Source organism: Odocoileus virginianus, chromosome 5 (genome assembly GCF_023699985.2).
Source record: "Odocoileus virginianus isolate 20LAN1187 ecotype Illinois chromosome 5, Ovbor_1.2, whole genome shotgun sequence".
Lineage (NCBI taxonomy): Eukaryota > Metazoa > Chordata > Mammalia > Artiodactyla > Cervidae > Odocoileus > Odocoileus virginianus.
Genome location: NC_069678.1, coordinates 44,186,325 through 44,330,503, shown reverse-complemented (window position 1 = coordinate 44,330,503; position 144,179 = coordinate 44,186,325). Strand labels below are relative to the sequence as shown.

Here is a 144,179-nt window from a genome sequence, read left to right as displayed (position 1 = left end):
TACTTGTAGTAACTATTTTTTAAATAATTCTATGTGATAGGTACTGCTAATAAGGTAATTTTATTTGTGATGAAAATGATGTGCATAGAAGTTAAATAGTTTTGTCAAAGTTATTCAGTTTTAAGTGACACAGACAAGATAATACTACTGAATTTTTCTTCTCTGAGTGGACATGCCTGCGATGGAAATTTCCAGATTCATTTACAGATAAAGTAGCCAGACAAAATTGGCCGTACTTAATATAAAAGAACTTTTTTTTTACAAAAGTGTACCATTTATATATTTTTAAAATGTTCCTTTAGGCATGGTTGCATTTCGTTTCCATGGAATCCATGAACTTGTGGCGAACACGGTGTACTTTTGAAATCAGATGCTTAATTCTTTCAAATATCTGACATAGGACCTCAAACAAGAGACAGAATGACTAAATTGAGAGTGAGTGGCATAGGCAAAGTGGATCCTCTATAGTGAAAGTTTATGGCCTTGAAATACTTTTTTTTTTCTTTTTGATTGTTCAATAAGTTTATTATTGTCTTATCTGAAAAATCTTGATAGAAAATTGTGGTTTGGTTTAGCTCTCGGCAGCTCGTTCCTGAGCTCTAAGGAAGCTTGCCTTCTTCTGAGCTACCCGATCTTTCTTCTGGGCAAGTGACATTTTGGGACGGTTCCACCTCTTCTTTTTAACTTCTTTCTTAGGCTTCTTCTCATACACTGGATTCTCTCATATTGCAGCATGCGCTTTCTTATACATCTCCTCCATCATGTCTGGAGTTATGTTGTTCTTTATGTACTGAGAGAATTGTTTCTTGTAAGCATCTTCGTCTTCTTCAATCAGGTAACGCATGTAATCTGCAACGTTCTGACCCATGATGTGCTTTCGGTGTACCTCAGCACTGAATTCTTTGTTTTCTGAATCATAACCAGGGAACCGTTTGGTACTGTGAGGGATAGACAAGCCTCCATCGACAGCTCCCTTTAGGGCCCCAAAAACTTTATTCCTGGTAGTAGTTCTGGCAAGTCCTGCATCCAAGTAACAGCTGAAGGCACCAGGTTAACCATCAATACTTTCCACATTGTATTCATCTCCAGTCACTTCGACTTGGCCTTCATAGATTTTGTCCATATCAAACCTACTAAGAAGCCTGCAGGCCAGCAGCAGGCCAGAACAATATGCTGCAGCATAATTTGTCAGGCCAACCTTCACACCATATTTTGGGAGTTCGTGAGCATAAGCTGCACAAACTATTATATCTCCTTCTATATGGGCATAAGCAATCTGACAAATGATATCTCTGTTCATTACACGAACAATCATTCTGTATTTAGGTGTGTTGTACTTATTTTTATCTTGGATAACCAATCATTTCCGAGCATAGTAGTCAGTTTTGCCCTCTCACCTTCTTCTGAATTTCACTTGGTATCTCTTGAAGTAGGCCTTGTTCTTGACAACTTTCACAAACCCCATCCTGCGGAACAGAACCCCGATTCTGCAGCTTGCCACAGAACTGCAGAACCAGCACAGCTCCGTGGGGGAAAAAGCTTGAAATACTTTAAAACATACTTCTTGATTTAGTTGATATTATAATTTCTACTAAGTTCAACACACTGAAATGCTTTTAAACATGTCCAACAACCTGACATTTTGCCTCTACACCCAGTTTATCTTCTGGCAATACCAACACATAACGTTCAAAATTGGGAAAAGAGAATGTCAAGGCTGTATATTATCACCCTACTTATTTAACTTCTATGAACGTGTACATCATATGAAATGCCGGACTAAATGACTCACAAGCTGGAATCAATATTGCTGGGAGAGATATCAACTAGTTCAGATATGCAGATGATGCCACTCTACTGGCAGAAAGTGAAGAAGAACTAAAGAGCCTCTTGATGAGGGTGAAAGAGGAGAGTGAAAAAGATGGTTTAAAACTCAACATTCAGAAAACTAATATTATGGCAACCAGTCTCATCATCTTTATCAAATAGATGTGGAAAAAGTGGAAACAGTGGCAGATTTTATTTTCTTGGGCTCCAAAATCACTGTAGACAGTGACTGCAACCACAAAATTAAGACACTCCTTGAAAGAAAAGCTATAGGAAACCTAGATAGCATATTAAAAAGCAGAGACATCACTTTGCCAGCAAAGGTCTATAAGGTCAAAGCTATGGTTTTTCCAGTAGTCATTTACAGAAGTGAGAGCTGGACCATAAAGAAGGCTGAGCACCAAAAAATTGATGTTTTCAAACTGTGGGACTGGAAAAGATTCTTGAGAGTCCCTCGGACAGCAAGATCAAGTACTTTGGCCACTGATGTTAAGAACCAACTCACTGGAAAAGGCCCTGATACTTGGAAAGATTGGGGGCAGAGAGAGCATGGGGCAACGGTGGATGAGATGGTTGGATGGCATTACCAACTCAATGAGCCTGAGTTTGAGCAAACTCCAGGAGATAGTAAAGGACAAAGAAGCCTGGCATGCTACAGTCCATTGGGTTGCAAAGAGTTGGACATGACTTAGCAACTGAACAACAACAACAACACTTAAAGTTACACAACTAAATTCAACACTGATGGGCAACATGTTTCAAAATTATTTCCTTCCCTTACTCTCTTGTCTACAGAAGTGCTTACTTTCTATTTGTGAACAATGGGCATCTCCCCATGGTACCTCATTCTGTTATCAAAAATAAGGGTGAGACTTTGCAAATCCTATTCAAATGTAATGTTACATAACACTTTCATAATACTTTATTTTGAGGGGCAAGCTCTGTGGATGAGAAAGTATCCAGTGCTTTGGTGTAATCCTGATAGAACTGTGCTTAATAAATATTAAAGTCACATACATTTTGATACTTTTGGTATAACTGAACCTATTTTAAAATGGACAGGCTCCTTTGTCCATGGGATTCTTCAGGCAAGAATATGGAGTGGGTTGCTATTCCCTTCTCCAGAGAACCTTACTCAGGGATCCAGCTCGGGTCTCCTGCATTGCAGGCAGATTCTTTACCATCTATATGAAAACAATGAAAACATCTGATTCTATTAATATTACTTATGATTAAAATAAGAGAAAATTTTCAGAATACCAGTAAGCACACTTAAACTTTTTAAAGCTTGACTTTTAATGAGTACTTAAAATTCTGAGACTACTAGAATAATTACTTTGGCAGTAAAATATATTCTAAATCTAACATGACACAGTTCAATGGGCTCTTTTAAAGCAGCTATTACTATCAGTTCAGTTCAGTCACTCAGTCTTGTCTGACTCTTTGTGACCCCATGGTCTGCAGCACGTCAGGCCTCCCTGTCCATCACCAACTCCCAGAGCTTGATCAAACTCATGTCCATCGAGTCAGTGATGTCATCCAGACATCTCATCCTCTGTTGTCCCCTTCTCCTCCTGCCTTTAATCTTTCCCAGCATCAGGGTCTTTTCCAACAAATCTTACCTTTACCCATAAGGTAAAATTTAGTATTCTTATATTTATAGTGTACATTTGAACTTTAGAATTTATACTTTAATTGAATGGATTTTTTTGTTCCTTAAAAAAATCCATGTAAAACGGTAAGACATGAATCCTTACTTTCTCCTTTTGCGGAGGAACCATGTAATGTTGGAAATGTGATGCACTGAGCTCATGCTCATGGCCAGGAAGTGGTACAGAAAGGAACAAGAAACTAGTTTCAGATTCTAAAATTCCTCTTTGTTGCATTAAGACACACTCATTCCCCTAAAGGTAAGTTAAATAATTATTTATCAAGTGAAGATGCTAAGAACATTTTTCTTGACTTGTTTTGTTATTAAAAATGAATATCTTTTTTACTTTCCTCTCTGAGTCCTTTAGATCCATTCTTTATTGTTATGTTTTAGTCTGAACTCTCCCCCATGATATACCAAAGAAAAGCAAATTGCCTGAAGGTGAAAATGTTGATCCTGAAGAATGTTTGGAGGGTTTAATTCAGTCAGTTCAGTTTCTTTCAACTGAGTATGAATTTGTAGAAACATAGCATCTAAGTTCACCAGAACCTTAACAAATTGTGACAGATTGTCAGTGAAACTGGCAAGTTTTTTAAACTCCAATGGCTTGAAGTTAACTATAAAATGGGGATTATAATGATACTCACCTCAGCTAACTATGAGAATTAATCTATAAGACTCTTATTAATGGCAGTATCCACTATCATTGTTAGCCATTATTAATTATTATCAATATGTATGTTAAATGATAAGGTGTTATGCTTGTTGCTTTATTTAGTTCAAGGGTATTTTTAAATCACCTTTTAGTAAATTTTCATGTTTTTCTTTCAAGCATGTTCACAATAGCATCTTAAAGGCTTAAAGGCATTCCAAGCAGCAAAGATATTTTTAATTAAGATTAAATAACCATTAGGATTGGAGTTTAGAAAAGAGAATCGGTGCTACAAATTCTGAATGTGTTTTGGACTTACATATTTTCAGACATTTTGACCCAGGAGCATCCTGAGAGTTTTAGAGTAAGCACACAGTGCTCTCTTACTTCAATAATTGGCACTTAAAGATAATAATTACATCAATCATGCTGTCAAGAAACACATAGTATTTAGACTTAATGGGAAGAAAACAACCTATTAAGAATGAAAATTCTGTTAATAATGTTATCTTCCATATTAAGCCTCTGAGCATGTATCAATATAAATGGGTAATCATATTTGAGAAACTAAAACTTCTGAATCCATGACTGTTCACTCCATGCTCATAAGAGAGATGCTAGTCTTCAGGGAACTGAGAATTTATTCCTGGTTATCTATTTTTCAAATAATACCTCTCTTTTAATGAATATGCGGTTGAGACAGAAAACAGATGAACTAATGACTAATATTAAACAGAGGAAGGAAGGAAATAAGGGAGGGAGAGGGGAAGAGTGAATTTAGAATTCTTAGTTACAAGTAACAGCTAAAGAAAAGCTAGTTTAAGACAACTGAAGAATTTATTTTATGAATGCTCAAGTGTCTCACACAAGTGAAGAATATAAATGCATTTGGGTCTTGAGGACAGTTGGGACAATTAGGTTTTAGAAATATGATCAAGAATCATTTTCCATATGTTGTTGGGAAATAAGGCTGTCAACAGTTCCTGCATTTTATACCAGAGAATCAATCATCCCAAGAAGATTGATTTGATCTCCTTCTTTACCAAAGGCCACAGTTTCCAGGGAAGGGACTTGCTGTCCTTGTTCAGTCAGATTGGAACCTCAGTCCCACTCACCTTGACTAGGGTGGGAAAGGAAAGGAGTGAGGAGTTGTAATCTGTCAAATTTGGATGAATTAACTACTCCTGAACCAATCAACTCTGGTCAGGGGTTTGGGTTACCATTAACTTGTTTGCTTTTATTCCAACTATGTGAAGGTGAATGAGAATAGTTGCTCAAAGAAGGGTACCAGCCAGATAACCTTATAGCATTCCACTGAAATTCATATGTTGATTTAATATTCATATAAGTAACATTTACAGAGAGATATCCATGTGCCAGACAGTGTTTTAGATGCTGGAGATATAGCAATGAACAAAATAAACACAGAACCTACAAAAATCTAACATTATTTTTATTAAAAAAATATGTTTTGAGAATTTTATGGTAACTACTTCCACTGTTTTCCTACCAGCAGAGAATTTATAATATCCATTTCATTTTTTCCCCTTAAACTTGGATTTAAAATGACTTATTCCATTCAGTCTGAGCACAGTAAGAGATTTGGTTTTGGATGACATACTACTACTCTCTTGTTCAAAGGCTGAAGTATGCCAAGTATTCACATATTTCAACTTTAGTCCTTTTTACCCATTTTTCTTCAGTTTGATCTTTTTCCTCTGGATATCTCTAGTTGTTGTTCAAAGAAACAATCTAGTTCTAATTTGGTAAAAAAAATATCCTTGAAGCCTAATTTGGTAAGAAACTTTCAGCCTCTATAAAACTGGCCTTGCATTGTGGGAGGTCTTGCATGTCAGGAACTCTGAAAACTTCACGACTGTTAAGAATTTTAGTTACTGTTCTCAGAAGTACAGAGTGGACCAGGGAACGCTCAATGGCCGATAGAGCGGAATATCTTTCATAGAGGATGAACGTGTAGTTTTAATTCCTGGAGAAACATTCTAAAACTACAATCTCTAGGTAAGAAGAGAACAGCAGTCTTGCCAGGCTATAACAAGCATAACTAAATGTCAGGCACTATGCAGTATCCAAGGACAGAAAGACATTAGTAACAGAGTGGGGACACTTTGAAAATAGCACTCAGTCAGTAAAAATAAATGAATGAGGTCCCAGTTCAGCCAGGAGGAACCAGAGAACATAATCATCTATAAAAATATTTCATTTGTTTTCTCACTTATGGAAAATGGGCATCCAATGCCTACATTGTCACTTAAAAAAAATACTGAAGACCTATTAAAAGGAAAAGTAAAAAATATGATTTGCTAGCCCCTTGTTATTATTGATTTGTTAACATTAAGAGCAAAACTTTCTTTGACAGAATTTTTTTTAATGTACTAAAGAAGCCACTGCTAATCTTCCTAAATTAGTGATTTTCAAAGTACCTGAGGTTAATGTAAAATTGGAAGTGAATAATTTTTAAATCAACTGTCTGATAGAGTGAAAAATATGAAAAGAAATTAAAGAGACAAATATTGCCATTTGTCAGTTGGAAATAGACTCGCTTTCATATTGAATGCTAATAAATACATTTAAATTAATTAAGTCATATTGTGATGGCTTAAGATGGAACATGTAATACATAGGACACTCATAAGGTTTAAGAAGGAGTCAATACAAATAACTACACTGGAGTATATTATTTAAAACATAGTAAACAATAAATTAGTAAAAAAAAAAGTTATTATTTTTTTTTAAATGAATGACAGTATCTCCATCTATATATATTCATTGTACTTCCTTGGTGGTGCTAGTGGTGAAGAAGCTGCCTGCAAATGCAGGAAACATAATAGATGTGGGTTAAACCCCTGGCATGGGAAGATCCCTTGGAGGAGGACATGGCAACCCACTCTAGAATTCTTCCCTGGAGGATCCCATGGACAGAGGAGCCTGGCGGACTATACTCCATAGGGTCACAAAGAGTCAGACACAGCTGAAATGACTTAGTACATGAGCATACACTGTACTTCAGTTCAGTTCAGTTGCTCAGTCATGTCCGACTCTTTACAACTCCATGGACTGCAGCACACCAGGCTTCCCTATTCATCACCAACTCCCAGAGCTTACTCACACAACTCATGTCCATCAAGTCAGTGATGCCATCCAACCATCTTATCCTCTGTCATTCCCTTCTCCTCCCACCTTCAATCTTTCCCAGCATCAGGGTCTTTTCCAATGAGTCAGCTCTTCACATCAGGTAGCCAAAGTATTGGAGTTTCAGCTTCAACATCAGTCCTTCCAATGAATATTCAGGACTGATTTCCTTTAGGACTGACTAGTTGGATCTCCTTGCAGTCCAAGAGACTCTCAAGAGTCTTCTCCAAACACCACAGTTCAAAAGCATCAATTCTTTGGCACTCAGCTTTCTTTACAGTCCAACTCTCACATTCAGACACGACTACTGGAAAAACCACAGATTTGACTAGATGGACCTTTGTCAGCAAGGTAATGTCTTTACTTTTTAATGTATTCTCTAGGTTGATCATAGCTTTCCTTCCAAGGAGCAAGCATCTTTTAATTTCATGGCTGCAGTCACCACCTGCAGTGATTTTGGAGCCCCCCAAAAATAAAATCTCTCCCCGTTTCCTTTGTTTCCCCATCTATTTGCCATGAAATAATGGGACCAGATGCCATGATTTTAGTTTTCTGAATGTTGAGTTTTAAGCAACTTTTTCATTCTCCTCTTTCACTTTCATCAAGAGTCTCTTTAGTGAAGAGGCTCTAGGTGAAGCAGACCTGGGTATGGCATAAGCCATCTTGGAGGAGGTCATGATTAACCCCACCATAGAGCCACCAGAACTTACACAGGGCTGGGGAAACAGACTCTTGGAGAACATAAAATCTCGTGTGCACCAGGACTCAGGAGAAAGGAGCAGTGACCCCAGAGGAGACTGACCCAGATTTGCCTGTGAGTATCCAGGAGGCTCCGGCAGAGGCGTGGGTCGGCAGTGGCCTGTTGAAGTGTTGGAGGCACTGAGTGCAGCAGTGTGTGCATGGGACCTTCTGAAGGAGGTCACCATTATCTTCATTACCTCACCATAGTTTGGTCAGGTCAAACAACAGGGAGGGAACACGGCACTGCCCATCAGCAGAAAACTCAATTAAAGATTTACTGAGCATGGCCCTGTCCATCAGAACAAGACCCAGTTGATGCTTTTGAACTGTGGTGTTGGAGAAGACCCTTGAGAGTCCCTTCGACTGCCAGGAGATCCGACTAGCCCATCCTAAAGGAGATCAGTTCTGGGTGTTCATTGGAAGGACAGATGATGAAGCTCAAACTCCAATACTTTGGCCACCTCATGCAAAGAGTTGACTCATTGGAAAAAACCCTGATGCTGGGAGGGATTGGGGGCAGGAGGAGAAGGGGACAGCAGAGAATGAGATGGTGGGATGGCATCACTGACTCGATGGACATGAGTTTGAGTAAACTCTGGGAGTTGGTGATGGACAGTGAGGCCTGACATGCTGTGATTCATGGGGTTGCAAAGAGTTGGACACGACTGAGCGACTGAACTGAACTGAACTCCCTCTCAGTCTCTCCCATTAGGGAACTTCCATAAGCCTTTGATCCTTATCTATCAGAGTGCATAGAGAATGAAAACCACAGATTCAGAAAACTAACCAAACTGATCACATGGACTACAGATTTGTCTAACTCAGTGAAACTATGAGCCATGCCATCTAGGGCCACCCAAGACAGACGGATCATGATGGAGAGTTCTCACAGAATATAGTCCACTGGAGAAGGAAATGGCAAACCACTTCAGTATTCTTGCCTTAAGAAACCCATGAACAGTATGAAAAGGCAAAAAGATAGGACACAGAAAGATGAGCTCCCCAGGTCGGCAGGTGCCCAGTGTGTTACTAGAGATCAGTGGAGAAACAACTCCAGAAAGAATAAAGAGATGAAAATAAAGGAAAAACAACACCCATTTGTGGATGTGACTGGTGATGGAAGTAAAGTCCAATGCTGTAAAGAGCAATATTGCATAGGAACCTGGAATGTTAGGTCCATGAATCAAAGCAAGTTGGAAGTGGTCAAGCAAGAGTGGAGGAGATGGCAAGAGTGAACAAAGACATCTTAGAAATCAGTGAACTAAAATGGACTGGAATGGGTGAATTTATCTCAGATGACCATTATATCTAGTACTGTGGGCATGAATCCCTTAGAAAAAATGGAGTAGCCATCATAGTCCACAAGAGTCTGAAATTAAGTACTTGGATGCAATCTCAAAAATGACAGAATGATCTCTGTTTCCAAGGCAAACTGCTCAGTATCACAGTAATCCAAGTCTGCCCCAACCACTAATGCTAAAGAAGCTGAAGTTGAACAGTTCTATGAAGACCTACAAGCCCTTCTAGAACTAACACCCCTAAAATATGTCCTTTTCATTATAATGGACTGGAATGCAAAAGTAGGAAATCAAGAGATACCTGGAGTAACAGGCAAATTTGACCTTGGAATATAAAATGAAGCAGGACAAATGCTAACAGAGTTTTGCCAAGAGAACGCACTGGTCATAGTAAACGCCCTCTTCCAACAACACAAGAGAAGACCCTGTAGTTGAAGCTGCATATTATTATTCCTTTGGAAAGTGAAATAGAAACTTGTAAATTGCAAGCTACTTTGCATATACAAGATATTCAATACATTTATTTAAATAAATTGCACTGAATAGTATGAAGATAATTTGTACATACTAGGGATTTCTTGACCCAAATATGCCTGAAAGTGAGAATATTTTTGTATTTTGGTCAGTCCTTCTGTATTCCAAATGCATCCAGAAGATGGATTTTTCTACTCAAAATCATTAGCATCAGACCCATAAAGTATGTTCTTTTCTATATGGCATTTCTGTGCTTTTCTATAAGCAAAACACTATAAAAATAACCACAGTTCTCATTGCATTAGAGATCGGTTTGTCACAATCCCTCTAGTTCATATCCAGTTGATATTAAAAATAGGGTTTTTCACAAGGTAAGCAACAGGGAAATTACATTTGCTAGATTCATGTTCCCTGCACAATTTCTGAGTGATGTAGCATCAACATCAGGAAAGAAGTTTGATTTTATGACAGTGTGTTTACAAATATATTAAGGGTGGAATTCTCAGCACCCTGAATGGGATTTGAGTTGCATTTCTTGCTTATCATAACAGTGGTGCTTGTTTATTGTTGTGTCTCTTGGCAATATAAAAAATGAGCCCAGTGTTTATTTTTATTCCTCTTTGGTTTAAACTACCCATACCTCCCACACACAAAAAACTATCTAGATGATATTTTAAGTGCCAGAAGGACACATTAATTAAATGTTAGAGAATGGATGCTCCAGAAAGCAAGTCATTCATACAAAAAGCCTCAATAGTCAGTTTTGACTACTAAGAAGCCCCAAATGAAATACAATATAAATTACAATGGCTCATCAAAACCAACACATTACCTTGCAAACCATTTAACAATTCTCCCTCTCAAAGTCTGAAATTAAAATCCATATGTTTTTCTCTAAAGTCTAGTCCCGGTTGACCTATATTTTTGATGGGTAAACATTAGGGGGATATTACTTTATGTAAAATACTGTTGTGTTTTATACCATTCTGTTTTATTGAAAGTTTTTGCACTTGGCAATGTAAAATATATAGTAATTAGTTCAAGGACTGGACTATAGTTTTCCAAAAAGGTAAAAATTAAGGTCAAGGACATGTTCATCATTTAGAGGAAAATTTCCTGAATTATTTTTTGACTAAGAAAAAATAGAGACAGTTTTAAGGACATTTGCTGAAGAGTATGGTGATTTTGAAGTCTGCCTCTTGCTCTAGTGTGGACAGTCTTCCTGTGCTAATGCATATTTTAGAGAGAATAATAGTTATTTTCTTGTTTTTATTTCATATTAGTTACCTGCTACTGTCTGTGTCTTTCTCCTTTACATAGTCCCTTTCCTTTACATTGTAGTGGGTCTATATCAGTAATCAGAAGAAGAGAGCGTAAAATGTCTTTTTCACTTTAAAACTAACAAATACATTTTCTTTCACCTCACTTAAGTTTGCTAGATTTACTGAAAGAAATTTGAAAAACTACCAGAGAAATGTGTCAGCAAAAGACAGGACCTGTTCAGTATAGAATCACAACTTTGACTTGAAGCTCTGGCAGTTTATTTTGAAAGATTATCATGTGTTTGGGAATAACTTGTGGAGCTGAGTGGGGGAAAAAACCTAAATGATTTTGAAAGAACTGCAAGACATTTGAAATTAATGTAGGTGAGAATTAATTCATCAACAGAGAGAAAAGAAAATAACTAATAAAGAAGAAAAGGAGAGTGACAATGATGCCTTCTGTCTTGAGAGAGAGTGCTTTGGGGAGTACTCTTTATTCTACTTTTTAAAAACTACATATTTATTTATTTTTAATTGATTTATGATTGGTTTACAATATTGGCTTGATTTCTGTAATGCATCAACATGAATTAACCATAGGTGTACATATGTCCTCCCCATCTTGAATCTTTCTCCTGTCTCCTGCTGATTCCCACCCCTCTAGGTTATTACAGAGCCCCCATTTGAATTCCCTGAGTCATATAGCAAATTCCCATTGGCTATCTATTTACATATGTTAGTGTATATACATCCATGCTACTCTCTCCATTCATCTCACCCTCTCCCTCTTCTCCCCAACCCTTGTCCATAAGTTTGTTCTCTATGTCTGTGTCTCCATTGTTACTCTGTGATTGGATTCGTCAAACCATCCTTCTAGATTCCCTATACAAATGTTAATATATGATATCTGTTTTTCTCTTTCTGACTTACTTCACTCTGTATAATAGGTTCTAGGTTAATCCACCTCATTAGAACTGACCCAAATGTATGCCTTTTTATGGCTGAGTAGTATTCCATTGTAAAATTAAAAGCTTCTACACAGTAAAGGAGACTATAAATAAGGTGAAAAGACAGCCCTCAGAATGGGAGAAAAGTAATAGCAAATATACTAGATTTTTATAGCCCAGAATTAGAGCTTTTCTTACTCTGTGGTGCTGCTGCTGGTGGTTTAGTTGCTAAGTAGTGCCCAACTCTTGCCATCCCATGAACTGTATGCAGCCTGCCAGGCTCCTCTGTCCATGGGATTCTCCAGACAGGAATACTGGAGTGGGTTGCCATTTCCTTCTCCATTCTTACTCTGTAGCAGGGAGCAAAATAATTAGCATCACTTTTCTATTGTTGATTTTTTTACTTTTCTCTAGAACTGAGAGACTTGGGTTTAGATCTTAGGACAAAGATCTTTGTACTCGCTGCATAAATTTGAACTAGTGAGTAAATTTCCTTAATGCTCACATTTCTCACATGTAAATAGAAGCTAAGAGTACTCACCTTGCAGAGATATTAAAAGGAAGAGAAGTAAGAGGCAGTTAATCCTGGGCATACCTAGAAGTCTAAATGGGAACTGTGTGGCAGGGACAGCTGCTCCGGAGGATGGAGACCAGATATAAGACTGAGACCAGTCTGAGTGAGAAATCCTCCAATGCTCAGTCAAATCAAAAAGACTTGATCATTGTTGAAATCCTGGTCTTGGCTAAGGAGATAGACTGGTAGAGGGTATTGACCTGGGGTCAAGGATGTTTCTGATGGTGTCACAAACTTGTGTCTGGAGAGTCAATGATGAGACATCATAGAGACCTAAGAAACATGACTGATATCCTAGGGCATGGGTGGCCAAGGAGAAAAATCTAGCCTTTAAGCAGGTTGAGTACATATCACCATGGAGTTCAAAGGCTGATGGCGTAAGCAAATGGATGATGGTCAACAAAGGCAATGTACTGCAGAATTAGTATTACTACTAGGAAAAAAAGGGTTATATAAAGAAATAAAGCATATCTAATGTGCCCTGATAGGATTTCTATTATCCATCCTTCTCTTGAGCTCCAATCTCATAGGGTTTCTTTAATTTTAGGCATCACATGGCTTCTACTTAAGGCTTTATGTTTATGAAGCACTTATAAATAACCTACATATCTTCAGACCTCAGGTTGCTGCTACTCTTTTAGAGAATTCTTATCTGCCCAAACCCCAAGCTCTGCCAAAATAAGGTCTTCTAATCTTGTACTTCTCCTTCTTATCAGTAATAGTAACTTAGTTAAATGATCTCTAATTAGTAATTTTAAATTTCTTCACTTACTTTTTTTTTTCTTTTTTTGAAGAGAGAGACTATCTTATTCAACCAGTGGCTTATATTATGAGTGATTGCATGGCAGCTTGCCTAAGATGAAAAAATTAATAAGTATTTGTTAAATGATTAAATGAATAATAATCAGTCAACCTTAAAAGTCTTGTGTGTAAAGACTAAGAACCTTAATAGTTGAATTTGAAAATAAATAAATAAATAAATAAACTTTAGCAGTAACAGGACAATCAGAAAACTCTATAGCCTGGGACAGGGAAGAAATAGGGAAAAAAAGCCTAAATGGACGATTAAATAGATCCTCCACAGCAGTCTGTTAGTGAAATACTCTGAAGTTTAAAAACTCTACACTAGAGTCACACTTGTAATACATTAGATGACGAGAATCTATATATAGCCTGTCCTTAGGTTGCCCTGCTTCTTTTCAGCTAATATACTTTGATGATTTCTAAAACTGATTCAAGTAAACCTCAGTTTTAATAAAAACAGGCATCTGAACTATGTACAGCTACCTCATTAGTCATATCTTTTAAAATAATGATGCTTAATATTAATGTCAGATATTGAGTAATTTCATTTATTTTCTCACTTAATCCTATTAACCCTCTGAGGCAGGCATTATTTGAATTTTGCACGTGAGAACATTCAAGGAGGTTATGTAATTTGTCTGAAGTTATACAGCTGTGAAGAAGCACAGCTGAAATTTGAACCCAACTGTAGGTTATTGCAGAGCTCATTTTCTTAACCTAATGCTATACTAGACATAGTATAACCAATGTGGGACTCCCTTTGTTGCTTTATCAGTTTAGTCAAGATCTTATAAAAAGTACCCTAATGGGAACTTAAAAAAAAAAAAAGTGTCATCTTTAAATTTGTTAATGTGGTGTATTACATTGATTGATTTGTGAATGTTAAAGAATCCTTGCATTCCTGGGATAAAGCCCACTTGGTCATGATGTATTATCTTTTAAATATGTTGTTGGATTCTGTTTGCTAGAATTTTGTTAAGGATTTTTGCATCTATGTTCATCAGTGATATTGGCCTGTAGTTTTCTTTTTTTGTGGCATCTTTGTCTGGTTTTGGAATTAGGGTGATGGTGGCCTCATAGGATGAGTTTGGGAGTTTACCTTCTGCAATTTTCTGGAAGAGTTTGAGTAAGACAGGTGTTAGCTCTTCTCTAAATTTTTGGTAGAATTCAGCTGTGAAGCCATCTGGTCATGGGCTTTTCTTTGCTGGAAGATTTCTGATAGTTTCAATTTCCATGCTTGTGATGGGTCTGTTAAGACCTATTTCTTCCTGGTTCAGTTTTGGAAAGTTATACTTTCCTAAGAATTTGTCCATTTCTTCCAAGTTGTCCATTTTATTGGCATAGAGCTGCTGGTAGTAGTCTCTTATGATCCTTGTATTTCAGTGTTGTCTGTTGTGATTGCTCCATTTTCATTTCTAATTTTGTTGATTTGGTTCTTCTCCCTTTGTTTCTTAATGAGTCTTGCTAACAGTTTCTCAATTTTGTTTATCTTTTCAAAAAAACCAGCTTTTAGCTTTGTTGATTTTTTGGCTATGGTCTCTTTTGTTTCTTTTGCATTTATTTCTGCTCTAATTTTTTAAGATTTCTTTCCTTCTACTAACCCTTGGGTTCTTCATTTCTTACTTCTCTAGTTGCTTTAGATGTAGAGTTAGATTATTTATTTGACTTTTTTCTTCTCTCTTGAGGTAAGCCTGTAATGCTATGAAGCTTCCCTTTAGCACTGCTTTTAGAGTGTCCCATAGGTTTTGGGTTGCTGTGTTTTCATTTTCATGCATTTCTATGCATATTTTGATTTCTTTTTTGATTTCTTCTATGATTTATTGGTTATTCAGAAGCATGTTATTTAGCTTCCATATGTTGGAATTTTTAATAGTTTTTTTCCCCTGTAATTGAGATCTAATCTTACTGCATTGTGGTTATCTCAATAGATGCAGAAAAAGTCTTTGACAAAATTTAACATCCATTTATGATAATAACTCTCCAGAAAGCAGGAATAGAAGGAACATACCTCAACATAATAAAAGCTATATATGACAAACCCACAGCAAACATTATCCTCAAGGGTGAAAAATTGAAAGCATTTCCCCTAAAATCAGGAACAAGACAAGGGTGCCCACTCTCACCAATACTATTCAACATATTTTGGAAGTTTTGGCCACATCAATCAGAGCAGAAAAATAAATAGAAGGAATCCAGATAGGAAAAGAAGAAGTGAAATTCTCACTGTTTGCAGATGATATGATCCTCTATACAGAAAACCCTGAAGACTCTACCAGAAAATTACTAGAGCTAATCAACGAATATAGTAAAGTTGCAGGATATAAAATTAACACACAGAAATCCCTTGCATTCCTATGCACTAACAATGAGAAAACAGAAAGAGAAATTAAGGAAACAATACCATTCACCATTGCAACAAAAAGAATAAAATACTTAGGATTATATCTACCTAAAGAGACAAAAGACCTATACATAGAAAACTATAAAATACTGATGAAAGAAATCAAAGAGGACACAAACAGATGGAGAAATATACCGTGTTCATGGATTGGAAGAATCAATATTGTGAAAATGACTATACTACCTAAAGCAACCTATAGATTCAATGCAATTCCTATTAAGCTACCAATGGTATTTTTCACAGAACTAGAACAAATAATTTCACAATTTGTATGGAAATACAAAAAGCCTCAACTAGTCAAAGCAATCTTGAGAAAGAAGAATGGAACTGGAGGAATCAACCTGCCTGACTTCAGGCTCTACTGCAAAGCCATAGTCATCAAGAGAGTATGGTACTGGCACAAAGACAGAAATATAGATCAATGGAACAAAATACAAAGCCCAGAGATAAATCCACATACCTACAGACACTTTATCTTTGACAACGGAGGCAAGGATATACAATGAAGAAAAGAAAACCTCTTTAACAAGTGGTGCTGGGAAAACTGGTCAACCACTTGTAAAAGAGTGAGACTAGAACACTTTCTAACACCATACACAAAAATAAACTCAAAATGGATTAAAGATCTAAATGTAAGACCAGAAACTATAAAACTCCTAGAGGAGAACATAGGCAAAACACTGTCTGACATAAATCACAGCAAGATCCTCCATGACCCACCTCATGGAATATTGGAAATAAAAGCAAAAATAAACATATGGGACTTAATGAAACTTAAAAGCTTTTGCACAACAAAGGAAACTATAAGCAAGGTAAAAAGACAGCCTTCAGAATGGGAGAAAATAATAGCAAATGAAGAAACAGACAAAGGATTAATCTCAAAAATATACAAGCAACTCCTGCAGCTCAATTCCAGAAAAATAAATGACTCAATCAAAAAATGGGCCAAATATCTAAACAGACATTTCTCCAAAGAAGACATACAGATGGCTAACAAACACATGAAAAGATGCTGTACATCACTTATTATCAGAGAAATGCAAATCAAAACCACAATGAGTTACCATTACAAGCCAGTCAGAATGGCTGCTATCCAAAAGTCTACAAGCAATAAAAGCTGGAGAGGGTGTGGAGAAAAGGGAGCCCTCTTACATTGTTGGTGGGAATGCAAACTAGTACAGCCACTAAGGAGAACAGTGTGGAGATTCCTGAAAAAACTGGAAATAGAACTGCCATATGACCCAGCAATCCCACTTCTGGGCATACACACCGAGGAAACCAAATCTGAAAGAGACACGTGTACCCCAATGTTCATCGTAGCTCTGTTTATAATAGCCAGGACATGGAAGCAACCTAGATGCCCATCAGCAGATGAATGGATAAGAGAGCTGTGGTACGTATATACCATGGAATATTACTCAGCCATTACAAAGAATTCATTTGAATCAGTTCTAATGAGATGGATGAAACTGGAGCCCATTATACAGAGTAAAGTAAGCCAGAAAGAAAAACACTAGTACAGTATACTAACACATATATATGGAATTTAGAAAGATGGTAATGATAACCCTATATGCAAGACAGAAAAAGAGATGCAGATGTATAGAACAGGCTTTTGGACTCTATGGGAGAAGGCAAGGGTGGGATAATCTGAGAGAACAGCATCAAAACATGTATATTATCAAAAGTGAAGCAAATCACCAGTCCAGGTTGGATACATGAGACAAGTACTCGGGGCTGGTGCACTGGGATGGCCCAGAGGGATGGGATGGGGAGGGAGGTGGTAGGTGGGTTCAGGATGGGGAACACATGTAAATCTATGGCTGATTCATGTTAATGTATGGCAAAAACCACTACAATAATGTAACGTAATTAGCCTCCAACTAATAAAAATAATTGGGAAAAAAATGTGTCAGAAAGCCAGAATCTTACATATTCACTTCAAGAATCTATTCAACAGATCAAGATTTTATCTACTGCACTTTCTTTTGTTTCTATTCCCTATTCCTTTTTTAAAGTAAATTAAATGAGAGAAAGTTTGAATACCAACAGTTTGAACTAGCAAAAAGATCCCACAGGAAATAGACTTTGTATCAGTAGATTTGGAACCAAACTGAAGAATATTGAAAGATGTTAAGAGTTTACACTACAGCTCAGTACATCAGAGAGAATAAATCTATGGAGAACAAACAAACAAAACAAAAACACAAAAATCTAAGGCAAGTATGAAACCTGTTAGTTATATTTCAATTTATTTGTTTTTTCTGTCTTCTTGTCTGTCTGTATAGTCTGCTTTGTTTTTCAGATCAGTTCAGTTCATTCACTCAGTCATGTCCGACTCTTTGTGATCCCATGAAGGGCAGCATACCAGGCCTCCCTGTCCATCCTCAACTCCTGGAGTTTATCCAAACTCATGTCCATTGAGTCGGTGATGCCATCCAACCATCTCATCCTCTATTGTCCCCTTCTCCTCTTGCCTTCAATCTTCCTCAGCATCAGGGTCCTTTCAAATGAGTCAGTTCTTCGCATCAGGTGGCCAAAGTATTGGAGTTTCAGCTTCAGCATCAGTCCTTCCAATGGATATTCAGGACTGATTTCCTTTAGGATGGACTGGTTGGATCTGTTAATTATTTTTTATCTGCTTCTATTCTATCTGGAAGAAGCACAAATTGGAATCAAGATTGACTGGAGAAATATCAGTAACCTCAGATATGCAGATGACACCATCCTTATGGCAGAAAGTGAGGAAGAACTAAAGAGCCTCTTGAGGAAAGTGAAAGAGGAGAGTGAAAGAGTTGGCTTAAAGCTCAACATTCAGAAAAGTAAGATCACGGCATCCGGTCCCATCATTTCAAGGCAAATAGATGGGGAAACAGTGGAAACAGTGGCTGACTTTCTTTTCTGGGCTCCAATATCACTGCAGATGGTGATTGTATCCATGAAATTAAAAAAAAACACTTAGTCCTGGGAAGGAAAGTTATGATCAATCTAGACAGAATATTAAAAAGCAGAGACATTACTTTGCCAACAAAGGTCAGTCTAGTCAAGGTTATGGTTTTTCCAGTGGTCATGTATGGATTTGAGAGTTGGACCACAAAGAAAGCTAAGCACTGAAGAGTCAATGCTTTTGAACTGTGGTGTTGGAGAAGACTCTTGAGAGTCCTTGGACTGCATGGAGATCCAGCCAGTCCATCCTAAAGGGGATCAGTCCTGGGTGTTCATTGGAAGGACTGATGTTGAAGCTGAAACTCCAATACTTTGGTCACCTGACGCAAAGAGCTGTTCATTGGAAAAGACCTTGATGTTGGAAAAGATTGAGGGCAGGAGTAGAAGGGGATGACAGAGATGACATGGTTGGATGGCATTACTGACTCAATGGACATGAGTTTGGATAAACTCCAGGAGTTGGTGATGGACAGGGATGCCTGGCATGCTGCCATTCATGCAGTCACAAAGAGTCGGACATGACTGAGCAACTGATCTGAAGAGAACTGATTCTATCTCTTTCATTTACTACAAATCACTTTGAAATTGATACCTTCCTTCTCTACTTCTAAAATAATGGTTTTCCAGGTCAAGCTTCCAAGTTTACAGACTTGGCCTCTCTCCAAGGCCCTGCTTATACAATGCTATAAATTTACACACTCTGTTCCTTCCTGCCAAATCCTGAATCTAGATTATGCTAATCATAATTCTTGCTTAAAATTACATAACTTACAAGGAGACAGCATTTATTTCTTGCTCATTATCAACAAATAGAACTCATAATTCCACAGTAAAGTATTAGACAAGGGTTAAGAGTAGATTTCTGGAATATTTAACTGTTTTGTACCCATCAATTTGAAAAGTTCTTTTAGTGCAAAGTTGACATAAAGTAAAATGCACAAATCCTAAGAGCTCTTGACGTTTTGGCAATGTGTATACCCATGTTATTAACCCAAGCTCCTACTGAGATAGAGCCATCATCCCCATAAAGTGCTCCTTCTCTGTGAGTCTTCCCCAAATCTCAAAGGCAAAAACTTTGTTGATTTTTTTCCACTACAGTTTTCTTTTTGTAGAAATTAAATAGATATACCCAACAGTTAATGCTTTCCTGGGTCTAGCTTGGTTAACACAGCGTAATATCAGTAAAATGCACTCATATTCTTGCTTACAGCAATAGTTCATTAGTTTTTATTGCTGAACAACATTCCATTATATATTTGTCACACTTTGTTTTCCATTCTTCTGGTGTTGGGATTTGGATTGTTTCCAGTTTGAGGCTATTAAGAATAAACTTTATATAAACATTAAGGCTTTTATAGAAGATACATTTTTTATTTCTCTTGGGTAGATGCTTAGGCATGGAAATATTGGGTCATGAGGTAAGTATCTGTACAATTTTATAAGAAACTACTAAACATTTTAGACTCCTAGTAGCATTATATGTATAAGTGCTTTGGTTGTTACATATCCTTGATAGCACTTGGTGTTGTAAATATTTTAATTTTACTCATTCTACTAAGTATTCATTAGGTTTCCTTGTGGTTTTTAATTGTATTTCCGATGTGATGCGTGATGTTGAGGCTTTGTGTGTGTGTGTGTGTGTGTGTGTGTGTGTGCTTATTAGCCAGTTGCATTCCTTTCTATCAAAATATCTATTTTAGTCCTTTGTCTCCTTTTTTTCTCTAATTGTATTTTTTTAATTATGGAAAGAGTTTCTGATATATTCTAGATACAAGTCCTTGTAAGATACATGGATTTTGAAAATATTTTCTCCCAGTCGATGACTTGTTTATTCACTTTCTGAGTACATTTTGATGAGGAGAAAATTTTAATTGTAATAAGATGCTATTTTCCTGTCAATTATTGTCAATGAACCATAGTACCCCTAAATTTTTTCAAGTATTTGGTTCTATTTTTTCCTTCCATCTTCTTATTGCAGAGGAAAAAACTAAGATAAATACTGTGTATGAGTTAGAAGCTAGTTAGAGAGGAGAAATCACCTTTAGTATTTCAGAAAGAGAGAATTTAATTCAGAATGGGTTCTGAGACTGTTGGGAGGGCTAGGGAAACAAAACTTTATCTGAAGAATAGTGATGTGTAAACAAGAGGTGGAGAATTGAAAGGGAAGCAGAGGTTTCCCTGCACCTGATATGTCTGTGGAACTCTTATCCTTGGAACCAAAGAACTAGGAACACTCTTCAGGGCCTCTGTTACTGCATCTGCAGGCATTCCTCTTGTTCCTGCCCTGCTGCTGTTGCTAATGTGACAGAAAAGAGAAAGATGAATAAAACCATCCCTTCTTCCTCCTTTCTTCTGATATTCCATCAGTGCCTCTCATTTGGATTTCTAATTATGAAAATATAAAAGAGAGCACAGAAAGACAGAAGTTTAGCTAAAAGTACAGGAAATTTGACCTGGACATAAAGAATCAAGTTCCTTTTCATTAAATAGGTTTTTAGAGTACAGGACTTTAAGTTCATAGTCAACATGTTGATGCAGATGACCAAAGGACAGTGTATATTTGTTTGAGGCTTTCCCACGACCTGTGTAAGATCTTATGCAGTCTGTTTAGGTCATGAACAAAACTAAAACCTCAGTAAAACACTATTTTACCCTTATTCCTCCCACAAAATATAAATCAGGACACAAAGTAAGAGCCATCTGCTGAGGAAATCCTGAGCAAGCAGGTTCCAAGGTCCACCCTCATCTATATTCACAGCTCCAGAGCTTCTCTAGGGTTTGAGGTCATTGGGCTGCTGACTGGAGCAATCTCACAGCCTGATACGGCCAGAACATTTGTGGAAGACAAAAATTATATGATAAAAATTATTTTCCATATAATTGCACTAAATAACGAACAACATCAGTGAATCTATTAAAAACTTCTAGGGAGGAGAAGCATTTCAAAAATAGTGGCATAAGGAGCACTACAAAATTTCCCCCCAGAAAAACAACTGTAACACCTAAAAATTAAAAACAAACACAGCAAATGAAGTCTCTGGAAATTGTCTTATACAACTGGAGGTTTATTTATTCCAAAAAATCTATTAAATCTTTGTAGGAATAGTGACAGTTTATGGAAGTCAAGCCATGGCCAGCTTCCTTTGTTTATCTAGCTCAGGGTGATGGAAGTCTTATTCAGGGAAAGTACAGACCAGAAAATGGGATACTCTAAGAGATCTAACTTTATTTGGAACAAAACATGGAAAGTTGAGCCTAACACTGTCCAAACAATAATGCTTTTAGTTAAGAGAAACCCCCCTGAGATCTAAGTAAGCCTCACAAGGGATTCAGACATTAATTTGATCAGACTGTGGAATGATTTATGCTCTAAGGCATCGTTGTAGATAATAAGAGACCAACCAGCCAGCAGTTAGCGAGGAGTGCCATTGGGGTATGATATCAATATAGAGAGACCAGCCAGAAACTCACAAGGAGATAAGAGAGATCAGAGAAAGACTGTCAAAGGGCTCAGATAAAACCCTTATTCTCCTTGGGGTGAAGGGAGGGAGTTAAGGTAACTGTGCATGCCCCAAGCTGCACCCTCTGAGAAGTAACATTACAGGCTATACACCACATGAGAAATAGATTCCAACTAACAGAATCCTAAAATACAAGAAGGAATAACTGACAGAATTAAAGGAAGAAACAGACATGTCAAATGCAATAGTGAAAGACTCTAATACCACTATTATTGGGGATATTGAATAGAATCCCTATTCAATAGGAGTTTGAATAGAACAAGTAGACTTAATAGACACGTCTAGAACATTACACCCAACAACAGCAGAATATACATTTTTCTCAAGCACATATGGAACATTCTGTAAGATCAGCCATATACTAGCCCATAAAACAATCTTATGAAAATTTAAAAATATTGAAGTCCTATAAAATATGTTCTCTGATAATGTAAAAATTAAGTTTGGAAAAATTATCAAAAAGAATTTAGGAAATTTACAAATATGTGAAGTCAAAAATCATAGTTATAAATAACCAATGGGTCAAAGAATACATTATAAGGGATGTTAGAAAATATTTTGAGATGAAAATGAAGAAACAACTAAAACCATGCTTAAAGTTACAGTTTATAACTATAAACACATTTATTAAAAATTAGAAAAGATCTCAAATCAACAACCTAATCTTCCACCTAATAATTAATAAGAGAAAGAGCAAACTAAACCTAGAGTAAGCACAATAAAGGAATTAATAAAGGTCATGTTAGGGATTAATGAAATGTTTAGAATACAGAATTGCAAAAGAAAAAACTTAGTGAAACTAACTTGTTTTCTTTTGAAAAACCAACAAAATTGACAAAATTATGAATAATGATCAAGAAAAAAAAAGAGAAGTTTTTAAATACTGCAGTAGAGAATGAAATATGGGCCCTCATATCAGCAATATAGAAACTAAGGATTACAGGGAAATGCTATCAAAGTTTATGCCAAAATTATATACCTTAGATGACATGGAAAAATTCCTAGAGAGACACATATAATCAAAACTGACCTAAATAGAAAATATGGACAGACCTATGATATAATAAAGAAACTTAATAAGTTTAAAACATTGCATGTTTAAAAAAAAATAAACCCATGCCTAGATCCATCACTGGTGAATTCTGATGAATATTTTAAAAATTAATATCAACTCTTCACAAACATTTCCAAAAATATACTGAGAAATGCACTTCCAATTCATTCTATGAAGCCACTATTTCTCTAATATAAAAAACAAATAAATTATAGGAAAGAGAACTAGAGACCAACATTACAAATTAATACAAATTTAAAAATCTTCAATAAAATACTACCAAACTGGATGCAGCAAGTGTAAAAGATTATAAATGCAATGATTGTATTTGGTTCCATTACAAGCCAGTCAGGATGGCTGCTATCTAAAAGTCTACAAGCAATAAATGCTGGAGAGGGTGTGGAGCAAAGGGAACCCTCTTACACTGTTGGTGGGGATGCAAACTAGTACAGCCGCTATGGAGAACAGTGTGGAAATTTCTTTAAAAACTGGAAATAGAACTGCCATATGACCCAGCAATCCCACTTCTGGGCATACACACTGAGGAAGCCAAATCTGAAAGAGACAAGTGCATCCCAATGTTCATCGCAGCACTGTTTATAATAGCCAGGACATGGAAGCAACCTAGATGCCCATCAGCAGACGAACGGATAAGGAAGCTGTGGTATATATACACCACGGAATATTAGTCAGCCATTAAAGAGAATCCATTTGAATCAGTTCTAATGAGGTGGATGAAACTGGAGCCCATTATACAAAGTGAAGTAAGCCAGAAAGATAAAGACCAATACAGTATACTAACACATATATATGGAATTTAGAAAGATGGTAATGATAACCCTATACACAAAACAGAAAAAGAGACACAGATGTACAGGACAGACTTTTGGACTCTATGGGAGAAGGCGAGGGTGGGATGTTTTGAGAGAACAGCATCGAAACATATATATTATCTAGGGTGAAACAGATCACCATCCCAGGTTGGATGCATGAGACAAGTGCTCCAGGCTGGTGCACTGGGAAGACCCAGAGGGATCGGGTAGAGAGGGAGTTGGGAGGGGGGATCGGGATGGGGAATACATGCAAATCCTTGGCTGATTCATGTCAATGTATGACAAAAAACACTACAATATTGTAAAGGAATTAGCCTCCAATTAATAAAAATAAATGAAAAAAAAAAACAGATAACGAACAAGAAAAAAAAAAATAAAACTAAAACCAAATAAATAAATAAATAAATAGAATAAAATACTACCAAACTGGATCCAGGATGTGTGAAAGATTATAAATAATAAACAAATGTGATTTATCCCAAGGATGTAAGGTTGTTTTAACAACTAAAATTCATTTATTTTGTTATGCCATGTTAACAGAATAAAGAAAACAAACAAACCAAAAAAAAAAAAAAAAAAACAAAAAACCCACACATGATAATCCTAATATACACAAAATAACTATTTGGGAAAAGTCCAGCTTTTCTTGATAAAACATTCCCAAAACTAGGAATAGAAAGGAAATTGCTCAAATTGATAAAGGATATCTACAAAAAAATCCACAGATGACTCATAGATACATACTAAGAGATCACTGTTTTCACTCTAAGATCAAGAATAAAATAAGAGTAGATGCTCCTACCACTTCTATTTCATGTTGTACTGAAAGTACTATCCAGGCCAGTTAGACAAGAGAAAAAAAAAAAATACATCCAGATTGGAAAGAGAGAAGTATACTATTTCCATTCACAGATGATGTTTTATATACTAAATCCCAAAGAAATCACTAAAAAGCTATTAGAACCCATATCCAAATTAAGCAGGATAAGATCAATACACAAAATCAGTTACCTGCTATACAATAGAAATGAACAATTTGAAAATAGAATTAAAGAAACAATTTCATTTATGATAGTATGAGGAATAATTTTGAAATGTAGTAATTAACAAAGAAAGTGCAGAACTTGTATTCAGAAAACTACTAAACTTTGTTGAAAGAAATTGAACTCCTAAATAAACAGAAGATATTTCATGCTTATGAATCAAAAAACTCAGTAGTTGTGGCACAGGGGCCCAGTTGTTCCTGGGCATGTGGGATCTTCCATGACCAGAAATTGAACTGTGTCCTCTGCATGGTAAGATGGATTCTCAATCACTGGACCAGTGCCGCAACTACGGAGCCTGCACTCTGGATCCCTCCAGATGCAACAACTGAGCCCATAGGCAGCAACTATTGATGTCCACATGCCCTAGAGACTGTGCTCCTCATCAAGAAAGGCCCCTACAATGAGAAATCCTGTACACTGTAACTAGAGAGTAGCTTTCACTCTTCACAGCTAGAGAAAGCCCTGGAGCAGAAATGAAGACCCAGCACAGCCAGTCATAAATAAATACGTAAGAATAGGCATTAAAAACAGACTTAAATTGTTAAAATAGCAAGATTCCCCAAACTGGTCTATTGATTCAATGAATTCTCTGTGAAAATCTCTGTTACCTTTTGCAGAAATTCATAAGCAATTTCTCAGAATATTAAACATAAACTTGCCATATGATCCTCAACTATTTCATTTGTGTGTTGAAAGAAGGATGAAAGCATATATCCACAAATAATCTTGTACATGAATATTCTTAATATTTATAGCTGCCAAAAAAGTGGAAACATACCAAACAGATTAAAAAAATTGTAATATATTCATATACTGTAATATTATTCAGTAATAAGAAGGAAAGAAGTCATAAGATATGCTACAATATGAATGAAACTTGAAAATGCTATGTTCATAAATAAATCAGTCACAAAAGACATTGTATTATTATCTTCATTTGAAATGTCCAGCATAGATGCATGCATAGACAGAAACTATATTAGGAGATGGAGATTTTGGGGGAGTAATGAAAAAAGTTCTACAATAATATTGTAGTAACAGTTGCAAAAGTCTATGAATATCTTAAAAAATATTGATTTGTTTAATGATGAATTTTAAGTATATTAATTATATTTCAATAATGCTTTAATAGCAAAAAAAAGACATCTAGAAGAATTGCATCTGATTCTCAAATATTGCAACTTTTTCTTTGTTTTTCTCATTTACATAAAAGGCTTTAAGACCATCATGATGACAAGCACTGTACATACTTTTTTTCACTTGGGAGTTTAGTCGCTAAGTCATGTCGGACTCTTGCAACCCCATGGACTGTAGCCTGTCAGGCTCCTCAGTCCAAGGGACTCTCCAGGCAAGGATACTGGAGTCATGTCCTTCTCCAGGGGACCTTCCCAACCCAGGAATCAAACACGCATGTCTTGCCTTGCAGGCGGACTCTTTACTGACTGAGCTATGAGGGAAGCCCTTTTTTCTTCCCCTTTCCTCATAGTTCAGTTGGTAAAGAATCCGCCTGCAATGCAGGGCACCCCGATTCAATTCCTGGGTGGGGAAGATCCATTGGAGAAGGCATAGGCTACCCACTCCAGCATTCCCAGGCTTCCCTTGTGGCTCAGCTGATAAAGAATCCGCCTGCAATATGGGAGACCTGGGTTCTACGCGTGGGTTGGGAAAATCCCCTGGAGAAGAGGAGAAGAGAAAGGCTACCTACTCCAGTATTCTGGCCTGGAGAATTCCAAAGATTGTGTAGTCCATGGGATCACAAAGAATCAGACACAACTGAGCAACTTTCACTTCATTTCACTTCCCTTTTTTCACTTAAATTCACCTGATAACTACAGCAACTGTATATAGTGTATTATCATCCCTGCATTATAGATAATATAGCAAAAACTGGGAAAAATTAAAGTCACTTGTCATAGTCACATATTGTCTTACTGCTAAATTCCTGTTCGTAACTGTGATGTACTAGTCTCCACCCTCTCAAGTAGGATATCTAAATACTAAATACTGATGGTAAAGGCCAAACACCATTTGGTATTATACACAATTTCTCTCCTCCTTGGGGAAATTTCAAAATCCCAGAGCATCTAGTAACAGTACAATCACAAAGTGGGTTTTTGCTGGAAAACAGTAATTTTCCAGGATTAAACCTCACATAGATTGCTTGTTAGCTCTAACTCTTTGACATGAAAGAAGGTGTGAAAAGCACATAAGGTAATGCACAGTGCTCTATATTCTATCTCTCTTTTCAAATATGATAACTTATCAAATGGTAATAGTTTCTAAAATGTCTATGGATTCTTCTTTTTTGCTTGTACAATGTGTGCATGATATATGCTGTAAATATACAGAGCATAATATTGAATTCAAGTGAAAATGGACTGTCACAATACCAGCTAGTGACAATCCACAAGGACTGAGGAAAAGTGAACCAGCAAATCACATTATATACTAGGACTGAAGAAAAGTGAATCAGCAAATCACATTACATACTCTTGCAAGTTGGTAAACAACCAGGTTTAAGTTATTGTGTAAGTGAGATTACTCATTTACTCATTCATATGCTTCCAAAGTTTTACATATAGGGATTGATGGGGATGCTCAAATACTACCTAGATCAGTTAAGTCTTAGTAGATTTTTTTAAGTGACTGTTCAAAGCTTATGCCTTGTCCAAAGTAACAGGACTAAGCGGAGGTAGAATCTGAACTAGAATCCAAGTCTCCAGGTTTCCAGTTTTCTTACAAGACTGCTGTCTCCCACTTAATCCCAATATACTAAAGGACCAATTTAATGAGGGACACACAGACTTTATTTATATCTGACAAAGTAGAAAATTATTTTATCAAAAGTGGAGTAAAGGGAATGTTGGTTAGTCAACATTTGATGAAGATTAATAATTTTGCCCCAGTTGTTCTTATCATTTGCCTGCCTCTTGTGCTCTCTAGAGCACAATCTGTCCTTGACTCCCTGTCTATAGTCCCAAAGAATAGAAGTTTACTTTAATGATAATATGTAACTAAAGATGACAGTTAAAGATTAGGGGAAATGATGCTGTAAGAGATCACTGGAGTAATCAAGCAAATAAGATGGTAAAAAGATAAACCCTAAAAAATAATATTCTTATATGTATAAAGTAAAAGCTTTACATAAGAATAAACTTTGAACTTTAAACACAACCCTCTGCATTTCCTATTAATAATAGTGAAAATTTAAAAATCTCATTATTAAATATGACAGAGAAATTACTGTAATATGACAACATTACTCTTTAAGTTTGTAAAACAGACGATTATCACAAGAACCTTATGTTAGACTTTTTTAGCTCTAATTCTGGTTGGCTTTGGCATCAGTCCCAATTTACAGAACCAACTTGGATGGTTGGTTCATATACTAGTTTCCAGAATTTCTAAACTTTATAACATTCTTATGGTTGCTGCTTTTTATTCATTGGTATACTGTTTTGCATTTTGAATGCTTTGCTTCTCTAGATTATTTATCTTCTTAATCAGAATATGACTAATTGATAATCAAAAATTAGTAAAATACGCCCCTGATACTACTGATAAACACTTATATTAGAGGCAACATGTTCTAATTTTATAATCTAATGATAAATGCATTGCCTTGGGTTCAATCCAATGAGAAAAGCTAAATAAAGACATAACTTCAGTAAAGAAAGGACATTTTGACAAGCTTTTACCACTCTGTATTTGAGATTCTCATTTCCTTTCCTAAAAGGAAAAATCATAAAACATCATTCATTCATTTATTCATTATTTGTATTGCTCTTTATTTAAGCCATTAATGTTTATGTTGTCTCATGTTTTTGACCTGCTTCCCATCTTCACCTTCATAATATCGAAATCAAGTAAAATATGAGCAGAAGGTATGATGATGAGTGTTTTCCTTAGTTTTCTAAGACAGATTTAAGTGCATATATAAATATACATTATACACATGTGTATAATGTATATCATTATACAGATATATGTATATATAAGCATACACATTTATATATATATAATGTAATACTTTTCAAAAAAGTTATAAATGTTCATTGTAGAAAATTATGGAAAATATAAAATATTATTTTTAATTATCTATACTTTCATCACTTAGAATTAACCAATGTTAATACTTTTGTTTTCCTCTAGCTTAAATAAATGACTATCTGAAAAAAAGATTGCATGCTTGCTCTCTGTGTTTATCAAAACCAACTAGAATTGTACCACTTGCCACAGAGTCAGAATAATATAAAGTCATTTTCTAGCAGTTCAGTCAATTAACTTGATGAGAAGTCTAAAGGTAGCATGAAGAGTGATCTTTATGAGTTTGAGGTGGCATGTTCAGTTTAGACAGATTAATTAAAACAACCAAGTACATGTTGTTATCATATTCAATTCACATCTTCCAATATTAAGGTTGTATTAGGTTTATAAAATGAGGAATTAATCCAGAGAGGTGCTAATTAAATGTAAATAAAGGCCATTATGAATTTCCCAATGAACTCAATGGGCATTATTGGATTATAAAAAAAGTATTGTCAATCAGATGCCCAGGTGCAAGGCTTTCTTATTTTTCAGTTTTAGGTTTTTCAAAGAACCATTATAACTAGGTAAACTTAATTAAATATTCATTAAAAGATTTGCTGACCATATTTTTGGATGGTGTGCAATATGGTGCATGTAACTATTTATTCACTCAAATCAAAGATTTGTTTTATCAACAAAATGGCTCTAGATTATCATTCACATCAAGTTGTTTGGTTCACCAGGAAAAAATTCTGAAGTATAATCTTATTGTGGATCTTTTCCAGGAAAGTCATCCAAGTGTACTTCACAGTTTGCAAATGTATAGTATGAAATATGCTCATACTTCCCTTTCTCATTCAATTTGGTTTGAGCATATCTATGTGTCTATCGGTATTAAAAATAAAATCCCTATGTATGCTGATTTAATAAATATGTGATGCTAAATTCCATGAAAATGAAAAAAACATAAATAGAAGGATTCATTTTGAAAATGAATGCTTTTGAAACAAATTTTTGAAATATTATGATTAATAATCATTAGCTGAGCCTGAATAGTGTTATAATTTATTTGTCATTTTTCAGAAAAGTGGAAAATTGCAATTACAGTTGTTACATTCTGACTTTAACTGCAGTGTAGTCTTTCCACTAAGCATATGGTTAATTAAAATACTGAATGAAAAAAAAATACTGAATGAATTTGAGAGGCTTAGGTTGCCAGTTAACATATTTAGGAGAAAAGCTATTAAATGCTTTGCAACTTCTCACCAAAACTAAACATGACCATACTTAGTTGTTGGTGTCAGTCATGTTAGAGTGCTTTGTTTTAGTCAGTTAGTTGAATTGCTTCCACATTTCCTTATATTAAAAATTTCACTCCTAAAAAATATTTTTTTAAATATATATGCATCCAAATACTACTACTAACTAGTAATATTGTATATTTTCAACAAATGTTTATTATTTTAAATGGAATTTGAAGATGCAGATTAAGCTGTCTGCTCTCAAGAAGCTTAATTTTAGATAATAAGACCAAAAATAAAGTAAAATAAGATTAAACAAAGAAAATCAGGAACCTTATTAGGAAACTGAAGGCATTACACAACTCTACATACTAGGATGAAATCTTTCTTCCCTTTTGAAAGTAAAATTAATTTTCTGCATGTGCTTTCTCCCTCAGTTTTTGAAACTGGAATAATAACATTTTGTCTTGTTATTGAGACAATACATCAAAAGACAAACAAATATAAAAGTATTTGCAGAATATTTTCAAGTTGAAATTTATATTAAATAATAGGTTAAATTCATCTATTGTTTGAATGGTTATTCATGACGATATTTTTGCCTTTCATATTATTTGACTAGTGTGTATTTACCATGATAACTATGCCAACAAAGAAATTCTGGAATGCTCTTTCTGTTACATATTTACTGTTACATACTGAAGGAATTTTCTTAGTGAAATAAAGTAGCAGGTCTAATTTCTTCCAAGACTGTAAGACATTTTTTCAATTATATTTCAAGCCAAATGAAACTATCAATAGCATGTATCTAAAGGTAGGCCTGGAGATTTTGGCCCTCTTTTTAGACAAGAAAGAGAAGGTCAGGTATGCTTTTCCTTCCAGACCTTCTTTCTTAAGTTTATTAATGAGCACTTTACAGATGAGGAAATTCATCACTCAGTAGTAGTTCTCTAACATCAGAGAATTTTCAAATGTGGTGCTAATGTTTTATCAAAGATTGTAGACATGTATAGAAAGCAAATTATTATTGCATATATTAAATCTCAGCACAAACCTTGTTTCTTCTACTTACTAGGTGGGTGGCATAAGCCAATTTGTTTAACCTCCTCTGAAATATAAGGATAATAATAATTACTATTTAAGATTATTGTAAGGATAACATGTAAGTGCCAAAGATGGTAACTGGCATGCAAAGGATGATCAATGAATGGTATCTATAATCTTATTTGATCTTATATAAAAGTCATTTAATGTCTTCAGAGAAGAATAGTGGGTCATAGTTACAAGCATATATTATTTTTTAAAAAACTTCCCCAAATATACAGTTATATCAAGACAATGTGACATTAGTTAATGTTTCTGTACCCAACATAGAACAAATAAATATATAAAACAAATATTACAGATCTAAAGGAAGAAATAGAAACATAATAAGGGTAGGAGACTTCAATACTCTACTTTCAAAAATGGATAGATAATCCAGACAGAAATTCTGTAAGGACACATTGGACTAAACTGTATCTTAGATCAAATGTGGGGCTCCCTGGTAGCTCAGAGGTTAAAGCGTATGCTTACAATGCGGAAGGCCTGGATTCAATCCCTGGGTCAGGAAGATCCCCTGGAGAAGGAAATGGCAACCCACTCCAGTATTCTTGCCTGGAGAATCCAATGGAGCCTGGTAGGCTACAGTCAACGGGGTCGCAAAGAGTCCTGCACGACTGAGCAACTTCACCTTCACTTTCGATCAAATGAACCTAACAAGCAGTTAGAACATTTCATCCAACAGCCTCATAGTACACATTCTTCTCAAACATGTATAGACCATTCTCCAAGAGAGAAGATGTGCTAGTTCACAAAACCTTTCAATGAATACAAGAAAATTGAATTCATATCAAGCATGTTTTATGACCATAATAGTATGAAAGTAGAAATACAAGCAGAAAATTGAAAAATTCATAAATATGTGGAAATTAAATAACACATTCCTAAACAATGAAAGGATCAAAGAAGAAACCAAAGCAGAAATCAAAATATACATTGAGACAATTTAAAATGGCAACATACTAAAGTTTATGGGATACAGGAAGGCCATTCTAAAAGAGAAGCTTATAGCAATAAATATTACATTTAAAAAATCCCAAATACACAATTTGATTTCATACTGAAAGGAACTGTAAAAAGAATTAATGAAACCCAAAGTTAGCAGAAGGAAAGACATAATAAAGATCACAGTGAAAAATAAATGAAACAGAAACTAAAAAGCTAACAGAAAAGAGTCATAAAACTAACAGCTGATTTTGTGAGAAGACTTAAAAATAGACAAATCTTTAACTAGAATTACAAAAAAAAAAAGGACAAATAAAATTAGAAATGAAACAGGAGCTATGACAACTGATACCACAAAAATTCAAAGGATCATAAATATGAACAATGATAGGGCAACAGATTGGATCACCTAGAAGAAATGGATAAATTCCTAGGGAGAGTCAACCTACTAAGACTAAATTACAAAGAAATAGAAAAATCTGAACAGACTGATTCTGGTAAGGAGATTGAATGTGTAATCAAAGATTTCTCAGCAAAGAAAAGTCCCAATACAGACAGTTTCACTGGCGAATTCTCTCAAATATTTAAACAGCAATCTTTCTCAAACTCTTCCAAAAAAATCAAAAAGGAGGGAAGACTTTCAAATGTGTGATGTTTCAGTTTCCAAGCTATTCTGACTCTTTGTGACCCCATGGACTGCAGCATGCCAAGCTCCCCTGTCCTTCACTATCTGCCAGAGTTTGCTCAAATTCATGTCAACTGAGTCAGTGATGCTATCTAACCATCTAATCCCCTGCCACCCCCATCTGCTTTTTCTTTCAATCTTTCCCAGCATCGGGGTCTTTTCCAATAAGATGGCTCTTCACAGCAGGTGGCCAAAGTATTGGAGTTTCAGCTTCCCCATCAGTCCTTCAAATGAATACTTAGGATTGATTTCCTTTTGGATTGATTGATTTGATCCCCTTGCAGTCCAAGGAACTTTCAAGAGTCTACTCTAGCTCCAAAATTGGTGTCCCAGCAGATGCTAGTGGTAAAGAATCCACCTACCAGTGCAGAAGATGCAAGAAGCATGGATTCAGTCCCTGGGATGGGAAGATACCCTGGAGTAGGAATTGGCAACTAAATCCAACATTCTTGCCTGGAAAATTCCATGTGCAGGAGCCTGAAGGGCTATAGTCCATTGGACTGTGAAGAGTTGGACAATACTGAGTGCTTGATCACAATTTCTAAATGTGTGTTACGAGACCATTATTGTCCTAAACCAAAAGCAGATAAGAACTTTACAAGAAAAGAAATGATCCCAATATCCCTGATAAATAGAAATGCAAAAATCCTCAACAAAATATTAGCAAACTCAATTTTCAGACATGCATTCAAAGGATCACATACCATGATCAAGTGTGATTTATCCTGGGATGCAAAAATGATTCAACAAAGGTAAGTCAATAAATGTGACATGCCACATTAATATAATGAAAGATAAGAGAGTAACATGGAAACTTACATTATCATATGTAAAATAGATAGCCAACAGGAATTTGTTGTATGGCTCAGGAAACTCAAACAGGGGCTTTGTATCAACCTAGAGGGGTGGGATGGAGAGGGAGATGGGAGGGAGTTTCAAAAGGTATATATGCAAACCTGTGGCTGATTCATGTTGAGGTTTGACAGAAAACAGCAAAATTCTGTAAAGCAATTGTCTTTCAATAAAAAGTAAATTAATTGAAAAAATCACATGAATATAAAAATAAATGGAGGCAAACAATTTTCAACATCCTTATATAATAAAAACTTTCAGCAAATTGGTTATGAATGGAATGTACCTAGACATAATAGAGGCCAGATGTGACAAATATGCTCAATGGTAAAAGCTGAAAACATTTCTGCTAAGATCAAAAATAAGACAAGAATGTCCATGTTTACCACTTTTATTCAACATAATACTGAATTTCCTAGTCAGAGCAATTATGCAATTAAAAATAGAAAAAATGCTTCCACATTGGAATAGAAGTAAAACTGCCTCTGTCTGCATATGATATATGTGGAAAAACCTATATATGCACATGTGGGTACATTCAAAGTAACTTCAGGCACGTCCAACTCTTTGCAACCCTATGGACCATGGCCCACCAGGCTCCTCTGTCCATGGGACTCTCCAGGAAAGAATACTGAAGTGGGTTGCATTGCCCTCCTCCAGGGGATCCCGAGGTCTAGGGATCAAAGCCACATCTCTTAAATCTCCTGCATTGGCAGGCAGTGCTACCTAGGAAGTCCCTAGGGAAAAACCTATAGTTTACACCAAAAAAAAAAAAAAATGCTAATACTTAGAAACAAATTCAGTAAAATTGCAGGATACAAAATCAACATACAGAATGAGTTGTATTTCTATATATGTTAATGCACTATCAGAAAGATAACAAGAAAACTTCAATTTAAGAATGAAGAGGCTGGGCCAAGCAGAAGCAGCACTCGGTTTTGAATGTATCTGGTGAGGAAAGTAAAATCTAATGATGTAAAGAACAATAATGCACAAGAATCTGGAATGTTAGGTCCATAAGTCAAAGTAAATTGGACATGGTGAAGCAGGAGATGGCAAGAGTGAGCATAAATATTTTAGATATCAGTGAACTAAAATGGATGGGAATGGGTGAATTTAATTCAGATGACCATTATGTCTACTACTGAGGGAAAGAATCTGTTAGAAGAAATGGAGTAATCCTTATAGTTAACAAGAATCCAAAATGCAGTCGTGGGTGCCATCTCAAAAACAACAGAATAATCTTGGTTCATTTCCAAGACAAATGATTCAGCATCACAATAATCCAAGTCTATGCCCCAATCATTAATGCCAAAGAAGCTGAAGTTGAATGGTTCTATAAAGACCTTCCAGAACTAGCACCAAAACAAGATGTGCTTTTCATCGTAAGATACTGAAATGCAAAAGCAGAAAGTCAAAAGATACCTGGAGTAACAGGCAAGTTTGGTCTTGAAGTACAAAATGAAGCTTTGCAAAGTCTAACAGAGTTTTGTCAAGAGAACACACTGGTCATAGCAAAACCCCCTTGCAACAGCACAAGAGGTGACTCTACATAAGGACATCACCAGATGGTCGATACCAAAATCATGTTTATTATATTCTTCTCAGTTGAAGATGGAGAAGCTCTATATAGTCAGCAAAACAAGACCTGGAGCTGACTGTGGCTCACATCATGAGTTCCTTATTGCAAAATTCAGGCCAAATTGAAGAATATAGGGAAAACCACTACGCCATTCAGGTGTGAACTAAATCAAACCCCTTATGATTATACAGTGGAAGTGAGAAATAGATTCAGGAGATTAGATCAGGTAGACAGTGCCTGAAGAACTGTGGACAGAGGTTCATAACATTGTACACGAGGCGGTGACAAAAACCATCCCAAAGGAAAAGAAATGAAAGAAGGCAAAATGCTTGTCTGAGAATGCCTTACAAATAACCAAGAAAAGAAGAGAAGTGAAAAGCAAAGGAGAAAGGAAAGGATATACCCAACTTAATACAAAGTTCCAAAGAAGAGCAAGGAGCCATAAGAAATCTTTCTTAAGTGAACAGTGCAAAGAAATAGAGGAAAAAAATAGAGTGGAAAAGACTACAAATCTGTTTGAGAAAATTGGAAACACCAAGCAAAAGTTTCATGCAAAGTGGGAACAATAAATGACAGAAACAGTAAGCCCCTAACAGAAGAAGAAGATATTAAGAAAAGGTGGCAAGAATACACATAAGAACTATACAAAGAAGGTCCCAATGACCAGGATAGTCATGATAGTGTGGTCACTCACCTAGAGCCCAACATCCTGGAATGTGAAGTCAGGTGGGCCTTAGGAAGCATCACCACAAACAAAATTAGTGGAGGTGATGAAATTCCAGCTGAGCTATTTCAAATCCTAAAAGCTGATGTCATTAAAGTGCTACACTTAGTATGTCAGCAAATTTAGAAAACTCAACAGTGGCCACAAGCCTGGAATATGTCAGTTTTCATTCCAATCCCAAAGAAGGTTTGATCATTGATCAGGGAACTACAATCCTGCAAGCCACACCATGCAGGAAAAAACAAAAAGAAAAATGGGTTAGAGATCTGAATATGAGACCTGAAACCATAAAGCACTAGAAGATATAGTTGATAAACTTCTTGACATTGGTCTTGGCAAAGATTTTTTGAATTTGACAACAAAAAACACAAGCAACAAAAGTGAAACTAAACAAGTGGGATTACATCAAACCAAAAATTTTGCACAGGAAACCATCAATAAAATGAAAAGGCAATCTGCTGAATGGAATAAAATATTTGCAAATCATATATCTGATAAGGAGTTAATACCCAAAATGCATTTTAAAAAACCAACAGCTCAATAAGAAAATAAATCTGATTAAAGAATGGGTAAAGACTGGTTCAAAATAGGAAAAGGAGTATGTCAAGGCTGTATATTGTCACTGCTTATTTAACTTATATGCGGAGTACATCATGAGAAACGCTGGGCTGGTGGAAGCATAAGCTGGAATCAAGATTTTGGGGAGGATTATCAATAACCTCAGATATGCAGATGACACCACTCTTATGGCAGAAAGTGAAGGAGAACTAAAGGGCCTCTTGATGAAAGTGAAAGAGGAGAGTGAAAAAGTTGGCTTAAAGCTCAACATTCAGAAAACTAAGATCATGGCATCTGGTCCCATCACTTCATGGCAAATAGATGGAGAAACAGTGGAAACAGTGGCTGACTTTATTTTTCTGGGCCCCAGAATCACTAGAGATGGTGATTGCAGCCATGAAATTAAAAGACGCTTACTCCTGGGAAGGAAAGTTATGACCAACCTAGACAGCATATTAAAAAGCAGAGATATTACTTTGTTAACAAAGTCTGTCTAGTCAAGGCTACGGTTTTTCCAGTGGTCATGTATGGATGTGAGAGTTGGACTATAAAGAAAGATGAGCACCAAAGAATTGATGCTTGTGAACTGTGGTGTTGGAGAAGACTCTTGAGAGTCCCTTGGACTTCAAGGAGATCCAACCAGTTCATCCTAAAGGAGATCAGTCCTGGGTGTTCACTGGAAGGACTGATTCTAAAGCTGAAACTCCAGTACTTTGGCCACCTGATGTGAAGAGCAGACTTATTGGAAAAGACCCTGATGCTGGGAAAGATTGAGGGCAGGAGGTGAAGGGGACAACAGAGGATGAGATGGTTGGATGGCATCACCAACTCAATGGACATGGGTTTGGGTAGACTCCAGGAGTTGGTGATGGACAGGAGATCTGGAGTGCTGCAGTTCATGGGGTCGCAAAGAGTTGGACACAACTGAGCGACTGAACTGAACTGATAGGCACAGTATAATGAATATACAATAATGTTGTACTATAATGATGTAATATGGTACATATTGTATAAATGGCAATAATCACATATAAATGTATCAAAGTAATGTGCTATACACTTTAACTTTACAAAATATAACATGTCACATTTATCAAATTAAATACATTCATACATACACACATAATTAGTAAAAAGTAAAAATTGAGCAGAGAAAGTAAAAGACAGTTTCTAAAGTAGAGATACAAATGACCAAAAAGTATAGGAAAACATTTTCATCACTAATCTTTGAAAGTGTAAGTGAAGTGGGTCAGTTGTGTCTGATTTTTTGTGACCCCATGAACTGTAGCCTGCCAGACTTCTCTGTCCATGGGATTCTCCAGGCAAGAATATTGGAGTGGGTTGCCATTTCCTTCTCCAGGGGATCTTCTCAACTCAGGAATTGAACCCAGGTTTCCCATATTGCAGGCAGACTCCCTCCTGTCTGAACCACCAGGAGGTCCCTAATCATTAGGAACATGCAAATCAAAACTATCATGAGACATCACTTCATCTGTTAGCCTGGCTGTTAACAGCAACAAAACAAAAAAAGTTCTTTTAAGTATGTGGAGAAGAAGAAACCCTTGTACATTGTTGATGGGATTGTGAATTAGTTCAGTTACTATGAAAAATAATATGAGTTCCACAAAATATTAAAAAGAAAACTATCATATGATATAGTGCTCTCACTTCTAGGTATATATATATATATATCTATGTATATATATATATATATATATATATATATCTATATATATATATATATATATATATCTCCTGCCTTCAATCTTCCCCAGCATCAGGGTCTTTTCCAATGAGTCAGTTTTTCACATCAGGGGGCCAAAATATTAGAACTTCAGCTTCAGCACCTGTCTTTCCTATGAATATTCAGGACTGATTTCCTTTAGGATGGACTGATTTGATCTCCTTGCAGTCCAAGGGACTCTCTCGAACTCCACAATTCAAAAGCATCAGTTCTTCAGTGCTCAGCCTTCTTAGCTCACTTATGTTTGGAAAAGAAGTAAGTCATACAAAATTAAGTCATAGAAAAACTGAAATCATAGGAACAGAGATTAATGATTATTACAGGGGACTGAGGTGTGGGAGAAAGGGGGAGATACTGGTCAAAAAGCACAAACTTCTAGTCATAAGATGCATAAATCTTAGGGGTGTGATGTACAGCAAAATGACTATAGGTAACACTACTGTGTTATATACTTGAAAGTTCCTAAGCGTGAAGATTTTAAATATTCTTACTAGTGAAAGAAATGATAATTATATGATGTGATCCAGGTATTAGCTACTCCCAGAAAGGCAGTCATTTTGCAATATGTAAGTTTATCAAATCAACACTTTGTACACCTTAAACTTACACAATGTTATTTGTCAATTACATGACAATAAAGCTGGAAAAAAATAAAGAGAAAGTAAAAGTAAATCAAGCAATAATTAACCCACTTTCTGCACAGGGACAAAGGCATAGGCAATTCAACTTAGAGAAGCCAAATTAGGGTCAGGATACTCATGACCAAGAGAGCATTTTATGTAAGGTGCTAGGAGATTTTTGAGAGTGAACTTTGGAATATTTACTCACCAAAAAATCCAAGAAGGACAAAGGAAGAAAGAATAAGCTTTTCCATCAGTAAATGCAGTTTGTATAATTTTATTCTTCATGAAGCTAGCATACTGTTAGATTGTAGATGTTACTTATTGCTGTATTATTGTTTGGTTAATTGGAAAAAGTGGCCCTGCCTACAGTATTTGAGGATGCACTTAAGCAAGTGTCATAAAGAAGAGTAGACAGTGAAAGACATTCTGGTGAATGATGTGATTCTAGTTCTTGGGATAAAAAGCCAAATGAAATTTATAACATGGCTTCCCTGGTGGGTCAGTGGTAAAGAATCTGCCTGCCAATGCAGGGGACACAGGTTCGATCCCTGGTTTAGGAAGATCCCACATGCCCGTGCTCCAGAGCCCGGGAGCCACAACTAATGAGCCCAAGTGCTGCAGCTACTGAAGCCTGTGTGCCCTAGAGCTTGTGCTCTGCGACAAGAGAAGCCACCGCAATGAGACGCTGGCACACTGCAGCTAGAGAGTAGCCCTGCTCACCAAAACTAGAGAAAAGCTCGTGCGGTAGCGAAGACCCAGCACAGCCAAAAATAAATAAATAAAATTATCAGAAAGTTTATTTAAATTAATTTAAGTCAGAAATTAAAGTTAAATTTAAATAACTTAAATAAATTATTTAAACACCATTTAAAGCCTAACTCTAACCCGAACAAGCTTTTCCATGTAACTTTGAATATTTTCCCCTCCATGAATCATCCCTGAGCATTTGAGTAACATAATATCTCCCCAACCCCAAATATATATATATATGTGTGAGTGTGTGTATATATATATATATATATATCTCAATAATCCAGTCACCATCTTATTCACATAAGACATAATGTTCTCAACTAGCCCCTTTGATTGACTGTAATCGATTCTGTCAGAGTGAATTAATACAAATGTGAAAGTGAATACTTGGAAAGTGAGAAGTAACAGAGACAGTATCACTCAACTGTCTCTATTCTTAATGTTTGATTTTTTAAAATCACATTATTTGGAAGGTGTTTTTAAAAAGCCTGGTTTGCAGCACACACACACACAATATGACCATGATAAACCCTGTATTTCAAAAAACATATTCTAAATATAGAAAAGATAAGAAATATTTTTACTGACTATGATTGTGGGGTTTTATTTTGGGAGTGAGTATATAAGAAGGGGAAGATGGTTCACCTTTATTTCCATAAATCATAAACCATGGTTTTATATTAATAGTTTGATGTCAATATGAACTCTTCTGATGCTAAATTAAAAAGTATTTTTTAGTAATTTGTACCACTTTTATATTAATAGCTATATTATCAAAACTTAAAATATGGAAATTTATCACTCACAAATTCTCATAAATAAGAGCAAAGCATTTTCCTTCTGTGGATTAAGTGAGATATTACGTCAGTAATTTTGTCTTTCCTATTTTTTTCTTTCCTGAGGTTTTTAATAGTTCCCTTCCTCTTTTTTGTGTACTTCCAACAATTCCTACATGAAAACAAAACACCAAAGAAATATATATCTACCTTGATTGATATCAATTTAAATAAAAACATGGTAAAAGGGCTTCTTTGAATTTTGGAACAACAGTTAGACTTTGTAATAATATATAAAATATATGTTTCTATCAGTGATGTAGTTAACACTTTGAAAAATTATCACATTCAAGGAGTTACAGTGAAATGGAAAATCGAAACTTTTTTTTTAGTTCAAGGATAAACTACTAAGAGTGGGTTTTGGGGGTTCAGTTAACTGGATCAGCTTTCTATTGCTTTATTCTCCAGGTTACTAAAACCACAGAAGCTATCTCATTAATTTATCTGTAAAAATACAATAATTGTATTATTGTTTTAACATCATAGGATTATTTGAGGGTTAAATGGAAAGCATTTCATACTTAATACACATGAGATATTATTTATCTAGAAGATTATGTAACTATTTACAAATGGGATTTATAAAGCTAATAAGTGTCTTGGAAATATAATTATATTGAATTACCTCTTTATGTAGAAAATAAACATAGTCTCAGGAGGAATAAAAAGAGTCTGGTAGTTCAGACAGTAAAAAACTTGCCTGCAATACAGGAAACCTGGGTTCAATTCCTGAGTGTAGAAGATCCCCTGGAGGAGGGCATGGCAATCCAATCCAGTATTCTTGCTTGGAGAATCCCATGGACAGAGGAGCCTAGCAGCTACAGACCATGGGGACGCAAAGAGTTGGACACGACTGAAATGACCTAGCACACACAGTGGGGGAAAAGTACTTCAAGAACTTTCAGGGAAAGAAATTCTAAAACATCTCTCAATGTTCCCCCTCCCCTTCCCCAGTGGTAAAATCTGATTGTACTTTCTAAATAAGGAAACTTCTATTATGGTGTTGCCATTGTTCAGTGGCTTAGTCCTGTCCAACTCTTTGTGACCCCATGGACTGCAGCACACCAGGCTCCTCTGTCCTACACTATCTCCTGGAGTTTGCTCAAATTCGTGTCCACTGAATTGGTAATGCTATCTAGCCATCTCTTACACTGTATCTTCATCTCCTTTCCTTCAATCTTTCCCAGATTCAGGGTCTTTTCCAATGAGTTGGCTCTTTGCATCGGATGGACAAAGTATTGGAGCTTCACCTCCAGCAACAGTCCTTCCAATGAGTATTCAGGGTTGACTTCCTTTAGGATGGGCTGGCTGGATCTCCTTGAAGTCCAAGGGATGGTCAAGAGTCTTCTCCAACACCACAGTTCAAAAGCATCAATTTTTCAGTGCTCTCTTTATAGTCAAACTCTCACATCCATATATGACTACTGGGAAAAACCATAGCTTTGACTATACAGACATTTGTTGGCAATGTGATGTCTCTGCTTTTCAATATACTGTCTAGATTTGTCAGAACTTTCCTTACAAGGAGCATGTGTCTTTTAATTTTATGGCCGAAGTCACCATCCACAGTGATTTTGGAATGAAAGAAAATAAAATATGTCACTGTTCCCCATTTTCCCCCTTCTTTTTGTTATGAAGTGATAGGACTGGTGCCATGATCTTAGTTGTTGTTTTTTTTTTTTAATGTTTCAAGCCAGCTTTTTCACTCTCCTCCTTCACCTTCATTGTCTCTTTATTTCCTCTTCACTTTCTACCATCAGAATGGTATCATCGGCATATCTGAGATTGTTGATATTTCTCCCAACAATATTGATTCCAGCTTGTGATTCATCCACCTGAGAATTTTGCATGATGTACTCTGCATATAAGTTAAATAAGCAAGGTGACAATATACAGCCTTGTCATACTCCTTTCCCAATTTGGAACTAGTCCATTGTCCCATATCTAGTGATAACTATTGTCTCTTGACCTGCATACAGGTCTCTCAGGTGACAGGTAAGGTGGCCTGGTACTATCATCTCCTTAAGAATTTTCCACAGTTTGATGTGATACACACAAAGTCTTCAGTGTAGTCAATGAAGCAGAAGTAGTTTTTCTGGAAACTTCGTTGCTTTCTCCATTATCCAACAAATGCTGGCAATTTTGCCTCTGGGTCCTCTGCCTTTTCTAAACCCAGCTGGTACATCTGGATGCTCTCAGTTCATAGACTGCTGAAGCCTATCTTGAAGGATTTTGAACATTATCTTTCTAGCATGTGAAATAAGCTCAATTGTACAGTAGTTTCAACATTCTTTGGCATTACTGTTCTTTGGGATTGGAATGAAAACTGACCTCTTCCAGTCATGTGGATACTCCCAAGTTTTCCAAATTTGCTGACATATTGAGTATAGCACTTTAACAGCACCATCTTTTAGGATTTTGAATAACTAGACTTGAATTCCATAATCTGCACTAACTTTGTTCTTAGTAATGCTTCCTAAGGTCCACTTGACTTCACATTCTCAGATATCTGGCTCTAGGTGAGTGACTGCACTATTGTGGTCATTTGGGTCATTAAGATCTTTCATGTATGGTTCTTCTCTGTATTCTTGTCAACTTGTCTTAATGTCTTCTGCTTCTATTAGGTCTTGCCATTTATGTCCTTTATCATGCCATCCTTACATGAGATGTTCCCTTTATAACTCCAAGTTTCTTGAAGAAATTTCTAGTCTTTTCTGTTGTTTTCCACTATTTTTCTGCATTGTTCATTGAAGAAGGCCTTCTCATCTCCCTTTTCTATTCTCTGGAACTCTGCTTTCAGATAGGTATATGTTTTCCTTTCAACAACAACAACAGTTTTGGTACTATCTTGTTTAACTGAGATGGAAACTACCTGATAATGATCTTTTATCAAATCCCAGCACATATTGGCATTTAGTGGTTTGACCCTGGGAAAATTGTGAGATTTTGTTTTATTAAATCTCAGACCTTACTCTTTTTCAGTATCTGCAGTTAGATTTTTCAAAACTACTATCATCTTCTTAAAAAAGGCACTTCATGTTAAGGAGATAATATTTTTTAAAAAAGTATTTTCTTTCATTCCTTCATAATACAATGTTGTTGTTCAGTTGCCCATGCATTCTGACTCTTTGCAACCCCTGGACGGCAGCACTCCAGGCCTCCCTGCCCCTCACCAGAAGTTTGCCCAAGTTCATGTCCATTGCCTTGGTGATGACATCCAGCCATCTCATCCTCTGATGCCCTCTTCTCCTTCTGCCCTCAGTCTTTCTTAGCATCAGGGACTTTCCCAATGAGTCAGCTGTTGGCATCAGGTGATAAAAACACTGGAGCTTTACTTCAGCTCAGTCATCCCACTGAGCATTCAGGGTTGATTTCCTTTATTATTGACTGGTTTGATCTCCTTGTTGTCCAAGGGACTCTGAGGAGTCTTCTCCAGCACCACAGTGCAAGGTCATCAATTCTTTGGCATTCTGCTTTCTTTACAGTCTAGCTCTCACAACCATATGTGACCACTGGGAAGATTATAGCCTTGAGTATATGGACCTTTGTTGGCAGAGTAATGCCTCTGCTTTTCAACACAACACCTAGGTTTGTCATAGCTCTATTTTAAAAGAAGATCACCTGCTTCAGTCTAGCTATGCAACTTATTAAATATATAATTTTGACAAGTTATTCAGCCTCTTGGCTTCCATTTTTTTGATCTAAAAACTGAAGGCAATTCTTAACTTGTGAGGTGTCTTGATGATTAAATAACCATTATACAATAGAGGAAAAGAAAGGAAAGGAAAGGAGAGGAAAAGAGAGGAAAGAAAGGGGAATAGAAGGGAGACAAAGAAAGGGATATAGGAATAAACTGAAGGAAGGAAAGAAAGTAGAAAAGAAAGAAGAAAGGAAGGAAGACGAAACTAGCTGCAAGGCAATTCTTAACAAAGATGAATAATGACAATTTTAGATTTTTTAGGCTTTACCGAGAGGTTGAGTACCGAGTGCACTGTTGCATATTCTAATTATACTTTAGAGGGCCTTTATCTTTATATTGCTGTTTTCCCACTTTCTCTGCCTACTGCTTAGTTAAGGTGACTTTAATTGGTTTCTACAACAATGGAAGAGACAGGAAAGTAAATTAAGAAAATTTCAACTGGACAGTGAGGAGGCTTTTAAAGGTGATGGTCCCAGGTGGAATGGAGTGAGTGATACTATTGGAACATCACTCTCAGTAGACTGATGTTTACAGCGTGCAAATATCTCAGAATTATCTCACTGTGTGACATTATTTTTTCCCTTTTATTTCACATATTTTACAGTCTTCTTTAAGGATTAGAATATATTTTTTTGGAAGGTTTAGCTTTATTTTTTCATTTAATATGTTCTCTCGGTGTTCAAAGAAATGATGCTGAGTACTGGGGAATACACACATTCTTCTGAGAAGTATCACTAGGGGCAGATATAGAAATTGCCTTTACCTGAGGACTTTAAGGGCTTCCCCTGTGGCTCAGCAGTAAAGAATCCATTTGCAGTGTGGGAGATGCAGGAGACATGGGTTTGACCCCTGCGGGGAAAGATCCTCTGAAGGAGATCATGGCAACCCACTCCAGTATTCTTGCCAGGGGAATCTCATGGACAGAGGAGCCTGGCAGGCTACAGTCCGTAGGGTTGCAAAGAGTTGAACATCGTGGAAGCAACTGAGCATGCACACACGAGGACTTTCTAATGAATGTTGACGCTTCAAGTGTCCCCAGGAGAGAACTGACACCCTTGGATGAGATATGACGAAGAAAAATATCTCTGAGTGGTGATAGGAAGCTGCAGTGTGTGACTGACTGGAAATAATGTTTATAATATGGAACGGTATTTGTATTGTTAAACATTCGAGAAAACTTACTGTTTTCAAAATATGTCTCAATGAACATGGCGAAAGCACTAACCAATCAGGACAGACACCTTAAGCATTAGGTCAGACACTCAACCAATCAGAACAAATGCTGGCATAAGGGACCTATTGGGCAGATACCACCCTTCACTGAGGAGGAAAGTTTTCAGGCTCATTTAATCTACTCTGTGATACTGGAGGCATCCAGAGACCAGTCAAATTAAGCCAGCCTGACTCATCCTCGCCTGCACTGTTATTTACCCTGAAATCCCACAGAAAACCAGGACTAAGTTATCTTTCACATGACTTAAGCCATTAAGAATGTAATGAGTTATTAACCTGTTCTTCAGAATGTTATGTACAGGGTAATGTTGTCTACACTATTAGAAAGTTCAAAAATGTTAGAAAGCCATCCGTTAATTTGTTGTTGCTATTTAGTCCCTAAGTCCACTCTTTCATGACCGGTGACCCAATGGACTGTAGCCTGCCAGACTCCTCTGTCCATGGGATTTCCCAAGCAAGAATCCTGCAGTGGGTTGCCATTTCCTTCTCCAGGGAATTTTCCCTGCCCAGGGGTTCAACCCATGGCAGGCAGGTTCTTTAGTAGCCCAATGTTAAACTTTGCTTTGCTTTGTAGGCTTGAGCAACTCACTGCTGCTGCTGCTGCTAAGTCACTTCAGTCACGTCCAACTCTGTGCGACCCCATAGACAGCAGCCCACCAGTCTCCCGTTCCTGGGATTCTCCAGGCAAGAACACTGGAGTGGGTTGCCATTTCCTTCTCCAATGCATGAAAGTGAAAAGTGAAAGTGAAGTCGCTCAGTCGTGTCCGACTCTTAGCGACCCCATGGACTGCAGCCTACCAGGCTCCTCCGTCCATGGGATTTTCCAGGCAAGAGGACTGGAGTGGGGTGCCATTGCCTTCTCCGAGCAAGTCACTATGCTTGCTAAATTACTGTTTCCTCAATTGTGTAAAAAAAATTTAAAAAACACGATATTCATTTCTAACATTTAAAGTTCAAAAGATAACATGAGATAATTTCTAACTGCCTTATCATTTCCCGACTTTCACATATAAATAATAAAATGACTAAATTTAAAAAAAACCCTAATTTATTTATATTTTTCTAAATTTTTGGTAATACTTTTCCTCAATATAACATTTTTTATATGAAATACCTTTGAAATTTCTTTCCTTTATATATTATTTTCTCGTATTAGGGGGATACCCTGGTAGCTCAGTTGGTAAAGAATTGACCTGCAATGCAGAAGACCCCAGTTTGATGTTGGTCAGGAAGATCAACTGGAGATGGGGTAGGCTACCTAGTCCAGTGTTCGTGGGTGTCCCTTGTGGCTCAGCTGGTAAAGAATTTGCTTGAAATGTGAGAGACCTGGGTTTGATCCCTAGGTTGGGAAGATCGCCTGGAGAAGGGAAAGGCTACCTACTCCAGTATTCTGGCCTGGAGAATTCCATGGACTTTATAGTCCATGGGGTCACAAAGAGTCAGACATAATCAAGCAACTTTCACTTTACTTCACTTCACTTCTCCTATTATAGCAATTATATCTCAAAACAGAAAATAATACAATTTTAATGCTGTTTTGGGGTTTCTGGAAGATAATTGTAAAGGCTATATAATATATTGCAGCTTGTGGTGGATTAAAATATGAAAATAACTGCTCATACAAGTTATAATGTAGCTTTTCATGAATAGAAAAATTAGATTTTTATTAGATTTTAGATAAAATGAGATAAAAATCTCATTTAGATTTTTATTTAGAATCTGAGAAATGCATCTTGTGATTGAAAATCTACTACATTCAGTTCAGTTGCTCAGTCAGGTCTGACTCTTTGTGACCCCATGGACAGCAGCATGGCAGGCCTCCATGTCCATCACCAAACCCCAGAGTTTGCTCAAACTCATGTACATTGAATCAGTGATGCCATCCAACCATCTCATCCTCTGTCATCCCCTTCTCCTCCCACCTTCAATCTTTCCCAGCATCAGGGTCTTTTCCCATGAGTCAGTTTTTCACATCAGGTGGCCAAAGTATTGGAGTTTCAGCTTCAGCATCAGTTTTTCCAATGAATATTCAGGACTCATCTCCTTTAGGATGGACTGATTGGATCTCCTTGCAGTCCAAGGGACTATCAAGAGTTTTCCTCACCATCACAGTTCAAAAGCATCAATTCTTCAGTGCTCAGCTTTCTTTATAGTCCAGCTCTCACATCCATACATGACTACTGGAAAAACCGTAGCTTTGACTAGATGGAACTTTGTTGGCAAAGTAATGTCTCTGTTTTTTAATATGCTGTCTAGGTTGGTCATAACTTTTCTTCCAAAGAGTAAATGGCTCTTTCTATCATGACTGTAGTCACCACTTGCAGTGACTTTGGAACCCTCCAGAATTAAGTCTGTCACTGTTTCCACTCTTTCCCCATCTATTTGCCATGAAATGATGGGACCATATGCCATGATGTTAGTTTTCTGAATGTTGAGCTTTAAGCCAACTTTTTCACTCTCCTTTTTCACTTCATCAACAGTCTCTTTAGTTTTTCTTCACTTTCTGCCATAAGGGCGGTGTCATCTGCGTATCTGAGGTTATTGATATTTCTCCCAGCAATCTTGATTCCAGCTTGTGCTTCATCCAGCCTGGCAATTTCGTATGATGTACTCTGCATATAAGTTAAGTAAGAAAGGTGACAAATTCAGCCTTTATGTACTCCTTTCCTGATTTGGAAACAGTCTGTTGTTCCATGTCCAGTTCTAACTGTTGCTTCCTGACTTGCAAACAAATTTCAAAAGAGGCAGATTAGGTGGCCTGGTATTCCCATCTCTTTCAGTATTTTCCACAGTTTATTGTGATCCACACAGTCAAAGACTTCGGCATAGTCAATAAAGCAGTAATATATGATTTTCTGGAACTCTCTTTTTCTTTTTTTGATGATCCAACAGATGTTGACAATTTGATCTCTGGTTCCTCTGCCTTTTCTAAATCGAGCTAAAACACCTGGAAATTCACGGTTCACGTACTATTGAAGCCTGGCTTGGAGAATTTTGAGCATTACTTTACAAGGATTTGAGATGAGTACAGTTGTGCAGTAGTTTGAACTTCTTTGGCATTGCCTTTCTTGAGGATTGGAATGAAAACTGACCTCTTTCAGTCCTGTGGCCACTACTGAGTTTTCCAAATATGCTGGCATATTGAGTGAAGCACTTTCACAGCATCATCTTTTAGGATTTGAAATAACTTAACTGGATTTCCATCACCTCCACTAACTTTGTTTGTAGTGATGCTTCCTAAGGCCCACTTGACTTCACATTCCAGGATGTCTGGACTCTAGGTGAGTGATCACACCATCATGATTATCTGAGTCATGAAGACCTTTTTTGTATAGTTCTTCTGTGTATTCTTGCCACCTCTTCTTAATATCTTCTGCTTCTTTTAGGTCCATACCATTTCTGTCATTTATTGAGCCCATCTGTACATGAAGTGTTCCCTTGGTATCTCTAATTTTCTTGAAGAGAACTCTGTCTTTCCCATTCTATTGTTTTCCTCTATTTCTTTGCATTGATCATATGAGGAAGGCTTTCTTATCTCTCCTTGCTATTCTTTGGAACTCTGCATTCAAATGGGAATATATTTCCTTTTCTCCTTTGTTTTTCGCTTCTCTTGTTTTCACAGCTGTTTGTAAGGCCTCCTCAGACAGCCATTTTGCTTTTTTGCATTCTTTTTCTTGGGAATGTTCTTGATCACTGCCTCCTGTACAATGTCATGAACCTCCATCCACAGTTCTTCAGGCACTGTATCAGATCTAATCCCTTGAATCTATTTCTCACTTCCACCGTATAATGATAAGATTTTTTATTTAGGTCATACCTGAATGGTCTAGTGTTTTTCCCTACTTTCTTCAATTGAAGGCTGAATTTGGCAATAAGGAGTTCATGATCTGAGCCATAATCAGCTCCCAGTCTTGTTTTTGCTGACTGTATAGAACTTCATCATCTTTGGCTGCAAAAAATACAATCAATCTTTTTTCAGTGTTGACCATCTGGTGATGTCCATATGTAGACATGGACATGTGTTGTTGGAAGAGGTTGTTTGCTCTGACCAGTGTATTCTCTTAGCAAAGCTCTATTAGCCTTTGCCCTGCTTCATTCTGTACTCCATAGCCAAATTTGCCTGTTACTCCAGGTGTTTCTTGACTTCCTACTTTTGCGTTCCAGTCTCCTATGATGAAAAGGACATATTTTTGGGGTGTTAGTTCTAGAAGGTCTTTTAGGTCTTCATAGAACCATTCAACTTCAGCTTCTTCAGTGTTACTGGTCAGGACATAGACTTGGGTTGCTGTGATATTGAATGGTTTGCCATGGAAATGAAGAGAGATCATTCTGTCATTTTTAAAATTTTTTTTATTTATTCTTTTTTTATTTTATTTTATTTTTTTCCATTTATTTTTATTAGTTGGAGGCTAATTACTTTACAATATTGTAGTGGTTTTTGTTATACATTGACATGAATCAGCCATGGATTTACATGTGTTCCCCATCCCAATCCCCCCTCCCACGTCCCTCTGCACCCGATTCCTCTGGGTCTTCCCAGTGCACCTGAGCACTTGTCTCATGCATCCAGCCTGGGCATCCTAGTACTGCATTTCAGACTCTTTTGTGGACTATGATGGCTACTCCATTTCTTCTAAGGGATTCCTGCCCACAGTAGTAGAAAGTGGTCTTCAGAGTTAAATTCACCCATTCCAGTCCATTTTAGTTCGCTGATTCCTAGAATGTTGACATTCACTCTTGCCATCTCCTGTTTCACCACTTCCAATTTGCCTTGATTCATAGGCTTAACATTCCAGGTTCCTATGTGATATTGCTCTTTACAGCATCAGACTTTGCTTCTATCACCAGTCACATTCACAACTGGGTGTTATTTTCGCTTTGGCTCTGTCTCTTCATTCTTTCTGGAGTTATCTCTCCACTGATCTCCAGAGGCATATTGGGCACCTACACACATGGGGAGTTCATCTTTCAGTGTCCTATCTTTTTGCCTTTTCATACTGTTCATGGGGTTCTCAAGGCTAGAATACTGAAGTGGTTTACTAAATGAGTAAGCAGTTAATGAGATGAGGTCATGTGGCTGCTCAGTACTGACTTTGGAAATAATGAGTCAAGTAACAGAAGTTATTAGTAGCATTTCTTGTAATTTTGGTAGTTTCTGAAACCAATGAAACGCTTTCTTTATTCTTATACCTCATAGCTCTCAGCTTGTAGAGAAGACACATGGCTCGTCCTCCCTGGAATCTCACCTTGAATTTTGATTTCCTGCTGGATTGCAATGGCTATTTTCTCACAGTCTACTTGACACATTCTTTTATTGCTGTAACTAATCCACACTCAGCTCTTGGTTGCAGACTTTGGTTTCTCCTGTTCTATGTAACACACACAACAAAATCAGCATGATAACTAAAATTATGTGCTTATTTTGGTTTACTTGAATATCTTTGTGTTGACATCAGAAGTTTACTATATAGTTAGTTTGTTACCCTTGTTATATGTAAATTTCTTTTTCATGTTATTCTGCACTCATGAAAACAAGCTTATTTCATTTTAAAATTACGTTAGCTTATGACTCTCTTAATTTCTCACTCTTGATTCAAATATGTAAATAGCAATAATTCCCATTTCATATGCTTCAGTGGTTTCTTAGTAGTCAGTCCAAGGAGCTGGTAGGTTTAATCAGCTATGTTGGATATCATCATAGAATATTAAAATATTCATAAGCCCAGTTAATTATAGCAGAGATTCCTCTTCAAGGCTTGCATACCTTGAAAAGGAATCGGATTGGACTGCAATCTGCAGCAAATGGTGGTTGACCCTGAGGGCCTCAAATCCAAAGATTTCACTTCCATTTTCCAAAGGATTCCATATCATTCAACAGTTTATCTTTGCCTAAAAGATAAAGTCATTTCTTCCTAGCATATAACACTAGATACTTCATAAAACGGCACCAGAGCAACTTTCCTTCTTCTGATTCTGCCTTCTATATGTCAGTTCTGTGAAAATACTTGGGAATACAGCATAAAATGAAAGAGACAAAATACATGTCTTCATGGAGCTTAATAATGCACAAGTAAGTAGATGTATATAATGACCCATGATGATAAGTGCTGTGGAGAAAACTAGAGAAGAACAAAAAGGAGAAATATGTCTCTCTGTAAGAAATGTTGCAGGCAAGGGAAGCTGAAGGTGCAGGTCCTAAGGAGAAACACTCCTTAAAGTGTTTAAAAAAATAGCAAGGCAACCAGAAGTGTGGCTTGAAGCAGAGTGGTTTGAAGATATGTGGTCAGGATATTAGTAAAGTGAGGGATTGGAGATTTGTAAGACTGGAATGAGGGTGAGGTTAGGAGAAGGGCATTTTCAGGACTTTGATTTTATTCTGTGATATTGCTTTTTAAAATTTGATTTCTATTGTTTGATTTTGATCTGGAATATTATTCTAGCATATTTATTCTTTAATTTTATTATATGAATCATTGGAAGAGTTTGAGCACTTTAGTAACATAATCTGATTTAGATTTTGCAAGAATCTCTTTGTCTACTATGTTCAGAACAGACTTTAGGAGACAAGAGCAAAAGCTTGGAAAATGATTAGTATATTGCAAGGATCTAGGGGAAGGTGGGGAGTGTTAGTAGACCATTACCATAGGTTTGTGGGCTTCCCTGATGTCTCAGGTGGTAAAGAATCTGCTTGCATGCAGGAGACCCTGGTTCAATCCCTGAATCAGGAAGATCTCCTGGAGAAGGGAATGGCTTACCTACTCCAGTATTCCTGCTTGGAAAATTCCATGGATAAAGGATCCTGGCAGGCTACAGTCCTTGGGGTTGCAAAGAGTTGGACACAACTGAGCAACTAACACTTTCACTTTCATCATAAGCTGATAGAAGACTAGGTATTTTTGTGTGTGTGTCTTTCGCTTGAAATGTATTTAAACTATGGATATTTCCTTCCCCTAAACTCTGACAAAGGTGTATTCACCCAAGTTCTGCTACTCTTGTTTAGTACTTTATATGTGTTCCATTGTGCAATATTTACAACATTGCCTTATGAGTATTTGTTAATCTATCTTCCTAGTTAGATTGTTAGCTCCAAAAAGCCACTATGTTTTTAAAGAAATTGCATCTTTTATAACTAGTACAATATATAGATATACATTGAGAATTCCATCAGTTCAGTTCAGTCGCTCAGTCGTGTGCAACTCTGCGACTCCATGAATTGCAGCACGCCAGGCCTCCCTGTCCATCACCAACTCCTGGAGTCCACCCAAACCCATGTTCATTGAGTCGGTGATGCTATCCAACCATCTCGTCCTCTATCATCCCCTTCTCCTCCTGCCCTCAATCTTTCCCAGGATCAGGGTATTTTCCAATGAGTCAGCTCTTCACTTCAGGTGGCCAAAGTATTGGAATTTCAGCTTCAACATCAGTCCTTCCAATGAACACCCAGGACTGATCTCCTTTAGGATGGACTGGTTGGATCTCCTTGTAGTCCAAGGGACTCTCAAGAGCCTTCTTGAACACCACAAGCATCAATTCTTTGGCACTCAGCTTTCTTTATAGTCCAACTTTCACATCCATACATGACCACTGGAAAAACCATAGCCTTGACTAGACAGACCTTTGTTGACAAAGTGATGTCTCTGCTTTTTAATATGCTGTCTAGGTTGGTCACAACTTTCTTTCCCAGAAGTAAGTGTTTTAATTTCATGCCTGCAATCCCCATCTGCAGTGATTTTGGAGCCCAGAAAAATAAAGTCAGCCACTGTTTCTCCATCTATTTGCATGAAGTGGTAGGACCGGATGCCATGATCTTAGTTTTCTGAATGTTGAGCTTTAAGCCAACTTTTCCACTCTCTTATGGAAAACAGTGTGGAGATTTCTTAAAAAGCTGGAAATAGAACTGCCATATGACCCAGCAATCTTCTTTCACTTTCATCAAGAGGCCCTTTAGTCCTTCTTCACCTTCTGCCATAAAGGTGGTGCCATCTGCATATCTAAGGTTATTTACACTTCTTCCAGTAATCTTGATCCCAGCTTGTGCTTCCTCCAGCCCAAGGTTTCTCTTGATGTTCTCTGCATATATAGTTGTAAAATGAGTAAATACCTCCAAGTATAAAGTAGAAAGTATTTGAAATAAATATCTAATCCATAAACAAAAATGACAGTCTTTTTAGGCAAGGCATATCTAACTTTATTCTTAGAAATTTATTAGAACACACAAAAGTCAGAATGAGATAGCTGTCACTTGACCAGAATACAGACCACATTCCATGGTGCCTTTCATAGCTCACAATAAAAATATAATTCTGAAGGTAAGAGATGTGTCGTTTTGTGAAAATTCACAGGGAAACTCTGCTTGAGTTCCCCTTTGTTTCTACAGAACAAAGAGAATGTCTTCATTGTCCTCTGCTGAGGCCAGAAAAGGGAGATAAGTGGAATGGTGAGTGGTGAGAACCTTCTCATAAGGTATTGTTCTAGGTTTCTAGATGAAGGCTTTATGATATAGGTACTGTCAGCATATGATTATTTCAGTTTTTGTGCTTTGTTTATTCTAATAATAGGGTTCTTGCTGCTGTTTAGTTGCTAAATCATGTCTGACTCTTTTGCGACCCCATAGACTATAGTCCAACCAGGCTTCTCTATCTATGGGACTTCTCAGGGTTACTATTTGTAAATTAGAGGAATGCTGCAAGTGTTCCCATGGCATCTCTGAGTATAACTAAGTGTTAAAATACTCAGATAAGGTATAATATGTGAATTATTGTACTAAAAAAGTATTATTTGAAGGATTGGTATCAACCACTAATTTTATAACCTTCAACACACTAGGTATTTCAAAGACATCAATGATAAGGAAACTTCTCACAGTATGTGGATGATAAAAAGCTGGAGGGGTTAGCTAGTAAGAATCTGAAATAAAATGTAGTCAAGATAGAACAAAGGGGTGGATTTAATGGGTTGGAAGTTATTAGGAATAAATGCACATCCTATTTTTTTAGGTTCTAAAAGCCAGATACAAAAAGGCAAGATGGGAAAAAAACAGAAGAGCAAATTGTATGAAAGATATTTAGGAGCATCTTGACTATAAGCTTGTCAAGTAGTAAAGTGTGTGATTCAACTGCCAAGAATACTAATTTGATCTTAGGCTACATAATGGAAATACAATGTCCAAGAAAATAAGTTATATTTCCCCTTTACCATGTACTGAAAAAGATTACATTTGGAATATTAAGTTCTATTAGGCATTACATTTTAGGAGAAAAAATAGTCAAACTGGAACACACTCATGGGAGGGCAGTTAGAATGAAGACGAAAGTCAAAACAAGGTTATCTGAGAACTGGTTAAAGGAATTAGAAGTTTTTAGCCTAGAGAAAAAAGAAAATCTGGTATGCATATGAGGTAGAACACTGGACATGATATGGAGGAGGAATTAGGGGATCCTGAGAGAGGCATTAGGGCAGAAGCTGAGACAATGGGTCAAAAAAATAGTAATTTCAGAAAAATAAAAGAAGTAATTTGAAAATATTTAAAAGTATTTCTACTTTGCTGGGTTACTTTATAAAGGAGTGATTGTATCTTCATAGGTGATCAAAGGTAGTTTTAGGGTTTTTTTTAGCCAAAGTAGAGAAGTGAGAACATTTCTCAATATTTTTTAGGGTTTTTTATGACTCTAATATTTCATGATATTTTTGCTGCTATTTTATTATAATGAAATCCACTTCTCACTGGTAATTAGTGAACATTTTTAAGTCATGAAAATGATATTAACATTAATAATAATACTGGTAATAAAGCTCCTTATCATCACTAGTTTATAGCCTTTGTACTTTATTTACATTGGTTAAGTCTCACAGCAATCTTATGAAATAAGCCAGGTGAGAACCCCCCAAATCTAACCCTTACTATGTAATCAGTGTCTATACTTCCAAGCCATGTAGATTTATTTCACTTTCCATGGACTTGTGGGATCAAACAAATGAAAAATGACTCTTAAGCAATGTCAATAATTGCTAACACTCACTTGGTACTTAGATGCTCTTCTAAATGCTTTACACCCAGGGCTACACAGCAACTTCATTTTATGGCTGAAGAACCAAGACACAGAGAGTAATTTGACTGTGATTATATAATTAAATGGAGAAGGAAATGGCAACCCTCTCCAGTATTCTTGTCTGGAAAATTCCATGGTAAGCCTGGTAGGCCTGTATTCCCTACAGCCCATGGGATCAAAGAGTTGGACATGACTGAGCAACTTTATATAATTAAAAAGTGGAAGAATTAAAATTTAGCTCTTAGTTGCCTGACTCTACTGTTCACATATTTACCTTCTATTCTGCAGAACTTCTATAATCAAAAAAAGACTTTTTATAAGTATTATTAAAATAATAATATACAAAGCAACATAGATGAGTCAAAGTGTCTAGAGATTCTCAATATGTTATTGATTTAGCTTATATCTCCCTCTTCTAACTATTGGCCAACTATTGACAGCCTAGAATCTGTCCTCTGGACTATTAGATAGCCTGTACCATTATGTACTGAGTGCAGGGCACTCAGGACACTGTACTGTGAGATTGAGTTGACTGTTTTATTGTGCTGGTGATTCTAATTGTCTTTGCACTTGAGTTAGGTTTATAGTTTCTACAGAAATATTGGGTTGATGCTCCAAATGGTACGTGGCCATTTTTGAACTGCTTAGTTCCTGTATGTAATCAATTCTAAGCAAGCAAAGATAAAGCATTGCAATAAGCAAATGCAAAAGTTCATACATTAGGGAAAGTTTGAGATGAACCATGTTCATTCCACAGTTTTAAAATGTTGAGGTTAATTTAATGAACATCATTCATATAAACTTCTTCAGGGACAACTGCCTGGACTGGCTCCAAGCATCTTACAAGCAGTGTCCAGACATCTTTGGCAGTGAATCACGATGCTGACCTGCAATCCTTTTCTGTTAGCTACCATGTCTTTCACAAGCAAATATTGCCAATCTAATTGCACCTTGCCAAAATGTAAGAATTGCATAAATAGCCACAAACTCCACACTGAACTTTATATATGATTTAGTAATACAAGAACCTTTGAAAGCTTCTGTTGGTTAACCAGCTTTCTCTCTTTCTCCCTCATAATGACTGAAACCCGAAGAGGCTCTTCAGAATTGCAAGCCTAAGACATTTGAAAAAGTTCTCCAGTGTGCTCAGATGCACCTGCTTCCAGTGACTGCTGAGTTCAACCTCATCTCATGAGTACCCTAGAGATGTTTCTCTTGCCCATGAACTTGATTTGGAAATGATTAACAGAGAGAGGCTTGAGACCACAGTGGCTCCAGTGGAGTTAAAATGTTCAGTTCTTAGAATAAAGATTTCATTAAGACCATAAAGTTCAGATATAGACCTGCCACTTTAAAAGATGCTCACTTGACTGCTTCTACTCTGATGTGTCTTTGAAAGGCTTCTGGTCCAGAGCAAGAAAGGAGCAGAGCACCACAGCATGTTTTAAAGTGACAAGTCTGAATACGTAGTGTGAATGGAATCACTGTATCCTAAACCCCAAAGTGAATGTGGGAGCAGAGATGAGGTGTTCTGTCAGTCTAAGCTTTCAAGCAAAAATTATCAAAGGGAATTGCCCGGAACAGCCAAACAGAGTTGCTGAAGGGACTATAGGAAGACTAGGGGGGTATGAAGTAAGCCATTTATAATCCATGAACCGCTGGCCAGTAATGTCTATCTATAAAATAATGAAGGTGCAAATTTAAGTTGCTCATGATTGCTTTAGCATGGCAGTACTGTCCTATTTGTTTTACTTGATTCCTATATATGTTAGCCTTAGTTGCCTTACTGAATATTGCACAAATTTGACACATAGAAAAAATATAAGATCTATGCATAGGTTATATGTACACTTAATGCAGGTGGAAACATGTCTTATAACAGAAAGAATAACCTAAGACATAATTGATGTCATTTAAGTTTTCCTTTTAAGTGTAAGTGTTTGGGTGAAGTAAGCATCAATGGGGGCTTATTCTACGTAGTTACACTCCAAGCTGTACTTTCTCAGGATTTCCATGCATGAGTTGGTCAACATTTGGCTGCTATCTATGCAATATTTGTATATGTTTAATAAAAAGAAAATGAAAGTGTTGAAAAGTAGAAGTTTGGAAATTATTGCCATATAGGCAAAAAAGTTTCTTTTTTACATGAAAGAAGGAAATGGACATTTTAAGAATTATGAGGAAGTTGTAAAGGGCAGGAGAATGAATGTGGAAATGGAAACAATATTCTTTTCCTTTTGTGAAGAATTTTCTACTTCTTCAATCACTGAGACTAGAAATATTACTGGTTGAGAAACCCATGTTATAGTGGTGCATTTCAGGGTCTGCCTTTGTTCTATTTTCAGCTTCTTCTCATCTTGGAAATCTTGCCTAAATCCACTGTTTTAACTTCAGTTATTTGAAAATACTCAAAACCTATATACAAAATTTGTATCTCTAGTCTTGTCATCTCTGCTGAACTCCAGACTTAATATACACTGCTTACCACACAACTTTCATTAGAAGTCACAACGTAAATTTACACTTCAGTATGTTAAATCTAAATTCACCCTTTTTCCCTCAAAAAGTCTCCTTCCCTATTCAGTATTGGTAATGTGAATTTTGAACAATACTATTAGAAGCCAAAATAATTAAACACTTTTACCCCCTCTCTTTTCTCCTTAGCTTCTTCGAACCTGCAGGAAATAAGCAAGGCTCATTCCATGGATGGCTTCTCTTTTCTGCATTCTCTCACTTGGTGATTTGATTAATCCTCATGGCCTTAAGTATAATCTCTATACTAATATTTCAGATCTATGTACTGTATCTAACTGGCATTCTACTTGAGTGTATTATATGCACTTTAGTCTTTATACTTCACAAATTTACCAAATGATATTTCCCCTATTCCAGCTTGTCCTGCAGCCTTTCCCATCTTAGTAAATGTTGACATTGTTTTTCTAGTTGTTCAGTTCCAAAATCTCACTTCAAGTCTCCTTGACTTCTCTCTTTGTCTCACATGTCACACCTGGACCATCTGGAAATTCTATTGTTTCCATATTCAAAGTATATTTAAAAATTCAACTACTTCCCAATACTTCATTCATATTATTCTGGTACAAGTTTTTGTGAACCAATCGAGATTGGTTCACTTGCCTCATAAGTTCTTTCTGCTTTAATACTTGGCCCCTTGCAGTCTACTTTCATCTCAGCAGCCCAAGGAATCAATTAAAAGCAAAGTTAGATCATCTTATTCCTTTCCTAACACTATTCAATATTTTTGTTGTCTCAAAGTGAAAGCACAAACCCTACAAGAGCCTGCAAAACATTGTGCATCTGGTACCCTTGGTTTTGTCTCCTAGCATTGTCCCTCTATCTCATTCAACTTTGGCCATGCTGGCCGCTTTGTTCATCCTCCAATAACATAACCAGGCCTCTGACTCAGTACCTTGCCCTACTCTTCCTCCTTAGCAGATATCCTCCAGATACCTAGACAGTTGACTCCTTACATCCTTCAGATTTTACTCAAACATGAATTTTTCAGTGACATTAGCTATGGGGTCCCAACTTAAAGTTTCAATCACCTCATCCTCAACATTTCCTATTCCCTATGACTCACCAAAAGGTAAGCTCCTTGAGGTAAGAACTTTAGTCTGTTTCAATCATTGAGGTTTTCCAAGTGCCAAGAGAGTGCCTGTAACAAGTTGCTGTTCAGTCATGAAGTTGTGTCCGTATTTGCGATCTCATGACCTGCAGCACTCCAGGTTCGTTTGTCCTCCACTATCCCCCGGAGATTGCTCAAATTCATATCCATTGAGTGGGCTCTCCTTGGCTCAGCTGGTAAAGAATCTGCTTGCAATGGGGGAGACCTGGACTCAATCCCTGGGTTGGGAATATCCCCTGGAGAAGGGAAAGGCCACCCACTCCAGTATTCTGGTCTGGAGAATTCCATGGACTCTATAGTCCGTGGGGTCACAAAGAATTGGACATGTCTGAGTGATTTTCACTTTTCACTTTTGACTCAGTGATGCTATCTAACCATTTCATCCTCTTTCACCCCTTGCTTCTTTGGCCTTCAATCTATCCCAGCATCAAGGTCTTTTCTAATGACTTGGCTCTTTGCACCAGGTGGCCAAAGTATTGGAGCTTCAGCTTCAGCATCAGTCCTTCCAATGAATATTCACGATCGATTTCCTTTAGGATCGATTACCTTGACATCCTTGCACTTCAATGAACTCTCAATAGTCTTCTCCAGCACCACAATTTGAAAGCATCAATTTTTTGGCACTCAGTCTTCTTTATGGTCCAACTCTGACATCCTTACATGACTACTGGAAAAACCATAGCTTTGACTATACTGACTTTTGTCAGCAGAATGACGTCTTTGGTTTTTTAATACACTACCTATGTTTGTCATAGCTTCCTTTCCAAGGAGCAAGCATCTTGTAATTTCATGACTGCAGTAATTGTGGTGATTTTGGACCCCTAAAATATAAAATGTCACTGCTTCTACTTTTCCTCCTTTTATTTGTCATGAAGTAATGGGACAGAAAGGGGTGATCTTAGCTTTTTTCTTTTTTTTAAGTTGAGTTTCAAGCCAACTTTTTCACTCTCCTCTTTCACCCTCATCAAGAGTCTCTTCTTCACTTTCTGCCATGGGATAAAGGAGATATTAAATAAATATGTGTGAAATGAAAAGAGATTTAGAAGAAAGGGAAGTTTACTGACTACTTTTCAAGCTAGATAAGAAAGAATTCCCTCAAATAATAGCTAGGAGTTGACTGATCTCCTTGTACTTATTACCATTTTTTTATGAATATTTTTTTTCTTTAGTATAAACCAAGATCTATAGTGGAACTGTAAAATGAAGTCCTTTACTTCACAAATGTATTTTTACAAAAAGTAGGGAGAGATGGCCAAAAATGACTCTTTAGACTATATAGTGTGCATTGCCATGAAGTTTTCATACTTGGTAAGACATTTTAAAATTCTGCATTCTAAGGATATTATGTTTCTTGCTATTTTTAGGTATCTTCAGCAGAATCAATGGTTCTTAGATTATTTTCACCACATGTTACATCTTTTCTGAAAACTGTGCTTTGCCTCTTTGTGGTTCTGGAGCACAAAACACAATTTTCTAGTTTCTAAAAAAATCTAAAAGGTTCTTTTTTTGTCCCTAGCCATTTTTAAATTAGTATTCATACTATTTCAATATTTCTTTTGAATTCTGGGACATTTTATTAAAATAAGCATGTGAGTGATCTGGAATTAGATATAAAATTGTGCTTTCCTTGTAGCAAAATACTATTTTTAAAATAAACATTTTAAAAATCATGAACATTGAAAATCAGTCTCTAGAAGGTGTAAACACATTTCTGCTTTGATCTATGCATCTGCCTCAGTAAAATTCTGCAATATTAAGATGCTGAAAATCTTCTCTGCAAATATTTTATAAATTACTATTTAAGAATTCAGTTATGTTATGATAAAGTGGTTTCCACTAGAGCAAAATAGCATACACAGACCACATGTTATAGATAAATAGATAAGAGAAGCATATTGTCCATTTTGAAATTTAGGATGAAGCTTCCTAACATTTCAGCAATAATAAGCATTGATAGATGGTCTTCAGTCTCTCTAGTAAAATAGCTTTTCTTTTTATGAAAAGGAGGGTAGGGAAAATCTGACATTTGAATAAAGTTTTACATTTTGAATAGGGTAATAAAAATAAAATTAAAGGTTACATTTCTAGAGTCATGATTGATACCAATTGCTCAGTTTAACTGCATTTTATAGGTTAGGTAAGCAGTTTAAATTAAAAAGTGACCTACACAAATAAGCAGTCTTGAAAAGAAATGAAAGTTAATAGCTTTTCTTTGCAACCCTAAGAAACCTGGTGGGATTTTGAATTTCTAGAGATTTGAGAAATTAGAAGGATATATTTTGTACAGACTTCATATGAAACATGTTTGAGGATTCGTTTTTCTTGGAGTAATGTTTCTGTTATGACTACTAAAGCATTCCCTTGGATTTTGCAACAAGTTTGAAATACAGTTTTCTACAATCAATTATATTGTAAGACACCAAGGATGGTCTCTAAGGATGAGTTTATAAAGTGTACCCTTCTGTCTATAGATCCTCCACAATTTACAGTTCCTCCAGGGAATTACCTGGTTATCTCAATTAGAAGAACTAGTGATGGTGCTGTAACTTAGAGATAACTAAATGCAGTGCTATATTTTGTAACATAAATTTTCATTTGTCTGCTATATAGTTGCATATAATCCAAAATCTAGTGTATTATTTCTGTTATGTTTTACTTAGACTAGTATTAAACTGAACTTGCAGTTTAGTTTAATTCTATATGAATTAAGAGGCATCCAGAGGAAAGCAAGTAATAGCACTTATCTCTATATAAATTATATATTTAAAGTTTGTAAAAGAGGTATTTGTTTAATTTTTCAAAGAATCTCTTAAAGCACCATTTTGCTTCTAAATGTTTTACTTGATCCTCAACACTTATACCAATCTTATTTCCCAATTATCAATAGCCCTTTCTCAAATCACTGTTTTATTTCTGTCTTGGCTTTATTTGTAAGATCAGTGAATATATTTGGATGCTTTGGTAGAACTGGCTTTCCTCAAAAGAAAATGCACTTTCCCAAAATTCTCTACAAATGAATAAATCAAATGAGAATGCTACAGAGATATTCTAAAACAATGGTTTTTGTTTGAAAAAGCAAGAAACTTTCCAAATAATTGCCTGAAAATTTTCTCTAGTTCCTATTCACTATGTGTATGAAAATGAAGTCTCTTTAGACTTTCTCCTTTAATCATGCATTTTAGGAAACACATACATAATACACATATTAAGCAAAAAGATAAGACAAACTGTATTAAACTGTTCTTTAAGCCATTAAAGTATTTCATTTGATTTGCATGGTCTTTCAGGTTGCATATTTGTCACTACTTGTCCTTGTCACTAATTAAAATACATTTTACCACAAATTTTCATGTGTGTTTAAAACAAAAGGGTGTATATGATATTAATACAGAATTGACTAATTTGTGGGTAGCAATTACTCTCCTTTAAAATAAATGTCCCAGACATGCATTTCATATAACCAAGTGTGTAAACACTTTGCAAAACAAATTTAATTTTAAATATACTGTAGCAAATTTAAAATTTAAAGTCATCTTATGACAAACAAACTTCTATGACACTGTATCCTCTTGTGTCTTAAATAAGCCATATTGTGAATGATCTCTTTTATACTTTGGCATTTTGTGTCTAGCACATTCTTAAAGTGAAGCTGTTCTATGGAGAGAAGATGGTGAAAGTAATTTCACTTAATAAAAATGTTACTTAATTTTGAAAATATTCAGATTCATCTAAGAATTTTTCCCAAAAGATATTTAATTTACTGATTTTCCCCAAAAGACTGAGATGTGGGGGGAAAAAGAATTAACATAAAATTTTTGAAAACATATTTTCCTTTGTTTTCAATTGACCAAGGAAGTTTTAGTTGTGTTTAAAGCATGAAATCCTTACATTTTTAAGGGATGAGGAAGTAAATATATGTCAGGGTTTTCAGGTTGTAGCTAATCATTTTATGTTAAATATTAAGCTACTTTTGTGAAACTCCTCAAATTAGGAGCAATTTCTTCCTCTCAGTCTTTTTTGCCCTGTTTACATACTTTTTTTGTCATATAATAATCTCCTGTAATTGACTCCATAAAGAGCATATGTTGTATATGGGAAATTAAAAATGTGTCTAGGTTAGTTTAATTCTCTAATAATCAGTTTAAATAGTTTAAGAGCATATTCTTGCCTAGTGTGGACAGTTAATCTGTGGATTTCTCACTAGTCCCTCTAATATAGTTATTTTTCTTTACACATGCTTTCTAAGTTTCTTACGCTTGAGTTTATTGATAAATAAGAATGGCTCTACTGTGTCAAGTAAACAACTTGTAGAAGTCCTTAAGTATTTATATAGAATTATATTTTATATACTTGCAAATTTCCAATTATATGATTATGCTAATTTTTAGAAATTTTCAAATATTTACAGATATTCAACAGAAATGTTTATGAAAGAACATAAGCAGTATTTGAGACAAACAGGGAAGACTGGCATGCTGCAGTACATGGGGTCACAAACAGTTGGATACTGAGCAACTAAACAACAACAACAACAACAACAATAATATTCAAATAAGGTATAGATTTATGATAATCATTGTCAATTTTTAAAAATCTTTATAAAAGTGTCATAGATATAAAGCAATTTTAATATAATGTAAATATTACATAAGGGAAATAGACTAAGGCAAAATTCTTCTATAAATTAGTTCCTTTAGCATATTATACACACTCTTCTAAATTTTAATTTTCACATATTATTTTATATTGAAGACCACTTATAAAATACATAATTTATTTTCCATGAATGTATAGTACTTTGCTATATTAATTTTTTATTACTGGTGGATACTTAGGATGTATATAACCTTTGCTGATACAAAAGAAAAGTGATACACTAAATATCCATGTCCATATGCATCTTGCATGAGTACTTTACTTTATTAAGAAATTGAGACTCAATTAACTTTTCCATATATGTTGTATGAGAAATATAGTATATGCACTCAAGGCAATCTTTTTCAAAAAGGGAAAACTCTTTTTCTTACCTGAAAACAAAACCAAACAAAGCAAAACCAGAGGGGAAAACAAAGGTCATATAGCTACTAAAAAGCTATATGATATTACCAGTTTATATTTTTGCAATATCTGGATTGTTTGACTTACTCTCATGTACTCTAACATGTTTTCTATATATGTATGATTGCTAGAGACCTAACAGTGTAGGTACTTAATAAAACCTAAATAGTGAAGGAAGATATTTGGGAATATTCAAGATTAGAAATGCTTTTCAGGGCATTACTATTTATATTAGAAATCTTCAGGTTGGATAAATAATTGTCAGAAATTCCATTATTTAGAAACATGCTAGTCTTATTTAATGCTCATGTATTTCTTCCTGGGAAGATGTTTCTCAATTATATATCTAGTATTGAATTTTTAAGATAGTCTTCTTAATTTATTTCTGAATAGTATATCTGTTTTTGTTTTAACCTAACATTCACAAATAATTTTACTGTATTATTACTATATTTATTATAATAATTTGCTGTATGTATTATAAGAATAAATAAATTTACTTCTCTGAAATACAGAAAAATAATTCAATTAATTTACTCTTTATTAAGTAGAAGCTTTCACTTCACTAGAAGAACATCAGTTATATTGGGAAACATATATGACTTTTTATTTTGACAACTGCCAGAGCTACCACATTCAAAGGTTTGATGTTCTACTACTGAATTTGAAAGGGAATACCACAAAAAATTTACAAACACACTACAGAAAGATGTCAAAATTTCCCAAAAGAGGTAGATGTGACTGAATAGTTTAAATGCACTGTCATGAAATTCTAGACACACTGAACTTAATGCAAACGAGTAAACTCGTGAATAGGAATGAAGTAACACTTCTTTAAAGATGCAAATTAAAAAGGAAACATCAAAATAATGAAATCTGCCATTTTTTCCTCCACTGAGAAAATTCTTTACCAGATCTCAAAAACAGGCCAGGCTCTTTGGAAAACAATGATAGAAAGAGGTATTTGATGTAGAAATGGGTATTGAGAATTCTCCCAAGACACTCCAGTTAGTATTTTAATAACCTTATAGGAAACTACTGTAATTAGTTGTATTTGTTATACATAGTTAAATATTCATTAAATTGGAGCATATTGTAGAAGAAAAATTAATTTGCTTTCAAAAACATTGTAGAAATCAATGTCACTGTTTGATTATCTCCATAGATTGGAATAATTTCTCTGAATACATGTGTGGGTGAAATTTTCCATCAAGTATGCTGCTCTGATGTTTTAGGATTATACATTTCAAATACTCAGAGAAATTGTCAAAGTTAAGTTTAGCAATTAAAAATTATTTTAAATCGAAAACCATATGTATGTATTATTGAGAATTGGAAATCATAGGAAGTTCCAAAGAAGGAAATAAAAACCCTGATAATGCCATCACTCATGAGTAACCATCCTTAATTGGTTATATTATCTTCCTGTATTTTTAACTGTGTATGAAGTATAGTGTCAAATTGTATTAGAATACTATGTAGGATTGTTATGATATAAAATGAGTGTAATATACCATATTACAATCACAGTAAAATGCTTTATGTGAACATTTTTCCATGAATCAGTGTCTATTTCCCTAGGGTAGCTATTTGAAAGCAATTTTAGGGGAGAATGTTTGAAAGTACACGCATGGTGAGCAGGGCAAAAGTCAATAGTGAAGCTTTCTGCTATCTTCACAGTTCTTATCACCTATATTTTTTGTCATCCCGAAACAATGACTTATGTCTTCTGGTTTTTTCTTTACTTAGCAGCAATGTGCACCATGCTCATGTTTTGCAGACCACCTGCATTAGACTCTGTCAGAATACTTCTTCAAATACAGATGTGAAGGACCAGCAAACATTCACTTATAGTGAAATAGGTCTATTAATATGCATTTTTAACAAGCTCCTGGATGTTCTTCTATGATTTAAAACTTGAGCAGCATTGTTGATGTAATTGTAACTATTCTTGATTAACAGGAAATCTGGAACTTGAGTCTTCTTTTTCTCTCATTTTGACTTTGAAAACATGAAATAACTCATTTATTTTTGCTTTGTGTCTTAGATGCACCACTAGCTATGTGATCTTGGACAAGTTTGTCTGAATTCTGGCCAAACCAAAATGTTCATGCTGTCAACATATACTTGAATGACCCTTTTTAAGAATCAAAGATAATGTATTTGAAATTTCATGGTACAAAACATGACATATAGTAGGCACTCAACACCCCAGGCTTTCCTGGTGACTCAGAAGTAAAGAATCTGCCTACAGTGTAGGAGACATAGGCTTGATCCCTAGATCAGGAAGATCCCCTAGAGAAGGAAATGGAAGCCCACTCCAGTACTCTTGCCTGGGGAGTTCCATGGACAGACGAGCCTGGTGGGCTACCGTCCATGGCATCACAAAGAGTCAGGCATGACTGAATGACTAACACCTTCATTTTGTCAATATGTATCGCCTAAATTAATAGATTCTTAAATCAAGTATTTTTATATAAGAAAAATAACTCTTTTGACATTAAAAAGAGATTCTCTTCAAAAAGTTGAAATGCATTGAGAAATGCTAGGTGTGCATTAGAAATATAAAGAAATGAGAAACCATGTGTATAACAGGATGACTTCTAGGAGTAAAAGGAATTTCAGTTGGGCCTTTAGAAATTACTACCTTTTGTCTGGAAACAGAAAAAATAAAGGGGCATCATAGATAAAAGTAACATTTATAAATTTTGAGCCCCTGATGCTTTTTGATAATCAAGGTATTTTATATGGTAAGCTATATATTCATTATAACATCATTATGAGTTTGGTAGGCATATATCCATTCTAAAGAGAAAGAGAATGACACTCAGAGAGATGAATTAACAAACTGAAAGTAATAAACAATGGAACAATGTGTGACTGAGGCCAGTAATAACACATATGTCTCTCATCTACTCTAGACATTCTCAGGTATTTGGAGCTATATAATTTATTACTAGTTTGGTCAGTGGCGGACATTTGTTTTCTCAAGATCTAGTTTCCTTTATTAGACTCATTCTTTTAATTTCATAAAAAAAAAGTTCATGACCCTGTATACAGAGATAAAGCATGTATAGCCTGTGATTGTGGGTGGTATATAATATCACTTCATTCAAAACACAAGCACCCAATTATAGTGGCCTGTTTACCATGTGAGAAAGATACTGGCAAGCACCAGAATATAGGACAATAAGTTCAAGTATGTATCTATATCATGAAATCAGAAAGGGAAAGAGACTTCTGATGGGGAAGAAGCAGGAAAGACATTACAGAGAGAGCAGCAGTAGGTTTAAAACTACTGATAATCCAGAATTAATATTTACCAGCAATACTTTAGGCAGAGTGAATGGAACAGAGTTTCTTTCTTGCAAAGTGTACAGAATTTTTTTTTTTTCTGTAGGAAGGGGGACAAGCTTTTAAGAATAGATTATGATAATAAGGAGGTGCTGATGTAATAAACCAAAGTTATTTTTTTAAAGTTTGAATCTAATGGATTTCTCACATTAAAATGATAAAGTACTCCAAGATAACAATTCCATAAATATTTATTTAAAAGGTCTATCTTTTACTGCATTGTTTCATTTAAGTAAGAGTTTCTTAGGCTGCTCAGATTGAACCAAGAGTATCTCCACACAAGACATCCTTTAATCTGTCTCTAAGTCAGTCAACAGCATTTTCTGAGACCCACAAGTTGATAGCAAGATAAAAAGTACTGTAAAAGGATCAAGAAGCCCAGTGCTTCTTTTGAGGAGCTTATGGTCCCATGAAGACACATGGTAAACCTGTAAAATTATAGACTCAAGTGGCAGAAAGACCTGTCAGGGAAGCCCGCAGCTGTAAAGAGACATTAATAAGTGTTCAGTATTCAGGGAAATAGACAGGAAGAAGTTTGGAGTGATTCAAACTAAAAGAAGACAAGTGAGGTTAGTTTGGAGAAGCTCTATGAAGGAATGGAATTTTTGACTGTTATGGAAAACATTATCTGGTTACTTAAAACTCATTTCTTAGTGGTATTCTCCAGATGAACTCTATTAAATTGGTATGATTATGCTTGTCTTTATTTCCCTTCTTTCTTCCTTTCCTTTTGTGAACAGCCTGGTCAAGACTATACTGACTGAATACCCCATCTCAATAAGAGAACTGGATGACAGAGATAGCCTCTGTTCTAAGACTAGAATTGCTAAAGTATTAATATTCTCTCTGTGTCTTACACTTGAGCCTTCCCTGATCACAACACCATGGCATGTGGCCAAGTCTCTCATCTTCCCAGCTTCAGCTCCTAGCAATAAAAGTCATTCCTTTGTCTCTTCTTCCTTTAGAGACTTACAGAAAGAATTTCTTTTAAGTAATAAGGATCAATAATGTGGCGGATTTGTATTGTGGTAGTTTAGCTAAGCTAGAACTATATTTCTCAGAATTCCCTTCCCAGAGTACCTGTGGCTATGTGTGAGATTTAGAAAGCAGAATGAGAAGCAGCAGCCATATTCATTTTACATTTGGGAAATTGGTTACTGGGTAAGAAACTGTGTTGTGATTCAGAACACATTCTCACAAGGATCCTGGGTTACCTTATTGAAGTGTGGTAGCCTTGCCTGTGAATCCTCCATCTCCTTCCTAATCCTTTACTAAGTATGGGCTTAGCTCTGTGAGAAAGTAGGCCAACTTCTTCTGTAGGACAGCAGCATCACTGAAGGTGGAGGCCTGGACGAGATACAAAGAACAAACCTGCCATTCTAAATGAATAGGTGATAGCTCACTCTCGTGGGTTGCAGTTGGTCCTTGCCCTCACTTCACATGTATCTTCCCTTCCTGACTACCTATTTTGTATCAGATGGGAAAGCTACAGTTTCACATAAACTGTTCAATGAGCTACCACAATTGCAGAAGGATAAATCTTTTTAATAGATCAATATCCATGTGTATATATAAAGATATATATGCACATAATGCATTTTTGGCCCAGCCACTTCATTCTTTCTGGAGCTATTAGTAATCGCTCTGCTCTTCTTCAGTACCTTATTGGACACTTCCAACCTGGGGGGCTCATCTTCTAGTGTCACATTTTTTGCTTTTTAATACTGTTCATGGAGTTCTAGCAGCAAGAATACTGGAGTGGGTGGCCGGTTCCTACTCCAGTGGACCATGTTTTGTCAGAACACTTCACTTTAACCCATCCCTCTTGGGTGCTACATAGCATGGCTCGTAGCTTCTTTGAGTTACACAAGCCCCTTCTCCGTGAGAAGGCTGTGATCCATGAAGGGAATATCCAGGAGATAGTGGAGGACAAAGGAGCTTAGTGTGCTACAATCGATAGGGGTCACGAAGAGTCGCACATGACTTAGTGACTAAACAACAACAATATGCGAATATATGTGCATACATTCGGAGAAGGCAATGGCACCCCACTCCAGTACTCTTGCCTGGAAAATCCCATGGACGGAGGAGCCTGGTAGGCTGCAGTCGAGTCCATGGGGTCGCTAAGAGTCGGACATGACTAAACGACTTCACTTCCACTTTTCACTTTCATGCGCTGAAGAAGGAAATGGCAACCCACTCCAGTGTTCTTGCCTGGAGAATCCCAGGGATGGGGGAGCCTGGTGGGCTGCTGTCTATGGGGTTGTACAGAGTCGGACACGACTAAAGTGACTTAGCAGCAGCAGCAGAAGTGCATACATATATGTGTCCACACATATATGTACACAGGTGTATATATCTTTGTTAGTAGGTATGCGCATATATGTATATGTAAAATTTTATTTACTTTGGTTCCTTCAGCTTGTTTTTTACTTTCCAGCATACTATCTTTTTTACTAAGAAGCTTACTGAACTCCCCATGACTGGATAACTCCTTACCCTTCTTTCAGCCTGAGCTCATTGTTCCCTTTCCTCAAGGAGCCTTTCTCAACCTCTTCATTTTTTTTTTTTCTTTTAATGGCATTGCATTCTGCTGTGTTTTCCTATTTCATAGAAATTTTCACAGTTTACCTTATGACTTAATATAAATTGAATTTGTTTTCAGTTTTCTGAAAAAAAAAAAAAAAACTATGAAAACTACCATCTTTCAGTTTTCTCCAATAGATGTTAAGTCATAAAAGGAGAGGAACAATATCTGTTTTGTTTGTCATTTCTCAGAGCCTACTTTGATGCCTGGAGTATATTAAGTGTACAGTATGTATTAATTAAATGAATGAATATCTATTTCATAACCTCTCCTTTCTTCATCACTTTCTCCACCCATTACTCTTGATCCAATACATGCATCCATTAATGGGCACAAAGATGTGTGTATATATGTTCCTTCCATGCCAATAACTGTCCCCATTAAACATAGCACCTGGAACCTATCAGTTTCCATAGCAGCTTCCCCTCTACCCTCATAAAAAACCTCCTTCCTTTGACATCATGCTACTCAGCTATTACCCCTATATCTCTCCTCAACCTACTTATCTCCTGACCATATGTCTGGTTCATGCAATATCACTTTGCAGAACTAGACCTTCATCATGTTTCCATATGTTCATTTACACATGCATAGATGCAATAGATATTTGTTGAGTTCTTACGATGTGCCAGATCCTGTGATTGAGTAATGAAGGTCTGGATTTCCCTTTTCTCCAAGATCTGGGATGAAATCTTGATTCCTTTTAATCCAAGCAAGAACAAGTGCTAGGAGATTTCCCCTCTATACACTCTGAACTCTCTGGCTACCCAAAGAACCTACTGATTCTTACAGGTATCAGAAGTTTTCAAAGATGATGAGGGGGAATGGAAGTATTTGGATGAGCTGAGAAAGTCTTGAAACACAGATGCCTGTGAAATCCTATGTAGTTAACTATTGATGTGTGCTTTCACCCAAGAAACATGGGCCTTACCCTATCTCTTCAACACAGGCAGAGCTATTCTCACAGTATGCTCTCTTGTGATTCTGTAGCCCATCTCTTCATCTGCTTTCTTCCTAATCTGCTAATTATCTCTAATATGACAGGCTTTCACTCATTATGCCTTTGTTTTAGTGATTACTTTTTCCTAGAAACTCTGCCTTTTATAAACCATAACTCTTCATTTCCATAACTGTATTTACTTATTTTAATGAAAAGTGCTCCAAGAAGCTAATTTACAGCTAAAAGGCTGAATATTGATTCTTTTATTTATTTATTTATTTTTTCTCTTTGCAAAACATGTATCACAGCACTGGTGGGTGGCTCTAGTGCCTTAGGGAGAAAGTCATGGCAAAGAAACTCTAAGAAAAAAAAAACATTAATATACTTCAGTATATAATGTCACCACTTTCACTTTATGCTTGGTAACATTGTGCCATAGTCCAGCTAAGGCTGAAGAACATGAAGTTGTTCTGACAAAAATCTTCACAGTTGTGGGAACTCTTCTTGCATAATTTAGCTTTTAAGGTGGACAGCAGAGTTCAGGATTAATTGGGACTCAGTTTTCTCCAGGTAATTAGGCCTAAAGATAAGCACTGTGAGTGAGAGAGTAATTTAGATGATCCATGCAGTCCAAGAAATTCAAGAAGGCAAAATGGTTGTCTGAGGAGGCCTTACAAACAAGTAAGAAGAGAAGCAAAAGGCAAAGGAGAAAAAGAAATATATATCCATCTGGAAAGCAGAGTTCAAAAGAATAGCAAGGAGAAATAAGAAAGCCTTCCTAAGTGAACAATGTAACAAAAATAGAGGAAAACAATAGAATGGGAAAGACTTGAGATCTCTTCAGGAAAATTGGAGATACTAAGGGACCATTTCATGCAAAGATGGGTACAATAAAACACAGAAATAGTATGGACCTAACAGAAGCAGAAGATGTTAAGAAGAGGTGGCTATAATATACAGAAGAGGTATACCAAAAAAGATCTTAAAAACCCAGATTACCACAGTGCTGTAATCACTCACCTAGAGCCAGATATCCTGGATTGCCAAGTTAAGTGGGTTTTAGGAAGCATCACTATGAACAAAGCTAGTGGAGTTGATGGAATTTCAACTGAGCTATTTCAAATTCTAAAAGATGATGCTGTTAAAGTGATGCACTCAATACACCAACAAATTTGGAAAACAGAGTGGCTATAGGACTGGAAAAAGGCTGTTCTTATTCCAATCCCAAAGAAAGGCAATGCCAAATAATGTTCAAACTACCACACAATTGCATTCATCTCACACACTAGCAAAGTAATGCAAAAATTCTCCAAGCTAGGCTTCAACAGTACATGAACTGAGAAGTTCCAGATATTCAAGGTGGATTTAGAAAAGGCAGAGAGGAATCAGAGATCAAACTGCCAACATTTGTTGAATCATCAAAAAAGCAAGAGAATTCCAGAAAAAAAACATCTACTTCTGTCTCACTGACTACAGTAAATCCTTTGACTGAATGGATCACAGCAAACTGTGGAAAATTCTTAAAGAGGTGGAAGTACCAGACAGTACTTCTCAGGAGGCAGTACCTCCTGAGAAACCTGCATGCAGGTCAATAAGAAACAGTTAGAACTGTACATGGAACAACAGACTGGTTCCAAATAGGAAAAGGAGTACACCAAGGCTGTATATTGTCACCCTGCTTATTTAACTTATATGCAGAATATATCACGTGAAATACTGGGCTGGATGAAGCACAAGCTGGAATCAAGATTGTCAGGAGAAATATCAATAACCTCAGATATGCAGATGACACCACCCTTGTGGCAGAAAGTGAAGAGGAACTAAAGAGCCTCGTGATGAAAGTGAAAGAGGAGAATGAAAAAACTGGCTTAAAACTCAATCATATAAAAAGAAAGATCAAGGCATCTGGTCACATCATTTCATGGCAAATAGATGGGGAAACAATGGAAACAGTGAGACTTCATTTTCTGGGGCTCCAAAATCACTGCAGCCTTGAAATTAAAAGACACTTACTCCTTGGAAGAAAAGATATGGCCAACCTGGACAGCATATTAAAAAACACAGACATTAATTTTCTGACAAAAGTCTGTCTAGTCAAAGCTGTGGTTTTTCCAGTAGCCATGTATGGATGTGAAAGCTGGACCATAAAGAAAGCTGAGCACCAAAGAACTAATGCTTTTGAACTGTGGTGTTGGAGAAGACTCTTGAGAGTCACTTGAACTGCAAGGGGTTCCAACCAGTCCATCCTAAAGGAAATCAGTCCTGAATATTCATTGGAAGGACTGAGGCTGAACATGAAGCTCCAATATTTTGGCCATCTGTTGCAAAGAACTGACTCACTGGAAAAGACCCCAATGCTGGGAAAGATTGAAGGCAGGAGGAGAAGAGGACAATAGAGAATGAGATGGTTGGATGGCATCACTGACTCAATGGACCTGAGTTTGAGCAAGCTCTGAAAGTTGGTGATGGACAGAGAAGCCTGGCCTGTTGTAGTCCATGGAGACTCAAAGAGTTGGACATGAATGAGTGACTGAACTGAACTGAACTGATGCAGTCCAAGTGAATAGAGAAGTAGAAGAGGCCAAGACCAAAGAGAAAGACTGACAGTGAATGAAGCATTCGGTAGACTGACTGTTTCCATGCATCTAAAACTATGTTAGTAGACATGACAGAAACGTGTATGCAGGTCAGGAAGCAACAGTTAGAACTGGACATGGAACAACAGACTGGTTCCAAATAGGAAAAGGGGTACGTTAAGGCTGTATATTGTCACCCTGCTTATTTAACTTATATGCAGAGAACATCATGAGAAACGCTGGGCTGGAAGAAGCACAAGCTGAAATCAAGATTGTCTGGAGAAATATCAATAACCTCAGATATGCAGATGACACCACTCTTATGGCAGAAAGTGAAGGTGAACTAAAAAGCGTCTTGATGAAAGTGAAAGAGGAGAGTGAAAAAGTTGGCTTAAAGCTCAACATTCAGAAAACTAAGATCATGGCATCTGGTCCCATCACTTCATGGCAAATAGATGGGGAAACAGTGGAAACAGTGGCTGACTTTATCTTTCTGGGCTCCAAAACCACTACAGATAGTGACTGCAGCCATGAAATTAAAAGACACTTACTCCTTGGAAGGAAAGTTATGACCAACCTAGACAGCATATTAAAAAGCAGAGACATTACTTTGCCAACAAAGGTCCATCTGGTCAAGGCTATGGTTTTTCCAGTAGTCCATGTATGGATGTGAGGAAAGCTGAGCACCGAAAAATTGATGCTTCTGAACTATGGTGTTGGAGAAGATTCTTGAGAGTCCCTTAGACAGCAAAGAGATCCAACCAGTCCATCCTAAAGGAGATCAGTCCTGGGTATTCAAGGAAGGTCTGATGCTGAAATTGAAACTCCAATACTTTGGCCACCTCATGAGAAGAGTTGACTCATTGGAAAAGACCCTGATGCTGGGAGGGATTGGGGGCAGGAGGAGAAGGGGACAACAGAGGATGAGCTGGATGGATGGCATCACCGACTCGACAGGCATGAGTTTGAGTAAACTCCGGGAGTTGGTGATTGATTGGGAGGCCTGGCGTGCTGCGATTCATGGGGTCACAAACAGTCAGACACGACTGAGCAACTGAACTGAACTGAACTGAGACATGAAAGAAATGTGAATGAGTAGTAAAGATTTAGAAAATAATGGTTAAAAGATCTGACAAGGACAATTCAGGATCTAAGGAGATGGTCATGGGTTTGAATGGATAAAGTAGAATAGAGGAAATGATCATTATAGCTTGAGAAAAAGAAAGCATGAAATTAATATGGATAATTATTATTGCTTACCTAATTTTCTCCCTGTTAAGATTTAAATGCTGTAAAGAGATGTGTCATACCAGTCTACATAATATTCCTAGTTCCCAGAACAATGCTTGATGCATGATTGACAATCAATAACATATATAGTTGAGACTTCCCTGATGGTTCAGTGATTAGGATCTTGCACTTCCATTGCTGGGGTGCCAGTTTGATCTCTGTTTGGGAAACTAAGATCCCACAAGCCACACTGTGTGGCCAAAAACTCCCACACATTTGTTGGAAATATAATAAATAAATATTTTTAACATAGACATTGAAGACTATTAGCATAGACATTGAAGACTATTTTAGCTATATCTGAGTCAAACAATGTAAAAACACTTTCTCTGGTTCATTGGGCTTTGCAGGACCTTCGTCTTCTTCTGGAAAAAAATAAGTTCAAACCTCATCTTGCTAGATTATATTAATTGTTCGGGTCTCAGTTTAATCATCAGTTCTTAGAGGGAGTCTTTCCTGTTCCACCGTGTTTTAGTCAGATGTCTTTGTATTTTCCTAGAATCCTGGACTTACTCTAATCTTGGACTCACTTTAATGCAATTTTGTATTTAAATCTGCTTCTTTTAGTAGACTGAAATCCCAAATAGATTAAAGACCATGTCTTACTCATCATAACTTTCTTCACTCACTATGAAAGAAACAAATTAAAACAAGTTACGATTTGCTTTTCTCCTAGTGGCAAAACAAACTTAGTTTTTCATATTGCCCAGTCTCGACAAAGAGGCATGGAAATAAATTCTCAAACACCGTAAATGTGAGGCTGTATGCTGCTTAGATGCTCAGTTGTGCTTGACTTTTTGAGACCCCAGGGACTGCAACCCACCAGGCTCCTCTGTCCATGGGATTCTTCAGGCAAGAATACTGGAATGGGTTGCTATTTCCTTCTCCTGGGGATTTTTCTGATCCAGAGATCAAACTCACATCTGCTGTGTCTCTTGCATGGTAAGCAGATTCTTTACCTGCTGAGCCATCAGGGAAGCAGCTGTAAGGTAAAATTCGTGTAATATCTGCAGAGGATAAATTGACATCTTCAATCAAAATTTAAAATGGAAATATTGTTTAATTCTAAATTCTACTGGAAAAAATGTGTCCTTCAAATATATTTGTGTAAGTATAACAAGATTGGTAGAAAGGACTTTGCAAGCATCTTTTGAGTATCGAAGACAATGTGAACAGTTTAAATGACCAGCCACATAACTGGGCATGTGATTATGATGTATCCATATATGATTTTCCATATAAACATTAAATCAAATGCAGGAGACAGTGATATGTTTCTATATAAAATCTTGAAGGTGCTGAAATTGTGTATATTTATGATCTTGTTTGTGTCATTTGGGAGGCTTCCCTAGTGGCTTAAATGGTAAAGAATCTGTCTGCAATTTGGGAGACTCGGAGACCTGGCTTAGATCTCTGGGTTGGGAAGATATTCTGGAGAAGGAAATGGCAACCCACTTCAGTATTCTTGCCTGGAGAATCCAATAGATAGAGGACCCTGGCTGGCTACAGTCCATGGGGTTGCAGAGAGTCATATACAACTGAGCAACTAACAATTTGTTTCATTTTTAATAGCATATATGTATTAATTATGCAAGCAAAATATATTTTAATGAAATGAGAATAAAGAAATTATTACTTCCTTTAGAGGCAAGAGACTAAAGATGTGTAAGGAAACATTTTCTATATATATTAGTCACTCAGTTGTTTCTGACTCTATGCAACTCCATGGACTGTAGCCAGCCACAGTTCTCTATCTATTGGATTCTCCAGGCAAGAATACTGGGTTGGATTGCCATTTCCTTCTCCAGGGAATCTTTCCAACCTAGGGACTGAACATGGGTCTCCTGCATTGCAGGCGGATTCTTTCTGTCTGAGCTGCCAGGGAAGCCCTATGTATATAACAAAGTATTACAAGGTTTAAAATAAAAATTACAAATATATGTATGTTTACATATATATATGAATATATATATTTGTATATATATGAACAATTGGTGAGTTATGCCATCAGTAATTTTTATCATTTTTTATTTTATAGTACTCATTACTGTTTGATTCTTTTAAACCTTGTAATATTTTGCTTACTTTAATTCCCTCAGATTTCACAAGAGGTTTATCCACAACTGTATTCATTTCTTCAGTTCTTCCTTGGTTTTTAGAATTCTTATTCAAATATTTGCAGCAAATATTTCTTGCCTTCATCACTCTTTAAGGCCAAGCCCTAACCTCCTCAAATGCTGATTTTTGTCTCCTAGTTCATCAAGGAAACAGAGGTAATTATTGTCCAAAACGGATTTACTTCAAACATTACTCCCACCTCCTACTAGAAGAGTGCCCATCTTTTTCTCTAGTCTCAGGGGACAAAAGATCCCCCCCTGCTCAATGTCTGCTTTGTATCTGACCTACCTCTTAAATTACTTCCTTTCTCTCTCTCCCCATTAGATCTTTGCCCTTACACAATAGGCATGCTCTAGTGTCTTCCTTCCTAAAGAAACATATATTTATATATATATATATATATATATATAAGATTAATAAATAATATCTTCTGATCTTGAGTCGGTACCTATTTACTGAGCCAAAAGTACATGGCACATGCCAACTCCATTTTCATGATCAATAATTATCTCTCAGTTCACTGACTTGTGGTTTTAGTTATCAATAATCAACTGAAACTTTTCTCTAAAAATTACTAAAGCACATATTTCAAACTTGAGTGGAATAAAACCATGTCTATTCTTTCTTTTCCTACCATGCTGAACAGTGTTTACCATTCATCCCTACTAGGAAACCAATACTCACTTAACTTCTGTTATTCTTGTACTTCTGACCATCTTTCCCAGTCTGTTTATAGATCCTTTATCTTTGACCAATCCTTCAAATAAATGCAATATAGTAGTCATTAGTATATTTCTTTAGGTTCACACAATGCTTTTAAAAATTTTAAATAATTACCAGCATTTAATACTTGTTGGACTTCATATCAAATTTTCAAATTTATAGTTTTTCTTGAGAAATGACACTGTGTGATATTACCACTGTGTCCACATTCCCCCAAGCCAAAAACTGGCAGAACATTGTAAATACTGCCTTGCCACACAATTCATGCACATCTACTTCTCATTCATTTTGATGTGTCACCCCAACCTACTTAAAACAGCTGTTAAGGAAACCCTAAACCTATCACTAATGTAACACTACAATAAAAATGTTTCAGCATTCTCTTCATATGATATATTAACATTTTTACATATAAATTATTTCCCAATCCTATATTTTCAATTTCTAGAAGTTCTTTTTTATTCATTGACACATTCACTGTCATGTATTTCTTTTATTCTTTGATGTATTCTAATTTTTCAGTCATATATTTCATTTATTTTTATTTTTAATGAATTTTATGACTTTAAAATTTTGCTTCTTATTTTGTATTGTTCCATTATCTGAAGTTATTGGGAGGCCTAAACTTTCTGCTTATCTTATCTGCTGACTTTTTGTCATGATTGAATATTTTTCATATGTAGTGTGACTTTCAGTTTTGTATGCATCTCCAATGAAACTTTTTCAGCAAAACTGTGTAAAACTTTTGTGGAGGAATGTCTCTCTAAAGGATAGCTTTTTGTTCTACCAAAGTTCAAAGTATATAACTGTCCTGAGACAACTTTTATGCTGAGGACAAAAAGTGGTCCTGAGACAAGTTTTGATTTCTTGTCTTGGGTCATTACAGGATCACATTGTAGGCAAATATCAGTACACAGTCAGAAAACAGACCTCTGTATTAGTAGGCCTATGGTTTAAAATTCTCAGGGAGAGTATTCTTTTTTCTTCCTCTAAACAATTTCACTGCTGAAACACTTAAGGTTTCTTACTATTTTCCTTGGACATATACATTCTAATCTAATATTCAAAGGGTCTGTTTGAACAGGTCTCAATTCCTGTTCCTACTCAAGTGTTAACTCACAACCTCTGAGCTTACAAAGTGCTGGCACAGAAACTACTTACCTGTTCTCCACCGTGCTCACCTCTTTTTACTTAGAGTGTTTTCCTTATTTTCTGGGGTATATACCATACCTAGCTATATATTTAAAAAGTTGTTTGTTATATGACATTTACCTCTTTGAGGCATACTGTAGAAAAATATTTTCAGTTTGTGCTCAGTCATGTCTAATTCTTTGTGACCCTATAGAATGTAGCCCACCAGGCTCCTCTGTCCATGAGTTTTCCAGTCAAGAATACTGGAGTGGGTTGCCATTTTTCCTCCAGGGGATCTTCCCCACCCAGGGATTGAACCTGTGTCTTCTGTGTCTCCCACATAGGCAGGCAGATTCTTTACCACTGAGCCACCGCTTACTCCTTGGAAGGAAAGTTATGTCCAACTTAGACAGCATATTAAAAAACAGAGACATTACTTTGCCAACAAAAGTTCATCTGGTCAAGGCTATGGTTTTTCTAGTGTTCATGTATGGATGTGAGAGTTGGACTATAAAGAAAGCTGAGTGCTGAAGAATTGATGCTTTTGAACTGTGATGTTGGAGAAGACTCTTGAGAGTCCCTTGGACTGCAAGAAGATCCAACCAGTCCATCCTAAAGGAGATCAGTCCTGGGTGTTCATTGGAAGGACTGATGCTGAAGCTGAAACTCCAATACTTTGGCCACCTGATGCAGAGAGCTGACTCATTTGAAAAGACCCTGGTTATGGGAAAGATTGAGGGCAGGAGAAGGGGACAACAGAGGATGAGATAGTTGGATGGCATCGCCGACTCAACGGACATGGTTTTGGGTGGACTCCGGGAATAGGTGATGGACAGGGAGGCCTGGTGTGCTGCGGTTCATGGGGTCACAGAGAGTTGTACACAACTGAGTGACTGAACTGAACTGAATGTCTATCTTATCTGATGAGAACAAGTTGTTCTTGCATTAAATAACCACTCCCCACAACCACCACCAATAACACCTTTCTTTTGGAAGGTTTTCTGAAAACAGTTTGAAAATTCAATTTCCAAATTTTTATATGAGAATTTTAATGAGACACAAACACTACTTTCACTTACAAAATCATATAATGATGAAAACACTTCCAAACTTTCTCAGTACTCTCTCAGTAACAAAAGGTTCTTTTGAGTTCTTCTGACTCATTATGATGTCATCTTTACCTTGAAGGGAATGAGGTTATTTTTTTTCCCAAAAATATTTGCTAGAATAAGTGTTCTTGTTAACCACTTACCATTAGAATAAAAGCCATCCATTTGGAACACTTATCTTTTTGAAAAATAAAAGCATTCATTAATTCTATTTAAAATTTTTATATTGTGCAAAATGTTAAGCTTTCAAAATAAAAGAAAGAATAGTATTAATAACACTTGCAGTTAACCACCTGACTCCAACAATTTTCATTTTGTCTATATTGTACTCTTATTTAGATTCAGGTATTTTAAAGAAAATCACATATATCATGTCATTTTTCTTTAAATACTTAAGGATGTATGTCTAACAAATAAGTAATTTTAAGACCACCACAATATTCATCATATGTAACAAAATTTATTTTTTTAAAATATGCTTCATTAGGTATAATATAATTAAAATCATTAATGTTAAATATACAATTTGACAAGTTTTCTTGAAAAAGATTATTTTGAATTAATTTTAGACTTAGAAAAGTATTTCAAAATCATACAGAAATTTCTCTTATAGTCTCCTTTCAGTTTCTTCTAATGTTAATATCTCATAACCATGGTACATCCATTCTTTCCTTAACGTCCTTATTCTATTCCAGGATTTAATCCAATATCGTACATTTGTTTAGTGGTTGTGTCTCTTGTCTCCTTTACTCTATGACATTCCCTCAGTTTTCCCTTGTCTTTCATGACCTTGACACTTTTGAAAATAATTGTTTTGTAAACTCTTCTTCAATTTGGATTTTTCTGTTTTCTTTTGATCAGATAGAGGTTACAGATTCGGGTGAGAAATACCACAGAGTTGCTATGTCAATCTTAGTGCATTGTCTTAGAGGGTTCCTGAGGTTGATATGTCTTATTACTGATGGTATTTATCTTGATCACCTGTTAAAGGTCTTATCCACTATATTTTTTACTGTAAAGTAAATATGATAAGTTTTGTTAATGCACCATCGGCATCTTTGGAGATGATTTTTTTCCTTTGTTCTATTAAATGATTAGCCATAACAATGAATTTCCTGATATTGAATTACTTTTGCACCTTAGAGTAAACCTGACTGGGTTATGAGCCAGTAGCTCTTTTTCAGTTCTTTGCCATGAAGTAACTAGGATTTTTTTTTTTTTTTTTTTTTTTAGTACAGTGGAGTTTCAAGATCCATCTACTTTAGAATATATAATAAGCAAAAGAATAAGCCCAGTTCCACTGTAAACTGTTCCTCATAGTGGAACTCGCTGCCTTTCCAGCAGTAACTGGTATGGCATACGTGACCTTGGTCCAAGGACCAGGTGAGGGTGAGAGGGGCAATCCTCATGTTACATATTAGTGAGGCTTAACCTAATCATACTGCTCCTTGCTCAGAACTCTTCTGTGGCTCACAACCCTTACTGAACTTGGCTGCTCAGCATGCCATACGAGCCTATCTAAAATTGTTCTTTTATTACTAACACCTTCTCAGCTTCATCTCTCTTTGTTACCAGGTTTTCTTCTGGTCCTCCAAGAGTACATGCCAATCAAGAGAAATTTATTTTTCTTAGGTTCTTTCTTCTCTCTCGAATACCCTTGGGCTTCTCAGGTGGCTCAGTGGTAAAGAATCCACCTGCCAATGCAGGAGACACAGAAGATACAGGTTCAATCCCTGGTCAGGAAGATCCCCTGGAGCAGGAAATGGCAACCCCCTCCAATATTCTTGCCTGGAAAATCACATGGGCAGAGGAGCCTGATGCGCTACAGTCCATAGGGTCTCAAAGAGTTGGACTGAGCATGAAAATATCCTTCCATCACTTCTTCACCTCAGGGACATGTCCTCAGTCCAACCATCATTGCCTCTGGTAAATCCATAGATTATCAAATTACAAAAACATTTTCCCTATCTTGTTCCCTCATCACACTGTATGATTTTAGAAGGCCAAGCTTGTGTTTTATTCATGGTTTCAAAACTAGATCATCCCATAATCTTAGTGCAGAAATAATAGGTGTTTAATAAATGTTTGCTGAATGGAATTAAATCAACTTGACACTTAGCAAAATTCTGTGCATTTGATTTTATTTTAGATTTAACAGCTTTCATGAAACCACCAATTGACTAGGAAGAAAGTGCTCCTCATATAAGGAATACTTTTGACATTCTTTCTGACTAAAAGTTGTTTTTAATTGATGAGTTCAAAGTTTCCTTTGGTTAGTTATTTGCTCCAAAAAAGGCAAGTCCCTTGACAGCCAAATTCCTTTTAATTTCATTTTCTAAGTCTGGGGGGAAAATAAAAGAAAGCTCTTTACTTATGAACCTTACAAAACATTCTTATAACATCTGATGCACAAATATTGATCTAGGAAGGCGTTACCTCCTGTGGTTACCCTGTGGGTTTCCACTTCGAATTGCCAAGGAACTTACACTAAAATAGGAAAGCAATGTCATGTTATGTCTTTTTTTTTTAAATCCTTAGCCATGAAAGCCATATATTTTTAAGCTAACAATAACATCTGCTGACATCTAATGTCAGAAAAATAAAACATTATAGGTTAAGAAAATGCTTGCCTTTTTTGAAAACAGCTTTTTTTCTAAAGTTGGCACAAAAATAGTTAGCCAATTAATTCATGAATAATTGATGATAGAAATTTAAATGGGAAAATGCTTATATTTTTCAGTAATTGCTTTAATGGTTGGATGACCCATCATTTCTTCCCTATAAGATAGTGCTTTGTTCTTACAGTTTGTGCATTTAGCTGGAAAAAAAAAGTATAATATTTATGTTTAGAAACAAGAAGAGAAATAGCAAGATTTCATTTTTTTTTTTATCTATTGCCAATATCCATTTGACAACTACTTGGCCTTTGGCTGGTCACAATTGAATCCTCCTATCAATATTATAAAAGTATTTTAAATTTATTTCTAGATAAAATTTCTGTTTGTATTTCTGTTTTAATGAAATTGAGATAAAATTTAAGAAACATTGCAATTATATCTGCTGTAAATTTGGATATAGAAACTTTATGCTAAAATGAGTCTATTCAATGAACGTTAGACAACGAAATGCAGAAATGGACATGATTTCAAAATTCCAAATTCATAAATGAATGGAATGAAAGGAAGGGGCCCAACAGTTGATAGCAGCCAATAATGTAATACAGTTCTCCAAAAAAAAAGTTTTATCCAAATAATTGCTATGGATTAATTTATTCAGTAAACTCTCCTTTCCCTCAAATGATAGGGCCTGAATCAGTCGTTGAAAACTATAGGGAAGAGAAATGATTCAGTATATGCTTTGAAAAGGATAGACTTTCTTTGAGAAAGGATAAGGTTCATTCATTAGAAGGAAAATATAGCTTGGTGTATGTATGGTACTCAGAATCTACCAAATAGGAAAGGAATTTTACTAGAATTTGTTGCTGTTGCTGTTTAGTCACTCAGTGCTATCTGACTCTTTGCAACACCATGACCCACCAGGCTCCTCTGTCCATGGGATTTTCCAGGCAGCAATACTGGAGTGGGTTGCCATTTACTAGAATAGTGGTTCACAATTTTTTTAAAATCTCAGGACCATACTTCATATATCTGGACATGAATAAGTCTTAAACATTGTTAAAGACTCAATGGGCATGAATTTGAGCAAAGTCCAGGAGATAGTGGAGGACAGATGAGCCTGGTGTGCTACAGACCATGGGGTTGGACATGACTTATTGACTAAACAGCAACAAATTACTGAAGACTCAAAAAACTTTTGTGTATGTGGGGTACTTACTACATAACAAAAGAAAATTAAACAATTGTTAATAAATTATTTATTCACTTATTTGGACATAAATAGTAATTTTGAAATAATTCTTCAGTTTTAAAAAATTAGTGAGAAAATTACAAGGCAGGCTTCTTATTAGGTAGCTCAAGGGTAAAGAACCTGCCTGCAATTCAGGAGATACGAGTTTGATCCCTGGGTCTGGAAGCTCCCCTGGAGAAGAAAATGTCAACCCACTCAAGTATTGTTACCTAGAAAATCCAATGGACAGAGAAGCCTGGCAAGAGTTGGACATGGCTTTGTAACTGAACAATCTTCTTAATAGCCTAATAGAAGACAGCTGGATTCTCATAATTGTTGATGTGTTCAGTCTATTGCACTATTATATGTACATAATCTCTGGAAAACTCCACTGCACATATGTAACGGAATGAGAGTAAAAAAGGCAAGTAAGTTCCCATCGTTATTATTAAAATAGTTTTGATTTTATAGACTCCCTGCAATGATCAGTGCAAACCCAAGGGTTGCAAGAAACACTGTACTTGAAAATCTCAAAGTTTCAGGCATCCAATTTTATTCTGGGCAACTTATCCTCCTACCTCATGTTCCTGAACCAAAATCATATATGATTATCTTATTATTTTTTAAAAGGAGAATTAAATGTAAAGATGAGTAATTTGTTTTCTTTTTTCACCCTTTCTGTTTTTATAATCTGTGAGTTTAGCAGTGAAAAGAACAAAAAATGTGTATAGATATAGGCATGCATATAATCATTTGAAGTCAATGAGTTGATTATGTCTCAAAGGAAAAAAAAGAGTTATATTTCTGTTTTCAAAATTGGTGAGGGATATAACCTTAGAAAAGTCAGTTAATCACAATTACACAGCTCACATAGCTGTTGAGAGAATAAAAAAAATAATAATGATGATGACATATAATTTCATTGATTCACACTGTTTCTGTGCTTCTTCTAAAGGGCAATAATCATTTTGTAATTTATCTAGCTAGATATTTTCTTTGCATTTTGTATCTTACTATTATACTTAAGTGGTGTTTTCAAACTGACCAGCAACCAATGAATATTTAGGCAGACAATGTGTCTGGGACAGGGTCTACATATGAATATATATATATATATATATATATATACACATATATATATGTATATATGTGTGTGTGTGTAATGTATTTTTATTACATATATATATAATGTAATTTTATTACATATATTTTTTCAGAACTTTCCATCTTGCAAGAGCTATCAATAAAATGAAATTCAAAATATATTTTCTGTATTAACTGTGAGGCCCTTGAAGACTGGGACTTTGTCTAATTTGCATGGTAGATTAGTATAATAAAGCATTGTAAGGATATCCATTTCCTCAGTTCAAACTTTCATCCATTTTCCTGTTGAAAACTAAATAATGGGGAACTCATTCCTCAAAAAGCAGCTCATATCACTTGAGAAAATACTTTTTCTTCAGCTGAAAACATGTCCCCTTCTGTTTCCTAATTCCTAAATTTTAAGTCTCTGTATTTTCACTTCTCTGCAATTCCTGAACATAATCTCTAAGCACAAACTGACTGTCCTGAATCCATAAAAATAATTTCTGCCTTGTTATTTCTGATCTGTCTATATTGCTTTTTACCCAGGCAAGAGACACAGAGAGACACAAGAGACACAGTGAGCTACTTATGTAGTCTAGATGAGAAAGCTTCCTGTACCATGACACAGCTGACATAATTTTCTTTACTTCTCCAATAATTGCAACCATCGTCCAGTTGGGTAAACTGGATGCATGTAAATCTGATGAAGATTATGAAAAAACTGAAATCAACCTGGCCGCTCTTTTTTAGTTCTAGCTAAGTCTCAGTTCAGTTCAGTTCAGTTCAGTCGCTCAGTCCTATCCGACTAAGTCTAAGATGGTATTTTTGCTCTGAGATTCTATTTAGTGGAGGAGACAGTCATGAACAAAATATAACATTGTATCTGTCAAGGCAGACTTTGAGATGTATTGCAGATAAAAACAAATGGGTGCCAAATCCAAGAGCTTAATTTTTAATGGAAGGATGAAAAAGAAAAAAAATTATAGATTGTAAGAACTGTTGAAATTAAATATGAACGTCAAGGGAGTAGTAACATTGATTAAAGTAGGTATTTTTTTTTTCAGACCATCTAGGAAATAAAGTCAATAAATTTCTATCGATTTGCAATCCACTGAAACTTCTTGCATGATTTGATGTGTTGACTTTTCCTTTCTTCCTATATCTTGAAATACTTTTGCTATTTTGATCCCTATCACTTCATTCTTAAAAATCCTGTACCTTTCTTTTATAATATCACTGATTTCCAACTCCTTCAATCCTTTAAGCAAGACAATTGTCTTCCCTAAGTGTTCTCAATAACCAGATGACAAATCCTACACTTTCTACTGTATTTTAGTAATATCAGTATTATCTTTCTGGAGTATCTTTCTTTTCCTGAGTTTTCAGACAATGAATTGCTATATACAAATTGAATGACATCAGTTGCGATATGATCAACAAATAAATTGTTACAAATGAGCTCAAATATCACTATTTATAAATGTTTTTAATCTTTTAACAAATTGTGACAGCTACCTGTTTATGCCTACAATATTCTCACTTACTCATACTCTAACATGCTTTAATACATGAGACACAGTTGGCATGCTGGAGATAGTACGGAATGCTTCAGTCTGCCTCATCTCTACTGCACAGTTTGCTTTATTTTCCTGAATATTTGGGGGGAATACTCAAAAATACCCTTTGGGATGTGTTCACATGTGTTTGGCATTTTTCATAGAACACAGCATGGTGACATCAATATTTACTCTCCTTTCAAAATGAGTATATGTTGGAGCATCCAATATTTTTGGTGACTCACACATAACAGTCTTAGTCAATCATATGTAATGATGATAATATAAATGATTTAACACCAAGTTAATTTTATTTTAGGGAGCAGATGAGACTAAAACAGAGCCTAAGCTTATCATTTATATATTTAGCCATCTCTTCTTTTGGGTGCTACTAAAGATATTTCCTAATCCTTCTTGGTTCAATTAAGTGACTTATCTGTCACTTAATTAGTAAGAGTAAAAAAGTCATCAGCAATCTGTTTGGGGTCTTTTGTTCCTTAATAGGACTCATATATACCTAACTGACAGACAAAACCATGTCTGTAATGGACACTTTGAAAAATCACACAACAAATGAAAAAAATCTGGAAAATAATATAATGTTTAATGGTGGAAATAACAAATTGCAATTCAATGCATTGTCAGTAAGATATTAAGTCACTTGCCACTGTCCAAGATCAGAATGACATACGTGATTCTATCCAGCAACACCAGATGGACAAACTGGTGATATAACTTCAGGAAAATTATTCCTATGTATTTTTCTGCATCCTTCTCTTGCCGTACAGGCAAAATAACTGACCCTCTTAAACATTCTGAAATTTAATGTTTCTTAATAAAAACATCCAATTATGTGATACTTAGAAGTTTTAAAAAGAGTAATAATTTAGTGTAGGTTATGCTTTTAAAAGTTAAGTTCCTGAAATAATTAAATCATTAGTTTAGCAGCAAAAATAATTTGTTTTTTGAACAAGCAAAATTAATTTATTTTACATAAAAAATTGAAAATTTGTTTAACATTATTAGATTTGAAATACTTTTTTTCTCTTATAACCAAATAGGTAATAGAGATACCACTGTTTTTGTTTTTTTTAACCACTAACAATTTCACATAGCAAAATCACTCTCTCTCTAGATATCCTATAGCTGTTTTAATGTATCTGTTTTATAATGAACTAATCAATAATTAGGTGTAATAAAGAGTATGATTTTCAGCATGAGAAATCTGTTTTGCTCCTCTTCATAGATTTTCTGGTTTTCTACATTTTATTCATTTTTAACCATTTTTATTGAAATATAGTTAATTTACAATATTCTGTTAGTTTTATACAGCAAAGTGATTCAGTTAGCATATGTATCTTCTCAAATTAGAGTTTTTTCCAGATATATCCTAGTAGGATTGCATGATCATATGGTAACTAAAGGTTTTTTAAGAAACATCCACACTGTTCTCCATAGTGGATGCACCAATTTATATTCCCACCAACAGTGTGGGAGGGTTCCCTTTTCTCCACATCCTCTCCAACATTTATTATTTGTAGATATTTTAATAGTAGCCATTCTGGTATGGGGTATAACTTAGTACAGTTTTGATTTGTGTTTCTCTAATAATTTGCAATATTGAGCATCTTTTCATATGCCTGTAGGCCATCTGTGTGTCTTCTTTGGAGAAAGGTCTACTTAGTTCTTCTACCCATTTTTCATTGAGTTGTCGGTTTTTTGATGTTAAGCTATATAAGCTGATGTATGTTTTGGAAATTAATACCTTGACAGTTTCATCATTTGCAAATATTTTCTCCTGTTAGTTTTTGCACTTTGCTTATGACTTACTTTGCTTTTTAAATATTTTAAGTTTAATTAAGTATCATTGATTTATTTTTGTTTTATTTCCACTACTCTAGGGGACAGATCCAAAAATATATTGCTGCAAAACATTTCAAAGAGTGTTTTCTGTTTTCTTCTAGTAGTTTTACAATATCCCCTCTTATATTTAAGTCTTTAATCTGTTTTGAGCTTATTTTTGTATATGGTGTTAGAGAATGTTCTAATCTTATTCTTTTACATGTAGTTGTCTGGTTTTCCTAGTGCCACTTATTGAAGAGACTGTCTTTTCTCCATTGTATATTCTTGTCATGAACTAGTTTATCATCTGTGTGGATTTATGTCTGGGCTTTCTATCTGGTTCCATTGATACTATATTTATGTTTTTGCACCAGTGCCATATTATTTTAATTACTGTAGCTATGTAGTATAGCCTGAAGTCAGGTAGCCTGATTCCTCCAGTTACTTTCTTCTTTCTCAAGATTTCTTTGACTATTGGAGGTTTTTTTGGTTCCATACAAATTAAAAAGAAAAATTGTTCTAATTCTATGAAAATTGCCATTGTTAATTTAATTGAGATTGCATTAAATATATAGATGTCTTTGCTTTGGGTAGTGTGGTCAACTTAACAATATTAATCCTGCCATCCAAGAACACAATATATCTTTCCAACTGTTTATGTTGTTTTCAGTTTATTCCATCAGTGCTTTAAAGTTTTTAGAGTACAGGTTTTTTGCCTCCTTAGGTAGGTTTATTCCTAGGTATTTTATTATTTCTGTTGTGATAGTAACTAGGATTGCTTTCTTAATTTCTCTTTCTGATACTCTGTTGTTAGGATGTAGAAATGTAACAGATTTTTTGTATATTAATATTGTATCCAGTAATTTTACTGAATTCATTAATGAGTTTTGTCGTTTTCTGGTGTGTGTCTTAAGGGTGTTCCATGTGTAGCATCATGTCATCTACAAACAGTGACAGTTTAATTTCTTTTCCAATTTGGATTCATTTTATTTCTTTTTATTCTCTGCTGTGACTAGCACAGAAAGTGGCAAGAGTGGACCTCCTTGTCTTGTTCCTAACTTAGAGGAAAGTTTTTCAACTTTTTATCATTGGGTATGATATTAGCTATGAGTTTTTTCATATATGACTTTTATTATGTTGAGATATGTTTCTTCTATGCCTTCTGTCTGGAGTTTTGCTTTGTTTTTGTCATGAATCAGGGTTGAATTTTATCAAAAGTTTTTTCTGTGTCTATTGAATTGATCATATAGTTTTTATTCTTCAACTTGTGGTATATTACATTAATCGATTAGTGGATATTGAAAAATTTTTGCATTCCTGGAATAAACCCCACATGATCATGGTGCATTTTCCTTTTAATGTATTGTTGGAATCAGTTTGCTAGTATTTTGTTGAGGATATTTACATCGATGAGCATTAGTGATATTGCTCTGTAATGTGTGTGTGTGTGTGATGTTTTTGCCTGGTTTCAGTATCAGGGTGATGGTGACCTCATAGAGTGTTTTCAGAAACATTTTTTTTTTCTCTGCAATTTATTTATGTTCTGTGGAGCAACCCATTGTGACCCTATCTTGTCAATAGAAGTGATGTTTTCATTTCATTTTTTAAGGAATAAGAATAGACTTCAGCAAAGGGAATAAAGTGATGAAAGCAATGAAATCAGAGGAATCTGTGTAAAAGATCCCTTATGTAATAAAGTGACAGAAGCATATTGGGAGGATGCTTGCTCTGGAATCTCTTTCTGGAGAGTGAGAGGTATGAATCCTTTTCAATGAAACAGGAAGCTATTTAATATTATTCAGGCTCTAGGGAATTGGAGTAGTGCCATTTGGTAGCTTTTTTGTTGAACAGCTACACTCTTCAGCAGCAGGCTCAAGTTCTCACAGCTGAACAGAGCAAGCATCATGCTAAACACTTATATCTCATTTTAAAAACACTGAACTTCAAGCAGTTTCATCCAGAACATTCATAATTGGCCAAGATGGCAGAGTAGAAGGGCCTAAACTCACCTCCTCTCATGAACACACCAAGGTTACAGCTATTAATAACTGCAGAAAAACTATCTATGATAATTGGAACCTACCAGAAAAAAAAAAAATCTTCTACAACTATAGATATAAAGAAGGAACCACAATGAGATGGGTACAAGGGATAGACTCACAATACCATCATATCCCATACACCATGGGTGGGCGACCTGGAGTCTGGATAACAATTGTATTACAGAGGTTCTTTCACAGGAATGAGAGTTCTGAGTCCTGTGTCATGGCACCCCACCTAGGCATCCAACACTGGGAAGAGGCACCCTCAGAGCTTTTGTCTTTGAAAACCTGAAGGGTTTGACTGCAATTGCTCCATAGGATTAGGGGAAATTAAAACTTCAGTCTTAAAGAATGCACATAAAATCTCACATGCACTGGGACTAAGGGCAAAAGCAGTAATTTGATAGGATCTTGAGCCAGACCTATCTGGTGGTTTTGGAGGGTCTCCTGTGGAGGCAGGGATGACTGTATCTCACTGTTGGGACATAGACACTGGTGACTGACATACTGGGTGGTATTCATCAGTGTGAACTCTCCTGGAAACTGACATCTTGGTACCAAGACCTGACCCCACTCAAGAGCATTTAGGTTCCAGGGTTAGGATGCCTCCAGTCAAGCAGCAAACTGGATGGGACACAGTCTCACTCATCAGCAGACCTGTTTCCTAAAGATTTCCTGAGTCCATAGCCAAATCAAGATTTGCTCCTAGACACAGTCCTGCCCATCCGAAGGCCAAGACCCAGCACTATCCATCAGTGGGTGTTCCCTGGGAATAACTGGCTCATGGCACTTGGGTGATGGAAGGGGAAGGCATATCAGTTGTTTTCTACTGTTTCTTCAAGGTCAAGAAACATAACTAACCTGCCATATACATAAAAATACAAACAGCAATTTAGATAAAGTGAGGTGATAGAGGGATATGTTTCAGATGATGAAATAAGATAAAACCCAAGAAGAAGAACTATATGATGTAGAGATAGGCAGTCTACCCAAGAATGATTTTAAAATAATGATCTTAGTAATGATTAAAAAAAAAAAAAAAAAACTAGGGAAAAGGATGCACAGAGTGAGAAATTAGGAATTTTTAACAAAGAATTAGAAAATATAAAGAAAAAGAGAACAGAATTTAAAATACAATAACTGAAATTTAAAATGAACTGAAAATGAATTAGTCATTCAGTTTTTTCTGACTCTTTGCGACTCCGTGGACTTTAGTCCACCTGGCTCCTTGTCCATGGAATTCTCCAGGCAAGAATACTAGAGTGGGTAGCCATTCCTTCTCCAGGAGATATTCCTGACCCAGGAATTGATTGACCCAGATCTTTGCATTGCCAACAGACTCTTTATCATCTGAGCCACAAGGGAAGCCCGTGTGTGTGTGTGTGTGTGTGTGTGTGTGTGTGTGTGTGTGTTTGTGTGTATGAGTCTGGGCTTCCCTTATAGCTCAGTTGATAAAGAATCTGCCTGCAATGCAGGAAATCTGGATTTGATTCCTGGATTGGGAAGATCCCTGGAAAAGGGAAAGGCTACCCACTCCAGTATTCTGGCCTGAAGAAATCCGTGGACTGTATAGTGGGGTTGCAAAGAGTTGGACACGACTGAGCGACTTTCATGTCACTTCACTTCATATATATATGAGAAAGTCAAAGTAGCAATACCAATCAGCAAAACTAAAAGCTGATCCTTTGAAAAGATAAACAAAATTGATAAAATTTTAGCTAGACTCATCAAGAAAGAAAAATGGGGGAGAGAGGCCCCAAATCAATAAAATCAGAAATGAAAAAGTAGTAACAACTGACACCACAGTAATAAGATGGTCATGAGACTACTATGAGCAATTATATGCCAAAGAAATGGACAACCTAGAAGAAATGGGCAAATTTTTAGAAAGATACAATCTCCCAAGACTGAACCAGGAAGAAGCAGAAAATATGAACACACCAATTACCAGTACTGAAAATGATGCAGTAATTTTAAAACTTTCAACAAACAGAAGTCCAGGAAAAGATGGCTTCACAGAAGAATTCTACAAAACCTTTAGAGGAGAGTTAACACCTATCCTTCCGAAACTATTCCATAGATTTTCTTAAACTATTAAAAAATAGTATAACTTCAATACAATGTGATGGAATTTATTACCAGAGACTTGCTAAATATGGATGTGTTGTTTCTTGAAATTATTACTCTGGAGCCAAATCTAGTCACACTTGTATATAGGTAGACTTGTATAATGTCTACCTATTATAACATGAACTGGACATTTAGGCAGTATAAGGTTCATTTGCTTAAGGTAGGCAACTAATATAGAAAACACAGTTTCTTTTGTGTTCCACTTAGGTTGACCGTCTCCACTGATCCCATTATGGGAGAACTGCCAAAGCTCTGTTTCATTTGGGGCTATGGAGACAGCCCTAAGAAAAATGTATGGGAATTATTTTGCTGTGAGTTTTTAATCTTTTAAGTTTTCCACTGAAACTTGTTTCATTAAAATGGGAGAAACCTGTCAGAGAGCTGCCTCTGTAGTTTGTATTATTTCTTTAGATTTGGTGATCTGCTTTATGTATAGAATTCCTCCTGTGATGGTTTATTGTGCTTTCTAAGCCATAGCATTTCTGGCCACATTTTGAATTTGCAATGACATTGTTTTGGTTTAATTTGACATCTAATGTATGTTTTAGATTAGTTTGATTTTCACTTAAGGTAATATTTAATAATAGCCTAAGAATTTGAAAGGTTTTTCCAACAGTCATATATAGAATAGCTACTAGAGTTGCCAATTCGTGCCACCAAAAAAAGAGAAATGTTTTTAATCCTTCAGTATCTGTTAATTTGTTTTTTTAAAAATGAATATTTTGACTGGAGGAAGAATCTGTCCTTTTCCTCAGTGAAAAGCTATTTTCAAATTTTACCTTTGATCAAATTCACAAATATTTATAAAATGGCTCAGTTTTTATACGGTAGTATTATTCTCAGGAATATAAATGTGACGCTTCATTTCATGACATTTTCTTTGGGAGTAGAACACAGTTATGTGGCAAATGGGAACTTTCTGGGATTTTTTACTTTTTTATAATCATTTGTTTTCTACTGTTCAATATTTAAGTTAAAACCAAGTTGTCTTTTTTAAAAATTTTTCCCCTAGGCTTGAATTATGGCTCTATCAAATGCTGTGTGTGTGCGTGTATGAGTGTGTGTGTTTATGTGTGTGTATGTGTGCATGGGCATGTGCATATGTATGCTCAATCACTCGATCGTGTCTGACTCTTTGAAATCCTATGGACTGTAGCCCACAAGGCTTCTCTGTTCATGGAATTTTCAAGGTAAGAATACTGCAGCAGGTTACCATTTCCTACTCCAGGGGATCTTCCTGACTTAGAGACCTGACCTGCATCTCTAAGGTCTCTTGCATTAGCAGGCAGATTCTTTATCACTGCACCACCTGGGAGGCTCCTATCAGATGCTGCTTCTGCAGCTAAGTTGCTTCAGTCGTGTCTGACTCTGTGCGACCCCACAGACGGCGGCCCACCAGGCTCCACTGTCCCTGGGATTCTCCAGGCAAGAACACTGGAGTGGGTTGCCATGTCCTTCTCCAATGCATGAAAGTGAAAAGTGGAAGTGAAGTCGCTCAGTCGTGTCCGACTCTTCGCGACCCCATGGGCTATACAGTCGATGGAATTCTCCAGGCCAGAATAATGCAGTGGGTAGCTGTATCCTTCTCCAGGGGGTCTTCCCAACCCAGGACCCGAACTGGCGTTTCCTGCATTGCAAGCAGATTCTTCACCAGCTGAACTCCAAGGGAATCCCTAAACTGGAATGTGTAGATTAATATTAGATGATTAATATAAGGTCACACAGGGAAGTAAAAATAGAATTAAAAGTTCTTAATAGTCTACTAATCTTAATGAGCCTTTTCAATAGCTTTGATTGATAGATTATACTTATTAAATACTTAATATCCATAGTAAATTATTTCAGAAATTAGAGTTTAGAATGAAATACAATGGACTTTAGGCATAAGTTCTCTTTTCAATAAAATAAGTTGATGGGTAGAGGAAGATGCACACACATGTTATTCCATTTAAGAGCCATAAAGTTCTTCATTAATTCACAAGATTCTAGACACTGTGCTGAAGACTGAGGGTGCAAAGATGGGTGACTTTTTATCTTGTATGATATACACTAGGACTTCTACCTTCAAAGAGAGATAAGTGTAGTCAGAGAGATAGCCATGTAACATGACTATATTAGAAGAATAAGATAAGTGACATGAGAAGGTAAGTTGAAAGTAAGTTAAAAGGTGAGAGACCTATGTAAATATTATATTTTCTATATTTCATCAAATTTCTATTTTATCTGGATAGTAAATTTATTGAAGGTGGGGCCTACATCTCACACTATTTTTTGCATCATCCTTAAGAACTGTATTTGTACTATGCTATAAACCCCGGGAGTTTGTGATGGACAGGGAGGCCTGGCGTGCTGCGATTCATGGGGTCGCAAAGAGTCGGACATGACTGAGCGACTGAACTGAACTGAACTGATGCTCCACATGCTTTATCAGTTCAGTTCAATTCAGTTCAGTTGCTCAGTCATGTCCGACTCTTTGTGACCTCATGAACTGCAGCATGCCAGGCCTCCCTGTCCATCACCAACTCCCAGAATTTATTCAAACTCATGTCCATTGAGTTGGTGATTCCATCCAACTATCTCACCTTCTATTGTCCCCTTCTTCTCCCTCCTTCATTCTTTCCCAGAATCAGGGTCTTTTCAAATGAATCAGTTCTTCACATCAGGTGGCCAAAGTATTGGAGTTTCAGCTTCAGCTGAAACTTTTATGTTGTTTCTTGATGTAGGATTGTATTGCTATAAACTTCCCTCTTAGAACTGCTTTTGCTGCATCCCATAGGTTTTGAGTTGTCATATTTTCATTCTCATTTGTTTCTAGAAGATTTTTTAATTTTCCTTTTGATTTCTTCAGTAACCTGTTGGTTATTTAGAAATGTGTTGTTTAATGTCCATGTGTTTGTATTTTTTACAGTTTTTTTTTTTTTTCCTTGAAACTGATATCTAGTCTCATAGCATTGCCTGGAGAAGGAAATGGCAATGCACTCTGGTATTTTTGCTTGGAAAATTCCATGGACAGAGAAGCCTGGTAGGCTACAGTTGATGGGGTCGCAAAGAGTTAGACACAACTGAGTGACTTTACTGCACTGCACCTCACTTCACTCATAGCATTGTGGTTGAAGATGCTTGATACAATTTCAATTTTCTTAAATTTACTGAGGCTTAATTTGTAACCCAAGATGTGGTCTATCCTGGAGAATGTTCTATGCACACTAGAGAATAAGGTGTATTCTTGTGCATTTGGATGGAATGTTCTGAAGATATCGATGAGATCCATCTCATGTAATGTGTCATTTATGGCTTTTGTTTCCTTATTAATTTTCTGTTTTGATGATGTATGGGTGTTAAAGTCTCTTACTATTATTGTGTTACTTTCAATTTCTCCTTTTTTGTCTGTTAGTGCTTATCTTATATATTGAGGTGTTCCTATATTGGGTGCATAGATATTTACAACTGTTTTGTCTTCCTCTTGGATTGATCCCTTGATCATTATGTAGTGTCCTTCCTGATCTCTTGTAATCTTCTTTATTTTAAGGTCTATTTTGTCTGATATGAGGATTGTTACTCCAGCTTTCTTTTGCTTCCCATTTGCATGGAATATATTTTTCCACCCTCTCACTTTCAGTCTATATGTGTTCTTATGTCTGAAGTGGGTTTCTTGTAGACAGCATATATATGGGTCTTGTCTTTTTATCCATTCAGCCAGTGTGCGTCTTTTGGTTGGGGCATTTAATCCATTTACATTTAAAGTAATTATTGATATATATGTTCCTATTGCCATTTTCTTAATTGTTTGTGGTTGATTTTTGTAGATCTTTTTTCTTCTCTTGTATTTCTTGACTATATAGGTCCCTTTAACATTTGTTGTAAAGCTGGTTTGGTGGTACTGAATTCTCTTAACTTTTGCTTGTCTGAAAAGCTTTTGATTTCTCCATCAATTTTGAATGAGATCCTTGCCAGGTACAGTAATCTTGGGTGTAGATTTTTCCCTTTCAGTACTTTAAATACATCCTGCCATTCCCTTCTGACCTGCAGAGTTTCTGCTGAAAGATCAGCTGTTAAATGTATGGGATTTTTCATTTATGTTATTTGTTGCTTTTCACTTGCTGCTTTTAATATTCTTTCTTTTTGTTTATTTAGTCTTCATTAGCTTGATTAGTATGTGTCTTGGCATGTTTCTCCTTGGGTTTATCCTGTATGGGACTCTTTGTTCCTCTTGGAGTTAATTGGCTATTTTGTTTTCCGTGTTGGGGAAATTTTCAACTATAATCTCTTCAAAAATTTTCTCATACCCTTTCTTTTTCTCCTCTTCTTCTGGGACCACTATAATTTGAATGTTGGTGTGTTTGATATTGTTCCAGAGGTCTCTGAGACTATCCTCAGTTCTTTTCATTCTTTTTACTTTATTCTGCTCTTCAGAAGTTATTTCCACCATTTTATCTTCCAGTTCACTGATTCGTTCTTCTCTTTCAGATATTCTGCTACTGATTCCTTCTACAGTATTTTCAATTTCAGTAAGTGTGTTGTTTGTCTCTGTATGTTTATTCTTTAGTTCTTTTAGGTCTTTTTTAATTGATTCTTTCATTTTCTCCATTTTGTTTTCAAGGTTTTGATCATCCTTACTATCATTATTCTGAATTCTTTTTCAGGTAGTTTGCCTATTTCCTCTTCATTTATTTGGACTAGTGTGTTTCTTCATTTGTGTCGTATTTCTCTGCCTTTTCATTATTTTTCTTTTTAATATCATTGTATTTGAGGTCTCCTTTCCCAGGCTTCAAGGTTGAATTCTTTCTTCCTTTTGGTTTCTATCCTCCTAAGGTTGATTCAGTGGTTTGTGTAAGCTTGGGTGTAGGGTGAGATTTGTGCTGAGTTGTGTGTGTTTGTTTGCTTTTCCTCTGATGGGCAAGGCTGAGTGAGGTGGTAATCCTGTCTGCTGATGGCTGGGTTTGTATCTTTTGTCTGTTGTTTAGATGAGGCGTCCTGCACAGGGTGCTCTTGGTGACTGGGTGATGCTGGGTCTTGTATTCCAGTGGTTTCCTTTGTGGGAGTTCTCACTGTCTGATACTCCCTAGGGTAGTTCTCTGGTAGTCTAGGATCTTGGGGTCAGTGCTCCCACCCCAAAGGCTCAGGGCTTGATCTCTGGTCAGGAACAAAGATTCCACAAGTGGCATTAAGTAAGACTAAAACAAATATCCACAAATGAGAAGTCAGAGATGAACCCCACACAAATGGCAGTTAGAAAATCAGGCAAATAATAAACAAAACAATGGAATATACACATATACATATACATCCATGAGCAAAGTCAAAACGGTCCAACAAATGTAAAGTATGGTAGATTGACCCAGTGAACAAAGGAAATCAAAAATGATGTTTACCAGTTAAGAAGAAAACAGCTAAAGCACAAACTGGAAAACAAAACTAAAGCAAGGTGCCAATTGGGGAATAAATTCATGAACATAAAACTAACAAATATATTGAGAGGAAAGGAAAGAAAGAGAAGAAAGAATAGATTTACAAAGTTAAACTGAGGTAGATAAAGAAGATTTGCATACATTAAAGACTAATTGCAAGCGGAAAAGATCAGTAGAAAAAGCAAACAAAGGAATAAATGTAGAAAAAAATAATAATAGGCTTAAGAAATTAAAAAATTGAAATTAGAAAAAGAGAAAAGAAAGAAAAAAGAGAAACCACAGAACTGCAAAAGCCCAGTATAGATAGAGGCAGAGGTTTATACCAACAATTAAAAATGTGACTGAGAAAAAAACGCTCAAAAGCTTAATTAGATTTCATAATGCCAATAAAATCAACAACTACAATGGGCGGGCCGGGGGGGGGGTGTGAAGAAAAATATCCAAAAGAATCTACAGAACAAGTCAAAACAAGAATAATAAATGTTTTTCTTGAGTCACTGCTGTCAGAATCCTTTCCCTCGATGGGAGTCACAGTCCACCTCACCTCCTTAGGATGCCCTCCAACACTGTGTTGATCTCTTGACCTGCTGTGGGGGCCGCTCAGATTCCAATCTGGCCCTACTCCTGTGTGCTATTGCCTCCAATGTCCACAGCTATCAGAACTAGCATGTTTTGTGGGAGCTGTCAATAATCTTTTATATATGCCATAGACAGAGTCTGCCTAGTTGATCATGTGGATTTAATCTGCAGCTTGTACAGCTGGTGAGAAGGTTTTGAGTCTTCTTCCTTAGGCACACTGCCCCTGGGTTTCAGTTGTGGTTTTATTTCCACCTCTACATGTGGGTCGTCCACTGGGGTTTGCTCCTGGGGCTGCCCTGGAGGACTGGGGTTTGCCCCTGTGAGGGCCAGGTGAGGAGGTGGTGCAGCTGCTTGGGTCGCAGGGGTTCTGGGAGCACCAGGAACTCAGGGGTGTTGGCGGCTAGGGCAGCAGGAATATAGTGCTCTAGAAGGGTATGGCAACCAGTATTGGCCAATACGCTCCAATACTCCTGCGAGGAGAACCCCTCCTCCCCGACAGAGAAACCTGGCAGGTCACAGTCTAAGGGTTGCAAAGAGTCGGACATTGCCAAAGCGATCCTGCACACATAGAAAAAAGGCTTTTTTCGCCTGTGACAGCTGTGCCCCAGGGAGAGCTGAGCATGACGGTGGCACGGCTGCTTGGCTTGCAGGGACCCTGACGGCACCGTGTGCAGGGACACGGACTGCCTCCACCGCAGGAGTTACGGCTCTTTTTTCAAGCCTCTTGTAGCTGGCAATCAGAAGGCCTCTTCGGCCAGTCTTTTTCCATAGCCTTGCCCGTTCAGGCACTTAGCGGGCTCCCTCGCCTGGGGTCCGTCTCTGTTGTTTGGTGTGTCAGGCACATAGAGGTCCCCCCATGGCTGGGGTCCTGCTCTGTAGATCAGTGCATCAGTCACTTAAAGGAGAACCCTGCGTGGGGTTCTGCTCTGTAGTGGAGTGTGTCAGGCTTTTGGTGGGCCAGGCTCTCTACTGTTCAGCTGCTGATGCTGGCACATGGGTAGAGAGAGGCTATGGTGATGGCTCCACCCCCAATATGTGCCTCAGCAGTATTACCTTGCTTCCACGGCTGCCTGGGTTTCCTCCACAGACGTTTCCCACCACAGTCTCCTCTCTCACATCCTCTCGATCTGGCTCCCTGCAGTCAACAGCAGTCCTTGCCCTGGGATTGCTCTACAATCCCTAAACTCCTGATCCCAGCTACTGCGTCTTCCAGGAGACCTGCGTCCCTGTCCAGGGTATGTATGGCTGCAGCAAGGACTATCTGATTCTCATTCCCTTTAGGCTTCTACAGATCATCTGTTTCACTCTCAGCCTTAAATGTTTCTCCTCTGACTCAGGCAATTGTCCTCATGTGGGGATCGGGCCCCTGCTTCAGTTACCCCACCCTCCTAGGGCAGGTTCAGTCCTACTAACACTCCTGCTTTTCCCCCCAGTTCCTTCATCCTATCAAGTTTTGTGTGGTTCTATGTATTCTTTTCCTCTGGTCAGGTATTCCTGTCCACTCTCAGCTGCACTTCTGTGTCTGAAGGTGTATTCTTGATGTATCCATGAAGAGAGTACTCCATGTCCACCTACTCCTCCACCATCTTGTTTTAACTCTTGGATGATTGTATATCCAATAAAATTGTGGACTAGTGAAGGATAATATTCTTCAGAAAAATGAATGCTGTTTAATAGAGTACCAAAGAAGATTCTGACTGCTTTGACTATCCTTTGACACTCTCAATTACCTACTTAATACATTTAGCCTTATAAGGTCAGTAATGAAGAAGAAATTAAACATTTTCTTTTTAAATATTGACCAGAGGCAAGCATGGTTCTAACCATGTTGTATTTATAAGGTTATATTTTTTAAAAACATGGTCTAAACCCAACATCAAGCCAACAAACTTTAGTGTTAGGAATCACAATCCCAAACTGACTGATGAAGAAGATTCACAGAGGTCAACTGATGCTACTTTAAGAGGTAATACTGAGAATGAAATCCAAGTTTGTCTAATTCCATAGTCAATGCATTTTATACCATCAGTTCAGTTCAGTTCAGTTCTATTGTTTGGAAATGTCTGACTCTTTGTGACCCTAAGGACTAAAGGACTCCAGACTTCCCTGTCCATCACTAACTTCTGGAACTTGTTCAGAATCATGTCCATCAAGTCGGTGATGCCATCCAACCATCTCATCATCTGTCATCCCCTTCTCCTGCCTTCAATCTTTCTCAGCATCAGGGTCTTTTCGAAAAAGTCGGCTGTTCATGTCAGGTGGCCAAGTGTTGGCACTTCAGCTTCAGCATCAGTCCTTCCAGTGAATCTTCAGGACTGATTTCCTTTAAGAATTGACTGGTTTGATTTCCTTGCATTCCAAGGGACTCTCAAGAGTCTTCTCCAACACCACAGTTCAAAAGCATCAGTTCTTCAGAGCTCAGCTTTCTTTATGGTCCAACTCTCACATCCATACATGACAACTGGAAAAACCATAGGAAAAACCATAGATGGACTTTTGTCAGCAAAGTAATGTCTCTGCTTTTTAACATGCTGCTTAGATTTGTCATAGTTCTTCTTTTCCAAGGAACAAGCATCTTTTAATTTCATGGCTGCATGAAATTTATATCAAACTCTGCTATAGTTTATAATTAAGACAAACAAGCTGGCAAATTTCTGGTTTCTGAGAAATTTTGGTTTTGAAGGCAAGCCTCTGTGTGATAGTACTGCAAATGTGGCAGTTCATTATAATTGACTAAGATTCTTGCTATCAACTCTATAAGTTAGTGCCCTTATAATGATAACAGCTGTATTATCCATGATATCAATTCAGTTCAGTTGAGTCACCCAGTTGTGTCCAACTCTTTGTGACCCCATGAACCGCAGGACACCAGGCCTCCTTGTCCATCACCAACTCCTAGAGTCCATCAAAACCCATGTCCATTGAGTCGGTGATGCCATCCAAACATCTCATCCTCTGTCATCCCCTTCTCCTCCTGCCCTCAATCTTTCCCAGAATCAGGATCTTTTCAAATGAGTCAGTTCTTTGCATCAGGTGACCAAAGTATTGGAGTTTCCCCTTCAAAATCAGTCCTACCAATGAACACCCAGCACTGATCTCCTTTAGGATGGACTGGTTGGATCTCCTTGCAAGGAGATCCATGATATGGTGCTTGTGTAACTAGTTTTGTTAAACTAAAAGACAAGGGTGTTAGTTTCTTCCCATCTATTGCTAAGAACTATGAGTTAGAAAAGATCTGTTTTTATAATATTAGCCAAAATGAATTAAGAGAAACTAAATTACCCTCAAACATATTTGTCACTCTATCTGGAATAACCTCATTCCCAGAAAAAAAAAAAATTGTTGAGAAAAAAAAATATTTAACATCTTACTTCAGATAGTAAGATAATTCTCTTTCCTGTTTTTAGAGCATATTTAAGGAAGGGGGAAAACAAATCCTAAACCCTTAAGTGACAAAGTAGACTTAGTGTTTTGGTCATTAATAGCTTTTGGTAAAATATAAAATCACCATGTGGCACAGTCAATGCTGTGTAAATTTCAGCATCATAATTAAAATACACTAAACTTCAATATGGGCTTCCTCGTAGATTCTTGGATAAAGAATCTGCCTGCAATGCAGGAGACCTGGGTTCGATCCCTGGGTCAGGAAGATCCCCTGGTGAAGGAAATGGCAACCCACTCCACTATTCTTGCTTGGAGAATCCCATGGACAGAGGATCCTGGTGGACTACATTCATCGGTCACAAGAGTTGGACATGACTTAGCAACTAAACTAAACTAAAGTACAATATAAAAAGTTCCATGCTTCCAGACTGAGTAGTCATGTGTCTTATCTCAAAACCCAGTTATACATAGCTTTCCGCTGGGCTGATTGGAGAGAAAAACAAAGCTGAAGGAATTTCCTGAATAAGAAAAAAAAAAAAAAAGGTAACTGTGCTATGATACCAAAAGTGAAAAATAAACTTAACTGAAGCTTTGATATTGTAGAAGATGAAAAGGTATCAGGCTTGCTTTGAGCATTTTGGTAAAATTTTATGTGAACTAGTAATTTCCTGGAATTCTGAGTTTGCATATAGGACACTTTAAATGCCAAGGCAGTGCTTCCCAAAACTCCTTACACATAGAGAGACCTCAATAAATAATCATTAAATAAATGAAAGAATGAAAAACAATTCAGTGCATCTTTCTCATCTTATACTAAAAATGCATTTCAGACTATATTCTTTGGTCCTGGTGAGTTCTTTTTTCTATGGGACATGTTTGGAATTTTTTTTTTGTCTCTTTTGTGGCAGGAGAGGCCCATTTTGATTTGTTTTGTTTTGTTTCTGAAGTTTGCACATGTTGAACATCTGGATGTTGTAGCATCAAAGTCAGTTGACACAGCAAGCCAATAGACAGTATTTTTACTCATAACCAAATGAGATGCATGACTGCCTTTTATCAAGCTTCTTCTTAACTCTGTGAGTAGAATCAGTCTCTGATCAATAAATAACAAATCATCTGTTTCATAAATCAGACCTGTCAAAGCAAAGCAGCGCATCATGCTGGGGCCGCTCTTCTGTGTTTGCTTGGGCCTGGTAGCATCTGGTTAATAAAAGGGCTTCTTATACATTTGACAGTTGTTTGGATATTCTTTTTCAGAACTGTTCAAGTTTACCAGCTATTTAGACTTTCTATTTCTCCCCCTCTTTCTTTTCCCTGTACCTCTGTGCTAAGGTTTTCAGCTTATGTGAAGAAAAAAACTGGAGTGGAGAGAAAGAAAAATGCATGAGTGGGCCTTGGATTGCTCATTTGAATTTTTTAGGTTAATTTTTGCTAAAATCACTATATTTCCTCTATCTACATGCAATTCCCATCATATGATTATGGATTTACTGAAATTTATGAAATTAGTGATCATGAGTCAAAGTGGAAATAATTTGTAAATCTATCTCATTATTTTATTTTATATTTCTTCTCTGTATTAATAATGAGATTAACAATTAAATTTATTAATACCCTTCTGCTGTCACTGTTCTTGACTCTCAATATTAAGTTGGCCTCTTTTAAATCTTGTAAAAAATGTTTCAAAACAAGTAATAATATTATCTTTATTTTTGAAAGATGAAAAACAATTTAAACTACTGCTTAAGTCTTTGTGTATTATTTAAAAACTCCATATGTCAACTTCTAGAGCCCACACTCCAAATCATCGTCTCTCAAATCTACTCTTTCTATCTTGTTTCTCATCTTTTCTAACTTAAATTCAATATTTCCTCCAATGACTATGTTATTTCCTTTAAGAAATAGTTCCATTCATTCTCCGTGCATGCGTGCTAAGTTGCTTCAGTCCTGTCTGACTCTTCGTGACCCTGTGGATTGTAGCCCATCAGCTTCCTCTGTCCATGGGATTATCCAGGCAAGAGTACTGAAGTGGATTGCCAGGCTCTTCTCCAAGGGATCTTCCTGACCCAGGAATCTAATCCACACCTGTTACATCTCCTGCATTGGCAGGCAGGTTCTTTACCACTCATACCAACTGGGAAAACTTCCATTCATTCTAGATGTACCCAATTCCTGCCAGTTTTATGGATACAATATATACCAATCTACTTCCTACTCAACTTGAATTGTTACCTACTTTATTCATTCATGGATTCTTATAGCTTGCACTATGCTATAAGCTTTTTTTTTTTCCCCAGCAAACTACATTTAATAACTCCCTCAGTATTCCTGAAGCATCTAGTAGAGAGTAATTCATTGAACATGTGATTAATACGAGAGTACATGCCATTAATACTTCCTATAACTGATCTGGAAGATTCCAAATATTATGAGTGGTTTGGTTTGTTTAGTGTGTGATTTTTGAAGTAGAGATTACACTCCAGTAAGTGAAAGTGGCTCAGTCTTGTCTGACTCTTTACGACCCCATGGACTGTAGTCCGTTGAATTCTCCAGGCCAGAATACTGGAGTGGGTGGCTTTTCCCTTCTCCAGGGGATCTTCCCAACCCAGGGATGGAAACCAGGTCTCCCTCATTGCAGGCAGATTCTTTACCAGCTTAACCACAAGTGAAGCCCAAGAATTCTGGAGTGGGAAGCCTATCCCTTCTCCAGCAGATCTTCCCAACCTGGGGTGTCCTGCATTGCAGGTGGCTTCTTTACCAGCTGATCTATCAGGAAAGCCATGTTACTCCAAGTACCAGGCTTTTCTAGCATTTTAAATTAGAGCTATTTTAATGAGTTATTAAATAAAATGTTTATCAACATTAATTCAGTGGTTAAGAATGGACTCTGATAAAGTCCTCTACCCATGTCATTAAAGTTCCATTGTTATGAGTATTTGATACTATTTACCATGACAGGTAAGAAGCAACAGTTAGAACCCTGTATGGAACAACTGATTGGCTCAGGATTGAGAAAGGATATGACAGAGCTGTTTGCTGTCATTCTGTTGATTTAACCTATATGCTGAGCACATATCATAAGAAATGCCAGCCTGGATTAGTTACCAGCTGGAATCAAAATAGACAGGAGAAACATCAACAACCTTATATATGCAGATGATACCCCTCTAATGTCAGAAAATGAGGAGAAACTAAAAGGCCTCTTGATGAGGGCAAAGGAGGAGAATGAAAGTGCCATCTTAAAACTAAATATTAAAAAAACTAACATCATAGCATCTGGACCCATTACTTCATGGCAATAGAAGAGGAAAAGGTGCAAGTAGTGACAGATTTCCTCTACTTGGGCCCTAAAATCACTGTGGATGGTGACTGTAGCCATGAAATCAGAACAGACTTGCTTCTTGGCAGGAAAACAATGACAAACCTATAGTGTTGAAAAGCAGAGATATTACTCTACAGACAAAGGTCCATGTAGTCAAGACTGTGGTCTCCCCAGTGGTCACATATGGTTGTGAAAGCTGGACCATAAAGAAGGCAGGGCGCCAAAGAATTGATACCTTTGAACTGTGGCACTGGGGAAGACTCCTGAGAGGATAGCAAGGAGATCAAACCAGTCAATTTAAGGGAGATTAATCCCGAATACTCATTGGAAGGACTGCTGCTGAAGCTGAAGCTCCAGTGTTTTGGTCACCTGATATGAGCAGATGAGTCACTGGAAAAACTCCAGATGTTTGGAAAGTTTGAGGGCAGAAGAAGAGGGTGTCAGAGGATGAGATGGCTGGAAGTCATCATCGATGCAATGGACAGAAACTTAGAAAAACTTTGGGAGATGGTGAGGGACAAGGAGGCCTGGAGTGCTGCTGTCCATGGGGTTGCAAAGAGTTAGACATGACCGGGTGACTGAACAACAACAACAGCAAACATAACAGAATAAGGTAAATGGCTTTTTCCTTTTTCTACTTCTTTGAAGTCATTGCATTCATTTTTCAGTCTTATATTCAAATGTTTTACTGATGACAGTTGGTATCTTGCTTCTAGGACTTATTATTCTGCACTACAAAAAAAAAAAAAAAAAAAACTCTGGCAAGAATTCCAGAAGGGAGGAAGAACCATTTACTTTTTCCCCATTATATCCATCTTTTGTTTTTCTTCTCTCTAATACATCTCTACCAATTTCCATAAACCTTCCTTACAGCACTTCCTCCCAGAGTTCAAGTATAAGCATCAGGTTTCCTATTTAGAGTGTGTGCGTGTGTAGTAGTATTAGTTATTCAGGACAGAGATTTGGATTAAACTGCATTTTCAACCTGGTGACTGAGCAACTCACATATTGCACCTCAGTTTTCTGTCTTTACGGTGAAGATTATAATACCTACCTAACAGGGTTGTAATAAGAATCAGGCAAACCCATTTTCTAAGCATTTACACCAGAACCAGGCACATTGTAAAGGCTATAATAGTATTTGCTAAATGAATAAATAATGTTACTTTTATGTTGAGAATTTATTCAAAGTCTTCTATGGATTTATAAACTAAGCTCCTTAATGCCACTACAAAGTGGGTGTATTGCTTTGTATTTATTTCATAGTAGGGGACAAAATATAAACCTAAGAGGAGACTTAATAAAAATTTCTGATTTTTGCACTGTCATTACCACACTCCAGAACTTTTACTGCACAATTAAAAAGTTCGTATCTGGATATATGGGGCAAATCATTTTTCACTGATTGTCCAGTCTTTTACATTAAAACAAGCAGTTAAGTTCAATATGCCTGTGTTTCTATATTTGAGGGTATCTGTTGCCTCATGAATCTTGATTGCTCCAATTCCTTTTTGAGAGCAGAGCAAAGAAAAACTTTGGTATTAAACACTGTGTAGTCTATGAAAACACAAGCTGGAACCAAGATTGCCAGGAGAAATATAAATAACCTCAGATATGCGGATGATCCACCCTTATGGCAGAAAGTAAAGAAGAACTAAAGAGCCTCTTGAAGAAAGTGAAAGAGGAGAGTGAAAAAGTTGGCTTAAAGCTCACCAATCAGAAAACTAAAATCATGGCATAAAGTTCTATCACTTCATGGCAAATAAATGGGGAAACAATGGAAACAGTGACAGACTTCATTTGGGGGGGGCTCCAAAATCACTGCAGCTGGTGACTGTAGCCATGAAATTAAAAGGTGCTTGCTCCTTAGAAGAAAAGCTATGACCAACCTAGACAGCATATTAAAAAGCAGAGACATTACTCTGCCATCAAAAGGTCTGTCTAGTCAAAGATATGGTTTTTCCAGTATCATGTATGGATGTGAGAGTTGGACTATAAAGAAAGCTGAGTGCTGAAGAATTGATGCTTTTGAACTGTGGTGTTGGAGAAGACTCTTGAGATTCCCTTGGACTGCAAGGAGATCCAACCAGTCCATCCTAAAGGAAATCAGTCCTGAGCGTTCATTGAAAGGACTGATACTGAAGCTGAAACTCCAATACTTTGGCCACCGATGTAAAGAACTGACTCATTGGGAAAGACCCTGATTCTGGGAAAGATTGAAGGTGGGAGGAGAAGGGGATGACAAAGGATGAGATGGTTGGATGGCGTCACCAACTCAATTGGCAAGATTTGGGGTAAACTCCGGGAGTTGGTGATGGACAGGGAGGCCTGGCGTTCTGCAGTCCATAGGGTCACAAAGAGTCGGACAGACTGAGTGACTGAACTGAACTGATTCTATGAACTCTGGCAGGCAGTTAATTGTACCTGGCACGTGCCTCTTGTCTTGTTAGCTTTCTGGCTTCGCATCATTTGTATTGCCTGTCCTTTTTCTCTTGAAGTTAATCCATCTTTGGAGAAAACACAGTACATCTATTTCCTACTACTCATTGTATTCTTTGAATTTAATTTATTTCTTATTAAATTTGGATTCTGTCTTATTATTTGTTGACTCTCCAAGCATTAAGACACTTTAGGCAACATAGTATGCACTAAGCTCAGATAATCAAAATTAATAGTTTCCCTTTCTAAGTCACAGATGGTATATGTATATACCATATATGGTTACATATATATATATACACACACACACACACACACACAAACTTCAAAAATCTTCAGAATTAAAGCTGATCCCCAATGGCATTCACAGAGCTGTCTCACACAAATGACTCATGGCAGGTGCGTAAGTGTACATTCTCTTCCTTCAGTTTCATGTGCCAGAGCCCATTTTTCTTATCACTTATAGTGATGCTTTTCTACTGAGCCAATTTTTTCAGTATATCTTTATTCAGTGAGAGATTGAAATATTCTTCTCAATTGTCTGGGCCCATGTATTTCAAGGGTGAATCCTTTCTTATCCATCTCAATATATTATACATTTTTAATCTATATTTGAACTCTTCAGAACATCACATTAACTCCTATAAGCTATAAAGGGGCATGTATCACCACATTCCAGTTGTTGGATGCATGGTATTTTTGATGTTTATAAAACCAGATTTTTTCCATTTAAAAGCAAATGCATGCATATCTAGAATTCAGTAAAGATGCCAGAGTTTGGATCACAATCTGAACAAAGAATATATTAAAACTGAGAAGTTTAGGTTAGAACTGGAGATCAAAGGAAGAAAATATAGAGATTCCTAAGTTTATTATTTTAAATTTCATTTTTTGGAGGGGAGCAGTATTTGGTCTTAAAAACTGAAACCTCTTTTCTTGGTATTTTACAATTCCTTGTATAGCCTTGTCACTGCTTTTCTCCTCACTTCAAAGGCTCAAAGTTCACCTGAGTTCTCTTCTACTTTTATTATAGAAAACTTCAAAATACCTAAAATTTAAAGAATAATTTAATGAATGCTGATATCTGAACACTAAGTTAGGGAAATTTTAATGCTTGTCATATTTTCTCCAGACCTTCTTTTTAAGAGAGAAAACATTACAAATATATTTGAAACTCAACATGTATCTCTTTGCAATCCCATTTTGCCCTTCTTCCTTCAACACATTCATCATTTTGAGTTTCCTATGTGCCATTCCCATGTGTGTGTTTTTACTGTTACTGTGTATTTGTATAGCCATAATGCATATTATTGATTTCTATGTGCTCAGTCGCTTCCGTCCTGTGTAACTCTACTACACCGTGGACTGTTCTCCCAGGAAGAACACTGGAGAGGATTACCATTTCCTCCTCCAGGTGGTCTTCCTGAGCCAGGGATGGAATCTGCATCTCCTGCACTGGTAAGTGGATTCTCCACCACCTGAGCCACCTAGGAAGCGTCAGCTTCTGTACACAGTGTTGCAATGAATGGTCTTGTTTGTGTTTCCTTGTATTCACGTTGCACTGAAGATTTTTTAGGAATGGAGTTACTAGTTTGAAGAATATACTCTGGTTTTCCCACAGATTGTCAAATTTCTTGCTAATGACTATCTATTTACATGCCTACTTTCTGGGTGTGTAAATCTGCATTTTTTTTTTTCACATTTTCCTCATGTGATCTTTGTTTTGTTCCAAGCTGATGAATGTAACGTTGTACTTTGAAATTCATATTTCTCTTAATTTCAAGGGAAGGCAACCTTATCTGTAAAATGCTCTTCAAAGTTTTGCCTCTTTATTGGCTGTGTTCTTTTGCTTTTGACTTATGGAAATGCTTTATATATTTTGAATATTACTTCTTTGTTGATCACATAATGTGGAAATATTTCCTCCCAGGCTATATGCATGTTCGTGGTTAATTAACATTACTTTTCTTTTTGTTGCTTTTGTTTTATAAATATAGCCATATACATCAATATTTTCTAAGACTGTAGTTACTGAGTCTTGTTTCAATATCCTTGTATTATATTGCCAGTTGAAGAAGATGTTCCTCTAAATTATCCTATAAATTTAAGCTTTTGCTATTGCCTTTTACAAATAAAATCCACTTTTCCTGTGTAGTATTTTGTGCAGAGAAGATCAACGGATCCAGAACTATTTACTGAATAGTTGATGTTTTTGCCTTTGCCATCTCCATCATATATCTAGATTGCATAATTGCAAAATCTAGGCTCTTTTTAAAGTTCTACAGGTCTGTTCATCTATCCCAGTTTAAATAATATAATATATTGAGCCTTAAGGCATTAAAATTTTTTAGCTACTTTTGAAGAATCCCTTCAAGTCTAGTATTATTGAAACTCTTCCTTTTTATCCTTCATTTTTACTCTTTGATATATAAATATCAGGATTGGCTTATAAAATTTAATGAAATAGCCATATAGATTTTGATTGACATTGCATTACATTTATGAACTAACTTGAACAAATTTGTTATCTCTAGAAAATTTTAAACCTTTCCACCTACTGAGTTGACATATCTCTTCAATTATTTAGATTTTCTTTTATTTCTTTTTATAATCTTTTATTAAGAAAAGCTTAATTATTCCTACATATAAGTCTCATTGCTGATGTGACTATTACTTTTTTCCTCCTAACAGTTCTTATATATTTATTGACAGTATATGGATGCTGTTAATTCATGTTTCTTAATTATGCCAAATCCATTTGTTAGATTTACCTGTTTATTTATCTATTGATTCTCTTAGATTTTCTGTCTAAAATAATCATAACTAAAAAAGGGTGGAATTGGTTTTTTGTCTCCTTACTAATTATCACACTCTCTTTTTTCCTCTTTTATTATTGCATGAGCCAGGACCCCAGTAGTATGTTGCCAGAAGTGGTAAAAGTGAATCTATATGTTAGGCTTCCTTGGTGGCTCAGACGGTAAAGAACCTGCCTGCAATGTGGAAGACATGGGTTCAATCCCTGGGTTAGGAAGATCCCCTAGCGGAGGGCATGGCCACCCATTCTAGTCTTCTTGCCTACAGAATTCCATGGACAGAGGAGCCTGGCAGGCTACAGTACATGGGGTTGCAAAGAGTCAGGACTGAGTGACTAAACACAGCACAACTCAGGATTTTAATATAGTTGCATTTATCTTTCATATTTAAGGAAGATTTTTAGAGATACTGGGCACTAGGAGAAGCCAGATAATCATTTTTTATAATAGCCTTCTCAGGATTGTTTTCCTATATCCTGTATTGTGACACCTTTTGTGTAGGGTGACTGGGAGATGATAATCTTGCCAAGGGCAGGTGGAACATATGTGATTATTTTAAACTATAATAAAAGCATGGCATTGTGTTAAGCTTTCAGGCCTCTGAAAAGCATAGAGTAGTTGATATTATAATAAAATTTTACATGTGTAATAATGACTGCTTACAAGGTTGTGACTTAGCTATGGACATGTAAGTATTAAATGATGCACTTGAAACTCAAATTCTGTTTACACCATAGGAAAACCATCCTTTGCACCACAAATGTGTCTGCTAGATAAACAATTTTTCTTTTGCTGTAGGAAGGGTGATACTTGTGTCTCAAAATTGAGCAATTACATTTCTTTCATATTCTTTCCTCCAGTATTTTCTGCAGATCATTTGTGTATTAAGTCCTATATGTTGTGTTCTCCTGGTGGCTCAGTTTAGTTTAGTTCAGATGCTCAGTTATGTCCAACTATTTGTGACCCCATGGACTGCAGGACTCCAGGCCTCCCAACTCCAGGAGTTTACTCAGACTCTCATCCACTGAGTCAGTGATGCCATCCAATCATCTCATCCTCTGTTACCCCTTTTCCTCCCACCTTCAATCATCAGGGTCTTTTCCAATATGAGTCAGTTCTTTGCATCAGGTGGCCAAAGTATTGGTGTTTCAGCTTCAACATCAGTCCTGCCTATGAACACCCAGGACTGATCTCCTTTAAGATTGACTGGTTGGATCTCCTTGCAATCCAAAGGACTCTCAAGAGTCTTCTCCAACACCACAGTTCAAAAGCATCAATTCTCTGGTGCTCAGCTTTCTTTATAGTCCAATTCTCACATCCATACATGACTACTGGAAAAACCATAGTTTTGACTAGATGGACCTTTTTTGGCAAAGTAATGTCTCTGCCTTTTAATATGCTCTCTAGGTTGGTCATAACTTTTCTTCCAAGGAGCAAGCGTCTTTTAATTTCATGGCTACAGTCACCATCTGCAGTGAATTTGGAGCCCCCCAAAATAAATCAGTCATATTTGCACTGTTTCCCATTTATTTGCCATAAAGTGATGGGACCAGATGCCATGATCTTAGCTTTCTGAATGTTGAGTTTTAAGCCAACTTTTTTCACTCTCCTCCTTCAACGTTCATCAAGAGGCTCTTTAGTTCTTCACTTTCTGCCATAAGGGTGGTGTCATCTGCATATCTGAGATTGTTCAGATAGTAAAGAATCTGCCTCTGATGCAGGAAACCCAGGTTCAACCCCTGGGTCAGGAGGAGTCCCTGTAGAAGGGCACTGCAACCCAGTCCAGTATTCTTGCCTGGAGAATTCATGGACAGAGGAGCCTGATGGGCTACAGTCCATGGGGTCGCAAAGAGTTGGACACAACTGAGTAACTAACACTTCCTTCCTTCCTATTCTCTCAAAAGATCAACCGATGGCAGTGATTTATGATATTAAAGACCCACAATTTTTTGGTACTCTTGCCTTTTCCTGTCTTTTTATTCTAAGCAATTTGGAGATTAAAAGAAAATGGATGCCAATAGTTCTTGCTTTGCATCTAGTCTATCCTCATAACTATCTAATCTAAGATATATATACTTTTTCTGTAGGAGTCTAGTCTTTCCTCTCTGTGTTTTTTAACCCAATTTTCCATACTTTATTCTGAATACTTTTCTCACATTCAATATATCTGCCAAATCAGACTAGTCACTTCAAGTAATCAAAAATCTTGGCATTTTACTCCCACTGATTTATGAATTATTTTTACTTTCCTTCTTTGAATATTAACATTTATCAATCTTACAAGAATATTACAAGATCCAGAGAAACATGTTCCTTCAGCGAAAATGTATAGTTGCACCCTTCTCCCATTAATATTTCATTTGTATTTCCTTTAAGGGTCCTATTCAATTTATCCAATGTTTGTATTTTGTTGCTAAATAAAAGAACTCAGGTTTCATAGGATAGGACAGCTATATCAAGTTTTTTTTTTTTTTAACAGTTTTATTGAGATACCATTGCCCATTTGAAGTGTACAATTTGATGGCTTGTAAAAAGCATATTCCTTGAGTTGTGCAATAATATGACAACCTAATTTTAGAGCATATTACCATCCACAAAAGAAACTTCATACTTATTAGCAGTCATTCTTCATCTCCTCAATGACCAAACTCCAGACAACTACTCAGCTACTTTCTGTCTCTATAAATTTGCCCATTCTGAACATTTTACATAAATAGAATCATATAATATGTGACCACTTTCTTTTAATTACAATTTGAATAATATCTTCATCATGTCATTCAGTCTTTCATTCTTTTCTATTACTGATGAACAATCCATTGAATAGATATTCTGCAATTTATTTATCCATTCATTCCTAATGAAAATTTGTTTCTATGTTTCGCTACTTGTCATTGTCTGTTTTCTGTAGTCTTCCCAGTGGATGTGAAATGGTATGTCATTGTTTTGTGGGTTGTTTTTTAACTTCTCTTGTGACCTTTATAACACAAAATTATTTAATTCTGCTGAAGTCCAATTATTTTGTTTTTATTTTGTCACTTGGGCTTTTAGTGTCATATCTAAGAAGCTATTAGTTACTCCAAGGTCATAAAGATTTACTTCTATGTTTTCCACTAAGGTTTTCTGATATAGTTTTATCCCTTACATGTGTGTCTATGATCCATTTTTTAGTTCATTCTTTTGTATAATGTAAGGTAGGATTCCAGTTTCTTTTTTTATGTAGTTACTCAATAGTTTCAACACCATTTGTTGAAAATATTATTTCTTTTACATTAAAATACCTTGACATAATTGTTAAAACTTAATTCATCATAAGTGAAAGAGTTTACTTCTGGACTCTTCTATTCCACTGATCTAATTATCTTTATGCAGGAGGCACGTTTGGGAAGATCCCCTGAAGTAGGAAATGGGCAACCTTCTCCATTATTCTTCCCTGGGAAATCCCATGGACAGAGGAGGCTGCGGGCTACAGTCCGTGGGGTCCCAGTGAGTTGGACATAACTAAGCACAAGGCACACGTCTTCGTGTGGATTCATTTATCTTTAGGTCAGTACCACTCTGTTTTAATTACTGCAGCTTTTTAGTAAATTGTGAAATTAGAAAATATGAGTCCAGGAACTTGTTTCTTTTTCAAGAAAGTTTGGCTGGGTTCTTTAAATTTCCATTTGAATTTTAAGATCAGATTGTCAATTTATTTTTTTTTTTAAAAGCCAGCTAGAATTTCAATTGGAATTATGCTGAATCTGTAGATTGATTTGGGGAATATTGTCATCTTAATAATGTTAGGTCTATTTTATCCATGAATGTGGGATGATATTCCATTTATTTAGATTTTAATTTTTTAAACATTTTTGTAGTTTTTAGTGTACAAGTGTTCACACTTTTTTACTGCACCTATTGCTAATATTTTATTTTTCATGTTATTATAAATGGAATTGACTACTTAGCTTTATTTTTTAATTGTTCATTGCTAGTGTACAGAGATACAATTAAATTTTGTACAATGATCTTGTACCTTGTAACTTTGCTGAACTTGTTTATTAGTTCTAATAGTTTTTGTGAATTTCTTAGAATTTTCTGTATACAAATCACATCACCTGAAAATAAAGATGATTACCTCTTTCTTTACAATGTAAATGCCTTTATTTATTTTTCTTGTCTAATTTCTGTAAATAAAACCTATAGTGTATGTTGAATTGAAGTGATGAGAGCAATATCTTGATCTTGCTAATGAACCTAGGAAGGAAGTATTCAGTCTTTCACTATTAAGTATAATGTTACCTATAGCACTTTTATATACTTTTGTTTATTTATTTTTGGCTGTGCTGGGTCTTTGTTGCTGCAGGGGCTTTTTTCTAATTGTGGTGAGCAGGGGTTACTTTCCAGTTGCCATGCACAGAATTCTCATTGTGGTGGCTTCTCTTGTTGTGGGCATGAGGCACACATGTGGGCTAGGGCACTTGGGCTTCAATAGTTGCAACGCATGGGCTCAATAGTTGAGATCTTGGACTCTATAGCACAGGCTCAATAGCTGTGGCACATGGACTTAGTTTCTCTGCAAGATATGAGATCTTCCTGGATCAGGAATTGAACCCATGTCTCTTGCATTGGCAGGTGGATTCTTTATAACTGAATCAGGAGGGAAGCCCAGCTACAGGTTTTTTATGATGCTTTTTACCAAATTGAAGAAATTCCCTTCTCTTCCTTGATTGCTGAGTGTTCTTATCATAAAAACATGTTGCATGCTGTCAAATACTTTATCTGTGTCTATGGAAACCATCCACAGAAGGCAATGGCACCCCACTCCAGTACTCTTGCCTGGAAAATCCCATGGACGGAGGAGCCTGGTGGGCTACAGTCCATGGAGTTGCCAAGAATCAGATATGACTGAGCGACTTCACTTTCACTTTTCACTTTCATGCATTGGAGAAGGAAATGGCAACCCACTCCAGTGTTCTTGCCTGGAGAATCCCAGGGAAGGGGAAGCCTGGTGGGCTGCCGTCTATGGGGTCGCACAGAGTCAGACACGACTGAAGCGACTTAGCAACAGCAGCATGGAAACCATCATGTGGGGTTTATTCTTTATTATATTAATATGGCATGTTATTTTTCTAAGGGTGCTATAGCAACATACCATAACTCTTTGGCTTGATGTAAAGATACATTTTGCCAAATAACATTACATGTTCTGAGATATGGACATATTTTCTTTTTGTAGGAGTCACCACTGTTTCCACTAGGTATGGTTCAATGTATTGACTGATTTTTTGGAAGTCGAAACAAACTTGAATTATTGCATTCCTGGGGTAATTCCCTCATGGTCTTGGTGGTTAATCTCTTTTATATGTTGCTGTATTTTGTTGAGCAGTTTTGTGTTTCTATTTGTAGAAAAAATGTTTATGTATCCAGCGTTCATTTCTTGTGATATATTTGCCTGAATTTTGCTATCAAAATGGTAATGAATTAAGAAGTACTTACTTATCCTTTCCCCACATTCTCCTCCTCTTCTTTTTTGAAACTATGGCAATCATTTTATCATTTAAATGTTTGATAGAACTCATGAATGATATATTCTAGGCCTTGGCTCTTCTGGCATTGTGTATATTTTGATATGTTGCATTTATGCTCGCATCAAATTTCCAACTGTATCTTGTGATTTCTTCTTTGGCTTATTGATTATTTTTGAGAGTATTATTCATTTTCCATACATAAATGAACTTCAAAAAATTTGTTTTATTACCAATTTCTTGTTAAATTACATATGTTTGGAGAATATGCTTAGTATGATTCTGTTCTTTTAAAGTTATTGAGGCTAATTTTATGGCCTGGAATACAGTCATTTCTAGAGAATGTTCTATGTGCATTTAAGAAGAATGTGTGTTCATTTTTGTTGGGTGGATTCTTCTATAAATGTCTGTTGGCCTAGATACTATAGAAGATTCTTTTTGACCTTAGACCTTGTTGTATTATCCATTATTAAAAGTGGATTGATTGATTCTCTAACAATTAGTGTTAAAATTTCAATTTCTATTTCAATTCCATCAGTGTTTATTTCAAATATTTTGGGATTCTGTTGATAGATATGTATATGAAATGATTCCTACATTATCAAAATTCCCCCTTTGTTACTGTTACAAATGTTTATCTATTTTCCTTTTGTTACTTTAGTTATCCATATTTCTTTGGTTACTGTTTATATGATATATCTTTCCCAAACTTTCTCTTTTTTTTTTAATAAAAGTTAATATACAACATTGTGTTAGTCACATGTGTACAGCAAATTGATTCAGTAATTTTTTCAGATTATATTTCATTACGGTTTTACAAGATATTGAATATAATTCCTTCTGCAGATCAGTTCAGTTCAGTTCAGTCATTCAGTCATGTCCGACTCTTTGCTACCCCATGGGCCGCTGCATGCCAGGCTTCCCTGTCCATCATGAACTGCTAGAGCTTACCCAAACTCATGTCCATTGAGTCGGTGATGCCATCCAACCATCTCATCCTCTGTCATCCCTTACTCCTTCTGCCCTCAATCTTTCCCAACATCAGTTCAGTTCAGTTGCTCAATGATGTTCGACTCTTTGAGACCCCATGAACCACAGCATGCCAGGGCATCTGTCCATCACCAACTCCTAGAGTCCACCCGAACCCATGTCCATTGAGTCAGTGATGCCATCCAACCATCTCATCCTCTGTCATCCCCTTCTCCTGCCCTCAATATTTCCCAGCATCAGGGTCTTCTCAAATGAGTCAGCTCATCGCATCAGGTGGTCAAAGTATTGGAGTTTCAGCTTCAACATCAGTCCCACCAATGAACACCCAGGACTGATCTCCTTTAGGATGGACTGGTTGTCTCCTTGCAGTCCAAGGGACTCTCAAGAGTCTTCTCCAACACCACAGTTCAAAAGTATGAATACTCTGTGCTCAGTTTTCTTTATAGTCCAACTTTCACATCCATAGATGACCACTGGAAAAACCATAGCCTTGACTAGCCAGACCTTCGTTGGCAAAGTAATGTCTCTGTTTTTTAATATGCTGTCTAGGTTGGTCATAACTTTCCATCCAAGGAGAAAGAGTCTTTTAATTTTATGGTTGCAGTCACCATCTGCAGTGACCTTGGATCCCCAAAAAACAAAGTCTGACACTCTTTCCACTGTTTCCCCATCTATTTGCCATGACATGATGGGAACAGATGCCATGATCTTAGTTTTCTGAATGTTGAATTTTAAGCCAACTTTTTCACTCTCCTCTTTCACTTTCATCAAGAGGCTCTTTAGTTCTTCATTCTCTGCCATAAGGGTGGTGTCATCTGCATATCTGAGGTTATTGATATTTCTCCCAGCAATCTTGATTCCAGCTTGTGCTTCCTCCAGCCCAGTGTTTCTCATGATGGACTTTGCACACAAGTTAAATAAGCAGGGTGACAATATAAACCCTTGACATACTCCTTTTCCTATTTGGAACCAGGCTTTGCTCCATGTCCAGTTCTAACTGTTGCTTCCTGACCTGCATACAAATTTCTCAGGAGGCAAAGGTCTAAAATTGAACACCTGGAAGTTCACAGTTCATGTATTGCTGAAGCCTGGATTGGAGAATTTTCAACATTATTTTACTAGTATGTGAGATGAGTGCAATTGTGTTGTAGTTTGAACATTCTTTGGATTTGCCTTTCTTTGGGATTGGAATGAAAACTGACCTTTTCCCGTCCCTTGGACTCTGCTGCATTTTCCAAATTTGCTACCATATCAGTGCAGCACTTTCACAGCCTTATCTCTTAGGATTTGAAAAGGCTCAACTGGAATTCCATCACCTCCACTAGCTTTGTTTGTAGTGATGCTTCCTAAGGCCCACTTCACATTGCAGGATGTCTGGCTCTAGGTGAGTGATCACACCATCGTGATTATCTGGGTTGTGAAGATCTTTTTTGTACAATTTGTCTGTGTATTCTTGCCACCTCTTCTTAATATCTTCTGCTCTGTTAGGTCTATCCCATTTCTGTCCTTTATTGAGCCCATCTTTGTATGAAATGTTCCCTTGGTATCTCTAATTTTCTTGAAGGGATCTCTAGTCTTTCCCATTCTATTATTTTCCTCTATTTCTTTGCACTGATCACTGAGGAAGGGTTTCTTATCTCTTCTTGTTATTCTTTGGAACTCTGCATTCAGATGAGTATATCTTTCCTTTTTCCCTTTGCTTTTCACTTCTCTTCTTTTCACAGCTATTTGTAAAGCCTCCTCAGACAGCCATTTTGCTTTTTTCCATGTCTTTTTTTGGGGGATGGTCTTGTTCCCTGTCTCCTGTACAATGTCATGAATCTCTATCCATAGTTCATCAGGCACTGTGTCTATCAGATCTCATCCCTTAAATTTGTTTCTCACTTCCACTGTATAATGATAAGGGATTTGACTCAGATCATACCTGAATGGTCTAATGGTTTTCCACACTTTCTTCAATTTAAGTCTGAATTTGGCAGTAAGGAGTTCATGACCTGAGCCACAGTCAGCTCCCAGTCTTGTTTTTGCTGACTATATAGAGCTTTCCATCTTTGGCTGCAAAGAGTATAATCAATCTGATTTTGGTGTTGGCCATCTGGTGAAGTCCATGTGTAGAGTCTTCTCTTGTGTTGTTGGAAGATGGTGTTTGCTATGACCAGTGTGTTCTCTTGGCAAAGCTCTATTAGTCTTTGCCCTGCTTCATTCTGTACTCCAAGGCCAAATTTGCCTGTTACTCCAGGTATTTCTTGACTTCTCACTTTTATATTCCAGGCCCCTATAATGAAAAGGACATGTTTTTGGGGTGTTATAGTTCCTTGTGCATACAGTAAGTCTTGTTGTTTAGCTATTTCATATATAGTAGCTTTTATCTGTTAATCTCATATCCTTAATTTATCCCTTCTTCCCTCACTCTCTTCTTTGGTAGCCATAGGTTTGTTTTCCAACTTCCCTCATAACTCCGTCAGTAAAGAATCTGCCTGCAATGCCAGAGACCCAGGTTTGATTCCTGAGTGTGGAAGATATACTGGGGAAGGAAATGCAACCCACTCCAGTATTCTTGCCTGGAGAATTCCATGGAAATAGGAGCCTGACAGGCTATTCTCCATGGGGTTGCAAGAGTTGGACATGACTTAGTGACTAAACCATCACAAGTTTATTTTCTCTGTGTGAGTCTGTTTTGATTTTCAATTATTTTCTTTTTATTTGAATCTAAAGTATGTTTTTTTATAGATGTACATAGTTGGAGATAGTGAATGACAGAGAAGCCTGTGTGTTGCGGTAGATGAGTCACAAAGTGTCAGACATGATTTAATACTGAACACCAGCAACAACAAATGGTTGGATCATGAAATTTTGTCCATTCTGCCAAAAGTTATGTTTCAATTGGAGTGTCTATTTCCTTTACAATAAATATAACTTCTGATAATTAAGCTTCACATATGTCATTTTGCTGTTTTCCATAATTTATATGTCTCTGTTTATCCCTCATCACTGCTTCATTTTATGTTCAATAGATAATTTTTAGTGTATCATGTAATTACCTTCTTGTTCCGTTACAATATTTTAGGTGTTTTCTTCGTCATTCCCTGAAGATAAAGTTAACAACCCAATTCAAAGCAATCTACATTAATACTGTTAGTTATATTTATCAAAACAGTCAACTTTACTGGGCTCTTTCTTGCTTTGTACAGATCTGATTTATCATCTGGTGCCTTTACAATTTATCCTAAAAAGCTACCCTTGTATTTCTCATAAGACTCATTTGCTAGTGACACATTCTCTCCTTATGTCTATCATTTTGAAGAATAGCTTTTCTGGATATGGAATTCTCAGTAGGCAGTTTTGTTTTGTTTTTTTCTTTCAAATTTTGAATGCCACACCACTGCCTCTGGTCTTCATTTTTCCTGATGAGAAGTCAGCTAAAGATTTTTAAAGATCTCCTGTGCCTTGCATATCTTTTTTCTTGCTTCTTTTTCAAGATGTTCCATCTTTGGCTACTGACAGTTTGACTATAATGTGCCATGGTGTGATTGTCCTAGAATTTAATTTATTTTTGTTTTGCCAAACTTCTTAAATGTGTAGAATAATATTTTTAGTCATAAAATTTGGAAAATTTTTTGGTCAATATTTCCTCAAATATTTATTCTTCTCCATTTTTTCCCCTATCTTCTTCTCATACACTCAGTATAGGTTGATACATTTTTTGGTATGCCAAATTGTTTTGAGACTCTATCTAAATTTTAGCCTTCCTTTTTCTTGCTGTTCCTCAAATTGGATGATTTCAAATGACCTAACTTCAGGTTCATGGATTCTTTCTTCCACCAGTCCAAATGTTCTATAGATCTCCTCTAATAAATTTATTTTATTTTGTACTTTTCAACTCTAGATTGTTTATTTACTTCTTTTATAATTTCTATCTACTGATGTATGGTATTAGTGAGACACTGTGGCTATAATTCACTTTAATTCTTTAGATATGGTTTACTTTAGTTGTTTCATCATATTTATAATGACTTATTTAAACTCTTTGTTTATTAAGTTCAACATCTGGACGCCTTCTGGGACAGTTTATACTGCTTTTTCTCCCAGTGTATGGGCCATACTTTCCTGTTACTTTATGAGTTTTATTTTTTTTTTTAGATGAAAATTGAACATTTTATATCTTTAAATAGATTTTAATGTGGCAGTTCTGGAAATCAAACCCTGCTTTCAGGGTCTGATGCTGTGGCTGTTTTGTTGTTTTTGTTTCTAATATTATTGTTCACATTTAGTTAGTTAATGATTTTCTTGAACTAATCGGTAAGGTTTGCCTTGCCTATAGTGTGTAGCCAAAATTTCCCCTTGGTTAACTTAGTGATCAATTAGGGATTGGTCAAAGATTTCCTTAATTTCCTTAAACCAAGAAGTCTTCCACTCTTTACTGAGAAACTATTTGCTGGGATTTATCATCAAGACTCAAATTTTACAATCTAACATATTCTTTACTTCTTACCTGGGCAAAGCTTCAAAATCAGCTAGTAGTGACAGACTGAAACTTTTTCAGTCTTTTACTAGGGATGCACCCAGTCCTGTATATGTGTATGAACTTTTAAATTTCCAGAAATATGTCAGAGCTTTCCAAAACCCCTATGGACATCTTGCTCCATAGATCTTCCTTTTAAAATTTTAGCCAAGTTCTTATTTAACTTAAATAGATATTTCAGCCTTAAGCAGCTCCCATGTTAAACAGTTTTTGCTGAATATTTTCCACAAACATTTTGGGAATAGGTATTTTCTTGCAGGAGAAATTCCTAATCTGCTAAAGCAAGAACAGCATGCTATAAGTGGGACTTTTCCAGAGAGCTGTTAAATAGATCAAATAGTGACAATGCTCTAGGGTTGGACCTTCTCAAGATCCAAACCTGGCCTTCTATTTCAACAGTTACATAACTTCTGGTTTTCACAGCTACTATGGTTGCAGGGCTGCTGGTTTTCAGTTTTGCAAAGCTGAGTAGAGTAAGATGGGAAGAAATAAGGTTATAAGTCCACAAACCCTGTTGCTCTTACCAAAAGTCAGCAGCACTTCTTGAATAAATGCTCCCCATATTTTTACAGGAGAATCCCCATGACCAGAGGAGCCTGGCAGGCTAGAGTTCATGGGGTTGCAACAAGTCAGATTTGACTGAGTGACTAAGCACATATTTTTCAAGTCTTTGTCTAATTTCCAGACTTTGAAAAAGTTGATTTTGACTATTTTTACCTATTTTCTGTTGCTTTTAGGGAGGAGTAGATTTATGAAGGCCTTACTCTACCTTTCCATATGAAGTGTTGTCCCCACCATAGTGTTTTAGTAGTAGTATTTTAAAGATACTGTTCAACTAAACTGTCCATATTGGGAACTGATTTATCAAACAAGTATCAAAAAGTACTTGTTTAGAGACTAACAATACATTTAGACGGAAAAATAAAGTCACAGACTTAATCAAAATTAGGGCAAATATAACCTAAATATAAATAGTTAAAGACTAATATAAGGTAATATATGACAAGTCAAAAACAATCCAGACTGGAAAACTACCTATCTTATATGGTTAAACCGGATTACCATGACTGTTGAAGTACAGGTTACATCCGTGTTCTTTACAGTGAAAGCAGATCAAGATCCAAGACAGATTTAAAAGGAAATAAGTGTCATGAAGTACCTGAAGGAAATCATCCCCTTGTTGCTGCTGCTGCTAAGTCACATCAGCCATGTCTGAGTCTGTGCGACCCCATAGACGGCAGCCCACCAGGCTCCCCCGTGCCTGGGATTCTCCAGGCAGGAACACTGGAGTGGGTAGTGCTAGGATATTACAGTTTTACCAAGTGTTAAGAATAGATTTGGCTCTGTGTGGAACTTGTAACTAAAGATATTCTGAATAAATATTTCTGAATTTATACACTAAGTCACATAACTTCACCTTACATAATTCAGTGTTTCTGGTTTATAACATAACTGCCACTGGGCAGCCCAGAGAACATCAGGAAGTAAAGAAGCAATTTTCAATGGAAATCACAAAGGAATTTTGTTTCAGGACACAGAATGAGGTTTTATCAGGTAGGCGAGAGTTCTGGTTTAATGTTATTATTCTTAGATATCACTGCAGTATTTTGCCAGAAGAAATAGTCAAGATACAGTTATTATATCAAAATGATTTTAAGCATTTCAACTAATATTAATCTTGCTACAGCCTAACATGACGTACTTTTGGAGTGTCTCAGCTTCTTATGTTTGTTATAAATGTTCTTTCCATTTATTAATACAAGTAGTTTTTCAGATATATTATTTCTTAAGTGAAATACTTTTTTTAAGGTTTTTTGGTCAATCAATCAGCAAAAATTCACCTAAATATATATTTTTCAAGCAATTTACTGCTGGATATAAATCCAAAATTTTGTTCAAAATGGCTTTTTAATTAATCAAAATTAACAATAACCAAATAACTGGACTTTATCCTCTATAGATGGCTTGTATGGACATTTGATAAATTGATCATGCACTGTATCTTGGTTCTGGAATCTTCTCTGTTTCAGAATCCACCATCAGTGATCTTTAAAACATTGGGCAATAGCTTTTAATTCCCATAAATTTTAAGAACTAATCATATTTAGGAAGTGATGAAATTACAGAATTCTTTAATTCAAGAGGTTTTAATAGATCACAAAATCCAATTTACTCATTTCATGTATGAGGCACTACTGCCTGAAGATCTTAGGAGACATGCTGAAGATGACACAGTGTATGGCATATCCTGGCTAAAATCCAGTTCTTCTCTTCCTGTAATGCTTAAATACATGCTCATAATATACTTGTTTCCCAAAATAATTATATTTATCCATTTGTTTATTCTTATTAAAGTTGAAAAAGCTCAAAGCTTAAGTATTTAAGTATAGTGGTTCTTTTTCCCTAAGAAGTCTGGAATTAGCTTGAAAATGCTAGGAAGTTCGTTACATGATTATGGTCAATGTTTTCAAAGGTAGAAACAAAGGTAGGCTTCATGATCATTCCATTGCATGACATTGTTAATGATTTAAAAGTTTAAAATAACGTCCAGGCAAATTTTAATCATTACTAGTGTGGAGTAGTTGAAAAATAATGATATCTTCAATGCATTAATTTCCAGAGCCTGTGAAGATGTTGCTTTACATAGCAAAAGAGACTGTGTATATGACTAAAGAAATTTGAGCTAGGGAGATTATGCTAGATTATCTAGATTATGTGGTGGTTTCAGTCACATCACACAAATTCTTAAAAGAAAGAACTTTTCCTGACTTCACAGAACCAGAAATATGGCAGCATGAGAAAAACTTGAGCTTATATTGCTGACTTTGAACGTCTAGAAGGGGGCCACAAGCCAGGGAATGCAGGTGGCCTCTAGAAGCTGGCAAAGGCAAGGGGAGAGACTTTCTTCTAGGGTATCCAGAAAGGAGTACAGCTCTGCTGATACCTGCATCTTAGATCAGCAGTCTGAACTAAAAACTGTAAGGTAATGAATCTGTGTTGTGTCAAGCCATAAGTTCATGATGGTTTGTCACAACAGCAATAGAAAGCAAATATACACCACAGATCCCGATTTAATCAACATGACAGACAACTAATTCATTATACTTACATCAGATTTAATTATATTTATCAAATTAGGAGCATTCATTGAAACCTAATTTCAAAATAATCCAGAAATCAAAAAATAGTGTGATTATTGTTGCTGCTGTTGCTGCTAAGTTGCTTCAGTCGTGTCTGACTCTGTGGACCCCATAGACGGCAGCCCACCAGGCTCCCCTGTCCCTGGGACTCTCCAGGCAAGAACACTGGAGTGGGTTGCCATTTCCTTCTCCAGTAGTGATTAACCAATCTGTTAATTTAAAATTGGACCAAAAAGGGGGGGGGAGGTGGTAAAAGCATTCATACAATCTGATGTCAGAATAGAATTGATAGTATAATCAAAAAGACTTATTAAAAGAATATGGATATTTACCTTCCTATTCTAGTCTGTTTTTACAGAAAGTTATAATTAGCTAAGACTCAGAGCTGCGAAGCAATCCTTGGTCTGCAATGGAGACCTTGGCATGCCCTTGACTCAATTCTTTATAGGCCACTTAAGTTTTGTTCTGAACTCTCTGAATATGTTCTATAGGTGAGCAAGATCACAAAACAACATTCTTAGCCTTTAAGAGGTGACATTTACAAATGTTGGGGTATGAGGATCATTTGGTTTAAAGGAATACTATGCGTATTTGAAATTAAAATGTTCATATTTTAATAAAAACATTTTTCCATAAAGATGTACAAAGAGAAGCTATAAAAGATATGAGTACTCTGAAATCTCCTAACCTGAGGTTTGTCTCTTCCTTTTTATTTAACAAGGAGAATGAACAATGCACAGCTCTATTCACTGTGCCCTAAGTGGATAGCTATGTGGCATTTTATGCCAAGCTATTGACCTCCTTCAGTCTCTTTTGATCTATTTTTTCACCTTTCTTATAACCTTGATGAAAGGTTGAATGATGTGAAGAAACTGAGTTCATCCTAAATCGATGCCATTGAGTATGCTATGTGATCTTTAAAGTATCATATATAAAGGGGAAACCTAAGGGAAACATGGCCACTGAAGCTCTACAGATTCCACTTAAGAATATTCAGATTGGATCTCACTTTTATTGCATTTTGAATGAAGTTAAAAATTATGGTTTAGGCTACCAAACTGTCAATTTTTACATAAATGGAATATTTGCATCACTTTTTTCCAATATCTACAATAATATTTCATATATTATTTTACTAATGAGTCACAGAGACACTTATATACATTTAATCCCATAATGCACTCTTTCTCCAGGGACTTTAATATATGTAAATAGATGGTGAAATTGAAGCATTCCTTTAATATTAAGATTTAATAATGAATTGGTGACTGGGTTAATACATGAAAGGACTCAGTGCTTAAATCTAAAGCAATTCATATATTGACTACAAAGTTATAAGAATATTTTGTCACAAGCAATAAATTTAAAAGGTGTGGTTGCTTATTTTTAAGTAATTTTTCTCTTTTTATTCTTCTGAAGATTAGAGAGATCCAATGCACAAAGCATAGCTACTCAAAACAGCTAGATGACAGGAGCGTGGCTGATGTTCTAACTAGAATGATGAGGAGGGAGGTGGGCAATAAAGAGAGGTGGGAGATAGTAGACAATTTGAAAAGGTCATGCTCTGCATTCTAAAAGTTAAAACGATCACTTTCTTTCCTCTCTCTCCAGGATTCTTCACACCTTCAATGCTCTAAGGTCTGAAGCCTGGATAGAAGATAGTTCAATCAGAGCACATATACTCAGTGACAATGATGGTGTTCACGTTCTCTGTGTTCAACTTTCTTCAGAGACTTTTGGCGTTCAATCACCAGAAAGTGCCCAATTAGGTATTTATATGTTCTCAAGCTGAGATTGTATTCACAAGTGGAACTGCCTCTGGGTGTTTTCATAAAGAGGAAGATAGGGAGATGGGAATTTCCATGAGATGTTCATTAGGGTTTTCCCGGAATTTTATTTTATTTTATTTAATTTTTACCACTCAACTTCAGGTTCATATATATTTGGTGTATTTTTCTCTAATTCTTGTTATTTTATTTTGGCTCACTCAGAAAAGGTGACCCATCAGTCTCTGGAGCAAAAGATGTTGGTAGAAGTAGAAAACCACTATGATTTTGCCTGTTAATTCTAGGTTTATTTTTATTTGTTTGGTTTTTGGTTTGTTTCGGTTATAAGTAGATTCCTCTCTTTACCTCATTGATTTCAGTTTAGTTTAATAATGTTGCCATGATTAGCTAAATAATTTGAGTTTTAAACAGAAATCCTTCAATTATCATATTTTGTAGTTTTTCATCTTATTCAAAGATAATTCTTTCTTCTTTATCCAAATTTGATATCTAAAAGAAACTGTACCTTAGAAAGTTGGTTTAATATGCATATTCTGTTTATACACCTTAATGGAGAGCCTTTTGTTTTTAGGTATTGAAGATTAATGGGACACTGTTTTAGAATTAGCAGAATTTAGCAGCTCTGGTTTCTAATGGCAATCACCAATTGGTTACTAAAAAGATAAGGTAAGGAAGTAAAATAAGCATAATTCTCTCCAAATTTATTTCTTAAATTTCTTTCTCTTTCATTTATGGGAAATTTCTTTCTCAAAGAGTGTGAAGAAGGTATAATAGGAACAAAAAATATTTCAACTAGCTGTTAAAAACAAACAAATCTGAAAGTCCTATATGTCACAGAATATTGTAGAAGGGGTGCGAGGACATTTTTAATGGTTTTGTCACCAAACATGGTGTTTTATTGGTCTCCTTACTGTACACAAGTTAATATTTTGTGAGGTTCAAGCAAACTAATGGGCAAGATTTCAAGGAATGGTGCAAGTGTGAATTTTCAAATACTTTCATTACCAACAATGGAAAATTTACTGAGAATGAAGATTTATAGAGTAATGGAATAAAAGTAATCCATATCCTCTTAGAAACTTAGAGACTTTTCCCATCTCACTACATTACCAATGTTATCTTAGCACCAAATTGATATTTTAACCCCTACATATTGGCCCATAGAGTCAGTTAGACAAATCTCATTTCTTAATCAGCCTGTGGCAGTATAACAAAGTGGGGAGAGTCTGTGGTTTGGAATCAGACTCTGGTTGAAAAGTATGTTCTACCATATAACACTTGATTAATCTTAAAAAAAATTCAAATTTTGTAGGCTTATACTAACTTTTTTAGAGAAATTTGCATAAGGTTTTTTAATGGAGTGATGACTCAATTTGGCAAATGATGACAAAAATAAGAAAAAGTATAGAACACTTTGTTTATGCATACAAAACTAAGTATTGCTAGATTAAGAAAGAACAAATGGTAGAAACAATAGCTACTAAAAAAAAGAAAAATCCAGGCATTAAAATAGTAGTCTGACTACACCAAGTCATGGAATATTTGGTCTTGAAGCAAATGTAATTTTGAAAGTCTTACTTTCTTACACTGGGAAAATGGGAATGATATCCTAAACAATATATAAAGGAAGATAGCACAGCATGCATGATAGAATAAGTGAAAAGGAGTTTTTGTTTAGCTCAAGTTAGGGAAAAAGAAGGTTGCTGATAAAGTAAAATCTAGATTAAAACTGGTCAGACACTGGGCAAACAGATTTAATGTCAAATGCCATAACATTTGACCTAACCTAAATGGTTAAGCCTCATACAGGATTATTTTCCCCAAATATCTGTACAGATAATTCTCAAACTCAGATGTAAATGAGTCACAATCAAGAAAATCAATATATTTATCAATTTGGTTGTAATGAATCCTGTTATCCTTTTTCCCAAACACCAAAATGTTTTAATGTACATGTCTTTGGGAAAAGAATTTGTCTTCAAACCCATAGAACTCGTGATGTTGTTGACTATGGACTTGGAGCTCAAGAAAACTCCTGGGACTAGTGGGCTTGAAGTTTAGTGGTCAAGCATGAAGGAAATTGATCAAGTTGTAAGAAAATGTACAAATACTGAGTCTCTGGAAATGCTTCTTCCTAAATCTAGTTTTTGGAAATGAAAGGAGAAGGTGGAGAAGATATTTCTGCATTTTAGGAAAATATTTAACTTAGTAAATAGCACTAATCCTGAATAAACAAGTAATATTTAGAAGTTTTAAACATTGAAAAATGAAATATTCTTAATGCTACCACATAGAGTTAATCCACTATTGAAATGTTGGGTATCCATATCATTTTCATTCAAAAACACAAGTAATGGGTATAGATACTTCAGTAAACTAAACTTGTACGGTCAGAGATAATAACCAACCAAGGAAACCTCTGCAAATACTTTGCAGGAAGTTAAAACAGTTAATAGAGGCTTCATGGATTGTTGACTGAAAGCCTAAGGAGGTCTCCATGAAGCCCACACATGACTATGAGAAAGTTAGCCATATAAAGCAGTAAAAATTCTGGCAAAGAAAGTAGAGGGGGCAGTTAATGTAGATGACATAAGAATTTTTGAAGTCTAGCAATGAAAAATGACTATGTGGCAGAAGTGTATATGTGTGTATTTATTTAACCCAGAATGGATTACATAAATAATTCTGATAGTTTGATATTACTAAATAGATTGGGAGAAGCTGTAGGGTCATGGGTAAATTAACTAAAAAAAAAAAAAAAGAAAACCTACACATTTAGAGATGTAAAATACACCTTCATGTGAAGATTCAGTGAAACGGTAGAGGAAGGGAAGCGGCTTCCCATGTGGCTAAGCTGGTAAAGAATCTGCTTGCAATGCAGGAGACCTGGGTTTGATCCCTGGGTTGGGAAGATCCCCTGGAGAAGGGAAAGGCTACCCACTCCAGGATTCTAGCCTACAGAATTACATGGGCTATACAGTCCTTGGGGTAGCAAAGAGTTGGACACGACTGAGCAACTTTCACTTCACAAAGTATAGTCATTAGTGCTTAACATTCAAAAAATCTTAGTTATTACAACCCCCATAATTCTCCAACATGCTATAAACCTAGCAAACCACTTTTCAAGTTGGGCTAGCATTGTAGTACATTAGTAACCTTGTTTTAATGCTTACATTTCTTTACTATTGTTCAAAAAACAAATGTGCCTGCATATTCTTCTGTGTTTAGGCAAGAACAAAGTGTTTGGTATTGCAACCTGCACCTATAATTTTATATTCTTTTTCTCTGCCCTAATTTTTTTGTACTAAGTGTAATTCTAACGTGTTCAATATACATCATTGCAGTTCTCCCCCTACTAGAATGTAAATTTTATAAGTATTCAGATCAATGCTTTATTCACAAATGTATCTTAGAACAGGGTCTGGCACTTAGTATTATACAGTACATATTTGTTTAATGCTAAATGAAGAATAATGATAAAATATTTTTAAAACTCACATTAAACAATGAACCAATTATAAAATGGGCAAGAGACACAGACAGACCTACCACTAAAGAGAATATACAGATGGCAAATAAGCATATGAAAAGATCTCCAAAAAAATTAAAGTCCTGGTGAGAAATCACTACACACCTATCACAATAGCTAAAAATAATTGTTTAAATAGTGATAACACTCTTCAGTTCTTGCTGGAAAGAGTGTAGAGAAACTGGATCACTCATCCATCGCTGATGGAATTTTTCAAACATTAAAGTCAGTCTGGAAACCATTTTGGCAGCATACAAGAAAATTAAATATGAAACTACAATATGACAGAACAGTTGTATTCTTGGGCATTTACCCCAAAGAAATGAAAACTTATGTTCACACAAAAATATGTACACAAATGTTTAAAGAAGAAGCTTAATTCATAATTGCCAGATAATGGAGATAACCAAAATATTCTTTAGTGAACAGTGGATTGTTAAACAAGTTGTGGAATATCCATACTATGGAATACTACTCAGCAATAAGGATTAATAAAAATAACAATCTGTGAATCTCCAGTGAATGATGCTGAGCTAAAAAAACAGCAATCTCAAAATGTAAAATACAGTATTATTTTATTAACAAACATCCTTAAAATGACTGCATAAAATAATGGAATACAGATTGGTGGTAATCACAGGTTAAGGAGGGACATAATAGTGGTATAGCTTGAAAAGAGCAAATGAGGGATTCTTACAGTAATGGGAATATTCTGTATCTTGATTATGTCAACATTAGTATTCTGGCTGTGATGTTGTACTACAGTTGTGCAAGATATTGCAATTGGGAGAGATGAGGTAGATATTATAGAAGATTTCTCTGTTTATTTCTTAAAACTGCTTATGAATCTATAATTATCTCAAAATTAAAAATTTAATTTAAAATACTGGACAAGGAGTGGAGAATATTTTCTTTAAAGGCAGTATTTACACAGCACCCTCCATGAGTTAGGCAATATTTTAAGCACATTACATCAATTAACTCAATTATTCCTCAAAGCAATCCTATAAAGCAGATATCTCTTATTCTCTTTCTTAAATAAGTGACGAACTGAGTAGAAGCAAATGGCAGCCCACTCCAGTACTCTTGACTGGAGAATCCCATGGACAGAGGAACCTGGCAGGTTGCTGTCCATGGGGTTGCAAGAGTCGGACATGACTTAGCGACTAACCACCACCAGGTATTAAGTAACCAAAGAACATATATGATGAAATGACTTTCTGTTTCTCTTTTATTTCAGAGGAGTTTAAAAGTAGAGAAAATAGTAGTTAAAACTTATCATATGATTTCAATACTTATCAATTCACAACCAGTCTTATTTTATCTAAATCCCTACACTCTAACCATCTTTGGGTTTATTCTGAAGCAAATTTATTAAATTTAAAAAAGTTAAATATACTTTAACTGTAAATTTTTAGACTCTAGGTCTAAGAGATAAGGACTCTTTTAAAAAAAAAAAACCCTGACACATCTACTATACCTACAAAAGTAGACAATAATTTCTCAATATTATCTAGTATCCTGAAATGAACAGATGTTTTAACCAAAGACAAAACTCCAGAATATTTTAACCAACAGATTTTCTCTGATAGAAGTACAGATCTAATTCCGTATAGCCACCTAGGGCCAGAAAAAAAAAAAAAAAATGAATGCTGTGTCTTAGAATAAAATATTATTAGATTATTCGCAAAGCATTGCCTTACACAAAAACAAGTTTAAGTTGTCACTTTGTTGATAAGCTAGTGTATAAAGATGAATTAAAATCCAATTCTGCTCTGATCTTTGATTTTCCCATTTTGCCTCATCTAGAATTATTTTTTTCCAGTTAGATTCAGATAGATTGATTAGTAGCTATTTCTCTTTCTAAATGGTCTCTTTTAGGTCTCTTTCTTGTCTACCTTTTGAACTCCTATGCTGCTATATAATTATTGATCTTGAAGCACATCTCTCCAGTATTTTGCTCTTCTCTTAGATTTAGATTACTGCTGGACCTCCTTATCTTTACATGTGTACTAAATTAAGTAAGTGTCTAGTATACTTGTGTATGACACAATAGACTGCCATTTTGGAAATTCATGTCCTCAGATTTTGGTTTATATTCAAATTTACACAATTAGAAATAGCATTTTATTCTGAAAGATCAACAATGAAAAATAGGAAGTCTTTATACCTACATTTAAGATGATATATTATTCAGTTCAGTTGCTCGGTCATGTCCGACTCTTTGCAACCCCATGAGTTACAGCACGCCGGGCCTCCCAGTCCATCGCCAACTCCCAGAGTTTACTCAAACTCATGTCCATCGAGTCGGTGATGCCATCCAGCCATCTCATCCTCTGTCGTCCCCTTCTCCTCCTGCCCTCAATCTTTCCCAGCATCAGGGTCTTTTCCAATGAGTAAACTCTTTGCATGAGTTGACCAAAGTATTGGAGTTTTCAGCTTCAGCATCAGTCCTTCCAATGAGCACCCAGAACTGATCTCCTTTAGGGTGGACTGGTTGGATCTCCTCGCAGTCCAAGGGACTCTCAAGAGTCTTCTCCAACACCTCAGTTCAAAATCATCAATTTTTCGGGGCTCAGCTTTCTTCACAGTCCAACTCTCACATCCATACATGGCCACTGGAAGAACCATAGTCTTGAGACTAGACAAACCCTTTGTTGGCAAAGTAATGTCTCTGCTTTTTAATATATTATCTAGGTTGGATATATTATTAGGAAAGTAAAAACGACGTGACTTTTAGTCAAAATATCACAGCCAAAGAAACTGTGTCCCAGATTGTCAGGAAGACTGACGAACCTTCTGGGAAATAGAATCCAAGAGTTCTGAGACTAAGTGAGCTGTTTTAAAAAGTGTGCTTAAAAAAAAGAATGGTGGCAATGAAAGAAAATTTCAAAATGCAATTCAAATAAAATGAGAAATTGATAGCTAAGGTTTACATGTGATTTAATTGAGCCATTCAGAATAATTCTTTGAGTTCTATTAAACTCCAAGCTCTATTAGAGCCAACCAATGAGTTGCATTTAGCATGCCCTCTTTAGTTAGCTTTTGTAAAATGAAAGCTTCAGGTATCTACATATCCTTCTCCAAAGGTGTGACTTGTACAATATGTATATACTTGAAAATCAATTTATGTATAATTTATATAAATATCCTTTGTAATCTATACATTTAAACAAAGAAAAGTTTGAATACCATTTGTATTTATGTACTAGACAAGGTAGTTGGTTATATTAATAGTATAATCCAGCTAGGCTAATGAATACCATCTTAGATTTAGCAATTTCAACTATGATTTCTTTTTCTAGTAAAGCTCATAAGAAATAATCTAATTACTTTGATTATGACTTATCTAAACTCTAATTCTCCATGAAGTTTTCCAAGTCCATTTTCAATTTAATAAGCCAAACTAGTAAAATTACACTGTAGTTTTAAAAAGTGTTTCTGGGATGTCCTCATGAGTTAAGATATCTTTTGCTCAAACTATGATTCTTCATACTAAATGAAGCTGAAGAGTTGATACTTTTGTCTTAAACTTTGCTTTATATTTGCATAATTATACCTTGTAACATGTTTATGTCTCTGGGCATTTAAACTTTCAATATAAGGGGTTTTTTTTTTTGGTTCTTTCTTTGTTAATTAATTTCCTATTGCATTTCACTGCTCTTATTATACAAATGCTAATTTAAATAATAAACAGAAGTAGCAAAATGAAATTTTCTCCATGCCTGAAAAATTTAAAAAAAAACAAAAACAATACATGAAACAACTGGACTCAAGTCATCAGTACCAGGAAGAAGGGACAATGATTCCTGAGAAATTTTGAAACAAACAAGGTGAGATCTATGATTGTTACAGCTTGCTGTCTGGAGAAAATTTTCAGACTGTGGTGCAATACAAGGGAAGCCCTGTGGTCTTCCTGAAATAAGGAGATAAAACTGGAGTTGAGGAAAGACAAAGCAGTGAAGTCACAGAACAGAGTGCCAGACACAACAGAGATATACAAAGAGAACTCACCAATCATCAGAGAGTTCTGGAAGATTCAACTGAGAACCAATTGGAACAATTGCATAAGAAAATTACTCTAGGGTAGAAAAGAACCACTCAAAAGTATGAAGAGAAAAGGTGCCCAGAGTTCATAAGAACCAAGAATAGTGTCTGCCTCCAATAATCAGTGTGGAAAAACTTCATAATTCAGGGAGTATTGATAAGAATACTAAGAAAGGTCTTGTCTTCTTAGTATGGAAGCTGGGTATTAACTCTATATTATACCCAGCTCTGATCGCAGGTGAAAACAAAACCTGGAAGGATCACATTGATTCCAATTCAACTATATCCCAAACAAAGCTCAAGAATATAGGAACAGAAACAAGGTAAAATTCACAATGGTTGGTATCCAATCAAAGATAAGAAAAGCAAAGAAGTGGAAAAAAATTAACTATAGTGAAAAGAATAATTCATTAATCACCAAAAACAACCAAAGGAGACACTTTTGTGAGTATTAGCAGAAAATACTAAACAGATACTTATAACTTTATTCCATAAGTTTAAAAAGTTAAATAATGATGTAAAAATGTTAACAACAATAACAAGCAAGTCAAACTTCTGGAGGTAAAAAAATCTGATGTCTGAGATAAAAAAATACACTGTGTTACATTAATGGAAAGGTTGCAGAGAAAAGATTAGTGACTTGAAGACAATAATAAAAATGATCCAAAATGAAACAGAGACAGTGTAAAAAAATAAATAGAACATCAGTGAAATGTGGGATAACCACAAGATGTCAACTATATGTATTAGAGTCCCCAGAGGGAGTGGGAGGCAAAACATATTTGAAGAATTAATGGCTAAAATTTTCCAAATTGAAGGAACACTAAGCTCACAGATCCAAGATGCTCAACAAAGATCAAACACAAAAATATGTAGAGGAAAAACACATCAAGATACATCATAAACAAACTGCTTAAAATGCATGGTGAAAAGAAAATGTTAAAAAAAAAAAGGTAGAAAAAAATTTACAGAGATTTAAAGATAAGGATGACAGCAGATATCTTGTCAGATACAATGCAAGCTAATGATAGTGGAGAAATATCTTTAAAGTATTGAATTTAAAGTTGTTTTTTTAATGTAGCCTAGAATTCTTTATTTAGCCAAAATATTTTTTAAATGAAGATAAGAGAATTCTTAGACATACAAAAACAGAAATTTCATCACCAGAAAGTTTGCACTATAATACTTTATATATGAATATGTAACTGAACAACTTTAATAAACTTGGTAATTAACATGAAAAGTATAAATGTCAGAATGTCAGAATTGGTAGTCAAGAGGTTTCAAAAGAATGGATAGGGCCCTAATATTGTATTTTTCAATGTTCAAAGAAAAAATATTATGAATATCTTGGAAAACAAGGACTAAGTTTGAGGCTATATTATGGACTTCCCTGGAGGCTCAGTGGTAAAGGTCTGCCTGCAACGCTAGAGATGTGGGTTCAGTCCCTGTGCTAGAAAGTTCCCCCAGAGAAGAAAATGGCAACGCACTCCTATATTCTTGCCTGGGAAATCCCATGGACCAAAGAGCCTGGCAGTCTACAGTCCATGGGATCACAAAAGAATTGGACATGACTTATTGATTAAACAACAACAGCAATACTATTTATAGGTATAAAGAAAATTAACTAATTTTAACTATACTAAATATGGTTGCAAACTATATTGGGACAAGGAAAGAGGGGAAGGATGAACAGAACCAAAATTATCTATTATAGCAGGAAATCAATAGATCTGAAATTGATAGTCTAGGAAAAGAGCTATGGAAATATTATAGCTGCTGTTTCCTAGGGGGGTAATGTTAGGGGGAAAGACATTGGTTGAGAGGTAGGGGCTGAAGGTTGTTTCTTTTGTACAATTTAATTTTTGCCTTACATGATAGTATGGGGTTCTAGAAATGACCATACAAGCTGAAATCATGGAAAGCTATTTTAATAATAGACGAGGAAAACTACAATTCTCCATGAACTTTAAAATTGTTTTTCAAACGTTAAAGATTCTCTTACTCTGTTACCAGTGAATTGGGAAGTGAAAAAATAGTAAAACTAAAATTTACTTAGTAAACTGTAATTTAATTATTGATGAAAGTTGGCAATTTAAATGTTTTATTTCTTTGTAAAAATGTATTAAAATTTGTTGCACAATGCTTGCCTTCTTCTTATCATGCAGCTTATAAAGCAAGCACCTTTTTTAGGCCTTGACAAATCGTTGTGCACCTTTCTTAGTTTGAATTCATTCCTAACATTTTATTCTATATGCTTTCAATGTCATGGAACATCTTTGAGAGTTCTTTACTATGAAGTTTTTTGCTCATGCCACTTACTCTTGGACATCTTTGTCCTTTATGTGAAAGTCATTTTTCTCATTTATGTCAATAAATTCACTTTCACTAAGTTCCCCTGGCTGCATATCTCAAATCTTTATAATGGCAGCACTGTCAACATGACCAGCTATATCTTCTATAACCTCATTTACATTTAAATTTAATTTCACCATGGGCATTGCCACTTTTTGGTTCTTTGCTACATGTTCATCTTTATTGCCCAATATCATCTTTCAAACTACCCGTATTAGTACAATTCCACATAGGTTTATCACGGGGTGACAAGAAACAGCATATCTAAAGGCTTTAGTACATATATGTGAACTAAATAAACAGATGAGCAATGATCAGTCACAGCCTTTGAAAAAGTACTGCGAAAGGTCACTGATCATAATGCACATCTGTTGCTTGTGTAACAATTTGTGAACTAAAGAGCCAGCAGACCACCTTGTAATCTATGCAATTACTCTTAGTATATTATTGTACCTGAAATTTGAATCATGTTGTTTAGGGGCCGGCTTTGTTTACATAAATGCAGTAACTAAAATTTGTGTATTCTGGAACTGAGCAAAGTGAAGCCTGCCTTTTTGTTTGTTTGTTTCCGTACAATATTATTGACTATGTTTTCTATGCTGCACACTACATCCCCATCACTTATCTATTTTATAACTGTTAGTTTATATCTGTTATTCTGCTTCTCTTATTTCACCTATCCCTCCAGTCCCTTGCCTCTGACACCAGTCTTTTCTCTGTATCTTTGAGTATCTTTTTGTTTTATTATGTTTGTTTATACGTGGGTGTGTGTGTGTGCATGCAGAGACAGGTCAGTCATGTCTGACTCTTTGTGACTCTATGGACTGTAGTCCACCAGGCTCCTCTGTCCATGGGATTTCCCATGCAAGAATACTGGAATGGGATGCCATTTCCTTCACATATTAGTGAAATCATACAGACTTGGTCTTTCTCTGACATGTCATGTAGGTCCATTCATGTTGTTGCAGGTGGCAAAATTTTACTCTTTTTTAAAGATGAGTAATATTGCTGAAAAATTGATGCTTTTGAACTGTGGTGTTGGAGAAGACTCTTGAGAGTCCCTTGGGCTGCAAGGAGATCCAACCAGTCCACCCTAAAGGAGATCAGTCCTGGGTGTTCATTGGAAGGACTGATGCTGAGGCTGCAACTCCAATACTTTGGCCACCTCATGCGAAGAGATGACTCATTGGAAAAGACTCTGATGCTGGGACGGATTGGGGGCAGGAGGAGAAGGGGACAGCAGAGGACGAGATGGTTGGATGGCATCAGCAACTTGATGGACATGAGTTTGAGTAAACTCTGGGAGCTGGTGATGGACAGGGAGGCCTGGTGTGCTGTGATTCATGGGGTCGCAAAGAGTTGGATACAACTGAGTGACTGAACTGAACTGAATATTGCATTTATATAAATGCAATATTCAGTTCAGTTATATATTATAAATATATAAATATAAATATGTATATCTGCATGTTCTTCATTCATTTATTGATAGGCACTTGGGTTGTGTCTGTATCATAGTAGTTACAATAAAAACTAGATATATTTGTTGAATACAGTATATTTTAAATATCTACCTAGAAACTGGAATGATAATGAACTAAAAAAACTAGCAAATAATAAATATTTTCATGTGATTTATTTTATTCTTTGGTAGCAGAGTTTTTTTCCAGAGCTTCCTGTTGAATAACTAAGTAAGTAGCAGTGAGAATGTTTTCTATTTCTTTTTCTCTTTTCTTTCTTTTTTTAACTCAAAGAGAAAGAAATAAATGTCAAGCTTCAGTTTTAATTAAGCAATTAATAGAATGTAATATAGAAAAGACAAGAAAAAAGTTCAACTGTGTAATTTAATTCCAATTGAATGAAATAAGTTAGTAGCTGGTGTTTCATAAGTCTTTTCATGGGGCAGAAAATAGATTTTGACAGCAGAGACAGGGGTAACACTGAGTCTAATTCTATTTAATTAGTGATGTCCAACCTTTCTCAAGAGAAAAGCAATATTCTTATTAAATAATATCAAAAGTGCAATGGATTTTGGCCCAGAGTAATGAAGATGTAACCTGTATAAATAAACATTTCCCAAGAGTGGATTCTACATGCATGCAAAAGGGTATGTTCAAAATAAAAAGTAATTACATCACCTCCAGTTACTCCAAGACAACAGCAGCAATATAGCCCCCACCATAGATAATACATTCTTTAACAAAATTAAACAGATTTTAACTTTTAACCATACTATGGCCACAACCAGCTATCTATTTATCACTTTTTTTAAATAACCTTTTTGTTGAAATGTAATATGCATATTAGAAGTGTACAGATAATTGGATTTCCACAAAGTTAATACACATAGCCTTTGACTATGTGGATCACAACAAACAGTGGAAAATTCTTCAAGAGACGGGAATACCAGCCACCTGACCTGCCTCTTGAGAAACCTGTATGCAAGTCAACAAGCAACAGTTAGAACTGGAAATGGAACAACAGACTTGTTCCAAATAGTAAAAGGAGTACATCAAGGCTGTATATTGTCACCCTGCTTATTTAACTTATATGCAGGGTACATCATGAGAAATGCTGGGCTTGATAGAGCACAGTCTGGAATCAATATTGCCAGGAGAAATATAAATCACCTCATCTATGCAGAGGACACCACACTTATGGCAGAAAGCAAAGAAGAACTAAAGAGCCTCTTGATGAAAGTGAAAGAGGAGAGTGTAAAAGTTGGCTTAAAGCTCAACATTCAGAAAACTAAGATCATGGCATCTGGTCCCATCACTTCATGGCAAGTAGATGGAGAAACAGTGGAAACAGTGGCAGACTTAATTTTGGGGGGCTAATGGGATTATATAACAAAATGTGGTCCACTCAAGAAGGGAATGGCAAGCCACTTCAGTATTCTTGTCCTGAGAAACCCATGAATAGTATGAAAAGGCCGAAAGATAGGACACTGAAAAATGAACTCCCCAGATCAATAGGTGCCCAATATGCTACTGGAGATCAGTGGAGAAATAACTCCAGAAAGAATGAAGAGACAAAACCAAAGCAAAACAACACCCACTGTGGATGTGACTGGTGATAGAAGTAAAGTCTGATGCTGTAAAGAGCAATATTGCATAGGAAGCTGGAATGTTAGGTCCATGAATCAAGGCAAATTAGATGTGGTCCAACAGGAGATGACAAGTGAAGGTCAACATTTTAGGAATCAGTGAACTAAAATGGACTGGGATAGGTGAATTTAACTCAATGACCATTATATCTACTACTGTGGGCAAGAATCCCTTAGAAGAAATTGAGTAGCCTTCATAGTCCACAAAAGAGTCCAAAATGCAGTACTTGGATACAATCTCAAAAACGACAGAATGTTCTCAATTCGTTTCTAAGGCAAACCATTCAATGTCACAGTAATCCAAGTCTATGCCCTGGCCAATAATGCTGAAGCTGAAGGTGAATGGCTCTATGAAGACCTACAAGACCTTCTACAATTAAAACCCCCAAAAGATGTCCTATTCATTATAGGGAACTGGAATGCAAAAGGAGAAAGTAAAAAACACCTGGAGTAACAGGCAAATTTGGCCTTGGAGTACAGAATGAAGCAGGGAAAAGGCTAATAGAGTTCTGCCAAGAAGAAGGCACTGGTCATAGCAAACACCCTTTTCCAACAACACAAGAGAAGACTCTACACATGGACATCACCAGATGGTCAACACCAAATGAGATTAATTATGTTCTTTGAATCCAAAGATGGAGATCTATACAGTCAGCAAAAACAAAATCAAGAACTGACTATGGCTCAGTTCGTGAACTCCTTATTGTCAAATTAAATTTAAATTGTAGAAAGTAGGGAAAACCACTAGACCTTCAGTTCAGTTCAGTTCAGTTCAGACTTGTCTGAAACTTTGCGACCCCATGAACCACAGCATGCCAGGCCTCCCTGTCCATCATCAACTCTCAGAGTCCACCCAAACACATGGGCATTGTGTTGGTGATGCCATCCAACCATCTCATGCTCTGTTGTCCCCTTCTCCTCTTGCCCTCAATCTTTTGCAACATCAGGCTCTTTTCACCTGAGTCAGCTCTTCGCATCAGGTGGCCAAGGTATTGGAGTTTGAGCTTCAGTGTCAGTCAGCCAATGAACACCCAGGAGTGATCTCCTTTGGGACGGACTGGTTGGATCTCCTTGCAGTCCAAGGGACTCTCAAGAGTCTTCTCCAACACCACAGTTCAAAAGCATCAATTCTTCAGCGCTCAGGTTTCTTTATAGACCAACACTCACATCCATACATGACCACTGGAAAAGCCATAGCCTTGATTAGATGGACCTTTGTTGGCAAAGTAGTTCCTCTGCTTTTTAATATGCTGTCTAGGTTGGTCAGAACTTTCAGGTATGAGCTAAATCAAATCCCTTAGAATTGTACAGTGGAAGTGAGAAATAGATTCAAGGGATTAGATCTGATAGACAGAGTACCTGAAGAACTATGGATGGAGGTTTGTGATATTGTACAGGAGACAGGGATCCAGGTCACCCCCAAGAAAAAGAAATACAAAAAAGCAAAATGGCTGCCTGAGGAGGCCTTACAAACAGCTGTGAAAAAAAGAGAAGTGAAAAGCAAAGGAGAAAAGTAAAGATATACCCATTTGAATGCTGAGTTCCAAAGAATAGCAAGGAGAGATAAGCCTTCCTCTGTGATCAATGCAAAGAAATAGAGGAGAACAATAGAATGGGAAAGACTAGAGATCTCTTCAAGAAAATTAAAGATACCAATGGAACATTTTATGCAAAAATGGGCTCTACAAAGGACAGAAATGATATGGACCTAAAAGAAGAAGAAGATATTAAGATCAGGTGGCAAGAATACACAGAACTATGCAAAACAGATCTTCATGACCCAGATAATCACAATGGTATGATCACTCACCTAGAGCCAGACCTCCTGGAATGCGAAGTCAGGTGGGCTTTAGAAAGCATCACTACAAGCAAAGCTAGTGGAGGTGATGGAACTCCAGTTGAGCTATTACAAATCCTAAAAGATGATGCTGCTAAAGTGCTGTACTCAATATGCAAGCAGCAATGGCCACAGGACAGGAAAAGGTCAGCTTTCATTCCAATATCAATGCCAAAGAATGCTCAAACTACTGCACAGTTGCACTCATCTCACATGCTAGTCAAGTAATGCTCAAAGTTCTCCAAACCAGTCTTCAACAGTACATGAACCAAGAACTTCCAGATATTCAAGCTGGTTTTAGAAAACACAGAGAAACCAGAGATCAAATTGTAAACATCCGCTGGATCATTGAAAAAGCAAGATAGTTCCAGAAAAACATCTATTTCCTGCTTTATTGACTATGCCAAAGCCTTGGACTGTGTGGGTCACAATAAATTGTGGAAAATTGTGAAAGAGATGGGAATACAAGACCACCTGACCTGCCTCTTGAGAAACCTGTATGCAGGTCAGGAAGTAACAGTTAGAATTGGACATGGAACAACAGACTGGTTCCAAATAGGAAAAGGATTACATCAAGGCTGTATATTGTCACCCTGCTTGTTTAACTTATATGCAGAATACATCATGAGATACACTGGGCTAGATGAACCACAGGCTGGAATCAAGATTGCTGGGAGAAATATCAATCACCTCATATATGCAGATGACACCACCTTTATGGCAGAAAGTGAAGAACTAAAGAGCCTCTTGATGAAAGTGAAAGAGAAGAGTGTAAAAGTTGGCTTAAAGCTCAACATTTAGAAAACTAAGATCATGGCATCCAGTCCCATCACTTCATGGCAAATAGATAGGGAAACTGGGGAAATAGTGGCTGTTTTTATTTTTCTGGGCCCCAAAATCACTGCAGATAGTGATTGCAGCCATGAAATTAAAAGACACTCCTTGGAAGGAAAGTTATGACCAACCTAGATAGCATATTAAAAGCAGAGACATTACTTTGTCAACAAAGTCTAGTCAAGGCTATGGTTTTTCCAGTGGTCATGTATGAATGTGAGAGTTGGACTGTGAAGAAAGCTGAGGGCCAAAGAATTAATGCTTTTGAACTGTGGTGTTGGAGAAGACTCTTGAGAGTCCCTTGGACTGCAAGGAGATCCACCAGTCCATCATAAAGATCTGTCCTGGGTGTTCATTGGAAGGACTGAAATTGAAGCTGAAGCTCCAATACTTTGGCCACCTGATGCGAAGAGATGATTTATTGGCAAAGACCCTGATGCTGGGAAATATTGAGGGCAGGAGGAGAAGGAGATGACAGAGGATGAGATGGTTGAATCTCATCACCGACTCTATGGACAGGGTTTGGGTGGACTCCAGGAGTTGGTGATGGACAGGGAGGTCTGGAGTGCTGCAGTACATGGGGTTGCAAAGAGTCGGACACAACTGAGTGACTGAACTGAACTGAACAGATATGCAGATGATATCACCCTTATGGCCAAATGCAAAGAAGATTTTTTTTTTTTAAATAAAGAGCCTCTTGATGAAAGTGAAAGAGGAGAGTGAAAAAGTTGGTTTAAAACTCAACATTCAGAAAACTAAGAATATGACATCCAGTCCCATCACTTCATGGCAAATAGATGGGGAAACAGTGGCTGACTTTGTTTTTCTGGGCTCCAAAATCTCTGCAGATGGTGATTGCAGCCATAAAATTAAAAGACACTTACTCCTTCGAAGGAAAGTTATGACCAGCCTAGACAGCATATTAAAAAGCAGAGACCACTTTGCCAACAAAGTTCCATCTAGTCAAAGCTATGGTTTTTCCAGTACTCATGTATGATGTAAGAGTTGGACTATAAAAAAAGCTGAGTGCTGAAGAATGATGCTTTTGAACTGTGGTGTAGGAGAAGACTGTTGAGAGTCCCTTGGACTGCAAGGATATCCAATCAGTTCATCCTAAAGGAAATCAGTCCTGAATATTCATTGGAAGGACTGATACTGAAGCTTAAATTCTAATACTTTGGCCACCTGATGGGAAGAACTGACTCACTGGAAAAGACCTTGATCCTGGGAAAGATTGAAGACAGAAGAAGAAGGATATGAGAGAGCATGAGATGATTTGATGACATCACCAATTCAATGGATATGAGTTTATGTAAACTCCAGGAGTTGGTGATGGACAGGGTATCCTGGCATGCTGCAGTTCATGGGGTCACAAAGAGTCACACACAACTGAACGACTGAACTGAACTGAACTGAGATTGCATGAGTTTTTATTTACAAATCTCAGATACCTATATGATTATAATAGTATATCTTAATATTGCTTTCCTCTTTTGTCTTACAATTATATTCTTCCAGGACTAGAGCAAGCAAGAAGAATTGGAGATGGAATTAGACCAGCAGTAGTTGTGGCTTTTGCACTCACTGAAATGGAGAGCTATCTGTGGGACCTAAGAAGAGAAGTGACAGATCTGACTCAGGTTTTAAAAGCTTTAGTGTGGCCTCTGCATTGAGATTAGACTGAAGGTGGAAAAGGTAGAGACAGAAAAGTCA

At 36.3% G+C, this 144,179-nt stretch overlaps 1 pseudogene; it reads right to left on the bottom strand.

The window, feature by feature from the left end:
* Positions 1 to 492: 492 nt before the first annotated feature.
* Positions 493 to 1,480, bottom strand: LOC110125603 (large ribosomal subunit protein uL18 pseudogene; annotated as a pseudogene).
* Between the last annotated feature and the right edge of the window lie 142,699 nt (positions 1,481 to 144,179).